General features: G+C 45.8%; 2 protein-coding genes across 3 annotated transcripts; one reads left to right on the top strand and one right to left on the bottom strand.

The window, feature by feature from the left end:
- The first annotated feature begins 27,719 nt into the window (after positions 1-27,719).
- SLC4A2 (solute carrier family 4 member 2) lies at positions 27,720-102,497 on the top strand. Of its 2 annotated transcripts, none has more exons than XM_066585090.1 (23): positions 27,720-27,781; positions 62,934-63,122; positions 76,760-76,919; positions 77,458-77,696; positions 78,459-78,559; positions 79,768-79,979; positions 84,356-84,489; positions 85,483-85,663; positions 85,867-86,002; positions 86,123-86,303; positions 86,396-86,504; positions 86,770-86,954; positions 89,763-89,976; positions 90,132-90,347; positions 91,050-91,198; positions 94,216-94,410; positions 94,550-94,771; positions 95,406-95,495; positions 95,641-95,807; positions 95,938-96,191; positions 99,386-99,555; positions 100,025-100,198; positions 101,655-102,497. In XM_066585090.1, the coding sequence occupies exons 2-23, from the start codon at positions 63,063-63,065 to the stop codon at positions 101,733-101,735; spliced, it is 3,630 nt and encodes a 1,209-aa protein (XP_066441187.1). In that variant the 5' UTR covers positions 27,720-27,781; positions 62,934-63,062; the 3' UTR covers positions 101,736-102,497. The 2 variants fall into 2 exon arrangements, with proteins under 2 accessions (XP_066441187.1, XP_066441188.1); XM_066585091.1 differs by lacking the exon at positions 27,720-27,781 and adding an exon at positions 56,073-56,131.
- An 11,451-nt stretch (positions 102,498-113,948) lies between these two features.
- Positions 113,949-132,496, bottom strand: TMUB1 (transmembrane and ubiquitin like domain containing 1). The gene is made up of 4 exons (XM_066585121.1): positions 132,442-132,496; positions 118,946-119,045; positions 118,048-118,910; positions 113,949-114,629 (listed from the first exon to the last, which is right to left on the bottom strand). Exons 2-4 carry the CDS (start codon positions 119,033-119,035, stop codon positions 114,287-114,289), a joined length of 1,296 nt encoding a protein of 431 aa, XP_066441218.1. The 5' UTR covers positions 119,036-119,045; positions 132,442-132,496; the 3' UTR covers positions 113,949-114,286.
- Positions 132,497-144,179: the final 11,683 nt, after the last annotated feature.

Below are 144,179 nucleotides of genomic sequence, written 5' to 3'. Positions count from 1 at the left end.
CTTTTGTTTGTTCATATTTGCTACGGGATGGAGGGGGGCAGAATGAGGATCAAGGCAGGATGAGCTGGACATGTTAGGGCCGGTCCCTGGAATGCCCCCCTCCCCACGCTCGTTAGCTCCCTGTTGATCAATAATCTCCTAATAACATTAATGAAGGATCAGTGGATATGGAGCTGGCGGTGCCAGCATACAGCAGGAGTGAGTATGACTGTCGGGAGCACAAAGTACAATGCACACATGTTATTCTGCAGTAAATCCACACCCCCAATCCCCCAGGCCAGATCCAAATCATTCCCCCCAACATCCTAACTATGATCCCTGGAGATATCCGCCCCAGAGTCGTCGTCTTCTGTGGAGCTTTTTACTATTCTGTTCTGATGTTTGTAGCTAAAAACTACTAATAGTCGCCATTACAAGGATGGTCACCCAGCTTTCTAAACAACCTTAATTCACACTGCTGCCCTGTCTACAGTAACATAACGATATAGACAGTCATGAAGTTGAGCCAACTACTAATGATCCAGAGGGTGAGGTGGGAATTGTCTATCTTCACTGTAATGCTGACATTCTAGTCATGAACCAGGAGGAAAAGGATGAGCACAACATTAGGCCCCTCCAGGAATAAATAGTGCTGCAGAGCAGGGACTGGGGTGAGGACACGTGGACTATGACTCCATGATATAGAATAAACATATCATCAACTGCCTCGGTGGTCTGGATCTGAGGGGCTTCAATGTGAATGCTTCTGCCTCTCCTGAACCCGATGCATGTTGAGCATGAACTTAGCAGTGACACCAAACACCAAAGGAGGGTTCCATGAAGACTTCATAGTAACATGGTATGTATTCAGTCAGTGAGTACCTGTGTTAAGATTTAAGGAGTCATCATTACAAATGACAAACAACCGATCTACTGATCCCAACAGATTAACTGATCCACAGAATGCTCTGTCATTAGGAACCACCATCTGACTGTATCAGTTTTTTGCATCTTCTGTATTTCCAAATTTATCCTTATACGTAGAAAAGAAAATCAAAACTCGGCATGCAGTTACATCTCAGGTAGTTATGCAAATGATTAGATGAACAGTCAGGTCACCCAAGACCCTAAAAGTGGCTCCCATCTTTGGCCTATTAAAAAGCTCTCAGAGGCTACTTGTGTGTAGTGACCTCTATTCCCACTTGTGTAGAGCTTGTTGACCACTAGACATGCCATTTTGTGTCAATCATAGAGATTTCACCCAGCTAACAGTTTGAAAGGGGGCATATTATTGGAATGCGAGAAGCTAGATGTTTATATCGATGAATTGCCCACCAGCTGTGCCGTTCTAACTACACTTTTGGGAAATGTTGGGACTAGTGGATGCATGAGAGCATGCACATAAGGTGACTGGCCTCAGGAAGCCCTCAACAGACCACTACAGGAGGGGATCATTTGATAGGCACAAGCAGCTCCAACTATTTCATTGCCCACCATTGGCACCATCGATACAGGCCCTTATATATGTCGGAAGCATTTCCAGACGTTTGACTGAAGGACATTTGGTCTCATAGCGCCCATTACATGTACTGCCTTTGACACCCACCATCGCCTCTGTTTACAGTGGTGTTGTGAACAATGAAACCAGATGCTACGGACTGCAATAGGGTTGTCTTTAGTGATTAATCCAGGTTTAGTTTGGACACTGATGGCCGTGTTCATGTCTAGACACCATCACATATGACAGCCGGTCACCCCTAGTAGTGGTATGTGGGACAATCACAGCTCAGCGATATGTTCAGGACATCCTGCAGCCACATGTGTTCCTCTCATGGTGGCTTCCAAGAGGCATTTTCCAGCAGAGGGATAACAGGGATGTCTCCACAACATTGTCACACTTCCATGGTTTGCCCGGTTGCCAGATTTATCATCAGTAGAACATGTATGGGGCCATCTGGGATGCCAACTTTGACAGTCTATGAGTGTAAAAAGAAATAAATTTCAATATGATCTCATAGACCATCAACAAAATGAGGTATATTCAACAAAATGGAAGTCAAGGTATCATAAGAAAAGATTCTCCATAGTTGATTTGGCAGAATAGGCTACAGAAGGGAGGACACGAAAAGAATAAAAAGAATCATCATGTTAACTTCATGAGTTTGGTTGTGAAGTCATCACAAGAGTCATCCTGACCACCTCTTATGATTTCTCCAATTCTATAGTTATGATTAAGAAAGAGGATTAAGGTGCAGTACCACAGAGGAGATTTCAATATGGTCAGAATGCACCGATCAACTTCATTAATATTGTTATACTAGTAATTATTAGGAAATTATAGTACCAGTGTTTCTGGTGGCGCACTGCGCCACCCAGCTGTGCTACATGCACGTCACACTCACAGCACTGCTACATACATTGTTCATCCCATACAACAGGGATTAGAAGCAGCACAGCACTGGAGATGAAGGACCTGTGATGACGTCAACATCATGCTCCGCCTCTGATCACATGATGGTGATGCTCATCCCGAGTGAATGACTTACATGCTCTGCCCCTGATGGCATGACAGTGATATCATCAAAGGTCTTTCATCGCCAGTGAGGGAGTTACATGCTCTGCCCCTGATCACATGATGGTGACGTCATCACTGGTCCTGCATCCTTGTGCAAATTACCGACGGAATACAAACCCCTGCAGCCTTAGTTGCTATGGAATACTAACGAACACCAAGCCAGACAGCAGCGTACAGGACCTGTGGTACTGTCATATGATATGGGGCGGAGCATGCAACTCCCTGACTGGGGATGAAGGACCTTTAATGATGTCACCATCATGTGATCAGGGGCAGAGCATGTAAGTCACTCACAAACCCACTTATTATACACTCACGCACGGACGGACAGGTCGTCGTTAGTATTTTGATTTTGACTGATCCACAATTGTCTTTGCTTGGCAGAGGTTTGAGGTTTTTTTTTCTTTGTGGATTTCAGTGTTTTTCTACCCTTCTAGATGAAAATAAATTTGCACAGGATTTAAAGGCCTTGTCCAGAGTTAGAAAAACATGGCTGCTTTTTTGCAAACACAACGCCACCCTTGTCCATGGGGTTGTGTGTGGTATTGCAGCTCAACTCCATTGAAGTGGATGGGAGCTGAGCTGCAATACCACACACAACCCTACGGACAAGGGTGGTGCTGTGTTTGCAACTTGTACAACGTCTTTAACTGTTAAACAGTATTTTCATAAAATTAATCAAGACTCTATTAGCAATGATTCTTTAAATGAACCAGAAGGGTATGGAGTTGGGAGACCCTATCATGGACAATGCTTCTGTTGATAATCCAGTGTCTATGGAACAGTGAATAGATGTGAATAATGAAATGAGTGAATACACTGATGTAATGCATATCTCATTGTCCACTTTTGATAATACTGCTTCTAATGTTGATTACATTATTTACCCTGTTTTTGTAAAAAAAAAAGTCTGATTTGAGTAATGATATGCGTAGACCATTAGGTGATTTAACAGACCAAAGAAACATCTTGTCATTACAAAGTTTGCAATTAAAAGTCTTGAAAGAAAACCGGGATTTGGTATTGAGAAAGGCAGATAAAGGGGAATGGTGGTGGTTGTTGGTTCAGGCTTCTATGTTAAGGTCCATTTAGACAGTACGAATGTTGAGCAAACGATTCCTGACACTCGTCCCTGTGTGTCCTCACTCCCGTGCTGTTGCACGGGAGCTAGTATCTCTGGCTCGCTCACAGAGCAGCCAGCAGGGGAGCGGGGAGGCTGCAGGAAATTTCTCTCCTCGCGCTTCCCCGCCCCTCTCCATTGACCTAACATAGAGGCCGTTCAATACTGAACGGCTGCTATTTACACTGAGCGATCAGCTCATCGCCCATCATTTATGCTGCATAAATGATGGACGATGAGCTGATTGCTTCAGTATTGAACGGCCGCTATGTTAGGTCAATGGAGAGGGGTGGGGAGTCTGAAGAGAGAAATCTCCTGCAGCCTCTCCGCTATGAGTCAGCGATGCTAGCTTCCGTGCAGCAGCATGGGTGCTAGCATGTGCGGGGACGAGTGTCGGGCATAGTTTGCCCGACATTCGTCCTGTTTAAATGGGCCTTTAAAATATGTTATCTGGTAGGAGTACTTACCAGAGACTTGATTGATTCAGATCCCCCCTAAAGATTTTTCTGTGTCATTATTAAAGGGGTTGTCCCGCGGCAGTAAGTGGGTCTATACACTTCTGTATGGCCATATTAATGCACTTTGTAATGTACATTGTGCATTAATTATGAGCCATACAGAAGTTATCAAAAGTTTTATACTTACCTGCTCCGTTGCTAGCGTCCTCGTCTCCATGGTGCCGACTAATTTTCGGCCTCCAATGGCCAAATTAGCCGCGCTTGCGCAGTCCGCGTCTTCTGCTCTCTTCAATGCTCGTGCAGAATCCCGGCTCCGTGTAGCTCCGCCCCGTCACGTGCCGATTCCAGCCAATCAGGAGGCTGGAATCGGCAATGGACCGCACAGAAGAGCTGCGGTCCACGGAGGGAGCAGACCCCGGCGGCCATCTTCAGCAGGTGAGTATGAAGACGCTGGACCGCCGGGATTCAGGTAAGCACTCTCCGGTTTGTTTTTTTAACCCCTGCATCGGGGTTGTCTCGCGCCGAACAGGGGGGGGGGTTAAAAAAAAACAAAAACCCGTTTCGGCGCGGGACAACCCCTTTAAGTCTTCTGAATGAGGGCCTATATATTGGTTCTACGTCATCAAAAATTATTGGGTGATTCGGACACCCCTCAATCTTTAAAGAGAATCTGTCAGCTACTTTGAGCCTTATAAACTGAGTTTATGAGCTCAAAGTAGCTGACCTGCTGAGTCTGGGGATGTAAGTTTTATACTTAACGTCACCTGTTTCCCCTGCTGTTGCAGTGCGTTGAGCAGTGCGCCAAGTAGTCCTCCCATTCTATGAATAGAATGGAAAGACTACTTAGCGTGTCACCCCATGCATTCAGCTGCAGGTTTGACAGCTGACAAGGGTGGGGAAGTATAAAATTTACATCCTAGGACTCAGCAGGCTTTAACTAAGCTTAACTTTTTGGGCTCAAGGTAGCTGAGAAAGTCTCTTTAGGGCCTATAGTGGTGGGGATTAAATTTTTAGGAGAACATCTGGCAGAGTGGGTCGACCTTTACCTACAGCCTCTGGTTAAAAATATCCCTAGTTTTTCAAGGAATATATAACTTGTATTTGGTGTCCTGGATAGAATAAGTTGGAACCTAGTTATTCATGGGGGTGATATGATGTCACGGTCCTGTATTCTTCAGTTCCACAATATTAGACCTTAAAGGGGTTGTCCCGCGGCAGCAAGTGGGTCTATACACTTCTGTATGGCCATAATAATGCACTTTGTAATGTACATTGTGCATTAATTATGAGCCATACAGAAGTTATAAAAAGTTTTATACTTACCTGCTCCGTTGCTGGCGTCCTCGTCTCCATGGTGCCGACTAATTTTCGCCCTCCGATGGCCAAATTAGCCGCGCTTGCGCAGTCCGGGTCTTCTTCTTTTCTGAATGGGGCTCCGTGTAGCTCCGTGTAGCTCCGCCCCGTCACGTGCCGATTCCAGCCAATCAGGAGGCTGGAATCGGCAATGGACCGCACAGAAGCCCTGCGGTCCATGAAGACAGAGGATCCCGGCGGCCATCTTCAGCAGGTGAGTATGAAGACGCCGGACCGCCGGGATTCAGGTAAGCGCTGTGCGGGTGGTTTTTTTAACCCCTGCATCGGGGTTGTCTCGCGCCGAACGGGGGGGGGGTTTTAAAAAAAAAAACCCGTTTCGGCGCGGGACAACCCCTTTAAGTGTTTAAGGCAACATTTGGATACTTACAGCACTTATAAATATACACTGAGAAAGTTCTGAATTATGGATGCCAAATTTTTGTTAACCTATCATTTTTTAACACTTAATAAGAAATTTTATTTTCAAGTTGTGGATGCCGCTCTAGGGATGAAAATATATACATGTGATCTTCTCTCCACATAATCTTTTTTTTTCTAAAAATGATATGAAATGGGGGATTTACTGATGACCTCCTATTGATTTGGGGATCATCACAGGAGGACTTAAATGAGATGGGGTTTATTATTAATTCAAATACAATATTTGTGGGTGGTTCCATATATACAGTGCCATATAGGAAGGAGACTAGTAATTAGGAAATTATAGTACCAGTGTTTCTGGTGGTGTAATGTAGCTCTGCTACATGCACGTCACACACAGGGCTCTGCTACATGCAAGTCACACACACAGAGCTCTGCTACATGCACGTCCCCCACACACACAGCTCTTCTAAGTTGCTTTCGCATATGAGCTACACGAGATTTACGAACTTCAGCAGCTCACTGAGGAGACATGTTCGCTCGTAGCTTTCGCATATGAGCTGCATGTGTTTTACAAACTTCAGCTGATGGCTGAGGTGAAATCGTGGCTTGTCGCTGTATCATATAAACTGCATTAGCTTCACGGCAGCGTTGAACCCTCTGTGGTGACATGTTTGCACGACAGCGACGGTTTATTTAAACACTGGACAACGGTTCACGATTAGATGAGGGCTGGACTGGTGTTGGCAGAATTAGCACTTGAGATGACATGATATCATGTTCAGGAGATGTGAAGATAGTGGTGAAGGTCTATGCATCAATGTTGTTGGGCAGGATGCACTGCCAGCTATATATATGTGTAGATTTGTGAGGTGTCATTTATTGGACTCTCCACACAGGTGTCCAGCTGTGTCACAACATACAAACTGTTGACTGAGTACTGCTGTATCCATAGCAACTGAGGCCACGGGGGTTTTGGGGGGATGTAGTCCACCTATAATCCCTCATTCAGCTCAGAGACCACGTGACTGATCACATGACAGTGACATCATCTCAGGTCCTGTCAGCATACGAGCTATGTAGGTGTAAATTTGTGAGATCTCATTTATTGGAGTCTCCACACAGGTGTCCAGATGTCTCACAAGCAGGTACAAACTGGCAGACTGAGTATTGCTGTATCCATAGCAACTGAGGCCACAGGGGTTTGTAGGGGATGTAGTCTGCCCATAATTCCTCATTCAGTGCAGAAGGAGGATAAACGACCTGTGATGACGTCATCGTCATGTGATCAAAGGGCGGAGCTAAGAGCCGGTAACTGACATCACAGGTGCTGTCAGGCTCTGCATGTAACTCACACGTCACACACACACAAATTGGACGAACAAGTGGTTGTTAGTAGTTTGATTTCAGGCAATTTAATATGGTTGGCCTCTTCGTGTCACCCTCACCATGTGACTGAAAATATGCCTCACAGAGAATTGCTGAGTTTATGTACAAATTGTATAGACATTGAAACTTATCGAATAGAGGCTGCCAATTTCAAATTTAGTCGTGAGGCTTGGGGCTATTTTTGCATACAGCATATTGAAGATGTGAATTATTGGGTCGGAGGGATCTTATATTTGACAAAGGAATATCTAAGTTGGTTGGTATTGGGAATATTAGAGAATATCATGTTACCTTTGTTACAGCATATCATTGACAATTCAATAGTATTAAGGACATTATAACAAAGTGTATTCCACTTCTTTATCAGGATGAGACCTTGAGGGAGGTGGTGGCCTCTGGAGTCAGAATGGTCTCCAAAAGGGCACTGACCTTGGCATCTTTATCATCCCCTAGTCTTTATTTGGATAGGAAAGAAATCCTAGTACAGGGATGTTTTAGACGTGGACACAATAAATATAAAATGTGTCCATATATATAGAAAAGGGCAGTGTTTTTGTATCTGCTGTGACTAGTAAACAATTATTATTAATTGTAGTATAACGCAGTAATTAATTGTAGTATATAGCGCCAACTTATACTGCAGCGCTTTCAGGTAATTTATTTATTTCCCCCCCAGAAAGCTGGGTACTCATTTTACCGACCTCGGAAGGATGGAAGTCTGAGTCAACCCATGCGGGGATCGAGCCTTCAACCTTCAGGTCATAGGCGAGAGTATAGGACTGCATACTGCTGCCTTAACACTCTGCGCCACACGAGGCCTCTAATATGCTTAAGGTGCACGGTATAATGAACCTATGTGATATAGTGAATCCCAGTGCAGGAATACCTGTTTATACATCACTTTAAAGAAACTCAGCGAGAATACGACTAATCTATCATTTATGGGCATTGTATGATTGTCTATCATGGTGACTACAAGAGGAAACTCCTCAACAGAAAATCAATCAAACTATCTGCCCCCAAATCGCAGCAGAGCCTCTTTAGCTTATCCCATCTATTAATTTGTATATGATGTCAGCTATAAAATATAAAAGGATTACCAACAGATCACAAATGAAGGAGATGCTCTACAACTACCCCTACAACACGTGTAAGATAAACCCAGAAAGGGTAAATCAAGCCGTAAAATACATTAATAAAATATTTGATATCATGGCTGACAGTTCTGACCTGAAAAATGTAACCCGAAAAGGTCAAAAGAAAACCCAACAGTTGGTTTGATAATGAATGCAAAGCCATACAGAAAACCCTAAGAACATCCCCTAATAAGAAGCACAGAGAACCAAACAACAGCTGTCTGAGGGAAGCCTATGACAACATACAAAGGCAATAGAAGACCATCCTCAGAAAAAAAAATACAACGCTACACCTCTACCAATCTTAACCAGTTTCAAGATACTCTCCAAGACAATTCATTCTAAGAATTATGGAACTATATGAGCATAAACTGTAAGACAAAATAACCTCCACATCCAAAATGGCAACATATGCCTCCAATATTTCAAGGACCTCTACAAAAAGATTCCAAAAAGGGAACAAAGCCCAGGAACAACAAAATCAAATAATGACAAAACTAAAAGGCTATGAACGGAAAAACGAAAAGATTTCCAAAACCCTCTGGATATACCAATAACACTGCACAAAATAGCTGGGAGAATCTCATTGGCAAAGGTCAACAATCCGGCAACCCAGATGAAATCCAACCAGAAATGATAAAATGCAGTCAGAAAGACATGTAGCTATAACAAAACAGTTCAATATTGTGCTGAGTGCCAGCTACTTCCAAACCTGGAACCGAGGCCTTATAAACCCTATACAGAAGAGTTGGGACAAGTAAGACTCAGCTAACGACTGGGGAATATGTGTCAACAGCATCTTGAATAAGAAGATCCTCAGCTTCTTCAACCAGCACTAAATTCTCAGCAAAAGCCAAGAAGGATTCATGCCATACCACCGCACAGCTGAGCACATCTACACCCTGCTCGACCCACAGTATATGCCTGTTATGTGGACTTTGAAAAGACTATAAGACTCAGGCATCCGGGCATATTCCTGAAACCGCTGGAGAGCATAATAGAAAGGATGATGTCCTTAGAAGCTTCTACATTGACAACAATTGTAGCATGAGGGTAAATGCAAGGAGAATGGCTTATTTTCTGCAGAGCCGAGGAGTCAGGCAAGGCTGGAGCCTGAGCCCAAAGCTCTTCAACATCAACATCAATGATCTAGCCATTACTGTGTGATCCTCCTCAGCATCAGATCTCCTCCTTCATGATACCAAGGTGAAATTGCTGTTGTATGCAGATGACCTTCTGTTACTATCACCAAATGAGAAAATTCTCAAAAGACAACATGCAGCACATGGGCACTGTCCATCAATCCTAATAAAATCAACCATATGGTGTTCCAGAGGAGCGTCACAAAATCAACTAGGTATCCTTCCTCCATGATAGATAGATAGATAGATAGATAGATAGATAGATAGATAGATAGATAGATATTCAGCTATGTTTGTATACATGTGCTAGTAGGTGTATTTTCCATATGTAGAGCCCCGGACTCAGCCCCCCCTCTGTGTGTTAATCAGATTGGGCATTAATCCGCAGGGTGTGTCTGTGCACTGGGATCGTATTAACCGTTATAAACACAACACGTATTGTTCTCCTCTGAAAAGAAGCCGCATTCCCGGGTTCTGATAACACAACACGACTGGAGGAATGTGCCGGCTGCAGACAACACGCAGGAATTTACTGCTTCTAACCAGATCTCCATGCCATGGTGTTGTGGGGGCATCAATGGCACAAGCAGATATGGGCACCGTTTAAGGCAGTGTTTGTCTGGGTCAAATTTATAGTATGGCTGATAACAACTGGGTGATTGTGGCTTACTCTCCAAAGGCTATGGGTGATACGTCGGATAAAACCCCCTTTTCACTGTACACTATAAGAATACTGGAGGTCACCGATTCAGCAGGGAAAGGTGTACCATTTTTGGTAGTAGGGTGACACAAATCATAGAAAATAGGAAAATGACTGCAACTACACACTTTCCTAGGTGTGCAGTACTCCTTGCAGCTATTAATATCTCCACTTGCGAGGGTAGAGCACTGTCTTATTATGGGACTATTAAGACTAAGAAACAATGCTTTAAAACGTTATCTATTACACATTTCACAGTGCCCATACATGATGTGTCAGTGGGGCACTAGAGTGCTGCGTGATCAAGAATTACATGGCAAATTGATACACGTTTTTACCATAGGATGAGGCAGTTCTAGGATGTGGTTTTAATGTGCTTCACATGTAAAAAGCTGTCTGTGGGTTTTGGACAGGTCATCCAGAAAAAAAATTAAAAAATCAGATTGGCAACCCTTACACCGTCACAGTCCAAATGTGGCACAGCAGCCTTCTTCATTTAAAGGAGGTTGTCTGGTTAGTGTATGGGATTACAAGATGTCACCCATCCACAGTGCTTGTAACTGTAGGCTGGGGTCTCATTAAAATCAGTTGGAGCTGAAGTTACAGGCATTGTCTATTACACAGGACTCAGAGCAACAGCTACTGTTCTAACCCCTGTGTATCCCAGAGCTGAGGGCGTGTGCCTGATCAGTTGATCGTCCGGGGTCCAGAGCAGTGGACCCCAGCCGATCAACTAGTAATGACCTATCCTAATGACAGGACATCCATAGAATTTTGAGTGGAAAACCACTTTAAAGTATTTGAACAAATTTTGCATTCTAACAATAGTGTGTGCTTTCCTCATTTTGTGCCATGGACCGTCATTGGTTCTGGATAGTGGAACCACTGGAACTTGCACCATTACTCGCAGCAACAAATGGGAGTGCTGCTGTAGTGGCCGAGATTTTGGGGTCCCCTCCAGCATCTCAGACTGCAGGTTTTATGTTTGTCTCATGCATTGTCTGGTTTTGGGGAATGAATCAGAGTTATGAGTATTGGATGTCTGCAGGCATGAAAGGGTTAATGTCTGATCATGTCTGGAAAATGTATCGTTTTGTCTTGTGTGGGGTATAAAAGTATAGTCATGTGTGAGCCCAGTAGTTCTTAGGAGTTCCGAGCGTCTACTGAGTTGAGAGATATGGAAAAGGACGAAAGGTGGTTTGCTGTTCCCGCTTGGGCTTATCCTTTTCAAGGATACTCCCTATAGCCGCTAGCCACACGGAGTGTATGATCCCAGACCCAGGAAAAGCCACATAAGAACCGCGTGCATGCGGAGATAGAGACACTGCCAGAGAGCGAGAAAACCCAGTGAGTGATTGACAGGAGATTGAGTTCCTGCAGATAACTACGCCTGTGGATGTACAAATACCCCATGAATCCTCCCTGCTTCACCACTGTAAGAACTGTTTTCTTGTTATTTGTTAACAACATTTAAGTAAACAGACAGAACCGAACGTTCCCAGTTCTTGTTCAGAAAAGACACTCTGTGTGCGAGGACTATTTTATTTCATCTACTAAGTTTCACCGCAGAGGACTGAACGTTGGCATCACGAGTGACAAAGAGGGCTACAGGTAACCACCGTTACCCCCATTTGTGAACTCCCTTTGTCGGTAACGAGCTCAGGTCCTGAGCTGCCCTAGGGGAAGAGATGGTGAAGCCCCATGACAAGGTTATCTCTCTACCCCGCTGTCTCCTCGGCTGAGGTCAAGCTCCTCGGACGCTAAACTGCCACCTTTGTGAACATCTGCAAATAAGTCTTTATCAGGTGAGCACAGAACTATCACCCCTTTGGCATTCTTGTATTGCTCAGTGGAAAGCTTTTTAATTGGACTATTGGGTCCTAAATGTAATGGGAAACAGCTTAGCCCTACCTCTAATAACGCTTCCCTTCCATAAAAGACTTCATAAGTACACTACGTTACCAAGCCTAGATCCAGTTTTAAAGACAGCCTTGACTAAGGTAATGATGAACATCTCTAGTGGAGCAAGAAAAAAAAGGGACAGATAAGTCACATATTTTCCATAAAAAATGTTGGGATTGATAAAACAGATCCTAAATGTAAATGAATTAAACAGGTTTTTAAAGCCAAAAACATTCCATATGGAAAGTATTCAGGAACTTCTTTACCTCTTAAAGAAAAAAACTTCCTTATAATATATTTTTATAGTCTGCCTGCTCCAATTCAGAAGAGCAGACTCTAATTGAATGCAAAAGTGTTCAGCCTTTCAAATGCCCCATACACATTCTCAAGAGTGATGAAGGTATATCTGGATGATCTCCTTGATATTCAACATGAATGTAGAATCTCTTATAGCATAGAAAGACACAATTCCACAACTATATACAGATACTGGATTTTCAATAAAATTGCTAAATTTGGTCCCAGGGGCATGAAAAGTGGACGCATTGTCTCTCTGATGGTCATATTGGAGAAATCTGTGTGATTTCCCCATCACTCCATGTTATCCCAGGTCCTTGTGAAGATTCAAGAAAATTGGGTAGACCAGCTAATGTTTGTACATCCTTCAAAAACCCTTGTATCTAACCTATGGTGCACAAACTAACCAATGATCTCAAGATTCTGCAATAATAGACACTGGACTGCTTCCAGGGATCACAAGACCTTCTTTCACAACTCCCATGATTAATGTGGATAGACAGTTTGCTTTATTTAGTTGTTAGGTTGTTCATCTGGGACCTGTTGTTCTACAGGCCTCCTTGTGTACACCTTCACTGGTGATAGGTTAATTGAGCTGGCTGGGTGTGGTTGCTTAGGTCAGCCAATCCGCTGGGCCTGGGTGTAGATATATACTCCAGCCTCTCAGCAAGGGGAAGCTGTATTTCCTCAGTCTTGTCTGCCTGTGTTTGTGTCATGTCAGCTTGCTGTGTGTGTGTGTGGTGTCTAGTCAGCTTGCAGCTTTCTGGGTGTTTTGTGTCCTGTGCTGCCTAATTTTATGTCTTGCTAGTGTAGGGACCACAAGACACGAGGAGCCTTGATCTCGGCCTTGCGGCTTAAGTCCATTGGCCAATGTACGAACTAATCCCTCGTTTTTATATTCAGCTGTACCATCTGCTTTAGTGTGCGAGGTTGAGTGTGTTTATCATCTGTCAGTTACCAGTTGGTGCATTGGGTTTGTCTGTACTTGTCCTGGTTCCGTGTACCACCTATTCAGGGAGAGCCAGGGCCGTGGTTATAGCGTGGGGCCACCTTTATCGAGGCGATCACTCTGTTGTTAGGTAGGGCCTCGCCATCTTTCCTTAAGCACAGGGTCAGATCCCCCTAACACGTGTCTTTGGGTCACATTCATGTCGGCCCGGTGCTTAGTTCCCCACACAAATGTAACATCATTCCTCTGGAACTAGAAACAGCCTTACAATTTGTAAGTAAAAAATTCCAATTTGGCCTGGCTTCCATCACCATCAAATCCATCAGTTCAGTGCTGAACTTCTTATATCCTGACCTAACAGAGAACAAGACATACTTGAGACTATTAAAAGTAATACGGTAGTCTTCAGGCCCTCTATTCCCAAATATTAATCTACATGGGGTGCAAAACTGTTGTTGAGTTTTCTCAGTTCCTCTGCTCTGATCGATGCACCTCTAAGAGCTACAGGTATTAAATTGGTGTGCCTATTGGCCCTTGCCATGGGAGTGAGAGTAGCAGATTTTCCTTTGCTTCACATTCATAAACAATGTTTTACTAGAACTCCAGGGAGTTTTCACCTAGACCTAAAAGCAAGGTCAAAAATGTCTCAACTCGAGGAGTTGACTATTGAGTTTGATTTGCTTGAAGAGGCTGTGTCACTATGAGAAAAAATTTCCAACAGCTGGGTCCAGCGTAAAAAAACAGAGTATACTTACCTGTCTTCAACCCCCTGGGACACAACTGACCTACTCCAGTGGCACCAGCACCGGCCCATGGTATGTACATCTGGTGATCCCTATGGCCAATCAGAGGCCTCAGCGTTACCGTCCTGAACTCCTGGTAGGCTTCTGATTTGCAGTGGTGGTCAAATAACTTCTGCCAGATGTACCTGAAGGGAACCAGTGCTGGGGAACGCACTCATCTGTGTCTGAAGACAGGTGAATATACTATTTTTATTTTATGCTAGGTTGTTAGCTGTTGGAAATATTTTTATAGCAACAGAACCCCTATAAAGGCGTTTTCTGGAACTTTACTGTTGATGACCTATCCTCCCTCAGGATAAATGATCAATAGTTATTCTGGAGATCTCCGCTGATAAGCTGTTTGTCATTGTAGACACAGCAGGAAGCAGACAGCTCTGTCAACATTGCAGAGGCCCCGGTTGGCATTGCAGGCACAGCTCCCATTGAATTCAAGGGTAAAAGGACTGTAAAAGGAAGCAGCCACCTGTATCAATAGCTGTTGCTAGGTGGCTGTCCTTTTCCCTTTGAACAAATACCATTTGCAAGTTAGAGGTTTCCTAGAAACAGCACTTTATTGTATGCTAATCCTGATTGTACAGCTCTCTTGGATATGTTGTCATCATGTAAGTAATGGTGACTATTATAATTGATCAACACCTTGGCTTCACCTGTGCAGAAATCGAGGCTGGGACAAAACTGAAAGTCCTGATAGAACAATAGAGGAATGTGACCCCTGGCTGCTGCAATGTTGCACAATGTCTCTTGTATACAATATATTGTACAGGAGCATTATGTAATTTTCACGTCCGTATCTGATTTCCCATAAGCCCCACATTCCTTGGAATATGCTGAGCGCGGCGTCCTTTCCCTTGTGTTATTATCGCACTCTCAATGCCTATTATTAGATCTGACAGATTGTTGTTTTCCTGTGGCTGACGATAAAGAGACGTCTTGGTTTGCACTTGTACATTATAATCAGGGTGCAGGGTGTCATTACAAAGCATGGAATGATAATATTACACCACATGCTATTATAATGCCGAGAGCTTGCTTGGGATGCAATGGGTTACACATGACATACACGCCATCCCGGCTAATCGCTCTGATTAATTCTCAGCTGCTGATTGAGGAACTAAGGAATTCCAGAGGAAGCACCCCCCCTTCCTGCTCACTCAGCTGGGAAATATTGAGGTGTGTGTGGGGGATTATGATCTATCAGTCCAAATTATTCCAAGTCTCTTGCCGCTTTTATTAAAGATGACATCTAACAGCCTATATGTAAGGCTAAGCTTAGAGGCAGGGGGAGCTTGCAGTTATACAGATAAGGTATAAATGTAGGGATCATCCATGATAGGTGTTAATAATTAGAGCAGCGTATAGTTAAGTTTCTCCATACATCGCGTGCAGTATGATGAAGAGCTAATGTTAGAGGAGGGTCGAGCTTCCAGTAATACAGCTTGGGTTTAAATTTATGGATAATCTACCATACTAATATAATATGTTAGGCTGTAAAAAGACATGTGTCCATCCAGTTTAGCCTATTATCCCCCCGTGTTGATCCAGAGGAAGACAAAAAAAACAAAACAATGTAGAAGCCAATTTTCTTCATTTAAGGGAAAAAACTTCCTTCCCGACTGCAAGTCTGGCAATCTGATTAATCCCTGGATCACAAACTCTTCTGAAGTAATTAGTGACTATAACGTGCAATATTGTATCACTTAAGAAAGACATCCAGGCCCCTCTTAAACTCTTGTATCAAATTTGCCATTATCACTGCTCTTACAGTAAAGAATCCTCTTCTATGTTGGTGTAGAATCCTCCTTTCCTCTAGACATAGTGGATGTCCCCTTGTTACAGTCACAGTCCTCAGTATAAATAGATGACTTTTCTGCCTTTAATTACTTTACATAGTTTTGTATTATCTGCAAATATTGCTATTTTACTGTGCAATCCTTCTACCAGGTAATTAATAAATATATTAAAAAGAATAGCGCCTAATACTGACCCCTGAGGAACCCTATAAGTAACAATGACCCAAACAGAGTATGTACCACTAATAATCACCCCCATTTTATAGATCAACCTTTTATGAGGCACACTATCAAATGCTTTGGAAAAGTCCAGATACACAAGATACAAATAAACAATGGCCTGTCTATCACATTTCTTAAAGGAGATGTCCCGCGCCGAAACGGGTTTTTTTTTTTTTAAACCCCCCCCCCGTTCGGCGCGAGACAACCCCGATGCAGGGGTTAAAAAAACCACCCGCACAGCGCTTACCTGAATCCCGGCGGTCCGGTGACTTCAATACTTACCGCTGAAGATGGCCGCCGGGATCCTCTATCTTCGTGGACCGCAGCTCTTCTGTGCGGTCCACTGCCGATTCCAGCCTCCTGATTGGCTGGAATCGGCACGTGACGGGGCGGAGCTACACGGAGCTACACGGAGCCCCATAGAGAACAGCAGAAGACCCGGACTGCGCAAGCGCGGCTAATTTGGCCATCGGAGGCCAAAAATTAGTCGGCACCATGGAGACCAGGACGCTAGCAACGGAGCAGGTAAGTAAAAAACTTTTTATAACTTCTGTATGGCTCATAATTAATGCACAATGTATATTACAAAGTGCATTATTATGGCCATACAGAAGTGTATAACCCCACTTGCTGCCTCGGGACATCTCCTTTAATTCATTTAGAACCCAGGGTTGTATGCCATTGAGACCCAGCAATGTGTCTCTCTTAGGCCTCATGTCCACAGCGGGCTGATTTGCGGAATCCGCGCAGGGCACCCACACGGAAGATCCTCAAATCAAGCCACCTATTGGAATACATGGGCGTCCACAAATGCATTAAAGCATGTGGATTTGTTTTGCGGACCTTTTGGTCTGGAAAACAAATCACAGTATGCTCCATTAAACTGCGGATCCCGCAAGGACGGCTTTCATTGAAGTCAATGTAAGCTGTCCGAATTGAATTGCGGATGGGCCGTGGATTCCACGGGAAAGCAAGATTTCAAAAAACAAAATGTATGGCGCATCCGCAGTGAAGAATAAAGAAGATGCGGACAGGATGCAGAAGACCTGAACAGGTAAAATAGTATCCTCGGCCACAGGCTCCCGCATGCGGAATCTGACGCACCCATGGACATGAGGCCTTAATCTTTTTAGGATGGGTCTGCACTTCTTCCTGGGTTAAACTGGTGACATTTAGTGGAGAGTTTACTTTATCATTCTGCATCTCATCTGACATTGTCCTCTGTGAATACACTGAAGAAAAAGCTATTTAATAGATTTGCTTTCTTCTCATCACCCTCTACAACTTTTCCTACGTTATTCAACACTTCAGCCAACACTTCAGTATTAATCTTTTTACAATTTATATAATTGAAGAACAGTTTAAGGTTAGTTTGAGGCTGCCCGCACATGGGCAGGCCGGATTCCGCTGCGGAATCCGACCCTGTGGCCAGCCGTCATCCGCGCTTATCTGATTTCTTTTATCTTCTCTGTACTGTCGATGGTCCGCACAGTGAGCCGTCGGACATGCACATTACAGTTTTTTGTTTTTCCTAAACCTCTGATTTCCTGTGTCATCCACGGAAGGGCAACGAATCATCCGGAATCAGCGCAAAAATAGAACATGCTACGATTTTTCCTCTGCGAGCAGAAAATCACAGTTAATTTCCACACGTGTAGAGAAAAAAGCTATTTCCAATAGCATGTTACGGGCAGTATTTGCTGCGGAATCAAGAGGCAGACGCCTGCTCCAGATTCCGCAATGCAAATCCACCTGTGCACAGGCAGCCTTATTCTCTTTGGTAATGAGTCTCTCTGTCTCCACCTTTGCTGCTTTTATCTGCTTTTTACATTTTTTTTCCTTAGAAGTTGTGCTTCCTTGCTTCCTTCTTATTTTAGTAGTTTAAAGGCTTCCTTTTTTTGTTTATTGCCTGTTTTACTTCTTTATTGAACCACATTGTTTTTCTCGTATTCCTAACATTTTTTATGAGATCTGCAGGTTTCAGCTTCTCAGTTTATATCCAGATAGTTAAAGTCCCCCAAAATAATTACCTCACTTTGATTTTAATAGATTTTCAGTGGCTTCTGCTATATTTAGTTGCCTACAGAAAACCCCTATGAGGATTTTATTATTCTTTTACCCTCCATGTATCTCTACCCATAGAGACTCCTCATGTTCATCTCCCTCACATATATCCATTATAGTGTGGGCTTTGAACGGGACTTTACATGAAAACAAACCCCTCCCCCTTTCCGGGTTTTACGATTCCTTCTGAACAGACCATAACCCTGTAAGTTCACCGCTCAGTCACAGCATTTATCTAGCCAGGTCTCAGTTATTCCCGCTATGTCGTAGTTTTCCTCAGACATTATTACTTTCAGTTTGTCAACCTTATTGGTCAGTTCATCAACCTTATTGGTCAGACTTCTAGCATTAGTCATCATACAATTTAGAAGGTTTTGGTTATTTTTTTATTTCAAGTGTATCCCTATTTACTGTTCTGCCAATTCCCACCTGTCCACCCCCATTTTCATTACTTAGTCCCAGATCACTGTCTTCCCCTCTATCCTACCCTTCCCCCAGTTCCTAGTTTAAACACTCCTCCAACCTTCTAGCCATCTTCTTCCTTAACAAGCTGCACCCTCCCCACTGAGATGCAGTCGATCCCTACAGAAGAACCTGTAACCAACAGCAAAGTCAGCTCAGTTTTGCAGGAACCCAAATCACTTCTTCCTACACCAACTCTTGAGCCACTTGTTTACCTCCCTAATCTCCTACTGCCTTTCTGGTGTGGAACATGGTACAGGTAGTATTTCAGAAAATACTACTTTGGAAGTCCTTGCCCTAAGCTTACATTCTAGTTCTATCAAATCACTTTTAAGGGCCTTCCACCTACCTCCAACTTTGTCATTGGTGCCAATGTGTACCATTACCACTGGGTTCTCACCAGCTCCTTCTAGTAATCTATCAACCCAATCAGCAATGTGTCGAACTCGAGTGCCAGGAAGACAGCACATCATTCACCAATCTGGGTCTTTGTGGCAGATTGCCCTATTTGTCCCCCTACTCATTGAGTCTCCCACTACCAGGACCTGTCTAGCCTGTCCTGTGTTCCTATTCCCCTGGTGGTTAGAGGCCATGTCGTGCTGTAGCAGTACTAATCCTGTAATGGCATTCCTTTCATCTGCCAACTTTGTAAACTTGTTGGGGTGTGTCAGTCCTGCACTCCCATAATACTATCCACCCCCATAACTAAGCCAGTAAGTGCCTGCTTAGTGAGCATCAAACTCCTTTCCATGTTGCCAATGGATCTCAGTGTTGCAAGTCACAAATTTAGATCCAGGATCTGGGCTTCCAAATGTGCAACATGCTCACATTTTGTACAGCAGTATGCACCCTCGACGGGCTGTTCAACGGACTGCATACCCATGTGATAATTGACAATGCCTTCCAAGATGTACACTGGAAGGCATTGTCAATTATGGAGCACATTCTAAATTGGGGTTTGCACAGATAGATTAGATAAAAGTAATATATGCAAAAATTCAAAAAGATAGGGTGACGTTACATCGTGACGTTTTCTTGACAGACTGTTTTTGCGGGGTGGTTTGCTATTGCCTTGCCCAGTCATCAAACTGGGTACTCATTTTACCGACCTTGGAAGGATGGAAGGCTGAGTCAAATTTGAGCTGACTACCTGAACCATGTGGGGATTGAATCTGCAACCTTCAGGTCGTGAGTGAGAGTTCAGGACTTCATTTCTGCTGCCCTTACACTCTGCGCCACACAAGGCTCTTAAAATCCATTCAAATAGATAACGAGCATCTTAAATCTATTCAAATAGATAAGCAATAATTAAAGGGGTTGTCCCGCGGCAGCAAGTGGGTCTATACACTTCTGTATGGCCATATTAATGCACTTTGTAATGTACATTGTGCATTAATTATGAGCCATACAGAAGTTATAAAAAGTTTTATACTTACCTGCTCCGTTGCTGGCGTCCTCGTCTCCATGGTGCCGACTAATTTTCGGCCTCCGATGGCCAAATTAGCCGCGCTTGCGCAGTCCGGGTCTTCTGCAGTCTTCTATGGGGCCGCTCGTGTAGAATGCCGGCTCCGTGTAGCTCCGCCCCGTCACGTGCCGATTCCAGCCAATCAGGAGGCTGGAATCGGCAATGGACCGCACAGAAGCCCTGCGGTCCACGGAGACAGAGGATCCCGGCGGCCATCTTCAGCAGGTAAGTATGAAGACGCCGGACCGCCGGGATTCAGGTAAGCGCTGTGCGGGTTGTTTTTTTAACCCCTGCATCGGGGTTGTCTCGCGCCGAACGGGGGGGGGGGGTTAAAAAAAAAAAAAAACCGTTTCGGCGCGGGACAACCCCTTTAAATACAAGTGACTCTCCATAGTCCCTGAATCCAAAACCACAAATCCCAAGTCACACACTTAAGAAACAGCACACTTAGAATACAGCCACGCATACTCACTCAGCTCGCATGCTCACTTATGTTTGCTTTATATAACACTTATAAGTTATACTAATGCTCCCCCTCTATTTATAATCTAGTATAACTGTTATTTATTAGTGCAGTGGGGTCCAGTTATACAGACAAGGTATGAGTATAGGGATAATCTATGATAGGTATTAATAAGCAGAACAGCCTACAGTCAGGTTCCTAGGTATTAGTGTATCTTGACGCCACCAGAAACTAGGGGTTTGACAGGGAGAACAACCCTGTCACACCCCTAGCTCCCGATTGGGTCAAGCCTACAAGGTCCTAGCAGTACAGTGTGCATAGTTAGCTTTTTGTCAGCCGTGCTGTCTTAGGGTGAGGATTGCATTTCCACTTAGCCTTACTTTGTGAGCAGTGAAAATGTTATGGCAACAAGAAAAGTAAGCCTCACGGTAAGGCAGCACGGCCCGACAAAAAGCAATGCACACGCAACAATATGGAGTCCCACCACTGGGTCCTGCGGCACTTCAGAGGGATGCGTCCCTGGTGACCGCCGGATGAGCCCTCAGTCCCGGCCCAAGCCTGCATGCTGAGTCAACTCCGCCACCTGTCACACTGGATGAGTCTCAGCCAACCGCCGCATGAGCCCTCTGTCCCGGACACAGCCTGTAAGTTTCCTCCTCGCTGCCTGCAGAGTGGACGCTGGCGCCTGTCACACTGCAGTTCCCCCACTGTTGTGCCCCATGGCTGCTCTGCTGGTGCGCACAGCAGTGGCCGGCTCTCACGCAGTCACCCCCCCAGCGCTGTGGCCTCCGTGCTGCCGTCTGATATGTCCCACTGACATTGGGGGAAAGGGGGCCCGGCTTGTGTGCCCGCGCTGGGGAAGACTCTTGCACCTGGGACTGCCTGGCTACAACCGTAGCCCGATGTATCCTTCGCACAGTAAGCACTTGCATTTTGCTTTGGTGCTTACTGTGCTGCCAGGACCTTCAGCCCACTGCACTGTACAGCCAATTAGCATTAGAGGGCGTCACCCCCTGCCAATCTTGACTCCACCAGGACTTCGTGGTGGTGTCAAGATACACTAATACCAGGTTCCTATATACGGTACCAGTCAAAAGTTTGGACATACCTTTTCATTCTATGCTTTTTTTTAAATTTCATTGCAGATTCATATTGACCTCATGAAAACTATGAAGGAGCACACATGGAATTAAGTAGTAAACAAACAAAAAAAAAAGGGTTAACCAAACCAGAATATGTTTTATATTCTTCCACGTAGCCCCTTTTTTGCTTTGATGACAGCTTTGTACACTCTTGCATTCTCTTAATCAGCTTCCTGAGGTAGTCACCTGGAATGGTTTTCCAACATTCTTGAAGGAGTTCCCAGAGGTGCTGAACACTTGTTGGCTGTTTTTCCTTCGCTTTTTGGTTCAACTCATCACAAATAATCTTGTTAGGGCTTAAGTCAGGTGGTTGTGGAGGCCATGTCATCTAACGTAGCCTCCATCACTCTCCTTCCTGATCCAATAGCTCTTACATAGCTTGGAGGTGTGCTTGGGGTCATTGTCCTGTTGAAAGAAATGATGGTCCCACTAGGCACAAATCAGATGGGATGGAATGTCACTGCAGAATACTGTGGTAGTCATGCTGGTTAAGTGTGAATAACTTACCAACAATGTCACCAGAAAAGCCCCGACATCACAGCTCCTCCTCCAGGCTTCACAGTAGGAACCACACATGTAGAAACCATCCGCTCATGTTTTCTACACCTCACAAAGATATGGCTGCTTGCGCCAAAAGTCTCAAATTTTGACTCATCAGACCAAAGTACAGATTTCTACTGGTCTAATGTCCATCCTTATGTTTCTTGGCCCAAGCAAGTATTTTCTTGTTGTTGATATTTCTCAGTAGTGACTTCTTTGCAGCAATTTGACCATAAGGGCCTGATTCTTGCAGACTCCTTGGAACAGTTGAGGTTGGGAGATGTGTCTGGTACTTGATCTTTGTGAAGCATTTAAGTGGACTCTAATCTGAGTTGCTGTTATTTTGCGGCTTGTGAGGCTGGTAACTCTAATGACTTTGTCCTATGCAGCAGAGGTAACTCTTGGTCTTCCTTTCCTTGGGCGGTCCTCATTGGAGCCAGTTTCTTCATACTATTTGATGGTTTTCAGTACTGCACTTGTTGATACCTTCAAAGTTCTTGAAAGTTTCTGGACTGACTGATCCTCATGTCTTAAAGTAATGATGGACCATTGAGTGGTTCTTGACATAATGGGGATTAGAACAGTAAATGAATTGGGCTAAACACTGTATGGGAGTATGCACCAACCCAACCTCTGTACTACACAGCTGATGTTCTCAAACACATTAAGGAGACAAGAGATTCCACAAATTTACTTTTGCAAGGAATTCCTGTTAACTGAAAACCATTCCAGGTAAATACTTCATGAAACCGAGAGAATGCCCAGAGTGTGGAAACCAGTCATCGAAGCAAAAACGGGCTACTTTGAAGAATCTAAAATATAAAACATATTCTGGATGAATACTTTTTTGTTTACTATCTAGTTTCATGCGTTTTCCTTCATAGGTTCCAGGTCTTCAATAAGGCCTAATTCCCACGGGCGGATTTCTGCCGCGTATCACGCGTCGGAAATCTGTGGCATTGCCCCGCAGCTATTAGGTTCTATTGAACCTAATAGCGCTATGCTCACGGTGCGGAATTCCACCCGTGAAAGCACCTGTAATCATGCGCGGCATATTCTATTTGCCGCGGGCGTACGCACGGATGGCTTCCATTGCAGTCAATGGAAGCCGTCCATCACGCTATCTTCCGCTGTAGCACAGTGGAAGATAGCGTGAAAATGCTTCCCCGCCCACCGACGCCCATGTCATATGATGGACAGCACACCTTGTTTCTTCTGTTATTTGGCTTGATAAAGACCTTGTGGAGGTTGAAACGTTGCCTTTTTAAACTTTGAAACAATAAAATGTTTCTTTAACTAAAGAAGTTTTATTCACTTGCATCATCTTATGCTGCCACTTCTCTGCTACTTTTTCTCCATATGACGTGGCCGGCACATCATGTGACGCTGTGGGCGTGTCATATGATGCTGCCAGCGGATCATACGCTGTACTGCACATGTGCACCGGCATGGAATGCGGGACGTCGGGCAGCGGATCCGGAGGTGAGTATGGGGTCTCTGGGGGGGGGGGGGGGGGAGGGCGCCGTGACGGACTCCGCTGCGGAATTCCACTTGCGGAGCCCGTCACGGCCGTGGGCACTAGGCCTAAGAATCTAGATGTAGAAAATAAAAACAAAACAAGAAAAAGCATGGGATGTAAAGGTGTGTCAAAACTTTTGTCTGGTTCTTGCATATTACATGCAAGAGGTAGTGCTAAGGTTAGAGGAGGGGATGAATGTACAATTATACAGATAAGGTGTGGAGTGTAGGGATAATCTCTCATAAATGCAAAAAATTAGAGCAGCCTATATATATATTTTATGTAGTATGTAGGGCTGAGGATAGAGGGGAGATGCGAGTGAGCTTCCAGTTATGCATGTGTAATAAGGTGTAATTAAAGGGATTCATCATATGCTGCTGCTGAAATCACAAATGCCGGTCGATTTCTCTTATTTCATCCATGTAGTTCCCAGTCATGAGAGATTCTGGATTACAAAGTTTCAGTCCTTTAGTTGCTGTTGTCCAGGAGATGCTCCACCCTCCTCTTCACTTAATGATGCGCATTGCACATAACTGAAAAATCTGATAATACTTGAAGCTTGTGGGACTTTTTATTGACACTTCATGGTGAAAGTGACCAATCAGAGACAGCTCTCAGCTATTGAATGACAGCTGACAGCTGCCACTGATTGGTCCCTGCGCTCAGCCAGTCAGAAGCAGCACTCACCCATTCAAGAATTCATGAAAATCACTGCAGCGCTTGCCAGCAGGCCATTGCTTTCAATGGAGCCAGCTGTATTGCCGACTCCATTGAATTCAATGGGAGAACTTCGCTTTCGGGAGAGGATTTCTTAATCTCTGTGGGGATTCTCATTTTCACTAGACACTTTGACAGTGCTGTAACAGTTTCCAGTGACAATGGGACTCCCCGCCGAGATGAAGAAATCCTCTGCCACAGCTGTAGCAGAGGATCGCAATGTTCTCTGTATTTCAATGGGGCCGCCGCAGCTGCCGCCGGCCCCATTGACCACAGGTGAAACTCCTGGGAGCTGGCTGGAGCACCCCGGCTGGTAAAACCCTGAGTCCTGAAAGCAAGACAAATGGCTGTCCTTGAGGACCCTGGGGAAAGTGGGACACAGGGTCCCAAAGCAGGACTGTCCTGCCTAAATTGGAACGTTTGGTCACCTTACTATAACTAAGGTTGCCGATAGTCCTTAAAGGGATTGTCTAACGTAATCAATTTTTTATCTAAAGAGGATCCCCTTGTGTATAAGTAACAAATCAGCTGGCATTCACCTCTCACAGCTCTCAGCTCTATCCAGCACTGCTGCTCTAGCTCTCCCCCGTGACTTATTGTTTACAGGCTGCAGCACTCTATTGCTGAGCTCTATCATGGGCTGCAGCAGCCTGTACACAGACTGCTGCAGTCTGTAAACAATGCATTACAGGGAAGACAAGGAGCCGCGGGGCTGTACAAAGTGGGGAATTGGGAGAGGGGAGTATCAGCTGGTTTGTTCATTTTAGGCAGGAGGAACCTCTTTAGATAAAAAATGATTAAATATGAGCAACCCCTATAAATTCCTGGACAGTCTGTGAAAATAGGGTGCTTTTTCCAGTATCAATGAAAAACATGTGAAATGTCCATGATTTTTTTCAAGGTTGGTGGTACTTGAGCAGGTTATTATTATTCCATAGGATAACTATGTGAAGCGCAGCCCGATGTACACGAGCGGAACTCCGCCGCGATTTTCAGCTCACGTATAAATATTGCTGCATGCTGCAATTTTCCACAATGAACCTATCATAATGGTAGCTCATCGTGGAAAATCGGGGTGGCAAAGTGTTCTCCCTGCAGCGGTACATTGCAACGCCCGTGGACAGGCGGCCTTACTTGTCAAAAAAAATAAATATCTGCTTGTCAATGCTGCGCATAACAGTAACATCCATGTCTGCATAGGAACAGTTTGTGTCTGTGTTGGGGAGGGGGGTGAACCCCAGAAAATCACTTTGAATTTAAAGCCTCTCCGTTCTGTGTCGTTTTTTGTTTTTTTTTCAAATCCAATTGAAATCAATGAAGAAGACATTCGCTTTCTTTGATTTTGATCAGCTGAAGAATATTCTTGAATATTAGGGCTCGGTCACACGGGCGATTTTTTTTCATGCATGTATAGGTGCGATTTTAAACCGCCTCTATATAGAACCAATGGTTTCCAATGGAAGCGGTCACATGTGCGATTTTCACATGCGCTTAACATTCGCCCCTGCAAAAGATAGAACACATGGGTGTCAATGGACACAGTCACGTAATTTTTTAATGTGCGAAGTGCGATTTATTTTCACGTGCCTATACACGTGCGTTAAAAAAAAAACAAAAAAAAAACGCTCGTCTGACTGAGCCCTTAAAGTGAAATATTAGATTTATTAAACACAAAGTTAATGACTGTATACGTATTCATCCTTGCGAGTGTTACTGGGACATGACTCTCCAGCCACATGACCAGCCGCATGGAGATGACCATGAGGAAATGGCATGTCACCGCTTGTCAGAACCACATCTGATTTTTCCGATATGGTTCTGACACGTAATACAAGGTAGAAATCTACCATTTCTTATATTGCTGAGGCAAAATGAAAGCTGCGCTGTGATTGGTTGCTATTTCTTATACCGCTGAGGTAAAATGAAAGCTGCACTGTGATTGGTTGCCATTTCTTATACTGCTGATGTAAGATAAAAGCTGCGCCGTGATTGGTTGCCATGTTTTGTACCTCTGACGTAAAATGAAAGCTGCGCCTTGATTGGCAGCGATTTCTTATACCGCTGAGGTAAAATGAAAGCTGTGCTGTGATTGGTTGCCATTTCTCATAAAGCTGAGGTAAAATGAAAGCTGAGCTGTGATTGGTGGCTATTTCTTATACTGCTGAGGTAAAATGAGAGCTGCGTTGTGGTGATTGGTTACTATGGGCAACAATTTTCTTTTTTTTTAAGACAGCTTTCACTTTTCCGTGGCCCGTACTGTAGAAGCCCTTCCTTTATATTTCTCATCTGATTCAGATTTCTCACTTCTGGCTTTAGCTGAAAATACTTAATAAAAACCGACCCAAAAATCTGTGTGAAATGACCCTAAAAACAACAAAGTGGACGTCGCCGTCCAGACCTCTGTCTAGCTGAGAATCAGTTAAATCACTAACTTCATGCAACCTGACAGGGTGTGAATAATTTAGCAAAGTAGAATAAGGAAATGAATGAGGGGGAGAATTCGCAAACACACTTGTGCCAGAATCCCGGCAGCAGAAAGTCTCTGTTTTGGCACAAGCAAGTTTTGCGCAAAAATTGTAACTCTTTAATACCTTGCGCAGCGCTTGCTAACTTTTCCTAAATATGGGTGAGGCTGACCAGGAGTGGGCATGGTCTCCCGTAGCCTGCCCAATTTACGATAATTTACCACAGGATTGGTATAAATCACGCTTATAGTGGTACCCCAGAGCGCCGTAGAGGGGCGCAATTCATTAATGGTGTGCGCGTTTCACACCAGCAAACCAGCCTTCGTATCTTCTCCCCTCAGTGTCTACATCAGCAAAGCTATTACACAGACTCAAGGTCGTAGCTGTGCAATGCTGTATATACAAGGGCAATGTACTTTACGGGGAGGTTGACTATATATACCCCCGGTGCTATACATATAGTGCTGGGTATATATGTACAGTAGGGTGCTTTGCCTAGTGATGCACCTATAAAGTAGAGTGCTACATATTTAGGGGTAGTCCTGTGTATGTAAGGGCAGACGTCCTGTGTAGGGACAGTGCTGAGTATATAGGTACGGTCTTGTGTATATAAGGACAGTGTACTTTAAAGGGGCAGTTCTGTTTATTAGGCAGTGCTGTATATAGGGGAGGGCTCTGTGCTCTGGTGTAAGCATTCCTGCACGCACTCAGTGATATCTCAGCCGGTTGCACAGATCATGAGACAGAGGTATGTGCTGCTACTTGTGTTACTGTATCCAGCTCTCTGTGTGTCAGTGGAGATATGCGCATTCTGTGGATAGAAGAGGATTGTGGGAGACACATTGGGACATGATGGGGGATACATTGTGACATGTTGATGAACACACTGACATTTTAGGAGATACATTGTGACATGATGGCGAACACATTGTGACATGTTAAGAGATAGACTGTGACATGTTGGGTGATACATTGTGACGGCACTGAACACATTGTAATATTGTTGGAGTTACATTATTACATGGTGATGGACAGAAACTTGGTAGCGTGGTGGCGGACAAATTGTGACATGGTGGAGGATACACTGTGACATGGTGAAGAATATATTGTGACATAGTGGGGCATACCCTATGACATAGAATACCGTAGTATGGGATACTATGTGATATGATGCGGAATCCATAGTGATATGGTGGTGGATACATTGTCACATACTGGGGTATGCGTTGTGACAGGTGGAATGATACATTGTGATAGGTTAGGGGACGCATTGTAACATTGTGTAGAATACATTGTGACATGTTGGGGTATGCATTGGGAAATGTTGAGTGATACATTCTGATATGGTGGTGAACACATTGTAATATGTTAGGGGACACATTGTAACATTGTGTGGGATACACTGTGACATGGTGTAGAATACATTGTGACATAGTGGGGCATACCCTATGACATACTATACCGTAGTACGGGGTACAATGTGACATGATGTGGAATGCATTGTGACATGGTGGTGAGTACATTGTCACATATTGGGTATGCATTGTTACATGTTGAGTGATATATTGTGATATGGTGGCAAATATATGTTAGGGGACACATTGTAACATTATGTAGGATTCACTGTGACATAGTGTAGAATACATTGTGACATGGTGCGGAATCCATTGTGACATGTTGGGGTATGCATTGGGACCTGTTGAGTGATACATTGTAACACGGTGAGAAATACATTCTAATACGTCGAGGGAAAAATTATTGTGACGGGGTGGCAGACACATTGTGATAAGTTGGGGGATTCATTGTGACATATTAGACATATTGTGAATTCTCAGGGGTTATACAGTACTAGCTGATATACCCGGCTTCGCCCGAGTTATATATATATATCTCCCACACTCTGCTTGACTCCACACTATTGCCAAATCACTGCAAAACGTCTGGTTGGGTCCTTGAAGTGCACCAGCCGGGTGGTTTTTGCTGCGCTATCTGGGAACAGTGTATAATAGAGGAAGAGAAACTGAGCGCTGTAATTTATAGGATTTAGTGAGGGATTTCTGAGTAAACAACAGAGTAAATCCTGACAGCACTCCTAGGACGGACAGTGAGAGTCCTGATATCCCCCTTTACACAGGCTGATTGATAGCTTCCCCTGTAGCAGTGTGTGACAACAGAAGACTGTCAATCACTGTATTGGGCAAAGGAAGTACAAGATCACTCCTGAGAGTCCTGTGAGGACGTACTCTGCTGTTGGCTGGGTGCACACTGCCCATGTGTGCCAGTTGCATCCGAGATGCTCGGGCACAAGTGGCATCAGACAGCACATGGATACCTGTCTGTGTGCTGTCTGATTTACACACATACATTAGTATGTCATATTTCTCACCCGTCCATGATACGAACAGAAATTGGACCTGCAATGAGTGCTTTCATGCAGACCATCGGTCTGTGTGAAAAAACGTTAATGTGCATGTAGAGGTGACCATGCCCTGTTTTTCTCATGTTTAGCTCATTTTTTTGTGTTTTAGGAGGGGCTGCCACACTTGGGCCAAAAACACATGGGCGTATGCGCAACTACATTCGCCGCTACGGAGCGTAGTTGTGCATGAACCAGGGTTTTCTCTTTTTAATTGGGCCATTCCAACTCCGCGCCACAGCGCGACTTTGAAAAAAGAGCGAGAAGATAGGTCCTGCCATGTCTTTCTCTCACATTGTTAATACCATATATAGGATAAGTCCTATCTTCTCTCGCCTGTACTATTACTGGGCGACAATACCGCTAATGAAAACAAAATCATTGAAATGAATGGTTTGGTTTTGTCCCGTTATGCGGCCGTGATCATCACCTGCATGTGAAGAAGCCCTTCGTGATGAGTCATTCAGTGATGAGGGAGTCAGTCAGGGCTTTCACATTTATATATACAGATGCGAGTTAGATTCTCCTCAGTATATACACATAAGGGCTTCTTCACATTGGTGTGTTTTAGTCCGGTGTGCGATGGTGATAATCACGGCCACATAAAGGGATGAAACCATTGATTTCAGTGGTTTTGTTTTCATTAGCTGTATTATTGCCCGTTAATAGTACGGAGCGAGAAAAATAGGACTTGCCCTATATATAGTAAGAACTGTGTGCTGGAAAGATAGGGCAGGACTCTATGGCGTGGACTTTGAATGGCCTGATAAAACAAACATGAAAAACCCTGGTTCATGCACAACTACGCTCCGTAGCGGCAAGCGTAGTTGCGCATTCGCCCGTGTTTTTGCCCTATGGGTGGGGTAGATTCTCCTCAGTATGCAAATAGAGATGAGACATTCTCCTCAGTATATACACAGAGTTGTGAGGTAGATTCTCCTCAGCATATACACATAAAGGTGAAGTAGATAATCAAGTTGCAACCTCTTCACTTTTGCTATTGTCATACCGCATTTCCAAGATTCGCGTTTTGATCGCAAATTATTGTGGTTGGACAATGAATTTCTCAAAAGGACCTGCTTAGTTCACCTCTACGACCGAAAGGTGTGCAGCAAATCATTTCCCTAGGCTCTATGGTTTCTGAGAAAAGAATCTCATGTATTGCAGATATTTGCAGTTCCAACTGAATAATCAAGTTGCGCCCCCCTTCCTTTTTCAATTTAGAATGTTTGTGGCAAACTTCAAATTTGTTCGACAGCGGGAAGTTAGAGAATTACTGATGAGTCAGTCAGTCTGTGAGTGAATTGGGCTTTCGAGATTCGCATTTTGATCGCAAATTATTGCAGTTGGACATTGAATTTCTCAAAAAGGCCTGCTTAGTACGCTTCCACAACCTAAAGGTAGTGTGTATGCAAAAAAATCATTTCCCTAGGCTCTACGGTTTCTGAGAAAAGAACTCTCTCATGTATCGTGTTTTTAATGCTTCAAATTGAATAATCAAGTGGCGACCCCTTTACTTTTCCTATTTAGGACCTAAAGAATGGTTGTGCCAAATTTCACATTTGTGTGACATTGGGAAGTTAGAGAATTAGTGGTGAGTGCGTGAGTTACTGAGTGAGGGTTTTCGCTTAGATAGCTAGACAGACAGATATCGGAGCTCAACGTCCCTCCTACTATCATATCTTGTTCTCAGATAGGACAGTGGAAATATCCTTGCAGGTTCCTTATATCTCGTGTGTGATTCTTGTGTAATTCTTTACATTTCAGTCTATAAAAGAATAGTTTGTGTTTTTTTACTAAATGTTGAAGCTGTCCTATTCTGTTTTTAGATGGCAGGCAGAGGCAAAGTCATAGCTGTTTGCAGTACACCAAACCTTTATTGCGTGTAACTGACACTCCAGCAGGAGGGTGCTACACTTTCAGCTTTTAGCTGCCAGGGCTTTTTAAACATTCTGCACCTCTGGTAGCCAAAACTAATTTTCTCAGTTTTGACATGTACAAATAAAACCTAAATTACAAGATAAAGAGTCATACTAAGGCTGCTTTCACACCTGCGTTAGGACTCGGTTCAAGGTTTCTGTCTCTCTGCTCCGTTTTTGAAGGAGAGAAACTAAAATCAAACTGAAAAAACAGATGTTTTTTTCCCCATTAAAAAAACGAAAAGGCTTCCATTTGGTCAGAGTTCCGTTTTTATGGACGGAAAAATAATGCTGCAGATTATGCGATTTTTCCAACCAAAAAAACAGAAACCTGACAAAATAGAAGCAAACGGAAGTGTTTCTGTTTAATTTCCATTTTTTTGGAAACTCCATTCGAATTAATGTGGAAAAAAACTGATTTTTTTTTTCAAGTTAATTTCAGTTTCTCTCTTCCAAAAACGGAGTAGAGAAACAGGAACCCTGAACAGACCCTAACACAGGTGTTAAAGCAACCTATCCCCCATACCCATATGTTCTCTAAAAGTAGACACCTGGCACAGTGTCAAAATGCCACTCAGCACTTTATACACACAGGAACCTTCATGCAACATTGAATCAAAGTGTAATTTAAAAAAAACAATGCTTAAAAATTTAGACTCGTGGTTAAAAGTGTGACCCAAGCAGAAAATGAGATATATAATACCTCCTAAAGATAAAAGTTCAATAAGTGCAAAGTTCATATACACCAAATTGGCCCATGTCTACATGCACAGCGCTAAAAAAAATTACCAGAACTAGAAAGGCCAAAAATCTGGTCTTAAGCTACAGTAAACATTTTTTAAAAAACTAAAATATAGGAATTACACTCCTTGAAAAATAAGTGCACCCCTTATTACGTATATGTTTACTGACAATATACAAATTGCGGATGTCTTGATGGGCTGTTTACAGCTATGTTCACCTTCATGTAACTTTGTGACAAACAGGAATTACTTTATTAAAAAAATCTTTGAAAGCATTTACTCCTCACACTCATATAGAACTATATAGACAAAAAGAATAGATCCAGGTGTGCAAATTTTATCTATACCTCAATCATCTATATCTACAATAGTATGTGCTCTCACAAGTGCCAAACCAGGAGCCACGTAATATCTGGCTGTTAAGAATATATACTTCTCACAACAAACAGCCACTATGTTACCAAAATCTAAATCTTTTTGAGAGCACAAAGCATACTGTCTATAAAATTACAGCTTAGTAATTTATACACACAACCACCTTCATGCAACTTTGCATCAAACAGTGATTATAAGCAAAAATGTCATGAAAATTCTAATTTGCAACTAAAATTTGTACTCAAGTGGACCTCTTATACAATCAAGATGTATTCTGCAAAAATCTGTAAGATAGGAGGCGTTCATAAATACCACATGTCTATCTTCACAGGTGCATATGTTAAAAAAATGCCAAACCTGCATTAATGCACTAACTTAATTTTGCATGCAAATTAAACTGGGGGTGAAATAGGTATATCATTTCCCAGCCCCTATACAAATCGTAACCCTGTAAATCCCCAAATCTAATGTAATGGGTTAACCAAGACCACTTTCAGACAAGTGTAAAACAGGGGCACTTTTGCTCCCATATTTTGAGCATGAGACTCGAATCTCCTACAGCTCGTCAGAACCAGAGCTAAAGCACAATAACTGTGATGAACCATAAGAGGTTTAGGTGTTGTGTCTGTAAAACAAGCACAAAAGCACCCATATTATGCTGAAGGCAGCCAAATACTGACTTTTTTGTGGAAAAAATGAAAACGATTGTTTATGGTGACAGTGGGGTAAAATGTCTGTTCTGACTGAAGTAAAACTTTTTCAGATGTATTAGACATTTTTTTCTATGGCTAATGATTATCGCTATGACTGTTGCATGTAATGGATGCTGCTAGCGAAGCGTTCAGCATATTTTATGATAAAGGTCAGGTACAAACAGACATTTTCTCATGACTTTGCTGAAAGAAAAAAAGACCCCCAAATCTGATTGATTGGAGGGGTGATAATATGAACAAAAATCCATGTTACCCCCTACCCATGGATAATCTATGGTTGTACAGGAGCGTCTGATCTTCATCTCTTCTCTCTCCTGCAGCCTGTCAGCCGCTGCTCCTCCTTACACTTAAATCAAAGCTGCATGATAGGATGTCACTTCAACTTGTTCTATTTCAAACTATGTAGCAGTTAGAGAATCAATATTTATCTTGTTTCTAAGCTCATTGTCTTTAAAACAAGACCAAATTTGATTCTCTAGATGTAATTCAACTTGAGATCAAGTTGGAAGTGAGAGTTGCAGTTAAATGCAGTTCTCACTTTATTTTCTTCTAACGTCATATATCTCGGGTTGTATTACGGATAGAACCGCGATCCTGGCTAAGATTCCTGGCTTTAACACAAGCATAAAATCAATGTTTTAGTTGCCTACAGCCTGAGATACAGCCATTAGTAGCAAGGACATATCTCACACTCTCTTGCCTTCTGAAATGCCTGTAAATTATAGGAAAAGCCAATTCAACCCAGGCCTGGAAAATTAAAAGCCAAAACTTTATTCTTATTAGTTTAGGAAAAAATATTTGAATTGCAAACACAACACAAAAAGCTTTGTTGACGCGTTTCTGACATTACACCGCCCCAAGTCTAATAGAAAGCGCGTGCACAAGAACCTGAAAAGAATCAAAATTTTGTGTGTCACATGACTTCACTGGGTGACAGCACTGGATCGCAGGAGCGGGCGATTTTAAAAAATACATCACCCGGCTCCCTGTCACATCCACTAGCAGCACAATAACTTAAGTTTACGGTGTTGTGGGGACATGACAGGTTCCCTTCAAGGTTTATATGGCGAGGAGGTAGAGGGAAAGTATGGGTGACAGGGAAGGTGGCATGTCTACACATGAAATTAGGTAGACTGGGAATTCCTAATCCATTGGTTTATTATAAAACAGCCACTTTGGAACTCATTAGGGAATTGTGGCAAGAAAATATAGTTCTGCCCTGAGTTCATTGAGAGGCCTCTATCCTAAAAGATCACTGGAAATTGAAACAGATTCCAAAATGTGAAAGTTTAGGTTGCCTACCTTCAAAAATAATTTCTGACTCATTGAGGATTTGCTAATTCATGCACAAAGATTGTGGAGCCGAGGACAAAAACTTTGCTTAGTGATTTTGAATGGATTGCTTTTATCATTTGATGCCAATGTGGGAAGATTACGTGTAGAAGATAAGAGGGATCAACTCTGGCAGATCTGTGCCACGATGACCAATTATGTTTGATTGGGGTGATCCAGCAGAAATATGGGGTTCAGAGGGGAGACTTTTTGGGGATGTCTCAGCTGAGGAGCTTAACCGGGCTTTTGATAGGGAGCCGAGTGATGTATTTTTTATACTCACCCACAATCCAATGATGTCCAACTCTGAGGTGCGCGCACTCTTCTATATATGTCAATGGGAAAGCGCACGCATGGGACCGTGAAAAGAGTCAGATTTTCGTGCCGCATGCAGAATTCAGAAGGGGTCACTGCTAGATTGTGGTCATCTCTTGCAGCTGTCTATTCAATGGCACACCTGCTCACTCGACTCTATCATTGCCGACACTGGTCAGACAGGAGACTCCCATTCCTCCTGCACCCTCTGGCACCGCAGTCACTGTCTCCGTTGCTCATCTCCAGTCGGTGTCTCTGTCCAGGTCTGGTGTACTGGACCCGGTGTGCAGCCATATTTACACAGAGCACCTGCTTGCCATATACAGGAGGTCCAACCCACAGCAGTGGCATGTGGCCACTCCATGCGGCATATGCTCTACAAATGCATACTAGTGGTGTCACCACTTGTCATAATGGAGGTGGCATCTAATAATTGTTCTGTTTCAATTTTTTTAATGAATTTTTAATAAATGTAACAGATAACATTGTACAGAATTGTGATGTTATGAACGGAAGTAGTTTTAGGAAACCTAATAAACGATCAGGTGAATTAGATTGTAGGGTCCAGAGACGGGAATTCCTTAATAGCTAGGGAGTAGATACAGAGAGATGATGAGCATCACTCAAGGGTCCAGAAGCAGACACATGTGGTATCTACTTGAGAGGCTGGTAATCATCAGCATCGGCCCAAGCACATATATTTTATTCTGCTCAGCTTATGCAGAGTACTTCTGCTTGTGCAGAAGCACCATCTATCGGCTAGTATAAGTAATAGTGCCGCCACTGTAATACACATATTCACTGCCTGGCATCCTATCTGCAATTCTCAGAGTGGCAGGGGCACTCATAACTCACGGTGGCAGCATTGTAGTGGGATCACTGCTCAGTTTCTTGATCGGTGAGTTCTCCTATGGAGGATGGATTCTTTCACTACCTTACAGAACTTGTCATAGACATGGTCATTTTGGAGATACCCTCTTCACTCCTGTATTGTTTATATAGAGAGTGCAGCAATACACTTGATGCGGGTTCGAGTTAAAAGTGTGCTAGGACCTAAGCACAAAGGTGAATTCAGGTTCTCCCCCGAACCGAATACACACAATCACCAACATAAGTAAATATCAGCTCTCGGGTAGTACTTAGGACTATTTTTAGATCTTTTCTTTTTTTGGATTGCATTTACAGACTGTTATCCATGTACAAAACAACAACAGCCCAAGCAGGTCAGAATCAGGTCAGAAAGTCAACATTCAGGAAATGCGTTTTGAGTTTTTCCACAGTCAAACTCAGTTATTGAGTCATCAGCAGAAACCTCTTATGTTAATTCTGCCTCGATAGACCTATCTACAATCATATTTAGGCGACTCTCCCCCATTGTCCTCCCTAATGATATTATGTCTCTATCTGTGCTATTGAAAATAAAGGCTCATTTACACGCAAAGATAATCGTTCAAAAGATAGGTTTTGAGTGATTGTTTTGCATAAACTGCTCATGGACACTAATGTCCATTAGAAGCTTATCACCTTCATTTGCATGTAAATGAGCCTCCAGACCTATATGCAGAGAATAGCAGGTGGCAAGTTCTCTGCATACAGCTCCTTTGTTCTGCTACAGGGCTACAAGCTGAATACGATGTAATCAGTGCTCCCATGGAGGATACAGCACTATGGACAGTCAACACACATGCTGTCTGTGTTATCTTCTCTCTAGCTGAACGATGGATTTTATGCTCACCTAAAAACCATCGTTCAGCTGAAGAGTGAAAGATCGGAGCATTTACACACAATGATTATCACTCAAAGGATGGCTTTAGAGCGTATTTTGAGCAATAATCGTTGCATGTAAAATCCTGTTTTCTCTATGTGCAGTGTATAGGAGTTACATAACAGCAGGCTCCTCTGACCAGTTTTGAGAGAACTGAAAATCAGAGATACAGCCTGCAGAGGAGAGAAGTGGTGATAAATGTAGGATACAAGTCATTTAATGGCCAAATATGCTATACGCCATGTAGCAGCTTATTCTGAAAAGTGCAGGTATGCTTAAACCGTTTCCTTTCCTTGTTTTCTATTCTCACAGACTCACTCACAGACATAGCCACGCACAACACAACTCAGCAGTCCATGCATGCATGATATTTACACGTGGGAAGCTGCAAAATGTGAATATGAAAAAGTGGTAGTTCATGTTGCCTGCTTTTTCTAACAATCTCAATTTCCAAAGACTTAAAGCTTTTTGTTATAATTTTGTAAAACAATATAAGTCTTTCTTCACTATTTTTAAAAACATTTTTTTACATCTTCCTGGACCTCCCTGGTTCTAGGCCCTAGGCGTGTGTAGCTTTGAATGACCCTGACTTTATGACAGCTGCAATGAATAGGAATCAACTGATAGAGAATTCTCATATTCTTTTACAGTCCCCAAAAAGTGATGGTATACACCCCACCCCTAAAGAGTAGGGAGTGACAGGGGAGCACCATGCAGAGCATAATCGGCATGTATATTACTCTCCTGCCGTAGCTAGCCATCCACAGCTGTCCCTCATGCACCAATGATGATGATGAGATGACTCTGCTGACCCTGTCTCAAATGATAAGACGACTCCTCCATCCCACCTTCTAATCATGAGATAAGAGCAGATCCCACCCTCTAATAATAATAATGGGATAACTTTAACTGTGCCCTCAAAAGTAAGGGCAAAGTAAACTTTATCCCTGTCCACGCAGCAAAGCTGATAAATGAGCTGTAGAAAACTCGAAATGTCAGCCTATAGTGCTCTAGTGGCAGGTGTGAAAACAGCAAGATTTCAAGACCTTCACTGTACTAATCTGTTGCAAGGAATATGCCGGATGTACATTACACAAATAGAAAGTATGTATGGCTCAACATATATTTGACTCCAATTGCTCCTCGGGTATATTGAGATGTTCCCTACCTACAGCATCCAGAGATTTTTTTGAAATCCGCCAAGGGAATACATTGTCATTTAAAGTTCTTGGCATTGAAGGGGTGTGCCATCCAGCTAGGAATAGAGATTGGTTTTTAAAAATTGCTTTCAATAGAGGCTTATTGGATTATGTGGCTACAAACCAGATTTCCACATGGTATTAACTTTAGATCTGATCTTATGTTTATATGCTAAGTTTTTAAAATTGTTTTTCATTGTTTCTTATGCATTTCATTTCCTCATTATCTATTCATTAGTAGGAGGGGTCATACTTTTGTTATGTCATATCCTGTTACCTTTAAATTACTTGCGTCTTGTACAGGCTATAAACTATGATTAAGGCTTAGTTTTCTTGCCGAGATTTTAACTTTCTTATGGATACATTCTAATAAATATTCATTTTTTTTAAGAGACATGTTGGACCAATATACCATATATATACACACACCGAGTATAAGCCGAGTTTTTCAGCACATTTTTTTGTACTGAAAAAGCCTATACTTGAGTCAGAGTCAGGGAAGGGTAAAAAAAAACAACAACTTTATGCTCACCTCCGAGCCGGTGTCTGTATCCCGGCGGCGGTGTGGAAAACTGCTTCAATTTCTCTGCTCCCGGCGGCAGTGCGGCAAGTTGCTGGAATCCTCCCCGCTGTCATCTACTGCCGTCCTCTCTGCTCGGCTCTATCATCCCCCTCCATCAGGATGTGATTGGCTGTGAATGATCGAGCTCCGGATGTGATTGGATGGCGCTCGATCCAATCACAGCGCTGACAGTGCTGGATTTGAAAGCCGAGCAGGGAGATTACAGCGGGGTGGGGGGGTGGGGATTCTAAAGCAGCTTGCCGCACGCAGAGAGGACGGCGAGAGATGACAGCGGGGAGGATTCCAGCAGCTTTCCGCACCGCTGCTGGGGACACAGACGGCGGTTGGGAGGGGAGTATGGAGGTTTCTTTTTTTACCCAGTATATACTCGAGTATAGCTCGGCTTATACTCGGGTGGGCTAAGACTCAAGTACATACAGTACATCTTTTTTACCTACAACTATATCAATACACAAGGGACGTATGCATGCAGGATTTTTTCAAGGATGGGGTGTCTTTCTTCTTACCTACTTTTTTCCTTTACAACAACTTAATCTACTTACCATCTGACTACACGGAAGCGCTATGACTTGGAGACAGTATTGTTCACTTCACAGTAAGTAAATAGTAAGTTGCTGACTGCAGGACATCATTGTCATGTGACTAAGAATAACATTGATGAACTGAGAACACTTACTGAGGACACCGACAGTGGGCAATATTGTTCACTTATTGAGAAGTCTTGCAAGAGGTCTCTCAAGAGGACAGAGCAAGCTTGCTGACCGTCCTCGGAACGTACAGCCAGCAATGTTCTTCAGAGTAATAAATTAGAGATTTGCCCCTTATTTGGTGTACGATGAGTGTAAAGAATAACTTTGTTAGGGAGGCAAATCCGAGTCAACACTGGTTCAAGCAAAACGGGTCAAACATAATCTTGTACAACCCCAATTCCAAAAAAGTTGGGATGCTGTATGAAATATAAATAAATGTAATGAAAAAAAGGAATGCAATTTCTCATAATAGAACACATATTAAAGGTGAAAGGTGAGACATATTTCCATTTCATTTAAAAAAAATGTAACTCATTCAGAAACGGATGTCAGCAACACATCTAAAAAAAAGTTGGGACAGGGTTAATAAAAGACTGGAAAAGTAAGTAGTATTAATGAAAAACAGCTGGATAATCAATTTTCTACCAAGTCACATGACTGTATAAATAGAACATGTTAGAGAGGCAGAGTCTCTCGGAAGCAAAAATGGTCAGAAGTTCACCAATCTGTGAAAAACTGCATCTAAAAATTGTAACAATTTCAGAAAAATGTTCCTCAATGTAAAATTGTGCAGACTTTGAATATCTCACAATCTACAGTACATAATATCATCAAAAGATTCAGAGAATCTGGAGAAAATCATGATCAGTAGTGGATCTTCGAGATCTATGGGTCCTCAGGCGGCACTGTATTAAAAACAGGCATGATTCTGTAATGCAAATCACTGTATGGGCTCAGGAATATTTCCAAAAACATTGTTTGTGAACACAGTTGGTCGTGCAATCCACAAATGCAAGTTAAAGCTGTACTACGGAGAGATGAATCCATATATCAACACAATCCAGAAATGCCAAAGTTAATTTAAAATAGACTGAGGCAAAATGGAAAGCTGTTCTGTGGTCAGATGAATCAAAATTTGAAATTATTTTTGAAAATCACGGTTGTCCTGTCCTTCGGAGGAGGGGGACCATCCAGCTTGTTATCAGTGCACAGTTTAAAAGCCTGCATCTCTAATGGTACGGGTTGCAATAGTGTCTGGGCAGTGGCATGGGCAGTTTACACATCTTGAAAGGCACTAGCAATGCTGAGCAGTATATGCTCCCATCCAGACAATATCTCTTTCAAGGAAGGCCTTGCATATTTCAGCAAGGACAGGGCTAAACCAAATACTGCATTCACCACAATAACATGGCTCCATAGAAAAAGATTTGGGGTGCTGAACCGGCCGCCTGCAGTCCAGGCCTTTCACCAATAGAAGACATTTGACGCATTATGAAATGAAAAATCCATCAAAGACGACCCAGAACTGCCGAGCAGCAAGTATCCAACATCAGACAAGAATGGGGCAACATTCCTCTACGAAAAACTCCCAGAAGAGGGGATAGTACACAATGGTAGATATGCCCTGTCCCAACTTTTGTGAGATGCGTTGCAGCCATCAATTTCTAAATTCGTTTTTTCTTAGAATGAAATGGAAAAATGTCTCACTTTCACCTTCTGAAATGTATTCTATGTTCGACTGTGAATAAAATATACGGTAGTTATGTATTTCCAAATCAGCTTTTTTGGAATGTGGGTTGTATACAGTGATATGGAGCATGCTAGTATAATTTGGGCATCTTCTGTATATAATTATATATGTATAGCTGGTATAAGTTATACATCTTGTACATACCGTGTTTCCCCGAAAATAAGACAGTGTCTTATATTAATTTTTGTTCAAAAAGGTTTAACTTAGCTGCCTGGATACTATTTAAATTGACGCTTTTAATTAACTGTTAGCAGGGCTTAATTTTGGAGTAGGGCTTATATTTCAAGCATCCTCAAAAAGCCTGGAAAATCATGCTATGTCTTATTTTCAGGGTATGTCTTATTTTCAGGGAAACAGGGTAGTAGTCAGAAGGGAAGCAGCATCTGTGCAGTGAGCAAGGTGTGGCGGTCTATACGCACCAAGTCACGCCAGATCTCACCTGACTTGGTGCTACTGGTAGTTGTCACGGAGTCTGTCTGCAGCCTATAAGTCTCTGGGTGCTTGTTTTTCTCCAGCACTATCCTTTTCTTCCCACTTGTCTCTCAGCATACTACTTTCTCCTGCTTGCTTGCATTTCCAGTCCAGCCCCTAAAAACCTACCCTCTCCTGTTCCTGATGGGCTGGGGTTCAGCTTTGTTTTCCACACTCCTCTCTGCCCCGTCCACAGCTCTAGACATAGGCAATGGGGCGGGTACTCTATATATACATTCAAGGATCAGCACTCCTAGGATGAGGGGAGGGGTAAGCTCAGGCAGCTGGCAAAACAAAGAAAAAAGAACTACTCCAGCCATGGGATGGTTTTAAAGGCTATGTACACCTTTGCACTCTCCTTTTTTCATCAATTTGGTTTTGGAAATGAAGACTTATTTTAGTTGGTTTTCATCAAAAATTTCAGTTTGATTTCTATACTTATATTGTTTTCCAAGGCACTGCAGACTAGAGGACTGAAATCTTAGCAAATTATATTAGTCACAGTAAACTGACAGCTTCCCCCCTAGCCCGCTTCCTTGTTGTGAACGTGTATTCAGTGCCTCTCCACTGAGCTATTTCAGGGATATGATAGTGCCAGGGAATGGTGGAGGAGATCAGAAGGACAGAACAGAGAAACCTACTATTACAGAGGGCTGTAATTCAATTTGAGTGAATTTTCTGCTCTTTTCAGAAGTAAGGAAGTATGGACCAACAGAGGATGGACAGATTGTTGTGTAGTATTGAGTGTGCATGTGTTATGGTACGCAGCCTCTGAAAGAGGAGAGGGGAAGGAGAGCTGAGCTTGTGCAAGTTCATAAGAGACCAGCTGACCAGTGCTGGGAATGAACCTGAGCCAGAAACTTGAATATAGGAGAGCCTGCAAACCAAGTATGATGCTTTTTAAAATGCATGAGAAGGAAAATGCAATGCAAAAAAACAACAAATAAGTGCATCAATTCTTTTACAGGGACTTAGTAAGATATGTTGGTATTGATTTTTTATGCACAAAGGTTTCCTTAGCCTTTAAGCATGTAACCATACCCATGCATACCCCCCTGCAATATACTTTTTTTTTTAAAGGAATTTTATTTAGCCAGAAATTAACAAGCATATAAACACGTAAACACGGATAGCTGTCACCGCAGGTGTCAGATTCAGCAGATAGTACATATCATGAGAAACAGGGTAGAGATAACCTTTGCCTGCGTACATATACATATTTCTTCTTGGCATGCTATACCTGGCTAGTACTTTTATTTCTTCCCCCCCCCCCCCTTTAAACTCTTAACTTTATCAGTTATTGCTAAACAGTAATTTAACCTTGAATAAATCAGCTGTGATCAATCAGGAAGAAGAGAAAAAAAAAAAAAAGCCCCCAAAAAACCCCAAAAACTTAAACTTAGCCCCCCCCAACCCCTTGGCGCGACTCTCTTAAGAGCAACTGTGGGAATAGAGGAGAAAAAAAATTAGTTTTCTGAGCATAGGGTTTTATCGTAGAAAGCAGATTTAGCAGATGTCTCTCTTTTTTTATCCTTCTCTCTCCCTCACTCCCCCCCTACCGCCTGGCTTGGCTCTCCCGACGCGGTCGCGGGGCAACTCACCCAGCTATCCCAAATCTTGTCGAATTTTTCAGGGCACCCCCTGGCCATGTATGTCAATTTGTACATTGGGATTTCAGCATTAACGACCCGGATCCATGCGCTCCTAGTCGGCCTCCCAGGGTGTTTCCAATTAAGTAGGATCACTTTTTTTGCATAGAAGAGTAACAACTTGTATAATGTACGTGTTGCTGCCGCCACCGGCAGGTCTCCCACAAGCCCAAAGAGGCACGTTCCAGGATGCATGATCCTCGGTGCCCCTAGATGTGTTTCCATGAAGACAAGCACGTCTCTCCAGTATTCCTGTAGGACCGCGCACTCCCAGAACACATGCATGACCGTCCCATCCGCCACCAAACATCGTGGGCACGTTGCAGTAGGGAGCAGGCCCATGGTGCACAACCTGGAGGGGGTATAATATATGCGGTGCAGAAATTTAACTTGGATGAGCTTGTCTCTAGCGCTAACCAGGGGGGGACCAGAGCCACCCAGTATATCCTCGTCCTCCCCTGAGGTCAGGTCAGGAATATCTCCCTCCCATCTCTGTACGGCCCTTTCGCCTAGCGGGGCCAAGCACCGCACCGTGTGGGCATAAAAACTCGACAGCGGTTTGACAAGATTGCACGTCTGCGCCAGGCTCTCCAGCCGTGTCATGGATAGTGGGATAGACAAACCTCCAAACTGAGCCCCGGCTACATCTCGCAATTGATAGTACCTAAAGTAGTAGTTTTCAGGCAGGCCGTGGGCAACCCGTAGCTGCATAAAGGTGCAAAACTTGCCCTCGCTGACTATGTCAGAGAGGACATTGACGCCCCGGCGTCTCCAAAAGGCGGACTCCGGGAAGCGCTGGAAGTGTGGCAGTTTGGGGTTATTCCAGAGGGGAGTGTGTGGGGATCGCGCAGTCTCCTCTGTAGTGGACAGTCTCGTGACCCGTTGCCAGGTCTCCAGTGTCACCAGCATGGGAGTAGGCAGAGGGGCGATTGAGGATGAGGGGCCGCTCAATAGCAGTCCCCGTAGGTTCTGAGCAGGGTCCACCATTCTACGTTCCAGGCCCACCGCCGGGTTGTAATTTGACGAGCATATCCACCATCCCGCGTATACCAGTTGGCTGGCCAGGTAGTAGTAATAGAAGTGCGGTAGGGCCAGTCCCCCTCCACTCGATGGGAGGCACAGAGTCTCCAATTTAATCCTGGGTGCAGTGCCCCTCCACAGTATGCGCAGTACGATCCCACGGAGCTTAGTGAAGAATTTTTTAGGGACTAACATAGGAGAATTATGCAGTATATACAGGAATTTTGGTAGCAATTTCATTTTTAGCAGGTTTATTCTGCCCACCAGCGTGAGTGGGAGAGAGGCCCAGCGTGTCGCTGCCTCCCCGGCCCATGCCAAGAGGGGGACCAGGTTGGAGTTGTAAAAGGCGGACAGTTCTGCTGAGACCTTTACTCCCAGGTAGGTGGTCTGGGTTGTCCAGCTCAGCGGGGCGGGCAGAGGGAGCTCGGCGGCCGCAGGGTCCACCGCCAGTAAGTGAGTCTTGTCCCAGTTGACCTTAACGCCAGAGTGTGCGCCGAATGCGTCGAATATAATCAGGGCTGCGTCTAGAGACGCCTCCGGGTCTTGGAGGAAGAGTAGGGTGTCATCTGCATAGAGCGCTATGCGCTCTTCGTAGTTGTTCAGTTTAAATCCCTTCACTGTTGGTGACGTTCGGATTTGGATCGCAAGAGGCTCTATGGCGAGGGCAAACAAGGCGGGGGACAGAGGGCAGCCCTGTCTTGTGCCTCCGCTCAGGGAGAATTGGGCAGAGACATGTGTATTAGTTTTAATGTTGGCCACCGGGGAGTCGTACAAGATCTCGATCCATTTAATAAAAGTTGGCCCGAATCCGAACCGCCGCATCACCGCCCATAGGTACTTCCACTCTACTGAGTCGAAGGCCTTTGCCTGATCTATGAATACCAGGGTGCGCCTCCCGCAGTTAGTGTGCTTGTACGACAAGTGGTTAAAGAGCCTCTTCAGGTTCATGTCCGTACTTTTGCCAGGCATGAAGCCGGACTGGTCCGCGTGTATGATCTCTTTTAGTACAGAGTTTATACGCGTCGCCAGTATTTTTGCGAGTATTTTTACGTCGTTGTTGAGAAGGGAAATGGCACGGTAAGAGCCGCAGTCCGTGGGATCCTTTCCGGTTTTAGGGATCATTATTATGAGAGCTTTACGCATTGTGTCCGGTAGCGCCCCTTCCCGCAAAATAGAATTATATAGTGTGAGGAGTCGCGGGGCCAGGATTTCCACATTTTTTTTATACCACTCCCCGGGGAGCCCATCCACGCCCGGTGATTTCCTATTGGGGAGTGCCTTAATAGCCTCAGTTATTTCTTCTATACTTAGATCCCCATCCAGGTGGGCCGCGCTGTCTCCACTCAGTGTGGGGAAGGGAATGTCACCCAGGTACGCCAGGAGCTGCGCTTCAGTGTAGCTCAGTCTGGAGGTGTACAAATCTCCATAGAATTGGGCAAACGTTTGATTAATTAGTTTGGGATCATTTAATAGAGTACCCGTGCCGTCCCGCACCGCCGTAATTGGTGGCAGTGTCTGATCCTCTCTAGCCAAGTAGGCCAGTAAGTGGCCGTTCTTGTCTCCCTGATCAAAAATCCGGTGGCGGGAATACAGGAGTTTCTTCTTGGTGTATTCGATAAGCAGTAGTTTGTATTCCCGTCGCAGGGCACCCAGAATTGTAGTAGTTTCCGAGGAGGGGTCTGCTATGTGCCTTGCCTCTGCTAAATCAAGGCGCCTTTCCAGGTCCAAGCGGCGGGCTCCCAGGGATCTTCTATGCTCGGCAATAGCCAAGGTAAAGGATCCCCTGGTGAAGGCCTTAAATGCGTCCCATACCACCAGCTCCGAGGCCGTCCCCTCATTGACTTCCCAGTACATTTCAGCCTCTTGTTCTACATACTCATGCACTTCTCTCTGTTCCAGCCACAGCGGACTCAGTCTCCACACAGGGCGACTGCCCCCAACCCCAAGGTCAAGAACTAATTGGAGCGGAGAGTGATCTGAAATGCCTCTGGGTAGATAGGATATATCCCGAACCATAGGGAGGCAGTCCGGGGAGCCAAAACAGAGATCTATGCGCGAGAAGGCATTGTAGGTCGGAGTGTGGCATGAGTAGGCTCTGTCATGTGGATGTCGCGTGCGCCATATTTCCTGCATTGAGTAGGAGTCGGCCCACCCAGGCAGCCGAGCCTGTGTGGAGGCGGCTGGGGTGAGACGGTCCCGCACCGGGTCCAAAATCAGGTTGAAGTCTCCCATGATTACTATCGGGGCCCCTGCAATATACTTAGTGATTTGTCTTGAAGGATCTCAAGGGATCTCCTGGGGCGTTAGAGCTCAAGTCCACAGGCATTTCACTGATCCATGCACATGAGCGTGTAGATATGCACAAGAAATAGATTGCAGCATGCTCTATTTCCTGGCGTACCGCGCAGCTTGAGCCGTTTACTGTTGTTTAGGAACTATGGAAACACTGTCTATACGCAATACATTGCATATGGGCAGTGATTCATACGCAATCCTGCTATAAAACAGAGCGGGGAATTAAAAAAAAGAGTCACATCACGCAATACCGCATGTGTAAGGTACAGGGGCATGCACAGTACACCCATTTAGGTCTCTGACGGCAGCATCCCAAGCACTGGTAAAACGCTGTGTTAACACCCGCAGCATTTTACTGAAACGCCCGTGAACATAAGCCCTTAGGCGAAATGTACCTAAATTTTACCCTTTAATACATAAAAAAAAATGCAAAAAATTAAGTGGAGCCTGCTTTATATTAGAAGTTAGTTATGAGGTCTCCACTTTAGAAGAACGAAAGACATGTATAGTGAAAAGATGTAATGGTTATTATAGGTACTTAGGCATCTGTTCCATTTCTGCTCTCTTCTGGCTCATTTTATACTTGCATAATTTCTACATGTGAATATTGTATTATCTGCATTACGCTGGATTTAGATGACCGTATATCGGCTCGGTTTTCACGGTTCCACTATTTGCAATAGGAGGGGGCGAGGTGGGGGCGGGGCTAAGTCCCAGAGCTTAGCTCCGCTCCTGTACCGCCCCTCCCATTGCAAATAGTGGCAAGGGGCGGGAGCTCAGTTCCTGCTCCTGGCTCTTCCATCCTCCTCCCCCTGCAGACAAGGACACCGTATATCGGCTCAGCGTGAAAACCGAGCCGATATACGGTTGTCTGAATCCAGCCTTAAATCCATGTCAATGCTGCCAAGAATACGTTATTCTTGTGTAACTTTGTGCCCATTTTTGATTTTACTGTCCGTGTACTTTACGGTCCTATAAAGGGGGTCCTTTTACATAAAGCGATTAATCGTTGAAATGAGCAAATATTTGCTTTTGAGCAATGTTCATTCACACACATAGATAATTGTTCAGCTCATTCAGTCTATTGTTGATGTGTCAGAAAGTTTGGAGACATCTAAGAATAACCTGCGAACGACTGAATTATCGACTTCAAACACAATGACTGGCAAAAAACAATTTTTATGTCTCCATAAAATGAACAATTGATAAGTGAACAAATTATTGTTCATTCTTTGGCCATATTTCATTCAATTGAATGGTTAAGGTTCATTTTCGCACAAGTCAATAATTATTTGAACAATAAACGTTTCATGTAAAAGGGCCCTCAGTTACAGATTTCTTTTTACAATGGATCCAAATAAACATCTTGTTTTTATTGAAAACTTAATAAAATATCTGTTAAAAAAATCTATAAGATGCTGATGTTTTGCATTTGAGCGGATGCTGCTGGGTGCTAATGGTGAGTTAGTTACAACTATTTATTCACATCTCCACTGGTCAGTACTGCTAAACACTATCTTACATGACGATGTTATGTCTGTGTTTATGTGTTACAAGCAGTTAGGAAATAGAATTAATTCTCTGTGTTTAGCATATAGAAAACAGCATAATAGCAGGCTCTTCCTACCGAGTGAGAGCTGAGAATCATAGATACAGCTTGCAGAGAGGACAATGGTAAAAAATGCAGGATACAAGTCATAGAATGGCCAGATATAGTGTAATTCTAAAAAGCCAGGTTTGCTTTAATGACAATAACCATGGGTATCCAGAGTAGGGAAGGATTTTATGGCAACATCCCTATTGATCCAGTGTATTAAAAGGACATGGCACCAGAGACCAAATCGCGAACCTGCGCTGGATCATGGAGAAGACCCGAGAGGATATGTGTTTCATCGACTACAGCAAAGCACTTGATTGTGGCGAACATGACAAGGTTTGGAAATGTGAAGCAAATGGGCGTACCAGAACATATTGAACAACTTATAAGGTCACTTTACAACAACCAAGTAGCAACAGTCAGGACAGTTTATTGAAACACGGATTGGTTCAGAAGGCGTACAGTAAGGCTGCATTCTATCACCAGTTCTTTTTAATCTGTACGCAGAAACGATCAGGAGGCGATGCCATTTGGACAGATTAGAAATTGGAGTCAAAATCGGTGGCAGAAATGTCAATAACCTCCCATATGCAGATGACACCACCCTGCTGGCGGAAATTGAAAGGGACCTGGAATACCTTATCCAATGAGTGCAAAAGGGAAGCGAACACATGGGACTGTACCTCAACAGCAAGAAAACGAAAGTCATGACTGTGGTGGGCAACAGGACAGTGACCATCAAAATAAACAACGAAGAAGTCGAATTGGTCCAAGATTTCATTTTCCTTGGATCCAAAATTGATTGCAACGGGCAATCTGGACCCGAGATCAAGAGACGGATTACACTTGGTGGGATCGCAATGCAAGGAATGGAAAAGCAAGGACATTAGCATTGCAACAAAAACCAGACTGGCCAATGCAATCATTTTTCCCATAACTACATATGGTTGTGAAAGTTGGATGCTCAGGAAAACGGACAGAAGGAAAACTGATGCGTTTGAACTCTGGTGCTGGAGGAGAATGCTACGGATACCTTGGACCGCCATGACAACGCACAAGGTAGTGTCAGATTACATCAAACTAAAAATATCACTAGAGGCCAAAATCATCAAACAGCGGCTGTCTTTTTTTGGCCATGTGATGTGCGCTAACTCACTGGAAACAGTACTGATGCTTGGCAAGGTCAATGTAAGGAGAATATCAGGACGACAAAGAACAAAATGGCTAGATACAATAAAGGCTACCATGAACATGACAATCGTCAAACTGAAAGAAGCGGTGAAAGACAGGAATGCATGTAGAACATTGATCCATAGACTAACCGAAGGTCGGATGCGACTGAACGGATAATCATCAATCATCATAAAAAGGTTTACACTAGTCAAGGGGTTAAAACTAAAACAGTGAAAAGGTTAATATCAGCATCCCTGGAGGTCTCGGGCAGTGAAGCAATTAATTTCAGAATCCCTGGTATTCTAGGACCATAGAAAGCAGCAAGAAGGGTTTTTTTCATCTAGATAGTAGACAATAAGTTGCCTTACTACCATGGAAATATAGTATTGAATGAATAACCATACTGTACATGTACAGGTTGGATGCCCAGTCCTGGCTTTTCTGTGGTGGTCTAGGATAGTGAGGGATTCAGTGTCTATAATCTTGGTGGTCTTTATCCAGAAAAAGTGCCCCTCTCGATCATGATCTGATGTTCACTTCTATAGAGCTCAGCTGCAGTACCATATACACACATCAGACTCCAATCACAAGTAGTCAGATCCGACACGATAAGTGTCCCTGAACTGGACTAAAGATATGTCCATCCACCCCCACCCCCCTGTCTTGTTAGAGGATCATTATCACAGCCGACACTACAACCCGAAAACTGCTTATTAAAGAACCCCCAACAATTTTCTAGGGGTGCATACAATATCATGCAAACTGGACTTCAGCAGGGTGTAGCTTATTTTTCATTGCATAAATAGGCATTTCTTCACTGGGTACAGAAAGGTTTAGATATCCAACAATTTGGGATTTCAAATGAAGGTATAGGGCTGTGATCGTCTGGCAAACTGTGACTAGCTGTTCTACGAGCCGGGGTGACAATTAACATAGCGGCCAATACAGTACCCTCATGTCACCCAACTTTCCCAAACTAGAAAATTCATCAACTTGATAGAATAGGATAAGGGAGATTCGGCTGCCTCTATCTGTGCATGCACTGGATGCATTCTGCCTCTGCTTAGAGCCTGTACAGTTATTAATGCAGGACTGGAAACCCAAGGAAGTAGTCACATAGAAAAATCACGTAATAGACTAAGATGGCGGCAGTTACAACGACAGATCACTGATCCACATTGCTTACATACCCCTCTGTCTTTGACCAGCATGGGACCTACAACTAAAGAACTGGGACTAAGCATTAGCACATTCACACTTGTATGTGATACCACATAACAGTTTATGGAAATTTTTAGGACATTTTACTATAAAATAGTCAGCCCCTTTAATTTGCAGGGATTATGACTGCAGCAGAGGAGGGGGCTTCTCCTGGGGTTAGCTAAGCTTGTAACCCCAACATTCCATAGTTGTAGCCAGAGGATTAGAGATCTCAATTTCAGGCTTTAAGGTTTCGGCTCAGATATTGTTTTATTATAAATCTCAGAAGCTTCTGTGCTGCCAAGTATGACCTGGCCATAGAGCTGACACTCCACTTAAAAATGTGACCTGGAGCTCGATATATAGAGAGAAGCTAGAATATCCCATTATGGTACAAATATTCACACTCATCTACATTCATTTATAACTCACATCGAGGAGCAGAGATTTTATATCTAAAGCAGTGATGTACAACCCTAATATTGCCCTTATGCACAAGAATACGACTGTAATACTACTACTCTCTAGGCACAAAATACGACAGCTATAACACTGTCCCCTATGCACAAAAATACAATTGCTCTAATAATGGCCCCTTATGTACTAGAATATAACTATAATACTGCCCTCTATGTACAAGAATATAACTGCTATAATACTGCCCTCTATGTACAAGAATATAACTACTATAATACTGCCCCCTATGTACAAGAATATAACTAGTATAATAGTGCCCCCTATGTACAAGAATATAACTAGTATAATACTGCCCTCTATGTACAAGAATATAACTACTATAATACTGCCCTCTATGTACAAGAATATAACTACTATAATACTGCCCCTATGTACAATTATATAACTACTATAATACTGCCTCCGATGTACAAGAATATAACTACTATAATACTGCCTCCTATGTACAAGAATATAACTAGTATAATACTGCCCCCTATGTACAAGAATATAACTACTATAATACTGCCCCTATGTACAATTATATAACTACTATAATACTGCCTCCGATGTACAAGAATATAACTACTATAATACTGCCTCCTATGTACAAGAATATAACTAGTATAATACTGCCCTCTATGTACAAGAATATAACTACTATAATATTGCCTCCTATGTACAAGAATATAACTACTATAATACTGCCTCCTATGTACAAGAATATAACTACTATAATACTGCCCCTATGTACAATTATATAACTACTATAATACTGCCTCCTATGTACAAGAATATAACTAGTATAATACTGCCCTCTATGTACAAGAATATAACTACTATAATACTGCCCCCTATGTACAAGAATATAACTACTATAATACTACCCCCTATGTATAAGAATATAACTACTATAATACTGCCCCTATGTACAAGAATATAACTACTATAATACTGCCCCCTATGTACAAGAATATAACTACTATAATACTGCCCCCTATGTACAAGAATATAACTATTATAATACTGCCCCCTATGTACAAAAATATAACTACTATAATACCGCCCCCCTTTGTACAAGAATATATTAGTTATATTTTTACATAAGATTGGGTAATTAGGTCCGCCCCCTCTTCTTTGCTCTGCCTCTAGGCCAGCCAGGTGCCCGAGTCGCAGTGTGCAGCTACTATCCCAAGGTGGACATCATGGGGACACGAGAGGCTAAAGTGGTATAGCTGACGCTATGCAGAGGTCTTGTGTCAGCCAACTATGGGCCAGTGCTAAGCTGCAAGAGCTCAGCTGTCTGCTGGATTTTAACCTCCAGGTATGTGCAACTACTGCAGCAGCAGCACAGTGTAGCTGGTAGCTGGTCTGGGGTGTAATAACATTTTTCTATTTAGATTGGACTGGGTTTGAGAAATGGTGTATGCAGCCCCTGATGCTGCATTCAGATGGTCATTTGTAAGTTACACCCGACACAACTTGCATTGGACAGCATATAGAGGCATGGGTTGTGGACCCGCAGCGCATATGCAATTAAAATACAATAAGCGATGGCGCGGGAAATACAAATATTGAGTTTAAAATCTGTACTGCATATGACCGACAGCGAGCCGCCATGGTCATATGCAATGCAGAAACCATAGTTACACAGGGTCACCGGCAGGATTCATAGCTGGAATCCGCTGCAGTATCCCGCATTTGGAAGCTGACCTATGCTATTTCCCTGAAAAGTAGACATACCCTGAATATAAAACATAGCATGATTTTCCAGAATTTTTGAGGATGCAAAATGATTTTTTAGGCTTTTTGAGGATGCTTGAAATATAAGCCCTACTCCAAAATTAAGCCATGCTAACAGTTAATTAAAAAAGTCAATTTAAATTGTGTCCAGGCAGCTATACATGTAAAAAAGTTAAACATTTTGAACAAAAATTCATATAAGACACTGTCTTATTTTCAGGGAAACACGGTAGTTGTGTGAAGCTGGCCTAAATTTGGGGCTTGAGCAGAAATGTGGCAACTGAGGTTTACCACTGATAAATGTAAGGTTCTGCATATTGGCAGAGGAAATACATGTCACCATTACACACTAAATGGGAAGACACTGGGGAATATTGACATGGAGAAAGACTTGAGGGTTTTAGATAACTGTAGACTTAACTGGAGCAACCAGGGTCAGGCAGCTGCTGCCAAGGCCAATAGGATCATGGGGTGCATCAAAAGAGGTCTAGGGGCACATGATGAGAAGATTCTTCCTCTTTACAAGTCACTGGGCAGAACACACATGGAGTATTGTTGACAGTTTTGAGCACCGGTACTCAAGGAGGACATATCAGAGCTTGAGCGGGCAACTAAAGTAATTAACGGAATGGGCGGACTACAACACCCAGAGAGGTTATCAAAATTGGAATTATTTTGTTTAGAAAAAAGATGGCTGAGGGGCGACCTAATAACCATGTATAAATATATCGGGGGACAGAGATCTCTCCTGTGATCTGTTTATACCCAGGACTGTGACAAGGGGGCGCCCTCTGCATCTAGAGGAAAGACGATTTCTACACCAATATAGAAGGGGGTTCTTTACGGTAAGAGCAGTGAGACTATAGAACTCTCTGCCTGAGGACGTGTTGATGGCAAACTTACTAATAGAGCACAAGAAGGTCCTGGACGCCTTTCTTGAGTGCAACACGATTACAGGTTATAGTCACTAATTACTTCGGAAGGGTCGGGGATCCAGAGATTATTCCGATTGCCAGATTGGAGTTGTGAAGGATTTTTTTTCCCTTAAAGAGGGAAATTAGCTTCTACCTCATTGTTTTTTTTTCGCCTTCCTCTGGATAAATATTGGGGGGTAATAGGTTGAACTATTAAGGTAAAACTGACAACCGGGGGCTAGTATAATCAATACGGGAAGGTACAAGGACATTGGGCCCTTCCCACCCTAAAAAATACCAGTCCACGACTGCCCCAGAGGCAGACCCGCATGTTACATGGTCCATTTCATACTGTATCCAGCTCTTCTTGGTACCACTGTTTTTTTGGGTACTGGGTTAATAGTGAGGGGAGGGTCCTTATCAGCCTAGGGGTGTCAAAAAAACACCACTGGCTGACCCCAAACCCCAGCGATTAGGGATGAGCGAGTATACTCGCTAAGGCACTACTCGCTCGAGTAATGTGCCTTAGCCGAGTATCTCCCAGCTCGTCCCGAAAGATTCGGGTGCCGCCGCGGGGCGGGGAGCTGCGAGGGAGGGCAGGGAGGAACGGAGGGGAGATCTTTCTCTCCCTCTCTCCCGCCCGCTCTGCCCCGCTCCCCGCCGCAGCTCACCTGTCAGCTGCGGCGGCCCCCGAATCTTTCGGGACGAGCGGGGAGATACTCGGCTAAGGCACATTACTCGAGCGAGTAGTGCCTTAGCGAGTATACTCGCTCATCCCTACCAGCGATTGTAATGGTGTCTAAATATACCTCCATACCAGTCTATGGTACAAATATAAAAAGCACACCACCAGTCCTCTTCATTTCCTTAAGGAAATTGATCCCACCCCAATGTAATCTACCGAATCCGACAAAGTCCAAGCTGGAACACAAACCTCCATGCTCCCGCCTACAGGCATATATATTATACGGATTGCATGCTATAATTTGCTGAGTTGCCACAATATTCCAAAAAATTGGGGCCCCACTTTTAATTTACCTAGAGCCACACATTGTCTAAAACCGGCGCTGCTGCCCTATATGTACAATAACATAACTACTATCATAGGTCTTGTATTATGGCATATGATTACGGCAAGGTGGTGCAGTGTGTTATGTTTTTGAGGTGCAGTGCGTTATGTGATTGCAATGAGGTGCCGCAGTGTGTGATGTGATGGCGGTGAGGTGCCGCAGTGTGTGATGTGATGGCGGTGAGGTGCCGCAGTGTGTGATGTGATGGCGGTGAGGTGCCGCAGTGTGTGATGTGATGGCGGTGAGGTGCCGCAGTGTGTGATGTGATGGCGGTGAGGTGCCGCAGTGTGTGATGTGATGGCGGTGAGGTGCCGCAGTGTGTGATGTGATGGCGGTGAGGTGCCGCAGTGTGTGATGTGATGGCGGTGAGGTGCCGCAGTGTGTGATGTGATGGCGGTGAGGTGCCGCAGTGTGTGATGTGATGGCGGTGAGGTGCCGCAGTGTGTGATGTGATGGCGGTGAGGTGCCGCAGTGTGTGATGTGATGGCGGTGAGGTGCCGCAGTGTGTGATGTGATGGCGGTGAGGTGGTGCAGTGTGTGATGTGATGGCGGTGAGGTGGTGCCGTGTGTTGTGTGATTGCGGTGAGGTGCCGCAGTGTGTGATGTGATGGCGGTGAGGTGCCGCAGTGTGTGATGTGATGGCGGTGAGGTGCCGCAGTGTGTGATGTGATGGCGGTGAGGTGCCGCAGTGTGTGATGTGATGGCGGTGAGGTGCCGCAGTGTGTGATGTGATGGCGGTGAGGTGCCGCAGTGTGTGATGTGATGGCGGTGAGGTGCCGCAGTGTGTGATGTGATGGCGGTGAGGCGCCGCAGTGTGTGATGTGATGGCGGTGAGGTGGTGCAGTGTGTGATGCGATGGCGGTGAGGTGCCGCAGTGTGTGATGTGATGGCGGTGAGGTGGTGCAGTGTGTGATGCGATGGCGGTGAGTGTGATGCGATGGCGGTGAGGTGCCGCAGTGTGTGATGTGATGGCGGTGAGGTGCCGCAGTGTGTGATGTGATGGCGGTGAGGTGCCGCAGTGTGTGATGTGATGGCGGTGAGGTGCCGCAGTGTGTGATGTGATGGCGGTGAGGTGCCGCTGTGTGTGATGTGATGGCGGTGAGGTGCCGCAGTGTGTGATGTGATGGCGGTGAGGTGCCGCAGTGTGTGATGTGATGGCGGTGAGGTGCCGCAGTGTGTGATGTGATGGCGGTGAGGTGCCGCAGTGTGTGATGTGATGGCGGTGAGGTGCCGCAGTGTGTGATGTGATGGCGGTGAGGTGCCGCAGTGTGTGATGTGATGGCGGTGAGGTGCCGCAGTGTGTGATGTGATGGCGGTGAGGTGCCGCAGTGTGTGATGTGATGGCGGTGAGGTGCCGCAGTGTGTGATGTGATGGCGGTGAGGTGCCGCAGTGTGTGATGTGATGGCGGTGAGGTGCCGCAGTGTGTGATGTGATGGCGGTGAGGTGCCGCAGTGTGTGATGTGATGGCGGTGAGGTGCCGCAGTGTGTGATGTGATGGCGGTGAGGTGCCGCAGTGTGTGATGTGATGGCGGTGAGGTGCCGCAGTGTGTGATGTGATGGCGGTGAGGTGCCGCAGTGTGTGATGTGATGGCGGTGAGGTGCCGCAGTGTGTGATGTGATGGCGGTGAGGTGCCGCAGTGTGTGATGTGATGGCGGTGAGGTGCTGCAGGATCGTGTCAATCTCTTGTTGATTCTTAATAGATCCTCTGCTCCTGCTAAGCCTCTGAAGGATTTTCCCAGTATGCTTTGCTGCAGCAGCAAGGAAGGGGGTCTGGCTGTGGTGTGGTCTAGATCATGTGACCGTCTGTCAGGCTGAGTCACATGACCAGTTGTGTCTGTTCCATTGAGCCGGCTGCACGGGGATGAGAGGTCAGTCCAGCATTTAATTATTAACCATCCAGTCCTTTGTTAACCCCTTCCCTGCTGCAGTCACTTGTAACCCCTTCCCTGCTGCTGCCTAGTGCATACTATTAACCTTTTACTATCCACTGCTCCTTGCTGCATTCTGGCACCAGGGACCGCACACTGCAGCACCTGCTTCATCTACATCACTTCTTATTAACCCTTCCTTCATCTACCCTCTGGTTGCTTGCCACTGGAACAGTGATTAACCCTTTCACACAAAGTGATGGATTAACCCCTACTCCTGACTATATGTAATCAATTAGTTGCCTCTTGCAGTAATAGTTAACCCTTTCCCTGCAAAATGAGTGATTAACCCTTATCCTCTCCTGCCATCCTTCCATGCAAGGTGTCAGTAATTAACCTCTTGTCCGCCACAGTTCTTTTCAATGTGTTTATTTGCATGATTGATTTTTCTATGGGACCAATGGTCTGAGGTGGAGAGGTCGCGGCGTCCCCTATTCTGTTCACGAATCGCCCATCAGTTCCTATGGGGGGGGGGGGGGTGGATCTCGTTCTCTCATGCAAATTTCATCCAAGTGTGATGCAGTCTTTTTAATTTTTACTATTGAAACAACCTGTGATTTTCAAGGGTACACGAAAACCGCACTTGAAAATTCCATGTGCAGCAATACGGTTTTCATCACAAAACGCATTACAGATGCAGGGGGAAGAAAACCCCCCAAAAAACCCCACTGGTTTACAAGTGCCATATCGGTACGAGTTTTAATGCGATTTAGATGGAATTCGCACGAGTAAAGAACCTATTATTTTCAATGCGTTTATACACATGGGCAATTTTACTCTCGAAACGAGCGTCTGAGATAGAAAAGTCGCAGCATATACAGTTATTGGATGATTTCTGGTAAAGAATTGCCCATTATTTTCTATGGGTGCCTGAAAAAAAAATCTCATTACATTCGCATGGCTTGTGATGTTCGTGCGAGTACAATGTGTTTTTTTTTTTCATTTTATCTATTGGAATAACATGCAATTTTTAATGCACATAAAAAATACAAGTACAGCGACGCAATGTGATTTTAAAGCCGAAACGCATCACGATCGCTGAAAAATCTCAAGCGCGCCATCACTCCGATTTTCTTGCACTGCTATTACTCCCTCCCATGTAAATACAGCCAACCCTCCACACTGCTCCTCTACAGTCATACTAGAATAACCCAGTTATTAAAGGGCCCCGGCAATCTTCTGTGAATCACTTATTGTACAAAGAATAGTTCTAATACTTATTATAGACTTTGTGATTAAGTTTTGACTCATTTCCAAGATCTCTCCTTGCTGTCAGTGTATGGAAACGTTCTTGTTTCCACATCTGAGGGATTGATACAATGTGTCAGTGCAGGTAACATGTATCAGCCTGGAGTGTTTTATCATGGAGGATTGCTTAGACTGGATAGATTGTAACAAACCATCAGCAACAAATGATCAGGAGTGGATATTAGACTCAGGATAAAAAAAAGAACGTCACCCTCTATGTGACTTCCATGATTGTTATGCGATGTGTGTCATGGCTTGTTGCATTCACTCATCCTCATCATATAATGACCAGTACATGGGATATAATCAGGTAAGGTTTCCCATTTCTGCTCAGGGTTCCGCTTTCCTGTTCAGGGAGCAGGAAAGGGGGATCCACATGGCCGAAGAGCGCTGGATGGACCCCGTTGACTATTATGGGGTCTGTCCGCTTTCCGCCCAGCTGCCCAAATTTTAGGCGGAAGAAAAAATAATGCATGCAGCGCTTTTTCTTCCGGTATTTTGAGCCGGATCTGTGACGGAACCTCCGACAGATGTGAAGCCAGCCTAACATAATAGAGGATTTCTGATGAGGGGAGCTTTAGGGGCTAAATTATTATGTATAATGTATAATTAAAGGGGTTGTTTGAGACTTGATGACCTGTCCTCAGTATTGATGATCAATAGTTTGATCGGCAGAGGTTCGCCACTCAGGATCACTGCTGTCAGTGTGGACAGCATGGTCTGAATTACAGAAGCCCGGTTTGTTACTGCAGGTGGACCCCCCAAAATTCAGTTAAATGGAAGCTGTGCCTGAGGTACCAAACCAGGCTGCTGTTATGTTGCTAGCACTGTCCGCACTAACAGAGGGCCCGACAATCAGCTGATCAGCGAGGGTCCTGAATGGTAGACCCCTACCAATCAATTATACTAAATGTCCTGGACAACCCCTTTAGGCCAGCTTCACACAAGCATATGTGTATTTGTGCGCGCATGAGCAAGACTGAACTTTTAATTTTTTTGTGTGCACATTGACATATTTTACTGTCCTTTTTACGCCCGCAAGGCATGTTCATTTGCGCGTGGCAAACAAGGACGCACCAATGGAAATGGATAATTAGTCAGAATGAGTTCCAGATGTGTTCTTTTTTCTGCACAACTGCGCAGTCTTTCATACATCTTCTAGCGTATTGTGTGCGCATTTACACACCCGAAATTGACTTCTGTAGAGGCTTTTGGTGCGCAATTAGGGCTTATTCACATGAATGTATATCGGACGGCGTTTTCACGGCTGGCCAATATACGCTACCATCTGATGCATTGGATTCCACTGCATCAGATTACACAGACGTATTCCCGCGGCGTAAAATCGCCTGGCTGGGTGCTTTTATGCCGGGCAGGAAGGACAATCCTGGAACTATCTTCCTGGCTGGACTACGGCCGCTGCCAATGACAGCAGCCGGAGAAGGGAGGTGGGAGGCAGTTTAGCAACTTGACTGCTAAACTGCATCCCCCTTCTCTCTGCCCCTTGCCGCTGTTTAAAATGGGAGGGCATGGGGCGGAGCTAAGCTGCCCCCCCAATCGCTGGCTGCGGACAAGGGATGGGGAGGGGCAGGAGCTTAGCTCCGCCCCCACACACTCCCATTGCAAACAGTTGGAGGGGAGGAGAGAGGAGGGGAGCCGGCGAGGGGGAGGGATATACGTCGAGTCCATGCATTACATAGTAGCATATATCGGCCAGCCGTGAAAGCACGACCGATATACGCTCGTGTGAATAAGCCCTTGTGCGGAGAAATAGGACATGTTCTATTTTTTTCTTTCGCATGTGACCGTGATGGGCACCCCAAAATACAGAAATCAATGGATGCTATTCTCTGCGTATTGCGCGTGTAGATACGCCTGTGTGAAGCCGACATTAAAGTAACTCTATTTTTGCCCATGTGCTCTTTCCTTCCAGCAGTGCAACATGCAACTAATTTATCAAATATGGCACAACCCTTTGTTAAATGTCACATTTTGTGCTTGTGAAGGAAAGGACACCGCAAAAAAAGAAGACTTTAATTATGCTTCTCCTGATACATCAGCCCACAAAAGGGAGTCCAGCTCAGCACCGTGGGCTTGTGGTGTTGTGGGCTTAAGGTGTTTTTTAAAAAACGTCACCAGTGATAAAATCTAAGATAGGCACAGATTGTGCGAAAAACTAGTGAAAAGCCCGTGATAAATTCCACCTGCGTATTTTGAGTCCCAAAGAGACATGAATTCCTCCACAACTAATCCGAATCCTGGATTTATCATGCACATGGCCACAGCACCGCTCATGTACTCCGTGCCAAGGACACGATCAGGTCAACTGGGAAACACTGCTGATCTGAGGGATCTGGGCCTGTCCTTGACGCTCAGAGCTGTCTGCGGGCCGTGCCTATGCAAAGTAGAAGACTGCAGGAAAAGCTATGGCCATGTGATGTCCCTTCACTACAGTGTGCGCCGGGTGTCCTAGATTGTATGCATTGTAGTGAAAGCTACACTTATGACAGTATTTACAGTGAACTACTCATTTTTGTGATCACATAATATAAGTATATTCACACCGGTGATTTTCAAGCGATGATGACAAAACTCCCACGTGGAGAGAACCCACTCATTTCAATAGGTTAATAATGCACACAAGTGGTTTTTCTCCCAGATCGATAGTCCAAAATAGAAAAAACCCCAAAAACGATGCATGTCTTCTTTTTTGCTGATTATCGTTCAAGAATTACTCATTATTTGCCATGGCAGCAAAAAAAAAAACAAAAAAAACCCCACATAGCAGTCACATGCCATGTGATTTACATGCGAGTGAAAACGCATCATACATTCCTGAAAAAAAAATTTTAAAAAAAAAATCGCTGGTAAACAAGTAGGTCAAAATTTCACAGACTTCCATTGCACACGGCTGTGTGTAAATACCGAAAGATTATATAACCCCCATATCCGCTGTGTGGAAAAGTGACTGCACCCCAAACCCCTGGAGGACCCAAGCCATGTGGAGGATGTTCTGTAGATGGAGGGAGCGGAAATATGGCTCTGTGTATAACTATCTATATCCCATATACACCCGTAACACCATCATACAAGAGTCAAATATGGTGGATATGGAGAAGATTGCTGCTCTACAGAAGGAACATCACTGCTCGACTCACACCTGTAATAAACTCCAGAGAGACCCATAGTCGTGTGGGGAATGTTCTGTCGATGGAGCGGGGTATGTAGAACACTGCTGGACCGGTCTGTTCTTCATACCCAGCCTGTCTTCAGAGAGCGGGATACAGCTGAAACAATAGTATCAGCTGTATCCCGCTGTGAATCCCTGATAACTGATCGCTGATCTTTCAGCATGCTGAAAGATCAGCGATCGGCGATGGTTTAACGAAAACTGAACGATGTCAGTGCAGTTAGACACCACGATTATTGCTCAAAAGATGGCTTTGAGCAATTTTTGAGTGAAAATCATTGAGTCTGAAAGGACCTTAATCAATGGGGGACCTGCTCTCGAGACCTCCACGATTAGATGATTGCAGAAGCAGTGGTGCTCGGGTGAGCGCCATGGCCTCTTCTCAGGCCTGTGACGTCATGTTCATTGGTCGCATGGCCTGAGGGCAGCTCAGTCCTACTCAAGTAAATAGCACTGCCATGTTGAATTATACACCATTGTCACTTCAAGCAGCTGATTGGTGAGGGTCCTGATCGGCTGACCACCATGAATCTGATATTGGGGACCTATCCTGAGGATAGGTCATCAATTGTTTAGTCAAATCCCCTTTAAGCATAAATAATATTCACCACCAAATGTAACTTGTCAAGAAAAAAATGCCTCCAACTTGTCCAAGCAGGACCGTAATATGCAGCAGACAAAAGTCATATACATCCAGTAGAACAACACTTCAAAAAATACTCAAAATGTTTGTTCCAACACCCTTTTCACAATATATTAATGACTTCACCAGGGATTACAATGAATAATCCAGGTTATAAAGGAGAAAGCAGAAGCGCCTACACTACACAGCATCATACATGCATACAGGCTTCAGAAACGGGGAACTGCCCTCCAACACATCAAGTGGGGAGGCCATCTGCGCCACGTAGGCTTCTGTCTGCTTCTTGGCTTTTGCATATTACTATGTCCCACTTGGATACGTTGTGTAGAGACATTTTTTCTTGAGATGGTATATTTCTATTTGGAATTATGTATATTTTATACCTTACAATATATGTAGTATAAAAGTTATGTTATATGATCAGACATCCTGAAGAATAGGATTTCATGTAGTGTCCGGGTCTACTGGTTGGAGAAGGGACCTTTTCTTGCATTGAATTGGTAAGACAACATCATCCAACATCTTCTTGGGGCAGAGTTCATGTACAACAAGACTTTGGGAGTCTTGACATTTTTCATCACGTTCAGCACATCATCTATAAGAGTTAGTAGTTATATACTGGTCATAGGTATAAAACATATATAGTGGTTAGGGTATACTGTACAGTATATCATTTTTAGTGGTCATCTGTAGTGGTCAGCATTGTCATTCTGCGTCTGGTTTGGGTAGACAGCCATGGATAGGTGACTAAAGCCTGCGCCTCCCTTGATGGTGGAGTTCACCTTTCCATGGGACATCTCCTATATCCTCTATGTATTCTTTTAGAAGACCATGCTATGACCGTGCTGTGTGACACTACATTCAGGGTTGAACAAATGGGATGTGTATTGTAAACTGATTTTTGCACGGATTCTTTGCCAAAATCTTCCCCAACCCCTCTGTGAGAAACATACCATTACAGTCCTCCAAACTTCACCAGTCTCTTTATTGAGACACTATGATATTCTCCCAGCATCTTCTCTGCATGCAGCGATCTGTTGGATCCACCAGGTTGGGACAGTTTCTATTCGCATCACTTTGATGCCTGATGCCTACATTATCAAACTTTTCAGTGTGCTGCAATCAATTACTATCCTTCCAGCTCCGCCATTCTCTTTATTGATCACTTTGATGCCTGGTGCCCACAATATCAGTCTCTACCACTATCCTCTCTGCGTGATGTGATCATTTACCATCCTCTACGCTTGGTACATTGGATCATATTGTGCCCCTTAAGGTCTGTAACTTTAGTCACTATAGATAGCAAATTTGGTGCTGTGAGATAAAGGCCCTGGCCATGTGAAGATGACAGGTTGGCCACTTCCTGGTGTATATGTGACATGTGGGGCATTTGGGATGTGTTTAGCACATGGGATGTGATAGAAGTGTGGGACTTGTTGAACATTTCTGGCTCTTTTGGCATTTGGTTGGGGTTTGATGTCCTTATCTGTCACTACTGTCGCAGTTACTAGGATCTTCCTGTTCTTTAATCTCCATCACTTAAGGGAGTTTCCGCTTTCTAGGTATTTTATCCTCGACTTCATCATGTTGAATATTTGAATTGTCTATAATGAAACCTCCAATTTATATCACCGGACTATAGTATTGGTCTTTTGTCCTAGGTTATGATGCCCCAACGCCTGCCACGGCGAAAGCGCGATAAGGAGAAGGGCTGATCCCACCCCTCAAGTCCTGCCAACTCCACACTGGACCTGCCACAAAACTGCAATTGTCTCGTTTGATCGTCTGCCATGAGCAGCTCACAGGTGTCTTCTGAGATTCATGAGATTGTGTCATCAGTTATCCAGAATGTAAGTGTGATATTACATGGCGGACAGGGGAATATTTGTATTACATGTGTGATATTACATGGGGGAAATGTCTGTATTACATATGTGATATTACACGGAGGGAGCATCTGTACTACATGTCATATTGCACAGGAAGAGTATCAGTTTTACATGAGTGATATACATGCATCTGTTTTACATGTATGATATTACAGAAGGGAGCATTTCTTTAAGGGCTCCCACACACTTGCGTTTGTGTTTTTTGATAACGCGATTGTCAATGGGACTTTCTAATGTTAAAAATGCAATGCAACGCAACTTGCATTTTTGGTGCATTGCGCTTTTAACATTACAAAGTCCCATTGACAATCGCGTTAACAAAAAACGCAAACGCAAGTGTGTGGGAGCCCTAAGACCCCATTTACACTGACAGATGATAACTCAAAAGTCACTCAAACAACAGTTTTGAGCGATCATCTTTGCATAGTCTATAGTAGCTACTAAAGAGCTATGCAGGCGGAGCCGGACACCGCCGCTATCACTCGGCGAACAATACAGTTGTTCTGCATAAGCAAACAGCTGTATTGTTCTCCGCGATTACAGTTCGCTTCCTGCTGTGAACTACCAGCGGGACACGAGCTGAAATAATCTTATTAGCACTGCCGACTGTGATAACAGCCTGCACCGCTGATAAGAGTTCATCACTCAATTCAAGAAAACTAGAATTGAACGATGAACGACTCGTGCACGAAAACTGCATAATGTCTGTGCATTTAGACGCAACGGTTATTGCTCAAAAGACGGCTTTAAATGAATTTTGAGCAAGAATCGTTGTGTCTAAGTGGGCCTTTACACGTATTATAGTGGTGACATGCAAATGGGAATAGGAGCATGGATGGCCTTATATGTCTCCTCACACCTTTTTGGTACTCTCCCTAAGCCTGCTGCCTGGCTGGCACTTCTAGACGAATGTCTCAGCTCTCTGAACTGTATTGCCTCCTGCAGAATTTCCGCCCATGCCCGCTGCCATAGGATTGTATTACATAATGCAATCCTATGCACACAGCCGCGATTTGTCCGTGTGAGAACACGCACGAAAAACAAATTGCAAAATGTTCTATTTCTGTGCGAGACGCAGGGTCTCGCACAGAAACGTCGCTAGTGATGCGCTGGCTCCGCTCTGCACATGCGCTGGCTGAGCGGCAACCGGCACATAGAAGAGCAGAGGAGATGCGGGAGCAGGTGAGCCACACTGGTCACTGGAGGGGCACGGGTGGGATCCCGCTGCGAGAATTCTTGCAGCGGGATCTGATCCCACCAGGCGGCCTATGACTAGCGCTACATGGCAACTTTGCTTGCAACACAGATCGCGTGGCCAAAGATTGCATTGTAGCACTGAGACATTGCAAAGTTGCTGCACCCGTGACCGGCCAGTTACAAGACATCCAAACTTCAGGATTTATTGTGAGCGTCGGGTCGTGGCAACTTGTGAGCTGCAACATGACCGCATTGGCTTTCAATACATTGCAATGTTGCAGAGTTACACTGCAATCTATGGCCACTTGACTTAAATTGCTATGTAGTCTTAGAGCGCATTCAGACAACCGTATATCGGCCGCGTAATCACGCCGGCCGATATACGGCGTCCCTCTCTGCAGGGGGGGGGGGGGGGAGGCTGGAAGAGCCAGGAGCAGTGCACTGAGCTCCCACCCACTCTCTGCCTCCTCTCCACCCCCCTGCACTATTTTCAATGAGGAGAGGCGGGGTGGAGAGAATTCCCGAAACTTAGCCCCACCCCGTCCTGCCTCTTCATTGCAAATAATGCAGAGGGGCGGAGAGGCGGTGGAGAGAAGGCAGAGAGGGGACGGGAGCTCAGAGCACTGGTCCCGGCTCTTCCAGCCTCCTCCTCCTCCTGCAGAGAGGGACACCGTATATCGGCCGGCATGAATACGCGGCCGATATACAGTCGTCTGAATGCGCCCTTAACGTAATCCTGCCACTGCTCTGTGACTAGTTGAAGGATGTGGGCAGCTTGCTGAGAAAACATGGAATCTTATGCTCCATTTAAAACCTTGTTAAACCATACCGAATATAACCATCACAGACTCCTTTTATGGATTTTAATGGCAGCGGCATTTATTTTAAATGGGGTTTACCAATAACCGTAAATATATACCCAAGCGGACACCTTTTTATAACATTCTCCACACACTCCAGCACTGAACTCCCACCAATTGTGGTGAATGCACTCCTTGTTGCTATGTCAGTGACCATCAAGAAGTTTTAGATTTCTTTAATTTTTTTTTTTTAGATGGGACAAGTTTTTTTTACATGTATAATAATTTGAAAAATCTTTTTGTTATCTTTATTTAACATTTATTTATTCTTTTTTAGTCCCCATAGTCGACATGAACTTTGGATCTTTAAATTGTTTAGAAAGTTCAATGCAATACTATGGTATTGCATTATACTATATTTTAACAGACTGCCCGCTAAAGACCTGCCACAAGCACATCCTAACAGGCAAATAATCATGGCAGCCCAGGGTCCATCATACCCAGAAGGCTCTCCCGTGATCCCATTCGGGACACTTAAATCTCAATTGGGAAATTTGAATGTGGCTGTCAGAACTGACAGAGGCTTTTAAAGAGGTGACAGTGGCGATCAGTTTTCTCTGATCAGGGCTGCTGCTGGTGGGTGTCGGCTGTCAGAGACTCCTGAGCCCTCTCCATACACAGCATGTGGACGACTATTTAGGTCCTAACTACCTTAGCTACTTTCATCTCTCCAGGCACAGTTTCAGCAAAAAATAAAAGACCAATCAATTAGGATTTCATTAAAATCCCACAAATGTCCTGAAAAGCTTTTAATTGCAGCACTTGTAACAGATTAATTTGTGGTTTTATACATTACAAGATTCTGTAGTAATTCATGGTCTATCCTTGGAGTAGGAGCAGCGACTGGTGCAGTTAGGCATGATGTTATATAACAGTTCCATTGAAAGTGAAGCAAGAGCAGCCGCTACTCCATTCAACCTCCTCTTCACTCCAGGGGTTGGTGCAGTAAGCTTGCAGTGAGGAGGAGAAGGGACACAGGACTCTTTGGAATCAGTGGGGGTCTTAGCATTGAGACCCCTACTGTCAGCAGCTGCATTGGTCACATGCCATTACAGCACATCATTACTGCAAGCAAGGGCATTTGGACAGCCACTGGAGTATTTGTGCAAGATTGGAGGGAGATTGAAGAGGTAAGTAGTCTTTTGGTTTTTAAATTACCTGACAGCCCCTTTAAAGGGGTTGTCCGAGTTGTAGATTTCATGTTTAAACCCCTTCTATGTGCAGTAACATAACAAATAGTGATATACTCACCTCTCCGCACTACCGCAGTGTCCTGCGCCACTGCTTGTTCACAGGCTGCAGTCCCGCCTGACTTGCGTGACATTACAGGTACTGCAGCCAATGACAGAGCTCAGCGATCGAGCCCTGAGCACTGTCATTGGCTGTAGCACCTGTGACGTCCTGTGAACAGGCTGGAATAGTCTGTAAACCTAATGTGAGAGGGGATTCCGGGAGCGGCAGAGCAGGACACTGCGGGAGCGGGGAAAGGTGTCTGTCTGTTACATTATTGCATGTAGAAGGGATTTTTACATGGAAGGCACAACTCGGGTAATACATTACAGGGAGGCATAAACAGAGGGTTTCAGGAACACTGAAAAGGCAGTAAAAGGGTTAAAAGCTTTGCACCAAGATCTAATGCAGTGTTCCCCAACTCCAGTCCTCAGGGACCTCCAAGAGGTCATGTTTTCAGGATTTCCTCAGTGTTGCACAGGTGATGTAATTATTGTCAGTGCCTCAGACATTGCCACAGGTGTTCTTACATTAGGAGATCCTGAAAACATGACCTGTTGGTGGTCCCTGAGGACTGGAGTTGGGGACCCCTGATCTAATGTTATCCACTATCCACAGTGGGAATGTTATGATTGGTGGGGGTTTAACCCCTGGACCCCCATGATCCCAATAACGGGGGTCTTGGTGGTCACCATATGAATGGAGTGGAAGTTGTGCATCTGCACTGCACTTTATTCATGAGCGTCCGTACAGTTTCCAGTACTGTCGTATACACGAATGGAGTGGCAGCACGCATGCATGATGTCCACTCTATTCATGTGGGGACCATCAGGACTCCTGTTCTCAGGATCTGTGGGGATCCCAACAGTCAGATCCTCACCGTGGATAGGAAATAACTTTACATCTTGGTACAACCCCTTTAATGGTCACATGCCACATGGTAGTCTAAGGCTGGGCTAACATGGGTCGATTTGTATTGCAGATTGAAAGGCATGCATTTTTACTTTTTAATTCACACTCCTGGATGTGAAAAATTGCAGCATACTGTATTTTCCCACAGAATTGGTGCAGACCGCCTTCATTGACGTCAATGGAGGCCATCCGACCCGCAGCCCATATGCAATTAACATTGCGCATGGGTTGTGGGTACAACGCTTAGCAATGACGCGGGAAATACAAAACAACTGTACTGTGTATGACTGCCGGGGAGCCACTGCGGTCATCCGCAATACACAAATAGTAGGTACGCAGGGTCGTCGGCCGGGCTCCCAGCCGGAATTCGCTGTGGGCCTCTGCTTGCGGAATCCGGTCCGCCTGTGTGAGCCCAGCTGAAGGCAGGAAAGGAGTTAATAAGCACAAGTCTGAGAGTCTAGAGCAGAGAAAGGGTTAATGGGCATATGTATTTCAAGGACCTAGGACAGTGAGGCACTAATGGGGTATATTGTCGTGATAACTGCAATAGGTTGAATGACAAATCTATCAAACTTTACAGGAGAGACAAAAACCATTCCCATTTTGCCCCCATCATCTTCATTTGTGCTATAGAGAGGGAATTTTATGGTTTCCCATTGGTCTGTTGACATACAGCATATTGCAGTTGGTGTAGTTCACTAGATTGGCCACCAGGGTGCAATAAACCAATTTTTTTTTTTACATTCAATCTATTGGAGTTACGAAAACGATAACTTTAATTGCACAGGACACATACACCAGTCCCCCTGTATAACTGGATAGACTACAATTTCCACATATCCAAACCATCATGGGCTATCAGAGGAAATTACTGGGAGAGAATATGAGGGGAGAACTACAAGTAATTTACTATGGGATATCAGAAGAGGAGAGATCTACATGTCCCAGCACTTCCCTGACTCCCTGTTCTCACACAGCTGCTGACAACCTATAGAAAAGGAAGCACTGACTCCATTCTTCTGCTCCATGCAAGCTCCGTTCTCTCTTGCCACACAATGCGGACATCATCCTAGGTCCCCATCTATCCTCTTCACCAGGGGTGCCAAACTCATTTTCATCAAGGGCCACATCAGCATGATGACTGCTTTCAGTTGGCCATTTAATAGGGCTTATTTACACGGGCGTATATGTTCCATATTACAAGCGTAATACGTACAGTTTAAACACCGTTGATTTGGGTTTATCATGTGTATATTTTTTGAGCATTGGAAAAAAAAAATCACAACATGCCCTCTTTTGGTCTGGATTATAGACTGAAATTGCCCATTAGCGTTAATGAGATTGTGTAAATATGCAGTGATACATATGTATACATGAAGGCAGGAGAAATCTATGGGACCTGCTTACATTTTTTTTGCACATGTGAAAAACACAGTGAATACGTGCACAAAAAAAAAAAATGCAATAAGGTCCAAGTATGCAGTGAATGCAGTGAGTATTTCAATGGCCGAAACTGCACATGCCCAAGTGAATGAGCCCTAAATGTAACTACTCCTTTACATGGCTCTGGCGCTGTCTGCACTATGACGGGGTTTCTTCCCTTCCTCCTCTTTAACACCAAGCTTCCTACCTTGGAGGGTGGCTAGGGTGCCCAGGTAGCGAGTCAAAGCTGTGCCGTCACCTGTGAGTTGTTGAACAGAGCGATGTGGAGGTGCCCACCGGATGGCATACATTCCCTGTGTTTGCGTCGCTATCATTGCCAAGCGCTGGCTGCGTCCTCCGAGGAAAGTTGGTCCTTCTGTGTTCAGACCTTCACTGAAAATGACATGGTGGGCCGGATGTGTCCCACAGGCCTTGCGTTTGACTGGTGTTTTATACTATTGAGCTCTGCCTCGTGTACTGGTCACTTGATGGTGGCATCATTACAGGTCTTGTGGCCCAATGTGAACACCAGCCCACCTGGCATTTGCAAGAATTCCCAGATGGACAGTCCAGCCCTGATGGGGAGGTGTGATATTACATAGGAAGGCTTGTATTACATGTGTGATATAATGCATGTTCTGTGTGTTCCACATGTATGTAGCTGGTCCAGGACACATGGATATGGAGGGGGCAGGTGTATGCGCTGCTGTCTTTATGACTTCCTGGCTCTATCTGTCTGATTGCTGCTGTTTGCACTTTGGTTAATCAGTAACGGCAGCTGCTCCTGGAACCACGCTGCAGCCTCTGGGTGGGAGCCGGTTACTCTGGATATTCGGGGTCTGTCTACCTGAGTGTTTATTACAGGCAAGAAACAGTTAAAGCTACAGATGCCTTGGTTAAGAATGGGTTAATCGGTTCTGTATTGTGACATGTGACCCAGTACAGACGTGTTTGTCATGTGTCCGGAGCACCCTGTCCACACAGCCATCCTCAATGGATTTCCTTCTGAACCAGGTGAGAAGCTGCGGCCATGCAAGGGTTAGACGAAGGTTCCACCTTGGCGTGACCCATCACACACCCCTTTCACTATGCAACCCAACACCTGCATCCCCAATCTATATCCCACACTCTGCAGCATGTAACTAAGACCCTTGATCCGCACCCTTGACTATGTATCCCTCATTCTAAGGCCAGCTTCACACGAGCAGCGTGTATGTTACTGTACTTTTTGCACCCACAAGGCATGTTCATTAGCACTGCAAACAAAGATGCATTGATTGTAATTAGGCTTAAAGAATTCTAGATGTTTTTTTTTTTTTTTTTGCACAACCGAAATCCACATGCAAAATATAGAAATGTGAACAAACATATTGAAATCTATGGGTTCTATTCTCTACGTATTGCTTGTGTCAATTTTACGCACGCAAATACGTCCGTGTGAAGGAGCCCTAAATTTCTATTTGCTATGTATTGCGCAGCAAACATACGTCAATGTGAGTGAGTCCTAAGCCAAACCTTCAATCTGTAACAAGTTACCCACACCCCTTCATTCTGTAACCAACACTTTTCACTATGCAGCCCATAACCTGTACCCCCCAATCTATAACCATCACTCATCACTCTGCTAGCTGTGACCCACACCTCATACTCAGTGACCTGTAACCAAAACCCCTCACTATACAACCTGCATACGACACCCTTTACATTGTATCACACCCCGGTATCTGCAACAGTCACCCCTCGATCTGTGAGCCATATCCCACACCCCGGTAACTGCAACGGTCACCCCTCGATCTGTGAGCCATATCCCACACCCCGGTATCTGCAACGGTCACCCCTCGATCTGTGAGCCATATCCCACACCCCGGTATCTGCAACGGTCACCCCTCGATCTGTGAGCCGTAGCCCACACCCCGGTACCTGCAACGGTCACCCCTCGATCTGTGAGCCGTAGCCCACACCCCGGTACCTGCAACGGTCACCCCTCGATCTGTGAGCCGTAGCCCACACCCCGGTACCTGCAACGGTCACCCCTCGATCTGTGAGCCGTAGCCCACACCCCGGTACCTGCAACGGTCACCCCTCGATCTGTGAGCCGTAGCCCACACCCCGGTACCTGCAACGGTCACCCCTCGATCTGTGAGCCGTAGCCCACACCCCGGTACCTGCAACGGTCACCCCTCGATCTGTGAGCCGTAGCCCACACCCCGGTACCTGCAACAGTCACCCCTCGATCTGTGAGCCGTAGCCCACACCCCGGTACCTGCAACAGTCACCCCTCGATCTGTGAGCCGTAGCCCACACCCCGGTACCTGCAACAGTCACCCCTCGATCTGTGAGCCGTAGCCCACACCCCGGTACCTGCAACAGTCACCCCTCGATCTGTGAGCCGTAGCCCACACCCCGGTACCTGCAACAGTCACCCCTCCATCTGTGAGCCGTATCCGACACCCCGGTACCTGCAACAGTCACCCCTCGATCTGTGAGCCGTGTCCCACACCCCGGTATCTGCAACAGTCACCCCTCGATCTGTGAGCCGTGCCCCACACCCCGGTATCTGCAACAGTCACCCCTCGATCTGTGAGCCGTGTCCCACACCCCGGTATCTGCAACAGTCACCCCTCGATCTGTGAGCCATGTCCCACACCCCGGTATCTGCAACAGTCACCCCTCGATCTGTGAGCCATGTCCCACACCCCGGTATCTGCAACAGTCACCCCTCGATCTGTGAGCCATGTCCCACACCCCGGTATCTGCAACAGTCACCCCTCGATCTGTGAGCCATGTCCCACACCCCGGTATCTGCAACAGTCACCCCTCGATCTGTGAGCCATGTCCCACAACCCGGTATCTGCAACAGTCACCCCTCGATCTGTGAGCCATGTCCCACACCCCGGTATCTGCAACAGTCACCCCTCGATCTGTGAGCCATGTCCCACACCCCGGTATCTGCAACAGTCACCCCTCGATCTGTGAGCCATGTCCCACACCCCGGTATCTGCAACAGTCACCCCTCGATCTGTGAGCCATGTCCCACACCCCGGTATCTGCAACAGTCACCCCTCGATCTGTGAGCCATGTCACACACCCCTCACTCTGCATCCTGTAAAGCCTCATGCACACAGGTGGATTTCTGCTGCGGAATCCGGGGCAGCGTCCGTCATCGGCTTCTGTAGCAAATACCTTCCATAGCATGCTATGGAAAAGTGATTCTTCCTGCACATGAGCGAAAACCAAATACAACATTTTACTGCGGTTCCCGCAAGGATGGCTTCCATTGGGGTCAATGGAAGCCGTTCCGACCTGCAGCCCGTCCAGAATTGACATTGTGTACGGGCCGCGGATTCTGCGGGAAAAGTAGGAGTTAAAAAAAAAAAAATCTTCTGAGAATTAGCCCCGCCCCCGTGCTGCCTCTCCCCATTGCAAATAGTGCAGAGGGGCGGAGAGAAGGCAGAGAGGGGGCGGGAGCTCAGTTCCTGCTCCTGGCTCTTCCATTCCCCCCCCCCCCCCCCTGCAGATGAGGACGATGTATATCGGCTCGGCGTGAAAACCGAGCCCATATACGTTCGTGTGAATGCAGCCTTATAATGTGGTTGTTGGGAACCTGATTATGAGTGTGAGGTGGTTCAGATGAAAGGGGACCTCGATTTGGCTTTACACATGACAGCTATCACATGAAAAATAGCTCAAATGAGCACTTTTCAGTGATAGTTGTCCCATGTAAACATGAGACCCAACAGGATACGAAGTGAGAAATCGCTAATTAGTCACTAGTCGCTTTTGTTTCAGCTCTATGAAACAAAGCGACTGGTTAGCAAGTTCTCACTCCATGTAAACGGGCTGTAGCTCATTTTGGAACAACTGCCTGTTCACAGTGAATGGAGGCGAGCGTCCGGAATAGATCTCCGTCTCCATTCACCGAATGACTATTGTTCAAGTGTGAAAGCACAGGAGCGATGATCCTTGGGATGACTGTTGGGCACTTTTGCGCCCAACAGTTCTGTGTAAAGCCACACTTTGGGTACTTTTACATGGGCTGATTATCAAACTAGTGATTTTTGACTGACAGCCATCCCTTGTAAAAACGGGACCCAACAGGGTACTTAGCGAGAAATCGCTCATAAGTCACAATTTGTTTTGTTTCAGCTCATTGAAACAAAGCAACTAATGAGCAACTTCTCGCTCAGCCTAAACAGGCAATCGCTCATCTTTGAACGACTGCCTGTTCACAGTGAATGGAGGCAGGCAGCCAGAAGAGACCATAGGCCTCCATTCATTGAACAACTATCGCTCCTGTGTGAAAGTACAGGAGTAATAGTCTTTGGGATGGCTGTCCCATGTAAATGCAGCCGTAGGCTGGATTCACACGAACGTATATCGGCTCGGTTTTCACGCCGAGCCGATATGCGTCGTCTCTCTCTGCAGGGGGGGAGGCTGGAAGAGCCAGGAGCAGTGCCCTGAGCTCCCGCCCCCTCTCTGCCTCCTCTCCGCCCCCCTGCACTATTTGCAATGGAGAGAGGTGGAACGAGGCGGGGCTAATTCGGGGAACTTAGCCCCGCCCTGTCCCGCCTCCTTTCATTGCAAATAGTGCAGGGGGCGGAGAGGAGGCAGAGAGGGGGCGGGAGCTCAGTTCCTGCTACTGGCTTTTCCATTATCCCCTCCCCCTGCAGATGAGGACGACGTATATCGGCTCGGCATGAAAACAGAGCCGATATACGTTCATGTGAATCCAGCCTTAGTTTGAGGCCATTAGAAAAGCGAAGAGCACGGGTAGGGTGGTAGACGGAGATGATGGAGGAGATATAAGGTGGTACACCACTGTAAGAGGTTTATGGATGAGCGCACAGTACAAGGTATGGGCATCAGTGAGAGGTAGTCACAGCCCCGCCCCCTGTTACTGACATCACTGATATAATATAATTACATTGTGATCAGACATGAGATCCACACACCTTATACTACAGTAACAGCTATTCATCTATTACTGCTGACAACCAGCCTCTAAATCATGTCTGAGAGGTAGTCACAGCCCCGCCCCCTGTTACTGACATCACTGATACAATATAATTGCACTGTGATCAGACATGAGATCCACACACCTTATACTACAGTAACAGCTATTCATCTATTACTGCTGACAACCAGCCTCTATATCATGTCTGAGAGGTAGTCACAGCCCCGCCCCCTGTTACTGACATCACTGATATAATATAATTACACTGTGATCAGACATGAGATCCACACACCTTATACTACAATAACAACTATTCATCTATTACTACTGACAGCCAGCCTCTATATCATGTCTGAGAGGTAGTCGCAACCACGCCCCCTGTTACTGACATCACTGATATAATATAATTACATTGTGATCAGACATGAGATCCACACACCTTATACTATAGTAGCAGCTATTCATCTATTACTGCTGTCAACCAGCCTCTATATCATGTCTGAGAGGTAGTCACAGCCCCGCCCCCTGTTACTGACATCACTGATATAATATAATTACCTTGTGATCAGACATGAGATCCACACACCTTATACTATAGTAGCAGCTATTCATCTATTACTACTGACAACCAGCCTCTATATCATGTCTCAGAGGTAGTCACAGCCCCGCCCCTGTTACTGACATCACTGATATAATATAATTACATTGTGATCAGACATGAGATCCACATACCTTATACTACAGTAACAACTATTCATCTATTACTGCTGACAGCCAGCCTCTATATCATGTCTGAGAGGTAGTCACAGCCCGCCCCGTTACTGACATCACTGATATAATATAATTACACTGTGATCAGACATGATATCCACACACCTTATACTACAGTTACAGCTATTCATCTATTACTGCTGACAACCAGCCTCTATATCATGTCTGAGAGGTAGTCACAGCCCCGCCCCCTGTTACTGACATCACTGATATAATTACACTGTGATCAGACATGAGATCCACACACCATATACCACAGTAACAGCTATTCATCTATTACTACTGACAACCAGCCTCTATATCATGTCTGAGAGGTAGTCACAGCCCCGCCCCCTGTTACTGACATCACTGATATAATATAATTACATTGTGATCAGACATGAGAACCACACACCTTATACTACAGTAACAGCTATTCATCTATTACTGCTGACAACCAGCCTCTATATCATGTCTGAGGTAGTCACAGCCCCGCCCCCTGTTACTGACATCACTGATATAATATAATTACATAGTGATCAGACATGAGATCCACACACCTTATACTACAGTAACAGCTATTCATCTATTACTGCTGACAACTGTGTGTTATACTCTCTGCCCTCTATAGGGTGTTATAGTTGCACCCTGTGTGTTTGTTGTATCTACTGTATGCCTGCTCCCTCTTATAATTGCATGTATTTGACTTTCTTCCACATTGTTGGCCAGGTGTACGTACTTGGTGCCTTTTCCATCTTCTGGCTCTTTACGTATAATCTGCACATGTGTTAAGTTCTGGTGTCACACGTGACGATGTTGAGTTTGTCAATATTTGAAATGGCAGAAAGCTTGATACGTCGTAATGTCGCCGCGTCCTTGTGTCTGTTCTACAATCTCATAACATGATAAGAATCGTCCGCACAATGTCAACCCTTCCTCCAAATCCATAACTCCTGAGTGCGGTGCCTCCTCCCGCTTCCTTCAGTTTAAGTGACCGGCCACTAAGATCAGACTAACTTCTCCACCACCATGACTCAGGTAAGACTCCACATATGTCCTGTAACTGCTCGTCCTTCCAAATCTGATGATTATTGCGGCTGATCCTTAATCCCCCCCATATTCCTGCACTTCATTGTCTACCATGTTACCCTCCACTCCTACCCCTCAGATCTGCAGTCCCAGCATGGTAGCTCCAGAGTCTTTACCTTTAGTTTTCACTCTAAAGTCTATAGACTCTTCTCCAGTCTACGTCACAAGTGCAGCTTCTAAGGACCTAGACGCGTGATCGACACAATTGGATTTTTTAAATTCATTTTTCATACACTTGTGATTGTCTTTTCCAAAACTGCTCACGTAATCCACTTCTCCCATTCCTCTACTGGCTCTTCCAGTCCCTTCCCTGGCTTCTCATGGCCCAGCAAATTCACATAGACACTTGGAATATAGGAAAATAACACACTGACAGTTGCAGGATAGGACGTGACACAATGACAGTTTAGGGTGCAAGATAATAACACATTAACAAATGGGGTTCAACAAATTAAAAGGGTATTCCAAGCATTTAACTCCTTACAGTATTGAGGACCTATCCTCAGGATAGGTCATCAATAGTTGATTGGTGGGAGTCCACCACTGGGGAATCTCCAGCGAACAGGTAATCTCAAGCCCCGCAGTCGCTGCAGTTGGCTGGATATTGACAGCGCCATCTGCATCAGGGTAGGAGTGCAATAGAATTTACAGCTCCCAATGATTTTTATGGGAGTGAAGCTCTCTATTACATTTCTGGCTCCAATTCCAATGTGGACAGAGTATTCAATTTCCGCCTTACTGCAGTGAATGCTTCAGGACCCCGGAGATCAGCTGATCGACTATCAAGTATTGATGACCTGTCCTGAGGAGAGGTCATGAATACTACAGGAGTTTAAATGCCCAGAATAATTGCAACTAATCATCCCTTATCTGGAGAAAATACATCACTCTGAAGATGACTATACATATTAGCTGCTGTCTGAAAGCTCTTTCAACCACTATTTAGCATATCTTCAAGGCAAAGCTACATTCTTGACTTGGCCGAGTTTGCACATTTTATTTCCATGAGAAAAGGGGAAAAAAGCTTCGGCCAGACAGTCCAATAATCCAACAAGGCTGATCCTTCCTTCTGACATCTGCTTTCAGAAGGGGCCATATTCCAACAAGGTCATCTGCGTATGACAGCCTAAATCTGGTAGCCCTTGTTTTGACTGATTTGGTCTATTTTTGTTTGTGTGTTGCAGCCTCCTATTGAACTGTCTCCTCAGAATTCCCTTCATTATGAGGATGAAGGAGATGTCATACAGGCTCTTGGCGTGGAAAGATTTGAAAATATTCTACAGGATGCTCATCCTCGAAGCCCAACCGAGTTGGGGAGGAGTTACAGTGAAGAAGACTTCCAATGTAAGTGAGGGACAAGGGAGGGGCGCCAAGAGGGCGGAGGGGCAAGGGAGGGGCGCCAAGAGAGCGGAGGGGCAAGGGAGGGGCGCCAAGAGGGCGGAGGGGCAAGGGAGGGGCGCCAAGAGGGCGGAGGGGCAAGGGAGGGGCGCCAAGAGGGCGGAGGGGCATGGGGAGGGGCGCCAAGAGGGCGGAGGGGCATGGGGAGGGGCGCCAAGAGGGCGGAGGGGCAAGGGAGGGGCGCCAAGAGGGCGGAGGGGCATGGGGAGGGGCGCCAAGAGGGCTGAGGGGCAGGGGGAAGGCGCCAAGAGCGCGATAGGGCAGGAGAAAGGTGCCAAGAGGGCGGCTGGGCAGGAGGAAGGCGAAGGGTACAGAGGGGCAGGAGCAGGAGGAAGGCAAAGAGTGCAGAGGGGCAGAAGGATACATTGAGAATATGAGGTAGATCATAGAATTTCTCAACACCATTGCTGTCAGTGAAGTTCTGCTGATGGTCCACTCATCACATAATTCACCATTTGTTTATATTCTGCTGTTTGTGTTTTAGACCACCGTCAGTCCTCACATCACATCCACCATCCTCTGTCCACCCACCTCTCCTCTGATATTGCAAACCGAGATCCACGCAAACACAAGAAGAAGAAAAAGAAGAGGCGGAGAAGAACTTCAATTACTGGAGATACCCCTGGTACCATTCAAGAGAGGGAAGAAGAGGAAGAAGACGAAGAAGAGGACACCGAGGGAGAGAAAACTGCAGATGAAGGGGGTGATGCTGTGGACATGCAGGTGAGGATCTCCATGCTGTTACCAGGCATACTGTTGTGACTTCACTCCCCTTTAATGTCCTCCTCTATTACCAAACCCCTTGTGAAACCACAGATGACATTCAGTAAGACTCCTTCCATTCATTGTTAGAACAACACGTAAGTAGAATGTAAAAATCTAGGCTTTGGTGTGACCTATATTGAGATGCTAGTGGACACACGATTAGCGGGGGGAAAAAATGATTGAACCAGCAGGTAATGCATTTTAAGCTATTCATCATCTCTTCATCAGACGGCTGTGGTGGCTGGTGGGGGTGTTTTATGGCCATCAGTGACTACTACTAGTGTGTCCACTAGTATCTTGATATAAGTCACACCGGAACCTAGCTTTTTTACCTCCAATTTACTTGTTTTTCTTCTTGGGCGCTAACACAACCTCTGGTTGATCAGTATATTTAGGCTGGCAGCACCTGGTCCACCGCATTTTTAAACAACCAATCCAAAGATCCTGCACGTTATGTGCCCTAACAAACCCCTTTGCATCATCTACGGCCCCCACCCCAAGGTGCTTTGCCTTCTCTCTCTCTCTTTTTTTCTAATACATAGCCTGGACATTCATTACTAGAAGACACATATGCTCCATCACTGTGGACAACAATGTTGTACTATTATGGGCAACTGTCTGTCTCTTCATGTCTTCATTTTACTCAATCAGGAAAACTCCAAATGTCCAAATTCATAATATGTAGATAAGAGCTTCTCATGTGTCCTTTTCTTCTCATAGTTCTTCCCAGTGGAGGAGGATATCTCTCAGAGAAATTCTGGCGTGGTGCCGGAGTCGCCTATAGATGCGACCTGTAAAGAGCAGAAATCTGAGACATTGAAGTAAGTGGATACAGGTTGATTGTCTTAGCTGTACAGGATAGGGCTTATTCACAGGCAATTGTGAAGGGAACTGCTCATGTCCCCACTTCGCCATTAACTAAGTTATTGTGCTGTTAGGGGACATGACAGGGAGCTGGGTGACTTATTTATTACACTCACCCTCTCTTGCTATCTAGCGCTGTCACCTGCGGCGCACAAAACTTTAACTGTTTTCAGAGACCCGTGCACATGCTCTCCCATAGACTTGTATGGAAGAAGTATGCACAGGACTCTGCAAAAAGTCACATTGTCATCCATGCGCTGCGCTTCACCAGGTGGCAGTGCTGGATCGCGGAAGCAATTGAGTATAAAAAATACATCACCCTGCTCCTGGACACGTCCCCTAACAGCACCATAACTTAGTTAATGGTGCTGTGGGAATGGGACAGGTTCCCTTTTATGTTTGAGTTTGGTCCAAGTTTGAAAAGGACAGAGCTCGACCCATTAAAGTCAATGAGGCTTATTTACTAATACTGCCTAAACTTTGGTTAACCAGTCTTAAAATGCACCAGATTTATCACTGTAGCTTTGCTGAGTGATAAATCTGTTGAATTTTAAGACTATCTAGTCTAATGTTAAAGTTTAGACTATCTTAAGTTGGCTTATTTATGCCAAAAATTGTGCTAGAATTTTGGTGCTGTTTAGGCCATGTTACCCTTTTTTTTAGGAAGGAACTCCGCTTTCTCAGTTACAGCAAACAAAAAAAGGTGCTTGATAGTGTCTAAAACACATAATAAATGTAAAAGCAGCTGATAGATTCCTGAAGTAAATTATGCAAGAATTTTCAATACTAAATAAGCCCCATTTTATTTTTTTAAGTTGTCATGGCCGTACACATACAGGTAAAATTCTGTTCACAAATGTGCTGCTCCATCATAGGAGCTTAACAATGAAAACCATAGATGTTCCGGATCCAACACATCACGGACACACATTGTGCCTGATGAACCCCATTGACTACAATGGGGTTTGTCAGGTTCCCATCTTGCTGCCTGGTGCGCTATTTTGTCTGGGATTTTTAAACCAAATCTCTGACCATCTCTGACCAGAACCTCTACCACAGATGTGAACAGAGCTCTGTTACTAGTTAGGAAATTCTTTTGAAATTTGATCCGTCAGTCATTTTCACATAATAAGCTGTGGCGCTCATAATCCCTCATTGTTTGCAGAGAAGAACAAGGAACATGCTCCTCTCCAACTGTAGAGGGAGCAAGCTCTACGCGCCCACCTCATAGGCAGCTCCCTCATCGCAGCTATAGTCTTACAGAGCGCCGTAGAATTGGCAGCATGACCTATCCTGAAGATGCCCACTACCATCTTGTACCAACTGACGAGACTGAGGCTCAGACTCTGGCGTCAGCCGACTTGGACTACATGAAAAGTGAGTAACAATACTTCCATCAAACTACTAACGACCACTTGACCGTATGTTTGTGTGTGGGTGCTTCTCATGCTCCGCCCCTGGTGACGTCATCGCAGGTCCTACAACATATATAAAATACAGAGCCTGACCGACAGAAGAACAACAAAGTTTGGGCTCTTGGAAAGGAAGGACAAAAACAACAAAATGAGAATGCAACTAAGCTGATCACTATATCTAGGAGTCTGCTAAGCTGGTCATGTCTGGAAATCGGCATAGATGTACCACAGCTGTGTGTGTGTGTAATGTGTGTGAACCAGGATGGATGTACCACAGCTGTGTGTGCAATGTGTGGGGTCAGCATACATGTAGTAGAGCTGTGTGTGAATCAGGATGCATGTAGTAGAGCTGTGTGTGGGGATCATAATGGATGGACCATGTAGCACAGCAGTGTGTGTAGTGTGCTGTGTGTGTGATTTGTGAGGATCATAATGGATGTGCCATGTAGCATAGTTCTGCTGTAAAGAGAAGATCTGAGCTGCCTTTCATTCCCATCATAAATATTGGGATAGAAAAATCCCACATCCTCCTCTCTAGGACTAGCATTTCCCGCAATGTCTTCTGGCAACCACCCATATTTGTCCAGTTCCTGGAAAACCTTAAGTCTCTTGGCTGAGACACTCCATGGGTCATCTCAGTTTGTTGTGTGGCAGGAGGTTCATCCACTCAGGAGCGACCATTGCTCAATGAATGGGTCTGAGATGGGCTGGAGATCTCTTCCGCCTGCCCACCTCCATTGGCAGTAAACAGGCAGTCATTTATGCCAGCAGAAACTGAATGACAAATGATAAGCAAACAAATTATCGTTCAATTTAATTGCTTGTAGTGACTGAACAATTACCTCCTTACTCACCATCTAAGTGCTCTCCCTAAGGAGAAAAGATAGCATTTCTGACCTTCATCCCAGGCCTCTCACTAGCAAAGCCAGACTCCTACTGTACACTGATGAAGGGCAAATACCCTGAAACAGCTGTCTGTGCATAGAGTCTGGCTTTGCTTTTAATTGCCAGTCATTGTTACAAGGCTTGTGTAAAGAGTCTAACTTTGGCTTGAAGGAATGCGGCCTTCCAATAGGTGGCACTGTGGAGGTATTATTTCATCTCCCTTATTTGCATATTACCCAGAGGAGCGTGCATGGCCATTTGAGTCTCCTCACTCACCATCTAGGTGCTCTCCCTAAGGAGAAAAGATAGCGTTTTTGATCCCTGTGTGCTGGTCATTGATAGATCTCCTATTGACACTTAAAGGGGTTGTCCCGCGCCGAAATGTTTTTTTGTTTTTTAACTACCCCCCCCCCCCCCCCCCCCCGTTCGGCGCGAGACAACCCCGATGCAGGGACTTAAAAAAAAAACCCGCGCTTCGGTGACTTCTTACTTACCGGTTGAAGATGGCCGCCGGGATCTTCTCCCTCGGTGGACCGCAGGGCTTCTGTGCGGTCCATTGCCGATTCCAGCCTCCTGATTGGCTGGAATCGGCACGTGACGGGGCGGAGCTACACGGAGCCGGCATCCTGCACGAGCGGCCCCATTGAGAAAAGAAGAAGACCCGGACTGCGCAAGCGCGGCTAATTTGGCCATTAGACGCCGAAAATTAGTCGGCTCCATGGAAACGAGGACGCTAGCAACGGAGCAGGTAAGTGAATAACTTCTTATAACTTCTGTATGGCTCATAATTAATGCACAATGTACATTACAAAGTGCATTAATATGGCCATACAGAAGTGTATACCCCCACTTGCTGCCGCGGGACAACCCCTTTAAGACTGCAATGTCTATATACAGTGATATGTAGAAGCTGCAGAATTCAAAGTGTGCAAAATTTTTAATTAAACTCTGTTGCAAAAATGATTGTCAGCTCAGAATACATGTATTTAAGTTGGAAAAATGCCCCCCTCAACCCCACAAAGTGCCCATAGCTTGTAAAGACGTGGCCGCAGCAGTATCTCCTAATGTCAGCTCCGGCCACACCTTGTACTATCACAAGCAGCAAGAGTCTTTTTAACCCCTTAACGACCAATGACGTACCGGTACGTCATGGAGCCGCGGGGCATGTATGAAGAGAGGTTGCGTGGCTACCTCTCCTCATACAGTGCGGGCGTCAGCTGTTTATAACAGCTGACACCCGCGGGCAATAGCCGCGAGCGGCCGTGCAGCCGATCGCGGCTATTAACCATTTAAATGCCGCTGTCAATTCTGACAACGGCATTTAAATCCCCCGAACATGTTCGGGGGTCCCGCACGCCCCCCCCCCCCCGCCCCCACGGTGAGATCGGGGGAGCCGTGTGGGTGTCAAGGCAGCCGGGGGCCTAATGAAAGGCCCCAGGGCTGCCTTAACAGACTGCCTATAAAGCGATCCCCGGATCCCCGTGGGGTGGCTTGATAGACTGCCTGTCAAACAGCAGTATGACGTAATGCTATAGCATTACATCATACTTCAGGAGCGATCAAAGCATCGCATCTTAAGGTCCCCCAGGGGGACTTCAAAGTAATGTAAAAAAAATAATCAATAAAGTTTTTTTTAATTGAAAAAAAAGTTGTAAAAGTTTAAATCGCCCCCATTCTTGCCATATCTATTATTAAAAAATCTAAATAATAAATTAAAAATGTATTTGGTATCGCCGCGTCCGTAAAAGTCCGAACTATCAAAGTAGCGCATTATTTTTCCTGCATGGTGAACGTAGTCCGAAAAAAAAAAAAAAATACGCCAGGAATGCACTTTTTTAGTTACCCTGTCTCCCAGAAAAACCGCAATAAAAAGCGATCAAAAAGTTGTATGTATACCCAAATTGGTACTGTAAGAAACTACAGGACATTACACAAAAAATTAGACCTTGCTCAACTACGTCGACGGAAAAATAAAAAAGTTATCGCGCGCACAAAATGACGGCAGAACATAATTGAAAAAAATTTAATGTCTTTGAAAAAAAAAAAAAGAGGAGTATACTAAAAAATAAGCTATACAAGTTTGGTATCGTAGTAATCGTACCGACCCATAGAATAAAGTTATCATGTCGTTATTGTTGCCGTTTGTGCGCCGTTGAAACAAGACAAACTAAAAAATGTCGAAATGTCAGGTTTTTTTTCATTTTACTCCACTTAGAATTTTTTAAAAGTTTTTCAGTACATTATATGGTACTTTAAATAGCACCATTGAAAAATACAACTCGTCCCGCAAAAAACAAGCCCTCATACAGCAACGTCGATGGATAAATAAAGGAGTTACGATTTTTTTAAAGGGGGGAGGAAAAAACGAAAATGGAAAAAGAAAAAAGGCCGCGTCATTAAGGGGTTAAGGATCTCTGAAGAGTTGTTCGCTCTCATCAGATAAGTTATACAAGACTTGAGGCAGTTCACTGTCAGGCCGATAGTTCACAGACTCAACATTGTGGTAGCATCCAACACATATAACTCAAAAGCGAGGTTATAATAGTCTAAAAGATCAGACAGAACTCAAGGCTACGTTTTTGCAAACCTTTCCTGAGAAAGCCACTCCTGAACACCATGGAGCAGTACTATGAATCAGAAAACCACTTGGAAATCTGAACAGATGTGCCCCAAATTTATTTTTTGAGCTCAAATCGGCACTCGGCATAGGAAGGTGTATCATAGCTAACTGGGCCAGTTTTGTCATAGATGGAACTATGTATTCTGGATTCTACTGAAGAATACCAGGGTTTATGTGTGCACTGAAGCTACCCAACAGTGTCAGACTTAAATAGACCAAAAAAAGGTGTCAGGACCTGAAGTAGAAGCTTTACATATGGAAGCCTCCATTATAAAGAAGTGGAAATAGTTTTCTATTGAGGAATCTTCCATAATCCTTCCGAAGTGAGTGAGGACAGATATTAGGTTCCAATCATTGATTTTTAATGAGGTCTCAGCAATTTCAGACGTTCACTAGATTTATTGCTGCATCCAGGAGACCAAAAAAATATACATCTTGTAGTTTAAAACTATTTGAGTGGTCTATTTATCACATTCAGTCCCCCATAGGTCTTTGATTTTAGACCCTCCACAGCCCAGGTGTCACTGACCCTCTCAAATATTCATCTAGTGCTTTCACCCCATGTGACTTTGTTCCTGTAGATGTAGATCAGTTTTATGGGAAAATTTCTCAGCCGCGACCAAGTCTCTCTTGAACTTTTTACTCAAAGGGTCTCCAGGCCCTTAATTGTCCCTTGTATAATATATGACTCACATGTCCAGGTGACTCATTACTTCTCACAGTTGACATAATAAGTGATTATTTACTTCCACCACCCCCATATTCCTCATCTCTCCCTTTTTTTATAATCTTATGTTTCATATAGGTTAAACAATATCTTCATCCATTTTTAGGTCATCGTTTTGAGGACCTTCCAGCTGTACGTAGACATCTTGTTCGGAAGAGCAAAGGACAAGTGGTTCACATTAACAAAGAGCATAAAGAGAGACACCCACATCGGAAGAGTGTGACCCTGCAACCCCATGAGGTGAGTGCATGAGACTTGTGGGCCATAGTGCTAAGACCCCGTACTATTTTGTATTATTAGGAAATTATTGTACCAGTGTTTCTCGTGGCTCAATGTTCCACACAGCTGTGCTACATGGTACATCCATTATGATCCCCACACATCAAACGCAGATCTCTACTACATGTATCTTGATTCACACACATCGCACACACACACAGCTCTGCTGCATGTACATCCATTATGATCCCCATATATCACACACACAGCTCTACTACATGCATCGTGATTCACACACACACACAGCTGTGGTACATCCATGCTGATTTCCAGACGTTGCCAGCTCAGCAGACTCCTAGATACAGTGACCAGCCCCTGGTCATGTGATTTCCAGACTCCACCCACACGTGATCACATGATGGTGATGTCATCACAGGTCCTGGTGGCTGCGGTCGGCTTATCCAGTTTACAGTACTTTCTACCAAATTGCACAATGGCTCCTCCCACAGCAGTGACGTCACTGCAGGTCCTTCAGCCCACTGGATCTCTATGGTGGCGGTAGGTCGGTGTCTTCTGTCAGGACCACTGAGTTGCGTCTAAGATAATAACAGCTTAGTTGTATTCCTATTTTGTTATTTTTGTCCTCCCCTTCCAAGAGCTCTAACTTTGTTGTTCTTCTGTCGATCAGGCTCTGTGTTTTATATATGTTGTAGGACTTGTGATGATGTCACAAGGGGGCTGAGCGATGACATCATCAGGGGCTGAGCATGAGAAGCACCCATACATACATACTAACGGACAAGTGGTTGTTAGTAGCTTGGTTGGCATAGGCTCTGTGTGCCACTGTATGGTGTCTGTGATGCACCATATTCTCCCTTAGTAGCAGAATGCCCCCATGATACGACTTATAAAATATGCCATGAGGTACAATATGGCTGGGTAATACAGTCATGTGCATGAAGCCTTCAGGTTAGAGTGTATGTGAAATACGCCATCTCTCTTCTGCATTCCCAGGTATTTGTAGAGCTAAATGAGTTAGTTGTGGACAAGCACCAGGAATTACAGTGGAAAGAAACTGCTCGCTGGATAAAGTTTGAAGAGGATGTTGAAGCTGAAACGGACCAATGGGGAAAACCACACGTGGCTTCTCTGAGTTTTCGCAGCCTTCTGGAGCTCCGACGAACATTGTCCCATGGTAAGCAGAAACTGAGTTATTTGGAGGTGCAGGGCTTACTGAAAAATAGTGATCTGGGATGACCTTGTCTTCAGTAATGTAAGGGTTAAATGATTGGTGGAGGCACCAGAAAGATCTAATGTGCGGTGTGGGTACAGGGTCCATAATGGGCATATGCATGGAGGGCATGAGGTTGTAATAAAATCCTCTCTCTTCCTCCCTAGGTGCTGTTCTTCTAGACTTGGACCAAAGAACTCTGCCAGGAATTGCTCATCAGGTTGTGGAACAGATGATCATCAGTGATCAAATAAAGGCGGAAGACAGAGCCAATGTGTTGAGAGCTTTACTCCTAAAACACAGGTCCATGACTGTACATGCATGTATTGTAGGATGAACACATAACCTTGCATGTTCCCATTGTGCATGTTTTAATTTTTTATTTTTTTTTAATAAAATAACACCCATTCATTGCCTTTTTAGTCACCCAAGCGATGACAAGGACACATCCTTCTCAAGGAACATTTCAGCTGCCAGCCTTGGCTCTTTGCTTGGACATCACAGCACAAACCATATTTCTCAGAACAGTGAACCCAACTTAACTGATCCCCTGATGGGTGGAGACCCAACAGAACAGGATACCAAAATTGACATTGATCGTGAGGTGAGATGAGGTTGAGTTGTTGAAGTAGGAACCATTCAGATCTATGAATAGGTGAGAGATGATCAATACATTCTTCTCTGTCAATTATCCAGCGGGAATCTCTTCCCTCATTGCCCACAATCCAACGCTCAAAGTCTAAACATGAACTGAAACTCCTTGAGAAGATCCCGGAGAATGCGGAGGCCAGCGTGGTGCTAGTTGGTAAGTATGCAGCTTCTAGAGTCCATACCTTGTTCATTCGATTTCTCTTGTTCTTACCATAGGTTTGTCCATGAAGGGTCAAGTTCTTCAACTGCAGGTCTTCTAAGGATGTTTCAGGACTTTGTATCTGATATAGAATATCATATTTGTTGTAGTCAGTATGACGCATGCCATGATTTTGCTCTATGCTGGGAATATCTCAGGTTTGGTGTTACATATGTCATTACGCATCAGTCTATTGATCTTGGTTCTTATGTGTCTTCAGGCTGTGTGGATTTCCTTGACCAACCAACAATGGCATTTGTGCGACTACAGGAGGCGGTTGAGCTGGATTCTGTCCTGGAAGTTCCCGTACCTGTGCGATTCTTATTTGTCTTGCTAGGACCCAGCACATCCAATATGGACTATCATGAGATCGGGAGGTCCATCTCTACTCTCATGTCAGACAAGGTGACTCTTATAAACCTCCTGTCATTTTTAGTTTCACCATTACCTATGGACGTTTATGGGAGAGTGTAGTGATCCTGTTCTGTGACACGTACAAAGGTGTGACAACTACAGTACATATTGACTTCTATGGAAGAGTGTAGTGAACATACTTTACGAAATATACAAAAGTTACTGTGCAGTGAAGGGGAGGAGGTGAGCTGTGTTTATTACCTCATGTGGCGTAGAGTGCTAAGGCATCAGTATGCAGTCCTAAGCTCTCGTTCACGACCTCAAGGTTGCGAGTTCAATCCCTGCATGGCTCAAGGTTGGGCATCTTCCATTTTCACCGAGGTTGGTAAAATGTGTACCCAGCTTGCTGGAGGGTAATAAATAAATTACCTGCAAGCACTGCAGAATAAGTTGGCGCTATACAAATAACAAGTCCCCCCCCTCCCTCCCCTAACAAGTCCCCCATAGTATGGGAACAGCCTGCCCAGCTGTTCCCATACTCCTGGTCACCCTTGTCACCGTGTACAGAGGGATATTGCCATCTCGTCCATGATTGATCCAGATGAGAATACCCCTTTAACTTTATTTAGTTGTTTTTAGCATTACAGGGCTTTAACTTTATAACTATAATGTCATATGTTCAACATGATGGGGCAGCTATAAATGCCAATACCCACAGGCATGCAGAAAAGGCAAAATGCATACTGCTGGGAACTGGTGTTGGATCTTCACTTGTATCTCTAAGCTTAGCATGTTTCTGTAGTATTATGTACATTTATCCCATTTTCTGTGATTCGATTTGTTGAAGGGGTTGTGTGAGGAAAAAATGGGGCAAATGCAGGTAGTGGAAGAAAATGACATAGGAGGTTGTACTCACTGGTTAAGTTTTCAATGCTTCAGCGCCACTTCTGTTCCTCCCCACTGAACTTTGTTTACATGGTTACAGTTGTGACATGCCTGCATGCCCGTGTGACCACTGCAGCCCATCACAGGTCTTGGCGGTATACCCACAAGCCCTCGCCTCTCCTCTCCTGAATGCTCATGAAGTTGACATCACTTTTGATCCAAGTCTATTTGTTGTAACGAGTGTTCAGTAGAGCAGAGATGAGAGCTTGCCGACAGAGCAGGATTCAGCAAGTTGTCTTGTATGTTACTGTAAGACACGCAAGCTGCGGAAGAAAACGCATCAGAAAATGTTTAATAAAAATTCATATATTTAATAAAATAAATACAATGCATTCAAGAAAGTTTCCAAAGGTGTCCACGGTTTATAAGGTAGACCTATTGTACTTTTATACAGGCCGACAGTCGCCCAAGTAATCGCTCAAAAGAGCGATTGTGGACAACTGTTGGTTCATGGTTTATGGTGCTTGGAGGAATAAAGAAGTCTTTCATTTAAACTGCATCGTTGCTCGCTGCCACGGTTCTTCCTTTCTCGTTGTGGTGTTTGGGGTCAAGCGATCCGGATCCCTTCCGTGGCCTGCACATGGACAGTCCCACCCTGAGGGTCTGATGGAGTAGTGCTATCTTACATTCTATTTCACGTGTTGGTTCATGTAAACATGGGACCCAACAGAGTAAGGCTGCATGCTCCCGGCAGAGCTGGATTCCACATGCAGAATCCCGCCGCAGGATCCAGCCCTGGCAGTAGCGGCATCCGCGCGTACCTGCTTTTGCTTTCTTCAATCTGTATTGCGTATGGTCCGCACAGCTCGCCGTCGGACATGCAGAGTGCAAATTTTTACTTCTAACTCCTGCTTTTCCTGCGGAATCCATGACATTGCGGATGGGCCGCAGGTTGGACTGCTTTGATTGACTTCAATGTAAGCCGTCCATGTGGGAACCGCAAAAAAGATGGAGCATGCTGTGATTTTTTTTTTTTTTTTTTTTTTTTCTTCATCCACGAGCGGAAACCGTAATTGGCTTCGGCTCGTGTGCGTGAAGAATCATTTTTCCATGGCATGCTATGGAGGGTTATTGCTGCAGAACCCAGTGGCGGACGACCGCTCCGGATTCCGCAGCAAAAATCCATCTGTTCCTTAGGCCTAAGTGCGTGAGAATTGCTCACTTGTTGGCGTCTCTCTGTTTTTAGTTCACCGAAAAACTGAGCAACGGTCGGCCCGTGTAAACAGGCAGTTGTTCATCTATGAATGACTGCCTGTTAACTTTGAATAGAGGCGGGTGGATGGAAGAGATCTCCAGCCTGCTCCACCTCCATTCAGTGAGCGATCCTTCAGAAGTGATGATTGCTAGGTTACAACTGTTGGGCGCTTAAGCGCCCGACAGTCGTTCCATGTAAAAATACCCTAAAGCAAGACAGGATTATGGTTGGACAATCCTTGGAGCCTCAACGGTGACGAATATTTTGTTTTGTGGCATTATGCATCCTTATTGGCTTCCTCTTCCCTCCAGTACTTAGAGTCTGTGAAAACATTTTTAATGAAGGGGCATAGCTTTTCTTTCGTAAGGTTGTCATATACCCAAGTCCTCTACTAATCATCCTGTCCCCCACCACCACCTTACACATGAACAGTGGTCCCAGTTAAGCATGCATGTGTTCCCAGTAGGAAGAGGGAAATGAGCTGCTGGCTGCCCATTGATGAGCGGTGAGGTGGAGAATCGTTACATAAACTTCACTGATTTTCAGTTTCTTTTTTTTTTCTCTTTTCGCATCTTTTTTCCTTAGTGTTTTCTTCCTACAGCCTCAGCTTTTCCATTCTCCTCTTTGGTTCCTTAGCTCTAGGCCCAGATCCTGCTTATCCTACCTCCTTGTGATCCTTGTGGCACCTTTTTGATCCTCCCTGTATGTCTCCTCCTTAGTCATTCCATGAAGCCGCATACCTTGCTGATGACCGTCAAGATCTGCTGAATGCCATTAATGAGTTTCTAGACTGCAGTGTTGTTCTGCCTCCTTCTGAAGTGCTGGGAGAAGAACTTCTGCGTTCCGTAGCCCTGTTTCAACGAGAAATGCTAAGACGGCGCCACGGCCAAGAGAAGAAAGTCTTGGAGGAAGCCACCACGCCTGAGGATAAAGGTTTGTGGCATCTTGTTTCCTTACTGCCTCCTCCTATGCAATGACCTCTTTCTTCTTCTGCACATTCTTTATATGTCACCACTCTCATATCCATCATTCTTTGTGGAATGTTCTGTCATGCAATAACATCTATTCATGTCCTCTTTCCCTTGTAGCTCTTCTGACTAAAGCAGTCGTGTCGGGTGATGGTGGAGATGATCCACTGCGCAGGACGGGGAGACCATTTGGAGGTCTTGTGCGAGACATTCAGCGGCGTTATCCAAAATATGCAAGTGATTTTCGTGATGCCCTGAATGCGCAATGCATGGCCGCTGTCATTTTCATCTATTTTGCAGCACTGTCACCTGCAATAACATTTGGGGGCCTTTTGGGTGAGCGTTCCTACTGTATTTCTTTTTTTGTTTTATTTCTTGTAGTAAAACTTGTACCAACCAACCAACAACCAGCATCTTCTCCGGCAGTTTGTAAACCTGAGTCTTGTACAAAGCAGGTTATTTCTTTATCATCTACTCACATGCTCCCTCCTCTGTCATGTTTCATTAGGTTTATCAGTTTTCGGGCCACAGTCTTGCGCATGTATTCAGTGGTCATCCTCCATCGCCGTCCAAATGTTCAGTTTCCTAATGCAAATTGGAAATGGTGCAATGCCTCTACAGAGCCCTCTATTAGGAGGTAGTATTCCTGCAAGTCATTATTTTAACAAGCCTCGTGACAATGACTGGAAATATAAGCCAAAAGCAGAAACTTCTCCAGGAAAAATCCGGCTTTGGCTTATATTCCCAGTCATTGTTACAAGGCTTGTTAAAAGGTCTGACCTTGACTTGCAGGAATGCTGCCTTCCAATAGGTGGCGCTGTAGATGCATTGTTTCATCTTGCCATTTGCATAAATTTCCCAGAGGAGCATGCATGGCCTTATAAGTCTTTTCACATCTTCTAGGTGCTCCCCTTAAGGAGAAATGATACCTTTCCTGACCCAGTTTCTTAATGTTCTGTGCAAATCATAAGGTTCCTTCCCACATGTCCTTCGTGGCCTTCTCAATGTCATTCTTGTGTGTTGCTGTTCTCTCTCTAGGTGAGAAGACGGGTGGTCTCATTGGGGTGTCAGAACTTATCATTGGGACCTGCATACAGGGCGTGATATTCTGTCTTCTGGGGGCACAGCCACTACTGATTGTTGGATTTTCTGGACCATTGTTGGTGTTTGAAGAAGCCTTTTATTCGGTGAGGTTATGTATTAAGGGGTTTGGGGAAATGGGTTGGAATCAAGAGTATTAAGAAGAAGAATCTGTGATAAAAAAAATTGAAGATGAACAGTAGAATGCCCGCATATAGTGTCCATAGAAAGTATTCACCCCTTCAACATGCGTGGATGTGGATTTAACAATGATCAATGTGAAACAAGAGTCTACAGATCTGGTATGAAAAGCATCAACTTCACATATCTAATTGGAGTTTTCCCTTGATTTGTGTGGCTGCATGCTTGGTCTTACTACAACTGGTTTCAGGCTTCATTAGAGACTCAAACATAGCAGATCCTAAACTGAATATGGGATGTAGGGAAATGTAGCATGTAGAGATGAGCGAGCACCCAAATGCTCGGGTCCACGTTATTCGAGTCAAGCTTTTTGTAAAATTCGAGAGCTCTACTCGAGTAACGAACCCCATTGACTACAATGGGAGACTCGAGCATTTTTGTATGTGAAACGACGGGTATCCAGCTTTTTTTTTTTCTAGGTTCGTCTCTCCCAAACGAGCGTCAAGCTCGGCAGAGTATGTTCGCTCAACTCTAGTATCATGTGCTTTATATGAAGTTTTACAGACCCTGGAGGCTTAGCTGCAATATCTAATTAGCAGCAATGACTAAAGGCCCTTTTACATGCAACAATATTTCTCAAAATTCATCCAAACGGACAAAAAGGAGTGATAATTGTTGCATGTAAACGAGGGCATTTTGCACTTTTCATTTGAACTATGGATTTTAGCTCCGCATGAAATCCATTGCTCAGCAGCTGAAAGACAAAGCAAATACATTCCATTTGAATGCATTTCGCTCATATTTCAAAGGACTGCAGGATACACAGTGCACTACTTGTGGTTTTTTTTTTAAAGTTTTTTTGTGGGTAAAAACCTAAAAAAAAATTTCAACATTTATAGATTTTTCTTCTTTTTTTTAAATTAGTAAATCTAGGCTAAATAAAGTATGGAAATGGGTTTCTCATTTTGTTTTGGATGTTTTGATATATAATATGTATGCTTTCAGATTACAGGGCGCATACGGCGACGGTTTTGGTTGGCGTCGGCTTTGCGTTATTTTCTTTTTTATGTATATATTTTTCTTTTATTCTATAATTTTGTTTTACTTAATTATGTAATTATTTTTTACCATGTCCACCATGACGTAATATAAGACCTCTGGGGGTCATTCACATGTTGTTTTTTTTTTTCTTTCTTTCTTTTTTTTAAATACACACTTTTCCACTGTAGCTGGAGCATCCATAGGAGCCCCAGTTACAGGGGAAAACATCCCCCTGTAGTGACAGTAGTCACTGGCAGAGCTGATCAGGATCTTCTAAAACCCTGCAGCTCTGCTGTGCCAGGGCATCCCGGCGGTCACGTGACCGCCGACTCGCGTATTGGAAGTTATACTTTCACTTCTTAGTACATAGTGCTCCCTTTTCCTTTGGGTTATCAGCTGTGCCTAACAGCTGACAGTCCGACCTGCTTCTGATTGATTGCAGAAGCAGGGGCTTTAATCCCCGCTGTATTTTTGCTATCGAAAGGGATTAAAGCCCAGGACCAAGCGCTGTAAATTTACAGAGCTTGATCCTTAATGGGTTAAACACAGGCTTAAAGGCCCATTTAAACGGCGCGATGATCGCTTAAAATTCGCTCAAACGACAGTTTGAGTGACGGTTTTGAGCAATCCTCTTTGCATAACTCTAAGTAGCTAATCGGCTCCTTAAGAGTTATGCAGGCGGAGTGGGATACCACTGCAATAGCTCTGAGAACAATGCAGCTGTTTGGTATATGCAAACAGCTGCATTGTTCTCGGAGCTTTCAGTTGGTGTCCCTCGGAGAACTGCCAGCGGGATACCAGCTGAAAGAATGCTATCAGCATCGCCCACTGAGATATCAGCGTGTGGCGCTGATAAGGCTCATCGCTCATTTCTTTCTGGCTAGAAGTAAGCGATGAACGAATAGTGCACAATGGCCGCACATTTAGATGCAATTATTATAGCTCAAAAGACTGCTTTAAATGGGCCTTAACTCAGCAAACAACTTGTGGAGGAAAAAGAAGGTGATTAAAGGTCATTTTATATGCAAATGAAGATGATTAAAGTGTTAGTGGCCATTAAAGCCATTGACACTTTACGCAGCGAGATCTCTAAATTTTTCAGCCATTTGAAAGATTATCTTTGTGTGTAAACGGACCTTAAGGCTGGGTTCACAAGGGGCAGAATTGCTGCTGAATTTCCGTGTGGAAAGTCAGCACGACAATTCCGCCCGCGGCCCCTAATCCCAGGATTAGCCAGCAAAACATGAAAACTAACATGCGGCGTGGAATTCAATTCCACAGCATGTCAATTCTTTTCTCGTTTCCGCCGCGTCCGCTCTCCTCTCTATGGGGAGAGAAAGCTGCAGCGTAATGCCGACGGCAAAACCACTCCAATACTGGAACGGTTTTGAAGCTGCGCTTATCCAGTGGAAATCTCACGTTTTTTTGGTGCCTCCATTCCGCTGGAATTCCGTCCCGAGTTACCCCAGCCTAACACCTGCCTAGTATTCCTCTCTATCTAAAGGATTAGGTGCAAAGAAACTGCCCTCCAGGTCCCTGAAATGTAGTGTAGTTGCTTAGAAAAGTGTGTCTTTATGGTGGACGCATTTTGAGCGATAATCGTTGCGTGTAAAAGGGCCTTAACACGGTACTACATTTTTTGTTTGTTTCTACATCTACACAACAAAACATGAGGGATAACAGTGAATACTTTTTATAATCTCCTTCAAAAGTGTTATGTAAATGTCCCAGGAATGAAGAAATCACGCTTTCTGGCTTCATGACTAGTTGCTAACAGATGTAATGAGGATATAGGTTAGGCAAGCATAAGAACATACAATAGTTAGTCTAGCAACATGTGATGGATTATAGCAGAGTTTTGGTGGTGAGAATACACTAGACTAGGAGAATATCTTTTACATTTTAAGATGGACTTTTAGAAAGTTAACTTTTTCATATACAGTTTTGCTCAACTAATGGCCTAGACTACTTGGTTGGCCGCGTGTGGATTGGCGCTTGGCTCATTGTGATCGTCCTGGCTACTGTAGCCTGTGAAGGAAGCTTCTTGGTTCGCTTTGTCTCACGCTTCACACAGGAAATCTTCTCCATCCTGATCTCCCTTATCTTCATCTATGAGACTTTCTTCAAGTTATTCAAGGTGAGATACAAAATTTCCCTTCACATGTTCCATGTTAGCTGATATTCCATGTCCACCTCATTGTTGTCCTCCACGTTATCTACAATCCTAGACTTTGCAGCTGTTTTGACTGCAGTCTTTCCACCACTTTGGTTCTTAGGTCTTTAAAGAGCATCCTCTCACTAACTGCAAGAACCTGACAGACTTAGAGCTCCTCAATGTTACTGATGATGTGCAGTACAATGAAACTGAGACCGTAGTGCCAAAAAATATCACAGGACAACCAAACACTGCTCTTCTGTCACTGGTACTGATGGCGGGCACTTTCTTCATTGCCTTCTTCCTGAGGAAACTGAAGAACAGCAACTTCTTTCCTGGAAGAGTGAGTAGGCACTTCTGTTCGTCATCATACAACACTTTCTTTAAGAGCCACTGCTTAAGGCCCATGTAAACACAATGATTATCGCTCAAAAGCCAGCGCTTGAGCGATAATCGTTATGTGTAAATTCTCCCATCTTTCACTCTCCGGCTGAACGATGATTTTTAGGTGAGCATAAAATCCATCGTTCAGCCGGAGAGAAGATAACACAGACCGCATGCTATGTTTGCTGTTCTTAGTGCTGTATTCTCCACAGGAGCTGCTGATTACATTGTATTCAGCAGAAAGCCCGCGGCAGAACAAAGGGGCTGCTGTTCTCCGCATACAGCTCCAGGAGGCTCATTTACATGCAACTGAACGTGATAAGCTGCTAATGGACATTAGTGTCCATTAGCAGTTTATGTAAAACAAATCTTTTGAACGGTTATCTTTGCGTGTAAATGGGCTCTTACACTCTGCTCTGGTCTGCATTAGTTATTACAGTTTAATGTATGGAGATTGGTCTGGTCCAGTAATTCTGTGATCCATGTCCAGTACCAGTTTACACTGTTGTTGCTGTATAAATATACTGTGTATCTATATTTTTTCCATAACTTCTATAACCTTTTTAACTATATTAATTACCATGTGGATTTAGGTACGTCGGATCATAGGAGATTTTGGTGTTCCAATCGCTATTCTTATCATGGTCTTGGTTGACTTTAGTATCACTGACACTTACACTCAGGTAAGTGACCCTTATTAATGAAATCTATCCTGATCTGGAAATCTAACCATATAAGGTCATTCGAGTCCAGTCATGCAATTATCACATCCCAACAACCATAGGAGACACCAGGAATGACCATTCCCGTGTCTGCTTGGGTTTACAGAAACTTAGTGTTCCCAATGGATTCAAAGTGACCTCACCAGAGAAGAGAGGTTGGGTGATGAACCCTCTAGGATCTGAGGAGCCCTTCCCCATCTGGATGATGTTTGCCAGTGTTCTTCCTGCTATGCTGGTCTATATCCTGATTTTCATGGAGACTCAGATCACTACGTGAGTTTTGACATTCTGCTCTTCCATGTGTCCTTTATTGGATACATCTCTTCATGGTCTTTCTAGCAGTAGAAGGGCTATATGACATTTTACTTGATGAATACCTAGGTAACTATTCATTTCTCTGCAGGCTCATTATAAGTAAGAAGGAGCGGAAGCTGGTGAAGGGCTCAGGCTTTCATCTTGACTTGCTTCTTATTGTGGTAATGGGCGGAATATGTGCACTTTTTGGGTTGCCATGGATGGCGGCTACGACCGTTCGTTCAGTTACGCATGCCAATGCATTAACTGTTATGAGTAAGGCTGTTGCTCCTGGAGATAAACCAAAAATCCAAGAAGTAAAAGAGCAGAGAGTCACAGGATTGCTGGTGGCTATCCTAGTAGGTAAGAAGTTATTGCCCCTATACACACTGTCTTATTTTCTGTTTTCCTTTGTTCTCCATATCTGTGCATATCTGCATGGACATTTCTTTTCTTCATGTGTATTCTAGATGTACAATATTGTGCAAAAGTTTTAGGCAGGTGTGTGGAAACATGCTGCAAAGTAAGAATGCTTTCAAAAATAGAAGTGTTAATAATTTTTGTCAGTTAACAAAATGCAAAGTGAATGTAAAAAAGAGAAATCTGAAATCAATATTTGGGGTGACCGCCCCTTTGCCTCCAAAACAGCATCGAGGTACTCTTGCACAAAGTCAAGGATTTTATAAGATTATAGTCAGGTGTATGATTAACCACTTATACCAAACAAGTGATAATGATCAGCATTTTCATATGTAGGTTGAAACAGAAACAGCTGTGTAGGAGGCTTAAAACTGGGTGAGGAACAGCCAAACTCTGTTACAAAGGTGAGGTTGTGGAAGACAGTATCATGTCACAGATTATACACCATGGCAAGACTGGGCACAGTAACAAGACACAAGGCAGTTATACTGCATCAGCAAGGTAGCTCCCAGGCAAAATTTTCAAAACAGACTGAGGTTTCAAGATGTGCAGTTCAAGTTCTTTTGAAGAAGCACAAAGAAACGGACAACGTTGAGGACCATAGATGCAGTGATCAGCCAAGGAAACTTATTGTAGCAGATGAAAGACACATCATGATTGCTTCCTTTTGCAATCGGAAGATGTCTAGCAGTGCCTTCATCTCAGAACTGGCAGGAGCCAGTGGAACCCAAGTACACCCATTAACTAATCGGAGAAGTCTGGACAGAAGTAGTCTTCATGGAAGAACCTTTGATGTAGAAACAAGGCCAATTGACTCAACTATGCATGAAAAAATAGGATACAGAAAAATGTCAGCAGGTGCTCTGGACTGATGAGTCAAAATTTGAAATATTTGGTTGTAACAGAAGGTAGTTCACCGAAGGGCTGGAGGACGGTACAATAAAGAGTGTCTACAGGCAACAGTGAAGCGTGGTGGAGCGTCCATGCAAATTTGGGCTGCATTTCAGCAAATGGAGTTGGGGAATTTGGTAAGCATTTCCTCAATGGTGAGATATACAGGCAGATACTTATCCATCATGCAATACCATCAGGGAGGCTTCTGATTTGGCTCCAAATTTATTCTGCAGCAGGACAATGACCCCAAACATTCAGCCATTGTCATTAGGAACTATCTTCAGTGTGAAGAAGAACAAGGATTCCTGGAAGTGGTGATAGGGCCCCGCCTAGCCCAGATCTCAACTTCATCCAGTCTGTCTGGGATTACATGAAGAGACAGAAGGATTTGAGCGAGCCGACATCCACAGAAAATCTGTGCTTAGTTCTCCAAGACGTTTGGAACAACCACTCTGAGTTCCCTCAAAAGCTATGTGCAAGTGTACCTGAAAGAATTGATGCTGTTTTTGAAGCTTTCTCTTCTGTTCATCCACTTTGCATTTTGTTAATTGACAAAAATAAACTATTACCACTACTATTTTGGAAAGCATTCTTACTTTGCTGCATTTTTCCACACCTGAATAAAACTTTTGTACATTCCTGCAATGTTCAGTATTTATTCATAGTCTATACATACAGACATAGGCCAGAATGACTATCGGATATATATCAGCAGAATAGCCTTGTAGCAGAAATAGTAAAGCAAAATGACCAGTGACAAATATGCAGATCAAAAGAACTACCTCATGTCCTACATAGAATTGGTAGAATGGCCTGTGCCCAGATATAGACCAGTAGAGTGAACTGGTACCAGTTATAGATTGGCAGAATGATATGGTACTAGATATACATATATATATATCTACACGGGAACCTCGGACCATGATGCAGCAACCAATGAATTGTAAATTCTAAATGTCTTTGTAATTTTCTCTCAGTTATGCAGTATTGACAAAGGATGAATAAAGTCGAAAAAAGGTGCCATCAATACCTGATGCCAAATATGTCAGCAGAATGACTTGTGACTGGATGTATATCTGGTACCAGGTGATTCTGCCGATCTATATCAGCTCAGTGACCTCACATCACAATGCAGCAAACCATGAATTGTTCTGGAAATCGTTTGAAGCTTCTACTCTGTAAATGACCTGGTACCAGATACAGACCACAAAGGTGCTATCAATACAATGTTCGGTCAAGCAATCATTTATGCATATTATTTTAGGACAAATCCAAGAGCCTTGAAAATATTTCATATTTTAATGCCCCATTAAACTTGCTGCAGACGTGTTCGCTAAAGTATTGGGAAAGTATTGAATTATATTTTATGCAGTAGTGTTGTGTGCATAGCAAGAAGTATGTGTACAAAAGACATGCATTGTTTTACTAACAGGGGCTCAGACTCTGAGCATGCAGCTTTGTCGTAATTAACCTTTGTAACAGTTTACTAATGTGCCATTTACACAGGACAAGTATTGCTCAAAATTTGTTCAAATGAACAAATTTGAGCAATAATCGTGCAGTGTAAATGCAAAAAAATCGCTCACTATTCGTTCACAAGTTTTTATCGCTGATCTTCAGTGAGCATAAAAACCATCGCTAGCTCCTCATTGCATATAAACGCTTGCCGCTTCACATGGAAGGTAAAGCTCTGAGCAAGAAGCCTGCAATCCAGCAGTGAAGTCAGTGTAAACGATCTGCACAAGCACTACCGATCTTAGTGGTGACGTCAGCGCTCGTGCAGTTGTTTACCTGACTGTCATCCCATGTAAAAGGGCCATAAGAGAGAAGTATCAGACATGCTGAATATTTTGAATTGTTTACTTTGTGAGGGTTGCCACACTATATAACCTCTTGCATTGGAACAATAAAGTAGAATAGCTTGAAAACATCACTTGAGTGTTTCTCATTGTTTTTCTTCTCTGATGCATCAAATAATAATTAAGCATATCTGATTGATAAGGCTACAATACCCCTCGAGTAATCTCTGAATTAAGCGAATACTTCAATAGTATCAACAGAGGTTACAGTAGCCTTGATTCTGCCCGTGAATCACTCACTGACTAATGTCAATGAGGGCTTGGCAACTCTGCACCACAGCCAACTGGAGTATAGCAAAATCCTCTTCACGGGCTGCTGTCTAGGCATGCTACATGCTTTATGTAGAAGATGTTCAATGTTGACTTCAGTCTATTATTTGACAGGTCTTTCCATCGTGATTGGTGATCTTCTACGCCAGATCCCATTGGCTGTGCTGTTTGGGATATTCTTATACATGGGGGTCACCTCACTGAATGGGATCCAGTTCTATGAGCGCATCCAACTTTTACTGAAACCCCCAAAGCATCACCCGGATGTGATTTATGCCAAGAAGGTAAGTCCTCCCAGTACTGTGGTGACTTGATGCATCCTGATCATAGTATTAGTCAATCACTGCTTGTCAGGGTCACCGCTGAGCATAAGGCCTAGTAGTGGAAAGCATTCAGGTTGTCAGAAGCCATTGATCACATGTGAATAATTACTTCAATACAACCAGTTTGTATCCAGTGTATAGGGCTGTCTGACTGGTGAAGATCTGTGTGTCTTATACCTTTTGTATATGCAGTTGCCATAATGGTTCCACTTTACGAGAATCACCGCATCATAAATAAACTTCTGTAGAAGAGTAGAGCAAAGGAATCGTCCATCTCTCATGGTGCACAACTTGGCTTTATATCTGAAGATGGCGGCAGTCATCACGTTGTAGGCTGGATATGGGGTTGTCTGCTGTCTGTGTCATTTGCAGAGATACAAGGTGACCGTGTGCTAATGTGTAGAAGGTAACTCAAGTCTCTCCTTCCCAGGTACGCTCTCTTAGGATGCATCTCTTCACAGCGCTGCAGCTGGTTTGCCTGGCTGTCCTATGGGCTGTTATGTCCACTGCAGCTTCCCTCGCCTTCCCCTTCGTTCTCATTTTGACTGTTCCTCTGCGGATCTTCTTACTAAGGAGAATCTTTACGGATCGTGAGATGAAATGCGTAAGTGACTTAATCTTCCACTGACTGTGCAACCTTAGAAACCTAATATGTAATAATATCCCAGTATATAATAAACTAATGTAATATAGCATAATACAGGGTAACAGCTGTGGTGTAATATCTGTGTATAAAATGCCTCTATATACAGTATAATATAGTATGACACGTGAGATAACAAGTGAGGTGTAATATCCAAGTATAGATTATATCACTATATATCCTATAATACAGGGTCACCGGTGACAAGTGAGGTAATTGGTGAGGTTTATTACCTGTATAGATTATATCACTATGTACAGTATAATACAGGTGGGTTGTAGTATCCCAGTATATAGTATAGTACAGGATAACAGGTGAGATAACCAGTGAAGAGTAATATCCCTGCATACACTATAATATAGAGTGGTGGGTGAAAAAACAGGTGAGGAGTAATATCCCAGCATATAATAAACCACTATATACCATATAATATAGACCCTGAGGTATACAGTGTGACAGGTGACAAGTGAGGTCCTCGTTGAGTTTTAATATCTGTATAGAATATATCACCATATACAGTATAATACAGGTGAGTTGTGGTATCCCAGTATACAGTATAATACAGAGTAGTGGGTGAGAAAACAGGTGAGGAATAATATCCCAGCATATAATATATCAGTATGTACCATATAATATAGACTCAGAGGTATACAGGATGACAGGTGGAATTATGTCACCTGTAATCTTGTATTCTATTGTATATAACAGGTGAGGAGTAATATCCCAGCATATATCAGTATATACCATATAATATAGACTCAGAGGTATACAGGTGGCATAAAAGGTGAGCAGTAATATCCCAGTTTACAGTATTATACAGGGAGACGTGCAACTATATACAGGATCAAGGGTGCCAGGTAACAGGTAAGATATAATAACACAGTATGGAATATATCATTAGATACAGTATAAGGCCGCCTGCACATGAGCGGAAATTCTGCGGCGGGATTTCCCACGGAATTTCCGCCGCTGGAAGCCTGCATAGGATTGCGTTAACAAACGCAATCCTATGCAGACGGCCGTGATTTGGCCGCGTGAACTCTCGCGCGGCAAACAAATCGCGGCATGCTCTATTTCTGTGAGAAACGTTACTGCCCGGCCACCGGCTCCGGTCTGCGCATGCGCTGGCTGCCCGGCAAGCCGGCACATCAAACAGCCGGAGCCGCGGGCACGGGTGAGTACACGCTGGTCCCTGCAGGCGCTCGGGTCGGGTCCCACGGCGAGAATCCTCGCTGCCGGATCTGACCTGCCCGTCTGCAGGCGGCCTTATACTAGTGAAATAACAGATGAGGTATAATATTTCTGTAGAGAATAAATATACACTACAATACAAACTTCCAAGTCTCAGGCAACAGGAAAGAGTTTAGTCGGCATGTTTGTATAGTTTCTTCCTTGATGGTTGCTCTTCTCTCCACAGTTGGATGCTGATGATGTGCAGCCAATATTGGATGAGCAGGAGGGCGTTGATGAATATAATGAGATGCCAATGCCAGTATAAGTGTTTCCTGTGCCTTGGATAACATGGACATAAAACAGCCCAACAGCCTCGTCATGGCAGACTTACCCATGGAATTTCTATGTCCTTGCAATCAAATGTAGAAGCAATTTCAGGAGGAAGGATTGTTCTCCGTCTCCTCAGGGGAGGGGCATAACAGTAGATTCCACTCTGCAGAGGTGGAGCTGTCCTGGATGTTTGTGTAGGTAGAGACATTGAATGTGTCCATCAGACACCTCCTAGGTACATTTACTGTTACGTTAAGACTTGAGGGTGACGCTGCCATCCTCCCTGGATATTATTTTCTAAGAGTTTCGGACCTCAGTTGGACGGTTCTATATGTTCCAGCAGTGAGAATACAGTGCTCTGATTAGGAATCGTCATATGTATGAGGGACAGGAGAATATAAGAGCAGTAGTGTCAGTATGATGATACTCAGTATTATTACACAGGTGTTACATCCACTATTGGAGACGTTTCTATCCAGCACCACTCTCACAGGAAGGCAGCTAGATACCACTTACACTGGGCAACGACTAAGATTCACCAGCCTTCCCCTCTCGGAAGGGCACTGTGCCATTTAGCTTTGGGACCACAAGGTGGAAGGTTTCTGTAGAATGTATTAATTATTTTGACAATCACAGATCCCTGTGTCCTGTACCTCTGTATTATCCATGTGACATACCTGTTTTATCTGCAATAGAATGTATAAAGTAGAAGTATTTACACATAATTTAATTTTTGAAAAATAGCAAATAAACATTTCCATGTCTTAAAAGGTCATTATGTGTATAAAAACCTCAACCTATCCTCATACAGTGCATTGTGAGATACTAGTTCTCATGGTGCTGTCTGGGGTACTTACCAGCACTAGACAGTGCGGTGGTACTAGTGTATCTTGTCTCCACCACAAGTATGGTTGGAGACCTAGTGCTGGGCTGTACCTGCCCAATGTACGCCTAGAAGTTAGTGATTGGCTGCCTGGGACTGAGGTTTGCCTTGGATGGAGGGTTAGGGTCAGTTTAAGTGTTAGGCTTACATTATTAGGTTTAAACAGCTAATAATGTAAGCCTAACACTGAAACTAACCCTCCATACAAGGCGATCCGTCCCCGGCAGCGTACCATCGTGTCGGGTGACAGCTGTGGTGCGGCAGGGAGAGGAGAGCGGAGCATACTCACAGCTGTCCCCGCTGCAGGGGGACCAATACCGAAGATTAGAGTACGGAGGGGAGAGCAGCAGGGACCCCAGTGACAGCGCTCCCGGCTGCAGCGTGCACTGGGGGAACGGGAGTCCACATTGGCAGTGCATCGTGGAAAGGAGCCTGGAGAACATTTAGAGCGATCCCCGCCGCAGCAGCCGACCGGGGGGACGGGAGTGTAGTTGCCAGTCCGCCAGAGAGAGCAGTGGGGAGCACAATGACAGCGGTCTCAGCTTCAGCAGTGTTCGCAGACTGCACAGGAGCAGTGTCCTCCCTGCCGCAGTACTACCCAATCAGAAGCTAGGAGCGTGACACGGGCGTTCCCTCCTGCTAAGTGCTGTCACACCCCTAGCTTCCGGTGTCGCCAACGTACAACAGTACCCAGTGCGGTGAGGTGCTGTCATTTTACAGTGCAGCATGAGATGCTAAGGCCGGCTTTACACTGGCGTAAGCACATTTGCGCAACAGGTGTTGTGTATTTGCGCACAGATGTGCATGCTTTACTGTACTTTTTGTGTGCGCCAAAAAACATGCATCTATGCTACCATTAATTGAAATGGGCAATTAATGTAATTAGTTCAATGTGTGTTCTGTCCCTGTGGAAATGCACTGGTAAATAAAGCGTGCGGCATATTTTTGCGCAAACAAAATGCATGTGCAAAATACACTTATGTGAATGAAATCAATGGGTTCTATACATTTGTGTCAATCTGGCCTTAGTATCATTATTCATTGCAGGGGAAGATCCTCTCGGCCATTAGGGAGTTCAAAGAGGGGCCTGGATTCCTTTCATTACATGTCATGGGTACCGGTTTCTTGTAGATGGGATGTAGAGCCAGGAATTTATACCGATTTGCCAGACTTGGAAGGAATTTGTCTCACCTAATATGGGGCAGTTGGCTTCTGCTTCATACATGGTTTTGCCTCGTTCACCATGGATGACAAGTGGACTTGTTGGACCTGGGCCGAGCACATATGCCGGCCTGAAGAAAGAAGATCCGGCCGCGAAGGAAGGAAGATCCGCATCGTCCGAAGCAGGTGAGTTTATTCTGATTTTTAGGCCTCATGTCCGCGGGGCAGGAGGCACCCGCTACGGATTCTACATGAAGAATCCGCGGCTGGCGTGATTTTCCCTGTGGACATGAGGCCTATGGAAACCACTGACATGGAAAAGGACTTGGGGATTTTAGTTAACCGTAAGCTTAACTGGAGCAACCAGTGTCAGAGCCACATGACGAGAACATTGTTCTTCCTGATTATAAATCACCAGTCAGACCACACATGGAATATTGTGGACCGGTTTGGGCACCGGTACTCAAAAAGCACTTATTAAAACTTGAACTGGTACCAAAGTAATAAATAGAATGGGTGGACCACAAGACCCAGAGAAGTTATCACAATTCGGCTTATGTAGTTTAGAAAAAAAGACAGCCAAGAAGCGACCTAATAACAATGTATAAATATGTCTGGGGACAATCAAGGGATCTCTTCAATCACCAATTTATACCCAGGACTGTGACCGTAACAAGGAAGCATCCTCTATGTCTAGAGGAAAGACGATTTCTACACCGACATATAAGGGGGTTCTTTACTGTAAGAGCAGTGAGATAAGAGTTTAAGAAGGGTCTGGATGCCTTTCTTGAGTGTAACAATATTACATGTTATAGTCACTGATTACTTCAGATGGGTCAGTGATCTACAGACTTAGAAAAGTATGGAGCAGCACACGGAAGATTTCAGTAAAATGTCTTCAGCATCATCACATCCTTTTTTTCTTCCATCTCCAACAACATTAAAACAACGTTTCATCCGGATCCCGGCCTTTGTCAAGCTGCTCCATACTTTTCTATTTGCATAGACTGTGATCTAGGAAGTCTGGATCAATTGGTGACCGTGCACCCGTAAGGCTCCCCATATTTGTGGGTTTTACTTTGTGCTGCTGGATCTACTATCTTTTTGGATTTCATGATCCACAGATTTATTCTCATTGACGTTTTTTGCACCCCTCTGGATCACCGTTGGGTGGTAATAGGCCAAACTAGATGGACATATGTCTTTATTCAGCCTACCATACTATGTTCCCATTTTTCTCATTAAAAAAAAAGTAAAACATATTTGATATCGCCACATTTGTAAAAATAGAATAGAGGTGACGTATGGATAGGCTCTATCCAAAGCCACGGAAGGTTCAATACTCGGGGCATATACAAGGGGGCATCCCTGTTGCGGTTTCATTATGAATGGGAAAGGAGGGGGGGGGACGTAGAGTGAGCTAGTTTCTCAGAAGCCACAAAGGAGGAGTAAAGGCTGTTTAAAACCTTAAGAAATGGGTCTGAAAAGCCAGGACATAAATAACCAGCAGCGCTGATCAAACATATTCTCAGTGTCAAGACTTAGGGCCCATTTAGAAACAACGATTATCGCTCAAAATTTGCTCAAGAGCCATCTTCTGAACGATAATTGTTGCGTGTAAATGTGCATATCTTTCAGTTTTCCAAAGAACTGAACTCAGTTCGGCTTGAAATCCGTCATTCAGCAGAAGAGCTGATAAGACGTACCGCGCGCTGTGCTCTGCCTGGCGACCGCTGATGAACAACGGGTGGTCATCTGAACAAATTCAGCTCCCAGGGACTCACACGCTACTAATTGGTACTAATAGGCATTAGGACTGAATTAACAGAGCGAACATCTGGACAGCGTCGTGATGGACATGGACCGAGCCTGCTAGATAAGTAAAATAAGACCTCGTGCCTCTTTTGGGGCAAAAAATAATATAAGACAAAGTCTTATTTTGGTGGAGACATGGTAATAGATTTTACCTCTTCTTCTGTTAGTTAAATAAAGCAAACTAGATACCCACCTGTTTCGCTCCCCAGGCCACTCTGGACTGCTGATCCTTTCTTCTGCATAGCGCAGGCATGTGATACATGCCAATACAAGTGATTGGCGCTGGCCAAGCAAGAGATTGTTAAACGGTGTCCCGGTGATGGAGCAGATGAGAGGTTAAGGGGAATCTGTAACCCTCTTTTTGCATCTTTCACTGAGAGCAGCACAAGGTAGTGACTGGAGGGGGTAACATCATTCCTTAGGGAGAGCACCAAGAACGGGAGTGAGGAGACTTATAAGGCCATCCATGCTCCTCTGGGAAATATGCAAATAAGGGAAATGGAACAATACTTCTGTAGCGCCACCTATTGGATGGCAACATTCCTTCAAATCAATGCCTGACTCTTTAGACATGTCTTTAGAGCAGCGGTTCCCAAACTGTGCTCCACTGAGCCCTTGGGGCTCCACGAGCGACAGTCAGGGGCTCTGACCAAGGTTCTCCGTGGTGGCAAACATATAGCACATGTGCTGAAGGCTGCTTATCACTGTAGTGATTACTGCCAGGGTGCCGCAACTCCCTGCCGGTAATCATGCTGTGATGCTGATGCTGGTGCATAATATGATGTCAGTATGCACCCGGAATCCTCCTCCCCTATGTCCTCTCCTCCTTAGTTCCGCAGGAGAGGACAAGGCAAGAAACGTTCTGGCTCATACACTGACGTCAGTGTGCACCAGGGATCAGCGCAGAGCAGAAGAGGAGCAGCGCTGACTGCAAGGATGAAGTAGATGGGTTGAGGGGCTATTATTACTGGGACTACCAACTGTGGGGGTTAATATTACTGTGGGTATTAATATTACTGAGGGGTTGATATTATTACTGAGGGGGTTAATATTATTACTGCGGCTACTGTGGTGTAAATATTAATGAAGGGATTAATATTACTGTGGCTACTGTGGGGTTATTATTACTACTGGGGCTACTGTGGGGTTATTATTATTACTGAGACCACTGTGGGGGACACTATTACTACTGAGACCACTGTGGGGAACACTTACTACTGGGGGCCACTGTGGGGAACACTTACTACTGGGGGCCACTGTGGGGAACACTATTACTACTCCGGCCACTGTGGCGTGTCACTATTACTACTGAGGCCACTGTGGGTGTCACTATTACCACTGGGGCCACTGTGGGGAGGTCACTATTACCACTGGGGCCACTGTGGGGAGGTCACTATTACCACTGGGGCCACTGTGGGGAGGTCACTATTACCACTGGGGCCACTGTGGGGAGGTCACTATTACCACTGGGGCCACTGTGGGGAGGTCACTATTACTACTGGGGCCACTGTGGGGGGATCAAGTTTACTATTGAGGCCACTGTGGGGGTTACTATTATTACTGGGGCTAATATAAGGGATGCTACTACTATTGGAGCAACTATGGAGGTTACCATTGTTACAGAGGCCACTGTAGGGGACGCTGTTACTACAGGGGGCAATATAGAGGATGCTATTACTACTGGTGCCAATATAGGGGGTCACTATTACTACTGGGGCCAATATAGGGGGTTACTATTACTACTGAGGCCACCAATATAGGGGCTCACTATTACTACTGATGTTACCAATAAAGGGGGTGACCGTTACTACACGGGGCGGATTTACTGTACAATTCACAGTAGCTGTAGCAGAAAAGTGGATGAGATATTGAAAATTTCATCCACACGCTGTGGAGAAAATCTGCACAAAACCCGTACGGATACTGAGATGTGGTGCGGGATTTAATTCCGCAGCATGTTAATTTTAAATATAACATATATCAATAGGCCGTCCAGTGCTCCAGCGTTCCTCAGTTTTTTTTGTTTTTGTTTTTTAACGGCCTTGTGAGGTAAAAACAAGTTATGATAAGCCACGCCCCCAACCCCCACTGACCACACCCTCTGTCCCAGTTTGCAGCTCCACAAGAAACTTTTCCTTCAAAAAGGGCTCCATGGCTGAGAAAATATGGGAACCACTGCTTTAGAGCAATGATTAGGAATTGAAAACCCAATCATTGCTCTAAAAACCCGTCTAAAGCCTGCGAGTGTGAACGATCTAGAGACTCAGGCAATCCTGACAGCAGCATTTAAATGTCCCGAACAAACCTGGATGCATATGAAAACGGAATGTTAAGGTATAGAAATGGACAAATTTAATGACAGAGGATGTGAACTTTCATAATGTAGGGCAGTGTTTCGATATGTCTTCTTTCTGGATAAATCAGTTGACAAAAAAAGCTGTAATTTGTAATAACCACAATATCTAAAAAAAATTCACCTTATCCCAATTTGCACTAATAGTGAATTTTAATTCACTTCAAACAGAAATTATGCCCTCAAAAAAGGTCATAATAGTCTCATATGGACCCTCCTTTATGCAAAACACATCATCGATAAATCTACACTAAATTTTGGAATGATTTTGAAAATTCCAGTCTTTTGTTCCTCAAGGGATGCCATATTTGCATTTGCTATCGCTTTACCCAGTTTCTGCAAAAAACAATAATCTTGAAAAATGAAATAATTCTCATAAAATAAAATCTCCACAAAAAATGTCTTTGCTTAACAGTATATGAACTCCAGCAATTTCTAGTGCAGTAATCCACTTTGAATGATCTATGAAGTGTAGAGGTTAACCACGTCAGTCCTTATAAGCAAACTATCAGAAGTAACAAATCTCATATCAAAGTGCTAACGACCACTGATCACATGATGGCAACGTCATCACAGGTCCTAAAACATATATAAAACACAGAGCCGCGTTGACTATATCTATATTAATCCCCAAATGCACACTATTTGCAACCCGATTGGTTATTTGGTTTGCCTGATCCACCGTCATTGGTTGTTTAGGTTGGTTTGTGTAGAAGTGGGGAGTAAAAGGCTAATATGCAGCCTGCTGACAGCAGCCGTGTGCTAACAGGACCTGTGATGACGTCACCATCATGTGATCAGTCACATGGTCTCTAAGCTCTGCCCCTGATCACATGACAGCGACGTCATCACACGTTCTTCATGTTATTAAAAGCCTGTGGAAGCGGACAGATGCCGTGTGCTGACAAGAACTGTGATGCTGTCCCAGTCATGTGATCAATCACATGGTCTCTGAGCACCGCCCCATATCACATTACGGTGACATAATCGCAGGTCCTAAAACCAGCAGAGCCTGATCAGATGATGGTGACGTCATCACAGGCCCTTCATCCTTGTGCAGTGAATGAGGTATTATGGGCAAACTACATCCCCCACAAACCCCCATGGCCTCAGTTGCTATGGATACAGTGGTACTCAGTCTGGCAGTTGGTATCTGGTTGTGAGACAGCTGCACGTCTGTGTGGAGAGTCCAATATATGACACCTCACTAATGAACATATACATAGCTTGCAGTGCATATTGACCAACAACATTGAAGCATAGTCCTTCACCACTATCTTCACATCTCCTGAGCGTGATATCATGTCATCTCAAGTGCTAATGCTGCCAACACCAGTCCAGCCTTCATCTAATCGTCAACTGTTGTCCAGTGTTGGAACAAACCGTCTGTGTCGTGCAAACATATCACCACAGGGGTTCAATGCCGCCATGAAGCTAATGTGGCTTACATGACACAGCGACAAGCCACAATTTCACCTCAGCTACCAGCTCAAGTTTGCAAATCTCGTGCAGGTGATATGCAAAAGCTATGAGCGAACATGTATCCGCAGTGAGCTGCTGTTCCTAAATTACATGCAGCTCATATGCTAAAGCAACGAGCCAACATGTCTCCTCAGCGAGCTGTGGAAGTTCGTAAAGCCGTTTGAAATGTTCTGGAAAATTGTAAATAATGCCAATAGTTTACTATTTGCACAGAAATATTTGTACCAACTCCAATTCCTAAGGTCTCATGTCCATGGCATGCGTGGACTCCCCGTGCGGAATCCACCCATGCCCGCAGCCCATTTTCTTACCTGTCTGGATGCGGGTCTTCTCCATCCGGGCTGTATCTTCTTTTCCTCTGCTTTTCCGCGGATCTGCGGCAAGTCCGCAGTGGCACCTGCGGGTGTGCCGCAGATCGAATGGCTTCCATTAACTTCAATCAAAGCCGTAGGTTTGAGAATCTGCAGAAAATGGAGCATGCTGCGTTTCTTTTTCCCCTTGCGTGCGATTCGCGAATCGAGAAAAATGGCATCTGCAGGTAGTAAATTACCTGTGAATGCCCAATGATTGTCAATGGGATAATTGAATTGCAGATCGTTCATGCCGATACCCTGCAATTCAATTATACCCATGAGGCCTTTCAGTGTATATTAGAAAGTGGCACATCGCGCCACCTGAAACGCTGGATGAATCCCTTTGGAATGTTCACAGGTTTATCTGTATTGCTATTTTGTACATTTACTGCTGTTTTCTTAGGCCTCATGTCCACGGGCGGGTCGGATTCCACATGCGGGAGCCAGCAGCGGAATCCGACCCTGCGTACTTATGCCGGTCTTTTTTTTTGTACTGTGGAAATGCCAATCCACGCACAGTAGTTTTTTTCTTTTTAAACTCCTGTTTTCCTGCGGAATCCGTGTCCTGCCCACAATGTCAATTGCAGACAGACCGCGAAGCGGACAGCTTCCATTGACTTCAATGGAAGCTGTCTGCACGCAAATCCGCACTAAAATGTTGCACGCTGCAATTTGTTTTCCACATGCAGAATCCGGAAAACAAATCCACCTACGGGCGGCCTGAACTGCGGATCTTCTGCAAATTAAATCCGCCCGTGGACATGAGACCTCATTCATAGGAGTTTGCACAATTCAGCAAAATTGCAAATAACGGCAATAGCTTACTATTTGCACGGAAATATTTTGACCAACTCCAATCCCTTTCACTATATAGTACATTAGTAAGTGGCGCATTGCCAGTACTGGCAGAGCGGTCACACCATAGAGCTCAGTCCTGGCAGAGCAGTCACACCATAGAGCTCAACACTGGAAGAGCGGTCACACCATGGAGCTCAGCACTGGAAGAGCGGCCACATCATGGAGCTCAGCACTGGAAGAGCAATCCAGTATTTGGCATCAGCATTTGTAAGCCAAAAACAGGAGTGGATCCTACAAAGAAAATGTGCATTTTGGATCTGCTCTTTGTTTTGGCTTATAAACACATAAAGGCCTCATACGACTCAAAGGTCGCTGTTTCTGGCATTGTATATACGGTATTGGTGTGTACCTAGATAATTTTGCATCCATTCGTAGAAACCTTACCCATCTTTGTCAAGTATTCGATGGATGTAATTTGCCAAATTGATGAATTATCGGTGATCCAGAACACCTTGTTAGCCAGTCTTGACGTGGAGGCTCTTTACAGCTCTCTACCCCACGAAGGCGGGCATGGAGCTGCGAGACATTTTTTGGGACAAAGAGGTATGCACTTACAACAGTACAATAAATTCCTATTACAGATCTGGTCTCTTGTCCTAGAACGCAACATATTCCTGTTTAACGGGAAGATGTACCACCAGCTCAGGGGTACAGCCATGGGGAGTCCTTGTGCCCCCACATATGCCAACTTGTACCTAGGCTGGTGGGAGGAATATTGCCTTTTTTATTGAGGATAATGAAGTATGGACCAACCACATTACATTTTAGGTAAGATATATTGATTTTCTGGTCAGATACACCGGTAAAGTTTGACAATTTCATTGGACATCTGAACTCTTTAGCCCTGTCCTTCACCACCGAGATACACGAGGACGCACTTACATTCTTGCATCTGACTATTAAGAACAAGGCGGATAGGTCTCTTTTCACCTCTATGTCCGGCAAGCCAACGGGTAACAGCCAATTCCACTGCGAAAGTGTTCATTCCAGATAATTAAGGAGTGGTATTCCGAAAGGACAATTCCTTCGGTTGAAAAGGAATTGCTCCAATTGCATTGACTTTTTGCAAAAAAAATCTAAAAAGACACGTCTGATATTTAGGGACCTTGTACAGATAAAGACCTTGTAGATAAACTTACACCATCGTCTGCAATTACATTTAGGCATGTCCACAGCATTAAAGACGACTTAGTACGGCGTCATCTGAGCCCATTGGTCAGGGTGCCAGGCTTTATGAATTTGGGATTATCACCCGGTACCTATAAATGCTCTGGCTATAAGGCCTGCCAACATGTCACCAAAAGTAAGACATTTACCAGTGCCGTGATTGACCCTTTGTACCGAAATTACGAATTTATCAACTGCCTCTCCCAATTTGTTTTATATATGGCTTCCTGCATCTGTCCTAAAAAGTACATAGGTAAAACTGTGCAGCAATGATGTAGATAGGCATTAGCCCATATAGCAATATTTTAAGAGATGAGGTGACTCTCTTGGCCTGGCACGTGCGTCAATGTCACGGAAATGACATTAGCGCAATTCCTCTTCAAAGAATTGAGTTAGTTAAATCCAATAGTAGGAGAGGTCATCTGGACAAATGACTTTTTCGCAAAGAGGCGGAATGGATCTATTGCATAAACAACTGTTATCCTCATGCTCTAAACGAGAGCCTTCTGTTCAACGCGTTTATCCATTAGTATCCTCTTTCATATAATTACCTGCTTCTTCCTCCCTTACCCTCACTAATAATGGACTACATCATAAATGGGTTTAAGGGATTTTCCATGGAAAATACTACTGATGACCTATTCTCAGGCTAGGCCATCAATGGTTGATCGTCCGGGGTCTGTCGCTCAGGAACCCAAATGATCAGCTGAGCTGTCAGCACCGCAAATGCACAGAATTTGGATAAGAATCATTGCAAGTCTCCGCGTTGACCTCTGTGTAGTGGATGGTGCCCGTGCCTGCAGTTACAAGCGCCTGCCACTACAGAGAGGTCGGCAGGGAGACTTCCGCTCCAACCTCTGTATTTGCTGTGCTGACAGCATGCACCCGCGCAGCTGATGGAGTGGGATCCTGAGCGACGGACCCAAGCCGATTACCTATTGATGACCTATCCTGAGAATAGGGCATAAATAGTATTTTCACGGAAAACGCCTTTACATGAGAACCTGCATCATTTGTATTTGATAGTATTTACTCAATAATAAATATTCCTCCTATGGAGAACACAGTTTGGCAATTGATGCCCTATTTATACATCAGCACGGCGAGATTGTTGCGCTTTGCAGGCAGGCGGTAGTTTGTGGGGTCATTGCCAGTACACCCGGTTTGCTTCGGCTGTGGTCTTATGGCGGCCGGAAATCCAGGATTCAATCCGCTGCCAGATTTTCTTGTCTCTCCTTGGGCGGATGCTATGATATGGCACCTGTCTAGCGGCGCGGTTATCATGGTAGTGTTGGCGGCGAAGCCTCTGTGATCTTGGCTTATAAATACGGATCCAAAATACTGACCAGAGTACTGCCATCTGAATGGGGCCTAAGGTAAATTCCCTACATCATGTACCTGTTGCAGACTCCACTCTGAAATTCCTCAACTAAGTACAGAAGAAAAATCTGCAGTTTATTCTTGACATGCTGTGAATTTTCTGATCCGCAGCATACTCTAAGCTGCTGTGGACAGGCCATAAAATCCGCAGGAAAGCTACGTGTGGATCTCGTTGCAGATTTTGGTATAGAATATTGGTGCAAACTTTATGCAAAATGTGAAAGTAGCCTAACAAACCCCATTCATGGAATATTTAACCCTTTCCAATCCAATTTGGGATTCAGGGTTTCCTAAAAGGCTTTCTCTTTTTGCTGTTATACAACAGTGCCATCTGCTGGCTAAAGCCAGTATGTGTGCGCCAGAGAGGCTCCAACAGCAGAGTGGCTGGCAATAGACAGTAAGAATACCCTGTCGGACGTCTTCTGACATTGGAGCTGTACAAGCTTCAATCAGAATGTAGGAAGACATCAGACAGTGGATTGGAAAGGGTTGAGGATTTTCAATTCCTGAATTCCGTGCCACAAAACCCTAAGAAAGTAGACTACAATGTAAGGACACGCAAGGTGACTTATGGCGTACATCTGGCCATGTAATATGTATATGTCAAGTTAATTTGTTGGCCTATACGCCAAATGTAGAGGTAAAACCCAATGTCAACTGATGGCAAGGTAACAAGGGTCAGCAGGCAAACATAAGCCATCTGCACTCCCCATTCACAAATAACGCAGCCATGAAGGATAACACGACACATTCAGCTCTGCTATATCCGTATCTTATTGGCAAGAAATTAGAGACATGCGGCCTGCTTCCAGTATTGTGAAAACAGCGGCTGCAGTCTACTCCAGTCATTATATCTTACTTGCACAAATGAGTGCCGCCATATTGGTGAAAACAATATGGCCACCCTTCTGGGTTGTCACTTGTCATACTGATCGCCATGATAAATTAGAAAGCTGCCAATATCGCTGCAGGTAAGAGACTGAGCGGCAGCTGCGACTTACGGATTTATGGCTTGTTCTACATCCTCTTGCAACAAGTCCTGCATCTGTCTCCGCTTTACATGCAGCTGCCGGGCACTGTGTGGTAAGAGAGGACTATCTACGGTATGAGGAAAACACAAGAACTAACACAAACAGAGTCAAGGCACCCAGACATGCAGTGGCGGTTCCATTAAACGCTTGAGGATACTGGAACTGGCAGTACCATAGAAGGCCAAGAAGGAGCAGGAATAATGGAACCATAAGGCTGCCAACGTTTACAGAGTCTTGGGACAATTCGGGCCCCCCGGGGCCCGAGGCTGTGGCATGCTGGGAAAGGTGACAATGAAGCACACAGCCGTCAGTGAGCTGGAGCGATGCTAGTGTCTTAGAATCATCTCGGAGGAGCTGCCCTTGATAGATGAGGCGGACACGAGGCTCCTGGCCTGGGAACTGGCTTCTAAAATCAAGAAGAAATAGGAAACAAAGAATGAGAAAGGTTATAAAGTTGTAGCTAGTAACAACCTGCTATACGGGACAGACTCGTTACACTCTGCACCGCCATAACTGCCCTGAACAGCTCAATAAACAGGATGGGTCATGGAAACAGGAGATGTAGAGGTTCAGCAATGAACCACCACTAGACCGTACTGGATAATCGCAGCGATCCATGGCGCGGTTCTCTTCATGGGATAATTGGTAATTTCCTATTGATCCACAAAATTACAGATGGTCAGTCCATAAGAAGACAATCTGTGGCCGGAGGCGATTCGCTTTTAAGGGTTTATCCAAGCAGCGGCCGCCGGGATACACCAAAGTGGAAGTGCTGCTGCAACCCATTTAGTGGCCGTGGCTAGTACCGTGTTTCCCCTAAAATAAGACAGTGTCTTATATTAATTTTTGTTCAAAAAGGTTTAACTTTTTTACATGTATAGCTGCCTGGACACTATTTAAATTGACTTTTTAAATTAACTGTTAGCAGGGCTTAATTTTGGAGTAGGGCTTATATTTCAAGCATCCTCAAAAAGCCTGAAAAATCATTTTGCATCCTCAAAAATTCTGGAAAATCATGCTATGTCTTATTTTCAGGGAAACAGGGTAATTGCAGGCCCAGCTCTCATTGAAACCAATGTTAGCTGCGCTTGTAATTTCAGGCTGGGTTCGCATTGCTTTCTAGGAGAGCTGCACTTGCAATTACGAGCACCAGCCACTACACTGGGGTCGGAGCAGTGCTTCCACTCCAACCTCGATGGCCACTGCCTGCATAACCCCTTTAAGATTGCTAATAGACCTTAGTGCCTCGTACCAGTGGAGGACCTAAAGCTATGCGGAACGCTGAAACGTTCAGAGACAAACGCTACATAATGTGTATTTAGCTACAGACGCTACATTATGTAATATGATAAAACTGCAATCAAATGGAATGGAGTGCACCCTTACATTGCCCCCATGGGACATTCAGACACATACAAGCTTGAGAAAGACCTAGTCCCGAAACGTTGCTGTTGCTTTTGACTTGGAGAAATGAAGTTGTTCTTTTTTCTATTTCCTGCATCTTCCATTGCTGCCATCCTTCTTTGTGGATGATTTTTGGGTTGTGGTCCAAACCCTTTATATGGTGTGCATATGGCATCTTAGCTGAATTATGAGGTGTTTTCCTACTTTTCTTTGCTGCTGACCACCGCTTCTATTCTGGACATACATGATTGATGACAGTCGGAGATCACTTGGTCCATCAAGTCTACCCTTATACTATTTTTCCTTGTCGCATAGATATGCGTTTACCCCAGGTAGGTTTCCATTCACTTACTGTTGAATTTCCAACCACATCTGCTGTAACCTTCTTCCAAATATCTACTACTCTTCCAGTAACATAGCATTTTCTGACGTTTCCACTGGCTAATTTCACATTGTGTCCACACCGCTGATAGCGAGGTAGTCAGGATAATGGAAACAGCGGAGCTTGGTTCAGCTATGCGTCTCTGTGACTCCCATAGAAGTCACTGGGAATTCCATGAACTATGTGAGACTGTGAGCTGTGTAAATCGTACTGACTTCTGTGGGAGTTAGAGAAACAGCAAAGGGCTCTCAACTATTTACATCCTCCAGACCACAGCATCCAAGGTGGGCAGGGACCTAGACTCGAAAAATAGTGCAGGTCCCAAGTCTGGGACTGACACCTTAGACTTTTATGGCAGATCTTGTCAAATATCATAAAAGCCTGAAATAGGAATATCCTTTAAAAAAGGAAACCTATCACATCCAATAAGCACCATAAGCTACGTTATGGTGCTTATAGGACAGGGAATGTGGAGCCCGGGGGTGTACTTTTTATACTTACCAGGCTGCCCACTGTCATCCTCCGGTAGTCTATGCTCGGATTCGGTACTTTAAAAAAAAAAAAAAAACATGCTTTCCCTCGGTATCGGCGGCCCATCTGCAATTGAGTTGCGGGTATGCCGCAGATTGGACGGCTTCCATTGACTTCAATAAAAGTCTTCCGTGTGGGAACCATAGGAAAATGTAGCACCAAAAGGTCCGCAAAATAAATCTGCATGCTTTAATGCATTTGCGGACGCTTATGTCTCCCCATGGGCGGCTTGACCACGCAGGTGCCCCACGTGGATTCCGCAAATCCGTGTGGGGCACCTCAATGTCCACGCAAATCAAACCCGCCCGTGGACATTGGGCTGTCCGGAGGGTGACAGCAAGGCAATGGGGGAGCCAGGGAAGTTAAAGAAGTTCACCCCCGGATTCCATATTCCCTGCTGTCTAAGCACCTTTATGCCTCATTCACACGAGTGTTGCGTCTTCAGCATCGTGTGTAAATGGGGAAAAAGCTGCATTCAAGTCGCGGCCAAAATTTGCGTTTTCTCGTCCACGAGTGCAGCTGCGGCGTATTAGCGAAAATATACGCCGAAGCCCAGAAATCCATCCGGCAGCATAAATCCTCAGAAAGTCTTCTAATGCTTAAATAGAGGCACCTGTAAAGTTTTCGCAGCGATGGACACAGCTAAGCTGCCCCCCCCCCCCTCACTTTTGTTTTTCAGCTCCCATAGGAGTTAATGGGAGCCGCCAGCGTATATTGGGTGACAGATAGTGCAATACCGCCATATTCTGTCGCCGATGTCCTATCATTCCCGGTGCAACGTTTTTACGCAAAAAAACCAAACGCTCATCTGAATGAATGCATTGGAATCGAACGCTTCAGGTGGTCGCAATTTTTTAATCGCGGGTAAATTATCCACATAAAACACTCGCGTGAATAAGGCCATAGGCTGTATTTACACAGGCAAGTGCGAAATAAGTCTGAGAAGATGGGAACTATATCACACCCTCTTACCTGCCATTTTACAAGCGATCAAGTGTAAGCGCTGTATTTTGCGCAAAAAGGGTGCAATATGCAGATCTACTTGCGTTAATCATGAGGATGAAACAAATCGCGAATGGGTCCAATAGTTAAAACGCAAAAAAGCATAGCACTCGCATGTAATGCCGCTTTTACACCCAGCGAGAACCTCACGATTCTCGTTCACTTGAGCTGGTGACGTCATCGCCAGCCCATTTGCGCTCTTACAGCCTATTCAGTCAGGCAGATCATCGTGGGGCATCACGAACTTCTCGCTCAGTGTCTCACATTCCTCCGTGAAGAACTGATCAGTGTTTAAATGCAACGGGAGGACAACGATAAATGACAAGCTTGCGATTCTCGTTCGCCGTTGGATTGCGTTTAAACTGAACGATTATTTAATAATATTAGCCATCGGAAGGAATAACAGGCCGCCCTGAAAACATCTGGTGAACTTCGCAAGAAGCAAGAGTGAATCACGAATGGCGCTGTCCACTACGACGCTTAAGTCGCTAATGCTCCCTCTTACCTCTTAATGTGCAGGACAGAGTCAGTGAGCCGAGCGTTCACCACACGCTCCGTTTCATTCAGGAACTTTAATCGTATTGTTATTGTATCTTGACTACAAGCGGAGTTGCTCTGCGTCTGGGGTCCTCTGTGCCTGAGAGTGGGCGACTCCCCATTATCAGGTGATTCGGAACTAGCCGGGGGCTCTTGGTCACTAGACGCAGGTGATTTGGGACTAGCCACGGGCTCGTGGTCACTAGACGCAGGTGATTCGGGACTAGCCGCGGGCTCGTGGTCACTAGACGCAGGTGATTCAGCACTAATGAGGGGCTCGTGGTCACTAGATGCAGGTGATTCAGCACTAATGAGGGGCTTGTGGTCACTAGACGCAGGTGATTCAGGACTAGTCGGGGGCTCGTGGTCACTAGACGCAGGTGATTCAGCACTAATGAGGGGCTCGTGGTCACTAGATGCAGGTGATTCAGCACTAATGAGGGGCTTGTGGTCACTAGACGCAGGTGATTCAGGACTAGTCGGGGGCTTGTGGTCACTAGACGCAGGTGATTCAGGACTAGTCGGGGGCTTGTGGTCACTAGACGCAGGTGATTCAGGACCAGACGGGGGCTTGTGGTCACTACAAGTTGAGTCATTCCTCAGGGAGGGTTCTCCTAATATAGGCGAACTGTCAGGACTGACAGAAGAGTTCCCATCAGCGTGCGTTACAGACGTTCTTCCTTCAGATATCGGCTCATCACTGCTACAGTGTTGGTCACCATTAGACACAGTCTGTTCCGGTTCCGGCTCTGATCCGGGCCTTGCAGATGTGTTCTGTTCTCCATAGGCCTGTGATGACCACTGAGCCGGTCCCCTTTCAGAAATGTGCGTGACCACTGAGCCGGTCCCCTTTCAGAAATGTGCGTTGAAATCCAAGCTAAGACAATGACCGAAAACAGCAAGAGTAAAGCACAGAGTATGGTCACCTCATCACCGACACCTTCTATCAGGGCCATGGGGGTCACACTGCAAGAGACAAAAGGTCCAGCGCATAACATGTTAATACCAACACAGACATACAGCAGGACCCCCCAACTAGTGTCCCGTTACCCTGCGGCCCACCACTGACCGTCTCCGACCGCTAAGGGGATGATCACATGTTGGAGCATGGCAGCAAAATGTACACAGCACAAAATCTGCAGTAGACATTGTGAATGAGGTCCCAAGAAAACCCCCCCGGCGTACAACGACTGACCGTGCGGATCTCCAATCCAAAGCGCATTCATTTCTGTATGAATTTGACCTTTCAAACGAGGGAATCCAAACGGCGTTAGCATACAGTCCTCCCCAGTAACCCTGGCCATATGCGCGTGGTCCCCCCACCGCCGGTAATTCTGGCCATAAGCGCATCATCGTCGCTCCCCCCAAAAGCTGAGGCCATATAGGCATCGCCCCCGACCCAGTAGCTGAGGCCATATAGGCATTGCCCTCCCCAGTAGTAGTGGCCATATAGGCATCGCCCCCCCCCAGTAGCAGTGGCAACATAGGCATCGCCCCCCGCCCCACCAGGCAGCTGTGGCCTAATAGGCATCGCCCCCCCCACCCAGATTAGCTGTGGCCATATAGGAATCCCCCCCCCCACAGTAGCTGTGGCCATATAGGAATCGCCCCCCACCCCCCCAGTAGCTGTGGCCATGTAGGCATTGACCCCCCCCACCCACCCACAGTAGCTGTGGCCATATAGGCATCGTCCCCCCCACGGTAGCTGTGGCCATATAGGCATTGCCCCCCCCCCCAGGCAGCTGTGGCCCGATAGGCATCGCCCCCCCCGTCAGGCAGCTGTGGCCATATAGGCATCGCCCCACCCTTCCAGACAGCTGTGGCTATATAGAAATCGCCCCCCCCACCCAGATTGGCTGTGGCCATATAGAATCGCCCCCCCCCCCCCCCACAGTAGCTGTGGCCATTAAAGGAATCGCCCCCTCCCCCCAGATAAGCTGTGGCCATATAGGAATCACCCCCCCCCCCCTCACAGTAGCTGTGGCCATGTAGGCATCGTCCCCCCCCCCCACAGTAGCTGTGGCCATGTAGGCATCGTCCCCCCCCCCCCCACAGTAGCTGTGGCCATGTAGGCATCGTCCCCCCCCCCCCCCACAGTAGCTGTGGCCATGTAGGCATCGTTCCCCCCCCCCCCCACAGTAGCTGTGGCCATGTAGGCATCGTCCCCCCCCCCCCACAGTAGCTGTGGCCATGCAGGCATCGTCCCCCCCCACAGTAGCTGTGGCCATGCAGGCATCGTCCCCCCCCCCCACAATAGCTGTGGCCATATAGGCATCGCCCCCCCCCCACAGTAGCTGTGGCCATATAGGAATCGTCCCCCCCCCACAGTAGCTGTGGCCATATAGGCATCGTCCCCCCCCACAGTAGCTGTGGCCATATAGGCATCGTCCCCCCCCACAGTAGCTGTGGCCATATAGGCATCGTCCACCCCCCAGTAGCTGTGGCCATATAGGCATCGTCCCCCCCACAGTAGCTGTGGCCATATAGGCATCGTACCCCCCACAGTAGCTGTGGCCATATAGGCATCGTACCCCCCACAGTAGCTGTGGCCATATAGGCATCGTACCCCCCACAGTAGCTGTGGCCATATAGGCATCGTCCTCCCCATTAGCTGTGGCCATATATGTATCGTCCCCCCCTCAGTAGCTGTAGCTATATAGGCATTGTCCCCCCCACAGTAGCTGTGGCCATATAGGCATCATCCCCCCCCCACAGTAGCTGTGGTCATATAGGCATCGTCCCCCCCGAGTGGCTGTGGCCATATAGGCATCGTACCCCCCACAGTAGCTGTGGCCATATAGGCATCGTACCCCCCACAGTAGCTGTGGCCATATAGGCATCGTCCTCCCCATTAGCTGTGGCCATATACGTATCGTCCCCCCCCCGAGTAGCTGTAGCTATATAGGCATCGTCCCCCCCACAGTAGCTGTGGCCATATAGGCATCATCCCCCCCCCCCCCCACAGTAGCTGTGGTCATATAGGTATCGTCCCCTCAAGTGGCTGTGGTCACATAAGCATCGTCCCCCCCCAGTGGCTGTGGTCATATATACATCGCCCCCCCAGTGGCTGTGGTCATATATGCATCGTCCCCCCCAGTGGCTGTGGTCATATACGCATCGTCCCCCCCACCAGTGGCTGTGGTCATATATGCATCGTTCACCCCCAAGTGGCTGTGGTCATATATGCATCGTCCCACCCACCCCCCCCCCCCCCCAAGTGGCTGTGGTCATATATGCATCATCCCACCCCCCCCCCCCCCAGTGGCTGTGGTCATATATGCATCGTTCACCTCCGAGTGGCTGTGGTCATATATGCATCATTCACCCCCGAGTTGCTGTGGTCATATAGGCATCGTCCCCCCCCCCCCAGTGGCTGTGGTCATATAGGTATCGTCCCCTCAAGTGGCTGTGGTCATATATGCATCGTCCCCCCCCCAGTGGCTGTGGTCATATATGCATCATCTCCCCCCGCCCCCCAGTGGCTGTGGTCATATATGCATCGTCCCCCGCCAGTGGCTGTGGTTATAGATGCATCGTTCAACCCCCTCCCCCCAGTGGCTGTGGTCATATAGGCATCGTCCCCCTCCCCCCCCAGTGGCTGTGGTCATATAGCCATCGCCCCCCCCCCCCCGTGGCTGTGGTCATATAGCCATCGCCCCCTCCCAGTGGCTGTGGTCATATAGGCATCGCCCCCCCCCCCCCCCCCCCGTGGCTGTGGTCATATATGCATCATCTCCCCCCGCCCCCCAGTGGCTGTGGTCATATATGCATCGTCCCCCGCCAGTGGCTGTGGTTATAGATGCATCGTTCAACCCCCTCCCCCCAGTGGCTGTGGTCATATAGGCATCGTCCCCCTCCCCCCCCAGTGGCTGTGGTCATATAGCCATCGCCCCCCCCCCCCGTGGCTGTGGTCATATAGGCATCGTGGTCCCCCCCCCCCCCAGTGGCTGCGGTTATATAACCATCGCGCCCCCCCAGTGGTTGTGGTCATATAGGCATGGCCCACCCCCCCCAGTGGCTGTGTCATATATGCATTGTCCCCCCCCACCCCCCCAGTGGATGTCATATATGCATCGTCTCCCCCCCCCTCCACAGTGGCTGTGTCATATATGCATCTCCCCCCCCCCCCCCAGTGGCTGTGTCATATATGCATCGTCCCCCTCCCAGTGGCTGTGTCATATATGCATCGTCCCCCCCCCCCAGTGGCTGTGTCATATATGCATCGTCCCCCCCCCCCAGTGGCTGTGTCATATATGCATCGTCCCCCCCCCCCAGTGGCTGTGTCATATATGCATCGTCCCCCCCCCCAGTGGCTGTGTCATATATGCATCGTCCCCCCCCCCCAGTGGCTGTGTCATATATGCATCGTCCCCCCCCCCAGTGGCTGTGTCATATATGCATCGTCCCCCCCCCCCAGTGGCTGTGTCATATATGCATCGTCCCCCCCCCCCCAGTGGCTGTGTCATATATGCATCGCCCCCCCCCCCAGTGGCTGTAATGTATGCATCGTCCCCCCCCCCCCCCCGGCTGTAATATATGCATCGTCCCCCCCCCAGTTGCTGTGTCATATATGCATCATTCCCCCCCCCCAGTGGCTGTGTCATATATGCATAGTCCTCCCCCAGTGGCTGTGGGCATATAAGCATCGTCCTCCCCCAGTGGCTGTGGTCATATAAGCATCGTCCTCCCCCAGTGGCTATGGTCATATAAGCATCGTCCTCCGCCAGTGGCTATGGTCATATAAGCATCGCCCCCCCGCCCCCAATTGCTGTGGTCATTTAAGCATCGCCCCCCCTGCCCCCAATGGCTGTGGTCATATAAGCATCACCCCCCCTGCCCCCAATGGCTGTGGTCATATAGGCATTGCCCCCCCCTCCCCCATGGCTGTGGTCATATAGGCATTGCCCCCCCCCCCCAATTGGCTGTGGTCATATAGGCATTGCCCCCCCCCCCCAATTGGCTGTGGTCATATAGGCATCGCCCCCCCTCCCCCTTCAATGGCTGTGGTCATATAGCCATCTTCTACCCCTAGTGGCTGTGGTCATATAGGCATCGTCCCCCCCCCCCCCCCCAATGGCAGTGGTCATACAGGCATCGTCCTCCCCCCCAGTGGCTGTGGTCATATAGGCATCGTCCTCCCCCCCCCCCCCCAGTGGCTGTGGTCATATAGGCATCGTCCTCCCCGCCCCCAATTGCTGTGGTCATTTAAGCATCGCCCCCCTGCCCCCAATGGCTGTGGTCATATAAGCATCACCCCCCCTGCCCCCAATGGCTGTGGTCATATAGGCATTGCCCCCCCCTCCCCCATGGCTGTGGTCATATAGGCATTGCCCCCCCCCCCCCAATTGGCTGTGGTCATATAGGCATCGCCCCCCCCCCCCTTCAATGGCTGTGGTCATATAGCCATCTTCTACCCCTAGTGGCTGTGGTCATATAGGCATCGTCCCCCCCCCCCAATGGCTGTGGTCATACAGGCATCGTCCTCCCCCCCAGTGGCTGTGGTCATATAGGCATCGTCCCCCCCCCAGTGGCTGTGGTCATATAGGCATCGTCCTCCCCCCCCCCCCCCAGTGGCTGTGGTCATAATATAGGCATCGACCGCCTCCCCAGTGGCTGTGGTCACATAGGCATCGTCCCCCCAGTGGCTGTGGTCATATAGCCATCATCCCCCCCCCCCCCAGTGGCTGTGGTCATATAGCCATCACCCCCCCCCCCCCCAGTGGCTGTGGTCATATAGCCATCATCCCCCCCCCCCCCAGTGGCTGCGGTTATATAGCCATTGCACCCCAGTGGCTGTGGTCATATAGGCATGGACCACCCCCCCTAGTGGCGGTGTCATATATGCATTGTTCCCCCCCCAGTGGCTGTCATATATGCATCGTTTCCCCCCCCCCCTGCACAGTGGCTGTGTCATATATGCATCGTCCCCCCCCCCAGTGGCTGTGTCATATATGCATCGTCCCCCCCCCCCAGTGGCTGTCATATATGCATCGTTCCCCCCCCCAGTTGCTGTGTCATATATGCATCGTGTCCCCCCCCAGTTGCTGTGTCATATATGCATCGTGTCCCCCCCCAGTTGCTGTGTCATATATACATCGTTCCCCCCCCAGTTGCTGTGTCATATATACATCGTCCCCCCCCCCAGTTGCTGTGTCATATATACATCGTTCCCCCCCCCCAGTTGCTGTCATATATACATCGTTCCCCCCCCCCCAGTTGCTGTGTCATATATACATCGTTCCCCCCCCCAGTTGCTGTGTCATATATACATCGTTCCCCCCCCCCAGTTGCTGTGTCATATATACATCGTTCCCCCCCCCCCCAGTTGCTGTGTCATATATACATCGTTCCCCCCCCCCCAGTTGCTGTGTCATATATACATCGTTCCCCCCCCCCCAGTTGCTGTGTCATATATACATCGTTCCCCCCCCCCAGTTGCTGTGTCATATATACATCGTCCCCCCCCCCAGTTGCTGTGTCATATATACATCGTCCCCCCCCCCCAGTTGCTGTGTCATATATACATCGTTCCCCCCCCCCCAGTTGCTGTGTCATATATACATCGTTCCCCCCCCCCAGTTGCTGTGTCATATATACATCGTTCCCCCCCCCCCAGTTGCTGTGTCATATATACATCGTTCCCCCCCAGTTGCTGTGTCATATATACATCGTTCCCCCCCAGTTGCTGTGTCATATATACATCGTTCCCCCCCAGTTGCTGTGTCATATATACATCGTTCCTCCCCCAGTTGCTGTGTCATATATACATCGTTCCCCCCCCCAGTTGCTGTGTCATATATACATCGTTCCCCCCCCCAGTTGCTGTGTCATATATACATCGTTCCCCACCCCAGTTGCTGTGTCATATATACATCGTTCCCCCCCCCAGTTGCTGTGTCATATATACATCGTCCCCCCCCAGTTGCTGTGTCATATATACATCGTCCCCCCCAGTTGCTGTGTCATATATACATCGTCCCCCCCCCAGTTGCTGTGTCATATATGCATCGTCCCCCCCAGTGGCTGTGTCATATATGCATGGTCCCCCCCCCCCAGTGGCTGGGGTCAGATAGACATCGTCCCCCTCTAGTGGCTGTGTTATATATGCATCGTCCCCCCCCCAGTGGCTGTGTCATATATGCATCACCCCCCCACCCCCCAGTGGCTGTGTCATATATGCATCGTCCCCCCCAGTGGCTGTGGTCATATACGCATTGTCCCCCCCCCAGAGGCTGTGGTCATATAGGCATCCCCCCCACCACCACCCTAGTGGCTGTGGTCATATAGGCATCGTCCCCCCCCCCCCGAGTGGCTGTGGTCATATAGGCATCGTCCCCCCCCCCCCCCGAGTGGCTGTGGTCATATAGGCATCGTCCCCACCCAGTGTCTGTGGTCATATAGGCATCATCCCCCCCAGTGACTGTGGTCATATAGGCATCATCCCCCCCCAGTGGCGGTGTCATATAGGCATTGTCTCCCCCCCCCCCAGTGGCTGTGGTCATATAGGCATCGCCTCCCCCCCCCCCCCCCCAGTGGCTGTGGTCATATAGGCATCGCCACCCCCCCAGTTGCTGTGGTCATATAGGCATCGTCCCCCCCCCCGCGGCTGTGGTCATATAGGCATCGTCCCCCTCCAGTGGTGTAGTCACATAGGCATCATCTCCCCCCCCCCAGTGGCTGTGGTCATATAGCCATCGTCCCCCCCCCCCCCCAGTGCCTGTGTCATATAGGCATCGTCCCCCCCCCCCAATGGCTGTGGTCATACAGGCATCGTCCTCCCCCCCAGTGGCTGTGGTCATATAGGCATCGTCCTCCCCCCCCCCCAGTGGCTGTGGTCATATAGGCATCGTCCTCCCCGCCCCCAATTGCTGTGGTGATTTAAGCATCGCCCCCCTGCCCCCAATGGCTGTGGTCATATAAGCATCACCCCCCCTGCCCCCAATGGCTGTGGTCATATAGGCATTGCCCCCCCCTACCCCATGGCTGTGGTCATATAGGCATTGCCCCCCCCCCAATTGGCTGTGGTCATATAGGCATTGCCCCCCCCCCCCCAATTGGCTGTGGTCATATAGGCATCGCCCCCCCTCCCCCTTCAATGGCTGTGGTCATATAGCCATCTTCTACCCCTAGTGGCTGTGGTCATACAGGCATCGTCCTCCCCCCCAGTGGCTGTGGTCATATAGGCATCGTCCCCCCCCCCCCAGTGGCTGTGGTCATATAGGCATCGTCCTCCCCCCCCCAGTGGCTGTGGTCATATAGGCATCGTCCTCCCCCCCCCCCAGTGGCTGTGGTCACATAGGCATCGTCCCCCCAGTGGCTGTGGTCATATAGCCATCATCCCCCCCCCCCCAGTGGCTGTGGTCATATAGCCATCACCCCCCCCCCCCCAGTGGCTGTGGTCATATAGCCATCATCCCCCCCCCCCCCCAGTGGCTGCGGTTATATAGCCATTGCACCCCAGTGGCTGTGGTCATATAGGCATGGACCACCCCCCCTAGTGGCGGTGTCATATATGCATTGTTCCCCCCCCAGTGGCTGTCATATATGCATCGTTTCCCCCCCCCCCCCTGCACAGTGGCTGTGTCATATATGCATCGTCCCCCCCCCAGTGGCTGTGTCATATATGCATCGTCCCCCCCCCCCCCAGTGGCTGTGTCATATATGCATCGTCCCCCCCCCCCCAGTGGCTGTCATATATGCATCGTTCCCCCCCCCAGTTGCTGTGTCATATATGCATCGTCCCCCCCCCCAGTTGCTGTGTCATATATACATCGTTCCCCCCCCAGTTGCTGTGTCATATATACATCGTTCCCCCCCCCCCAGTTGCTGTGTCATATATACATCGTTCCCCCCCCCCCCAGTTGCTGTGTCATATATACATCGTTTCCCCCCCCAGTTGCTGTGTCATATATACATCGTTCCCCCCCCCCCCAGTTGCTGTGTCATATATACATCGTTTCCCCCCCCAGTTGCTGTGTCATATATACATCGTTCCCCCCCCCAGTTGCTGTGTCATATATACATCGGCCCCCCCCCAGTGGCTGGGGTCAGATAGGCATCGTCCCCCTCTAGTGGCTGTGTCATATATATGCATCGCCCCCCCCCCCCAGTGGCTGTGTCATATATGCATCACCCCCCCCCCCCAGTGGCTGTGTCATATATGCATCGTCCCCCCCAGTGGCTGTGGTCATATACGCATTGTCCCCCCCCCCAGAGGCTGTGGTCATATAGGCATCCCCCCCACCACCACCCTAGTGGCTGTGGTCATATAGGCATCGTCCCCCCCCCCCCCGAGTGGCTGTGGTCATATAGGCATCGTCCCCACCCAGTGTCTGTGGTCATATAGGCATCATCCCCCCCAGTGACTGTGGTCATATAAGCATCATCCCCCCCCAGTGGCGGTGTCATATAGGCATCGTCCCCTCAAGTGGCTGTGGTCATATATGCATCGTTCCCCCCCCCCCCCCAGTGGCTGTGGTCATATATGCATTGTCGTCCCCCCCAGTGGCTGTGATCATATACGCATCGTCCCCCCCCCCCCCCCAGTGCCTGTGGTCATATATGCATCGTCCCCCGTCAGTGGCTGTGGTCATATATGCATCGTTCACCCCCCTCCCCCTAGTGGCTGTGGTCATACAGGCATCGCCCCCCCCCCACCCCAGTGGCTGTGGTCATATAGCCATTGCGCCCCCCCCCCCCAGTGGCTGTGGTCATATACGCATCGTCTCCCCCCCAGTGGCTGCGGTTATATAGCCATCGCCCCGCCCCCCCCCCCCCCCAGTGGCTGTGGTCATATAGGCATGGCCCACCCCCCCAGTGGCTGTGTCATATATGCATCGTCTCCACCCCCCCCCCCCCAGTGGATGTCATATATGCATCGTTCCCCCCCCCAGTGGCTGTGTCATATGCATCGTGTCCCCCCCCCTCCAGTGGCTGTGTTATATATGCATCGTCCCCCCCTAGTTGCTGTGTCATATATGCATCGTCCCCCCAGTGGCTGTGTCATATAGGCATCGTCCCCTCCCCCAGTGGCTGTGTCATATAGGCATTGTCTCCCCCCCCCCAGTGGCTGTGGTCATATAGGCATCGCCTCCCCCCCCCCCCCCCCCAGTAGCTGTGGTCATATAGGCATCGTCCCCCCCCCCCGTGGCTGTGGTCATATAGGCATCGTCCCCCTCCAGTGGTGTAGTCACATAGGCATCATCTCCCCCCCCCAGTGGCTGTGGTCATATAGCCATCGTCCCCCCCCCCAGTGCCTGTGTCATATATGCATCGCCCACCCCCCCAAGTGGCTGTGTCATATATGCATTGTCTCCCCCGAGTGGCTGGGGTCATATAGGCATCGTCCCCCTCTAGTGGCTGTGTCATATATATGCATCCCCCCCCCCCAGTGGCTGTGTCATATATGCATCGTCCCCCCCCCCCCAGTGGCTGTGTCATATATGCATCGTCCCCCCCAGTGGCTGTGTCATATATGCATCGTCCCCCCCAGTGGCTGTGTCATATATGCATCGTCCCCCCCCCAGTGGCTGTGTCATATATGCATTGTGTCCCCCCCCCCCCAGTGGCTGTGGTTATATAGGCAACCCCCCCACCACCACCACCCCAGTGGCTGTGGTCATATAGGCATCGCTTCCCCCCCGAGTGGCTGTGGCCACATAGGCATCGTCCCCACCCAGTGGCTGTGGTCATATAGGCATGGCCCACCCCCCCAGTGGCTGTGTCATATATGCATCGTCTCCACCCCCCCCCCCCCAGTGGATGTCATATATGCATCGTTCCCCCCCCAGTGGCTGTGTCATATATGCATCGTGTCCCCCCCTAGTTGCTGTGTCATATATGCATCGTCCCCCCAGTGGCTGTGTCATATAGGCATCGTCCCCCCCCCCCAGTGGCTGTGTCATATAGGCATTGTCTCCCCCCCCCCACCAGTGGCTGTGGTCATATAGGCATCGCCTCCCCCCCCCCCCCCCCCAGTGGCTGTGGTCATATAGGCATCGCCACCCCCCCCCAGTTGCTGTGGTCATATAGGCATCGTCCCCCCCCCCCCCGTGGCTGTGGTCATATAGGCATCGTCCCCCTCCAGTGGTGTAGTCACATAGGCATCATCTCCCCCCCCCCCAGTGGCTGTGGTCATATAGCCATCGTCCCCCCCCCCCCAGTGCCTGTGTCATATATGCATCGCCCACCCCCCCAAGTGGCTGTGTCATATATGCATTGTCTCCCCCGAGTGGCTGGGGTCATATAGGCATCGTCCCCCTCTAGTGGCTGTGTCATATATATGCATCGTCCCCCCCCCCAGTGGCTGTGTCATATATGCATCGTCCCCCCCAGTGGCTGTGTCATATATGCATCGTCCCCCCCCAGTGGCTGTGTCATATATGCATTGTGTCCCCCCCCCCCCCAGTGGCTGTGGTTATATAGGCAACCCCCCCCACCACCACCACCCCAGTGGCTGTGGTCATATAGGCATAGCTTCCCCCCCGAGTGGCTGTGGCCACATAGGCATCGTCCCCACCCAGTGGCTGTGGTCATATAGGCATCGTCCCCCCCCCCCCCAGTAGCTGTGGTCATATAGGCATCGTCCCCCCCCCAGTGGCTGCGGTCATATAGGCATCGTCCCCTCAAGTGGCTGTGGTCACATAGGCATCGCCCCCCAGTGGCTGTGGTCATATATGCATCGTCCCCCCCCCCCCAGTGGCTGTGGTCATATATGCATCATCCCCCCCTGTGGCTGTGGTCATATATGCATCATCCCCCCCTGTGGCTGTGGTCATATATGCATCATACCCCCCCCCCAGTGGCTGTGTCACATATGCATCGTCCCCCTCCTAGTTGCTGTGTCATATATGCATCATCCCCCCTCCAGTGGCTGTGTCATATATGCATCGCCCCCCCCCCCCCGTGGCTGTGTCATATATGCATCGTCGTCCCCCCCCCCCCCGTGGCTGTGTCATATATGCATCGTTCCCCCCCCCCCCCGTGGCGGTGTCATATATGCATCGTCCCCCCCCCCCCGTGGCTGTGTCATATATGCATCGCCCCCCCCTAGTTGCTGTGTCATATATGCATCTCCCCCCCCCCCTAGTTGCTGTGTCATATATGCATCGTCCCCCCCCCCCCAGTGGCTGTGTCATATATGCATCGCCCCCCCAAGTGGCTGTGGTCATATAGGCATCGTCCCAACACAGTGGCTGTGGTCATATAGGCATCGTCCCAACACAGTGGCTGTGGTCATATAGGCATCGTCCCCCCCCCCAGTGGCTGTGGTCATATAGGCATCGTCCCAACACAGTGGCTGTGGTCATATAGGCATCGTCCCAACACAGTGGCTGTGGTCATATAGGCATCGTCGTCCCCCCCCAAGTGGCTTTGCTCATAAAGGCATGGTCCACCCCAGTGGCTGTGGTCATATATGCATCATCCCCCACCAGTGGCTGTGGTCATATAGGCATCACGCTTCCCCCCACCCCCCAGTGGCTGTGGTCATAGAGGCATCGTCCCCACCGAGTGGCTGTGGTCATATAGGCATCATCCCCCCACCCCCGTGGCTGTGTCATATATACATCGTCCCCCCCCCCCGTGGCTGTGTCATATATGCATCGCCCCCCCCCCCACCCGTGGCTGTGTCATATATACATCGTCGTCGTCCCCCAGTGGCTGTGTCATATAGGCATCGTTCCCCCCCCCCCCCCCCAGTGGCTGTGTCATATAGGCATTGTCTCCCTCCCCCCCAGTGGCTGTGGTCATATAGGCATCGTCCGTCCGTCCCCCCCGTGGCTGTGTCATATATGCATCGTCCCCCCCCCCCCGTGGCTGTGTCATATATGCATCGTCCCCCCCCCCCCCCCCGTGGCTGTGTCATATATGCATCTCCCCCCCCCCTAGTTGCTGTCATATATGCTCCTCCCCCCCCCCCCCAGTTGCTGTGTCATATATGCATCGTCCCCCCCCCCCCCCCAGTGGCTGTGTCATATATGCATCGCCCCCCCCCCCAGTGGCTGTGGTCATATAGGCATCGTCCCCCCCGAGTGGCTGTCGTCATATAGGCATCGACCCAATACAGTGGCTGTGGTCATATAGGCATCGTCCGTCCCCCCCCCCCCCTCAAGTGGCTTTGGTCATAAAGGCATCGTCCTCCCCAGTGGCTGTGGTCATATATGCATCATCCCCCACCAGTGGCTGTGGTCATATAGGCATCGCGCTACCCCCCACCCCCCAGTGGCTGTGGTCATATAGGCATCGTCCCCACCGAGTGGCTGTGGTCATATAGGCATCGTCCCCACCCAGTGGCTGTGGTCATATAGGCATCGTCCCCACCCAGTGGCTGTGGTCATATAGGCATCGTCCCCCCCCCCCCCCCGAGTGGCTGTGGTCATATAGGCATCGTCCTCCCCCAGTGGCTGTGGTCATATAGGCATCGTCCCCACCAGTAGCTGTGGCCATATATGCATTGTCCCTCCCAGTAGCTGTGGCCGTATATGCATTGTCCCTCCCAGTAGCTGTGGCCGTATATGCATTGTCCCTCCCAGTAGCTGTGGCCGTATATGCATTGTCCCTCCCAGTAGCTGTGGCCGTATATGCATTGTCCCTCCCAGTAGCTGTGGCCGTATATGTATTGTCCCTCCCAGTAGCTGTGGCCGTATATGTATTGTCCCTCCCAGTAGCTGTGGCCGTATATGTATTGTCCCTCCCAGTAGCTGTGGCCGTATATGTATTGTCCCTCCCAGTAGCTGTGGCCGTATATGTATTGTCCCTCCCAGTAGCTGTGGCCGTATATGCATTGTCCCTCCCAGTAGCTGTGGCCGTATATGTATTGTCCCTCCCAGTAGCTGTGGCCGTATATGCATTGTCCCTCCCAGTAGCTGTGGCCGTATATGCATTGTCCCTCCCAGTAGCTGTGGCCGTATATGCATTGTCCCTCCCAGTAGCTGTGGCCGTATATGTATTGTCCCATGCCCCTCCAGTGACCCCAGCTATATGCTTATCGTCCAACCCAAGTAACTCTGACATTATACTCATCGTCCCCCTCCAGTATCTCTGGCTATAAGCCCATCACCCCCCTAGTAGCCCTGGCCATATGCTCATTGTGCACCTCCTCCCCAGTAACCCTGTTTATATGCTCATCATACCCCACTAGTAGCTATGGCCATATACTCAAAGTCCTCCCCCAGTAATTCTGTCCATCTCCTCCACAATATTTTATGGTGACGTCATTCTATCACACGTGTTCTGTAATCCAGACCTCCGTGACATCACTCTCCCGTATTCCTGCTTTATACACTGCGCCCTCTATGACGGGGCCGGCCCCGCTCCTTCTCACTAGCAGCGCTGCGCACTTCATAGTCCCACCGCTACTTACTTCTACTCAGCAGACACATCACATCCTAGTGGTGGCGTCACAGCGCCGCGCTGCATGCCGGGGAGGAATCAGCGCGTCACATGACATCAAGCATCCAATGAGCGCACACCGCGCCGAACTGTCATAATAATGCGCAATACTGGGTAATAATAACATCATATAACACCTTACCTACCTCTATACTGTACCTCATATAATAATAACATCACATAACATTTCACCTACCTCCATCACCTTACATCATATATAACGCCTCACCCACCTCCAATACTGTGCCTCGTGTAATAACATCATATAACTCCTCGCCCACGTCAATACTGTACCTCCAGTAATAATTACATCATATAACACTTCACCCACCTGCATACTGTACCTCATATAATAATTACATCATATACCACCTCGCCCACCTCCATACTATACCTTATGTAATAATAACATCATATAACACCATGCCCACCTCAATACCGTACCTCATATAATAATGACATCACATAACACCTCACCCACCTCCATACTACATCATGTAAAAATAACATCATATAACACCTCGCCCACCTCTATACTGTATCTCATGTAATAATTACATCATATAGCACCTTACACACCTCCAAGACTGTACCTCGTGTAATAATAACATCATATAACTTCTCACCCACCTCCATACTGTACCTCATGTAATAATTACATCATATAACACCTCACACAACTCCAATACTGTACTTCGTGTAATAATTATATCATATAACACCTCACCCACCTCTGATACTGTACCTCGTATAATAGTAACATCATATAACTCCTCGCCCACCTCCATACTGTACCTCATTTATTAATTACATCATATAACACCTCACCCATCTCCAATACTCTACCTGGTGTAATAATATCATATAACTCCTCGCCCAGCTCCATACTGTACCTCATGTAATAATTACATCACATAACACCTCACCTACCTCCATATTGTACCTCACTTACATTATGTAATATATCAACCATCTCCATAAAACCCCTTAGTGACTAAGCTTTTTTTCCCCATTTTCGTTTTTTCCTTTCCCCTTTTAAAAAATGGTAACTTCTTTATTTATCCATGGCCGTGGCTGTATGAGGGCTTGTGTTTTGCTGGACGAGTTGTGTTTTTCAATGATGCTATTTAATGTACCATATAATGTACAAAAATTCTAAGTGGAGAAAAATAGAGAAAAAAACGACATTCCTCCATCTTTCGTTGCTTCTTGTTTCTACGCCACACAAACTGCAATAAAAATGGCCTGATAACTTTATTCTGTGGGTCAGTACGATTACTATGATACCAAATTTCTATAGTTTTTTTTCTTCTGTACTACGTTTATTTTTTTCAAAGATATTTAATAAAAAAAAAAAATTCTGCCGCCATCTTCTGCATGCGTTAACAGTTTTTTTTTCTGTCAACACAGTTGTGCGAGGACTCATTTTGTGCAGTATGTCCTGTAGTTTGCGTTGGTACTGTTTTGGATTACATATACGACTTTTTGATTGTTTTTTATTGCATTTTGACCTGTGACTAGAGATGAGTGAGCATACTCGCTAAGGGCAGTTACTTGATCGAGCATTGTCCTTAGCGAGTACCTGCCCGCTCGGAAGAAAAGGTTTGGCTGCCGATGCGGGTGACAGGTGAGTTGCGGCAGCCAGCAGGGGGAGAGAGAGATCTCCCCTCCGTTCCTCCCCGCTCTCCCCCGCCGCCGGCAGCCGAATCTTTGCTCCCGAGCGGGCAGGTACTCGCTAAGGGCAATGCTCGATTGAGTAACTGCCCTTAGCGAGTATGCTTGCTCATCTCTACCGGTGACCATAAAGCACTTTTCTGGCATTCTTTATTTTTTTCTGACAGCATTCATTGTGCGGGGTAAATAATGCGTGACTTTGATAGATTAGACTTTTACGGAAGCGGTGTTACCAAATATGTATTTTTGTTTTATTATTTCGATTTTTTTATTATAAATATGGAAAAAGTTTTTTTTTCTAAGCTTTTATAACTTTTTTTATAATTAGTAAAACTTTATTGTTCCTATTTTTACTTTTTTTTTTTTTTTTTAAATCCCCAAAGTAGACAACAACCTGTGATGCTTTGATCGATCCTTCAGTATGATGTAATGCCACAGCATTACATCATACTACGAACGGGCAGGCATTCTATCAAGCCACCCCTTCCTTTCAGAAGGCTCCCGGCTGCCATGACACCCGCATGGCTCCCTGCGATCTTATCACGGGGGGAGGGAGATATCTCACCCACATCCATACTACAGTACATCTCTGAGAAATAATGATACCTCATCGACTTCCATACTATACCTTACCATATGATAATAACATTATATAACATTCACTAACTAATAATTGCACTTTGTTCACACAATAGAATCCAAAGTGGATTTTTCTGTGTGGAATCAGCTTCTAAAAATCGCGTTTGCTCACACAGCGGAATTCACTGTGGAATTTTCTAAATCAATTCTACTTTTTAAAAAAGTGTCCAAGTCTGTGGCTTTTTGCTGCAGTTTTCGACACGAATCCCCATATGGAATTTCACCTGGCAATGGACAAAATCCACGTGGAATTCCATCACACAAAAAAGCGTTTCTGTGACATGGAAATGCAACTTTCTGTGTTGGAATTCCGCTTTCGGATTTTACCCAGGGAAAATTCCGCACGTGGATCGCGCCAAAAGTCGCAGCAGAAAGCCAAAGATCTTGAGGTGGAATTCACGCTGAAAACTTTGCCGTGAATTACACAGTGTAAACATACCTTAGAAATCTTCAACTGAGCTGCGGATTTCTGCTGCAGCTGTGCAATTATTTGGCCATGGATCCGCACGCAGGTTTAGGCCTTATGTCCACGGGGAAAATCAGGCCCGCTGCGGATATGTAACGCGGATATCTGCTGCGGATGCAGTGCGGATCAGCTTAAAATTGTATTTTATTGCATGCGGGTGACATGCGGATGCGTTTTTTTCCACGCACGTATGTACGCGGATGCAATTTTTATGCTGGAGGTGTTTTGCCCACTTTACCCTACCTCCTAGTATTTTCCCCACCTCCCAGTCAAGAAATGGCATGTCTTTTTTTTTTCTGTGCGTGGATTTGAAATCCGTGAAATTCACGTGCAGAAAAAATTGCCAACTGTACAGACTACAGTGTGGATTACCACTCAAGCTAAGGGGTTGTGGATTTGCCACAGATTTGACCTGGAATTGGTGTGGATCCCACTGCAAAATTCCGCTGTATGAACATCCCCTTGCTGACCTACAAACTATACCTTCCTGGGTGATAACAGCATCATATAACACCTTATTCACCTCCATGTTGTATCTCACTGAGTAATAATAACATCATGATATAACACCTCACCGAGTAATAATGACACCTTATCCACCCCCATACTATACCTCACCGAATAATAACATAACATTTAACTCTTTCACTAATTCAACAGTTCACTAATATTAATGATATCATATATCATCTCACTGAGTAATAATAACACTGCGCTGACCTGCAGAATATACCATACTGAATAATTATTTATTTCATATAACACCTCACCAAGTAATGGCATGTTATGAAAAATCGGCAGTACATACAATACAAGTCATGTGAATAAGATTTTAACAAATCGCATCCACGTGGTGCGGAAAAAAATCTGCACGGATGGATGCAATACAAAGATTGCAGTATGTAGCTAATCTGCAGCATTTGGTACGGATTTTGCTGCTGCAAACTTTTCTGCACATACCCAAAAAACCGATCGAGCCATAAAAAACTATAGTATAAAAGCCATGCAGAGTTTGGAATTGGTCCAATTTTCTAGAGCCCTTTGTATTTTTTTTTTTAAACAGGCTTTATTGTTATTCTTTTATGCAGGTCATTATTATTCAGTGAGCTTTATACTGCGTGAGCGGTTGCGAACGGGTCAAGGCGGTTGTGAATGGGCAATGTATGCAGTCCTTGATCAGCCGATCGAGGGTACATACTGTTGCGCAAGATGCGTGCTCGTCGCACATTTGGAAGCCCAAATCCTGGATCTAAATGAGCGACTGGCAACACTGAGATCCATTGACAACATGGAGAGGAGTTTGCTGCTAACTGAGGAGGCACTCGCTGGGGTAGAGGCGGGGGCGGATGGTAGTTCGGAAAAGTAGGGGGAGCAGGCAGCTAGCTGGGTGACAGACGGGGTAGAGGGAAGAGAACCAGGGAGCCTAGTCCTGAACTGGCACAACCCAACAAGTTTGCAAAGTTGGCAGATGAGGGGGATGCCATTACAAAGCCAAGACCGCTGCAGCACGAAATGCCCTCTGAACGCCAGGGAGATGACTGCTCCAGTGAGAAGGGTATGTGGAGCGCAGGGCAGGCTAGACATGTTATAGTGGTGGGGGACTCAATTATAAGGGGTACAGATAGGGCAAACTGCCACAAAGACCGGGATCGTTGAATGGTGTGTTGTCTTCCTGGTGCTCGAGTTTGACACATCACGGATTGGATTGACAGATTACTGGGAGGGGCTGGTGAGGATCCAGTGGTCATAGTGCACATTGCCACCAATGAACAAATTAGAGGTCAATGGAGGGCCCTCAAAAACGACTTCAGGGACCTAGGATCCAAGCTTAGGGCGAGGACTTCCAAGGTTGTTTTCTCGGAAATACTACCTGCACCACAAGCTACACTAGAAAGGCAGCACGATCTTAGGGAGGTAAACAAGTGGCTCCGTAGTTGGTGTAAGAAGGAGGGGTTCGGGTTCCTGGAGAACTGGGCTGACTTTGCTTTCAGTAACAGACTCTACCGTAGGGACGGGCTGCATCTTAATAGGGAGAGTGCAGCTGTGCTTGGGGAGAAGATGGTTAGAAGGCTGGAGGAGTGTTTAAACTAGGGACTGGGGGAGAGGGCAAAAGGAGAAACAGGGGGACAGTGTAGATAGGGACCTGGGACCAAGTAATAGGAATGGGGGTCGAGCAGGGGTTGGGGTTAGTACAATTAGAACTGACAGAACAGCCAATAGTACCATTAGTAGCACAATGAATATAAAGAACAACAGCAGCGAATGCAAGAAGTCTGATGGGAAAAGTGGGTGAGCTTGAAGCGAGAATGTCCGATGAAAATTACGATATAGTGGGAATAACGGAAACATGGCTTGATGATAAGTGTGATTGGAAGGTGAATTTACAGGGCTATTATCTCTTCAGAAGAGACCGTGGAAACCAGAAAGGAGGATGGGTATGTCTGTAAGTTAAATCGTACTTAATGCAGAAGCTACGAGAAGATATGGGTGCAGGAGGTGAACTTGTGAAATCACTGTGGGTAGAAATACAGTAAGAAAAAATAGCAAAATCCTGATAGGGGTTTTCTATAGGCTACCAAAAGCAACAGAAGAAACTGAAATCTTATTATTAAGGCAAATAGAAAAGGTGTCAAACCGCAACAAAGTTATTATTATGGGGGACTTTAATTATCCGGATATAATATGGGAAGAGGAAACCTGCAAATCACACAAGGGTGATAAGTTCTTGAGAACAATTAAAGATAATTACCTTACCTAACTTATGTGTGAGCCAACTAGAGGGAGGGCCACTCTGGACTTAATATTAACTAACAAACCAGACAAAATCTCGGGGGTGCAGGTTGAAGGACATTTGGGAAATAGTGACCACAATATAATTAATTTCCAGCTGTCATTCAATAAGAAGCCTTAACAGGGAGCGACAAAAAAACTAAACTTTAGTAAAGCAAAATTTGATCAGCTTAGAACTACTATCAGTAACATTAAAGGGGTTGTCTCGCGGCAGCAAGTGGGGTCATACACTTCTGTATGGCCATATTAATGCACTTTGTAATGTACATCGTGCATTAAATATGAGCCATACAGAAGTTATTCACTTACCTGCTCCGTTGCTAGCGTCCCCGTCGCCATGGATCCGTCTAAATTCACTGTTTTCTGGCGTTTTTAGACGCGCTTGCGCAGTCCGGTCTTCTGCCTGGTGAATGGGGCCGCTCGTGCGGGAGAGCTGGTCCCGCGTCATCATCGTAGCTCTGCCCCGTCACGTGTGCCGATTCCAGCCAATCAGGAGGCTGGAATCGGCAATGGACCGCACAGAGCCCACGGTGCACCATGGGAGAAGACCCGCGGTGCATCGTGGGTGAAGATCCCGGCGGCCATCTTGGAGAAGGAAGAAAGAAGTCGTCGCAGAGCGGGGATTCGGGTAAGTAATTTTTATTTTTTTTTTTAACCCATCCCTTGGGTTTGTCTCACGCCTATTGAAAGAAAAAAAAAACGTTTTGGCGCGAGACAACCCCTTTAATTGGGACAACATCCTCAAAAATAACAGTACTGACGACAAATGGGAGAAGTTTAAAAACATCCTAATTACCTCATGTGAGCAGTTCATACCCTTTAAAAACAAAAGAACTACAAGTAGAAGGAAACCAATGTGGCTTGAAAAGACTGTAAGGGGGTCAATAAATAAAAGCGTTTAAACTACTAAAACAAGAAGGCAGCGAAGGAGCGCTAAAATCATAGAGAGAAAAAAAACAAATCATGTAAAGAAAAGATCAAAATTGCTAATGAGGAGGCAGAAAGACTAATCACCAAAGAGAGCAAACATAATCCTAAACTATTCTTCCATTATATAAACAGTAAAAGGATTTGCACTGAGAGCATTGGCCCTTTAAGAAATAATGCAGGAGAAACCATAGAAGAAGATGGGGGGAAGGCAAATCTATTAAATAGTTTTTTTTCCGAGTGTATTCACGAATGAAAATCAAATGCCACATGAGATGCAGGGGAATAAATAAACCCCCAGCTAAATATTGCATGCCTAATGCAGGAGGAAATGCAGAAACGGTTAAAGAAGATCAAGATTGATTAATCGCCAGACTTGGATGGAATACACCCAAGGGTTCTAAGGGAACTAAGTGATGTGATAGCTAAACTGCTATTTCTTATATTTATGGACACTATTGAGACTGGGGTTGTACCATTGGATTGGCGCTTTGCCAATGTGGTTCCAATATACAAAAAAGGGTCTAGAAGAGAGCATGGTAACTACAGGCCGGTCTCACTTTAATAATTGGAAAAATATTCGAGGGGCTTCTGAGGAATGCTATCCTAAAATACCTCAAGGAAAACAACAACATAAGGCCGCCTGCACACGGGCGGAAATCCCGCGGCGGGATTTCCGCCACTGAAAGCCTACATAGGAGTGCATTACAATACGCACTCCTATGCAGAGGGATGCGGTTTGGCCGCGCGTAATCTCGCGCGGCAAACAAACCGCGGCATGTCCTACTTCTGTGCGGGGCTCGAACAGAAACGTCACTCACCCGGCCGCCGGCTCCGGTCTGCGCATGCGGACAGCATCCAGGGGTTTCACATAATAATAATAATAATAATCTTTATTTGTATAGCGCCAACTTATTCCGCAGCGCTTTCAGGCATGGATAAATGAAGGAATCCAAGGAATCCTCTGCTGCAGCTGTCACAGCCACAGCAGGGAATAGCGGGCAGCGCTCCTTTTGAGCGGATAAATGCTGCTAGCAGCGTTTTTTCCGCTGTGACGCACGCTTCAGTTACGCAAATTTTTGAACGCATATCTGATGCGTTCAAAAATTTGTGCGTCAAAACGCCTGAAGGTGTCTGTGTGCAGACAGGCTCCTGACTCACAAAAAGACTGATGGGAAGACCAAGACTAAAAAGCTTACTAATGCACCTTGCAACCACATACAAAAAACAATGACATACAAAAGATGCATTTCCAGACATAACCAAGACAGTAACCCATTCAGTGCTGCAGCTATGCAATACACATCATATTCACTCACATATAAGACATTGACAACACATAGACACAAGACAAACATAGACCACTCAGAAATGTCTAGAAAGTTTTGTACATTAACTTCTGTACACTACAATGTTGCAGTAAATTTTCAAGACATCTTGGGTCTCTTCATTGGGCGTGTAGCACCCATGTGAAGAAATAGTTCTCTCACTACTGTGTAGCAGCAGAGCATTCCTATATCACCTCACTACCGCTATTGGGAAAAGGATTGTCTTGGAAGGCTTTCCTGTTAGCTTCTCCTGGAGGTTGCATGGACAGCAGTCACTTCATTCAGCAATCAGTAGGGTTGACTGCAGTCCCAAGGATATGCTATCAAAATCTTTGGTAAATCTGACCATAAACATTAATGTTGGCTGAACCTGACACTTTCAGCATAATTAGCTTACTACCTAAGGGTGGTTTCACATCTAAGGCAGGGGTTCCATTTTCTTGCTCCTTTCGGGGAACCGCTCCATCTCTGGATGGAACCTAACCGCGCCAGACAGATCCCATTGACTATAATGGGGTCTGTCCGTTTTCGCCCAGCTTTTGGACGGAATAAAAAGCATTGTATGCAGTGCTTTTTCTTCTGCTATTTTGAGTCGGATCTGTGAAGGAACCTCCGTCTGCAAGTTCCAACGCAGATGTGAAACCAGTTTAATGTGTATGTGTGTCACCAAACTTTCCCCTAAGAGTAGATGTTAAGGAGTGATGGATCAGGCAGTTTGATTTCAATATGCTGATCCCCTTGTTCGCAGGGAAGATAAGACAAGCCTAACATGTCTGAAAACATAATCGGTGGGATTTTTGCCTTGTGTCCCCAACAGATTGCTTTTGCAAGTTCAGTATATTTTTGTTTTCTGAGTCTGTACTTAGAATCTCCCAATCACACTTCTGAAGTTCAAGTAAAAGTATAAGGCCATGGCAGCATCAGATATATAAAACTATCAAATTTTATACCTCCATATCTTAAAACAGCTGGCGACGTTTCGACCTACACAAACAGGTCTTCATCAAGTTTTGAAGTTCAAGACTCATAGGAAGATGCTATCCATAGACATGCAACTCAATGTGAGATGCACAGACAAAAGGTTCCTATTAATGTAATTTCTCTGCAACATGAAGGGGTCGCAAGTTAGGGGACACTCCCGGAAATCAATGGAAGTTGGGCCTTGTGAGCCAAGCATCTGTGTAATGAGGTCTTGTGGATAACTTCCTGATGACACTATGAAGAAAGATTCAGCAGGGGACCTTTTATGTTTCCGTCCATACACTAATGTGCAGGAACAGGAAATGTAATCACAAACAGGAAAATAGCTCAAAATAGAAAAATAGGAATTGTGCAACGTAAGCTGTAGTGGAGCCTTAGCTAAAAATCATGGCAAAAAAACTGATAAAACACAAATGGAGCCCATAGTAACATTTTCTTTCAACACGGCTGGCAGTAATGTTGAGTAATGAAACCACAATTCAAATGCAACATGTAAACAATGCCTAAACCCCTCATGCACGCGGTTTTGTGTTTAAAGAGCTATCATGGCGCCGTGTCACACCTAAAGATGCCTTCAATGTCATATGCAAGTTTTTTATCTCAGAAAATCATGGTATAATCCATCACATAGAGGTCTAAGGCAATGTTGCTTTCAGGTGAGCCGAAAAAAAACGATTACCGTATATTCCAGCGTAAAAGGCGACGGGGCGTATAAGACGACCCCCAACTGTCTCCTTATACGCCTGGAATACGTTGCTAAAAAAAAAAAAGCAGTACTCACCTCCCCCGGCATTCTGCGGCGCTTCTGCAGGCTGTCGCTCCCTTCCCGTCCCCAACAGAGCATTGCTTTCTGGATGCGGAACTTGAAATCCCCGCCTCCAGGAAGCTAATACTGTGATTGGCTAACTCACGCGCCGTCAGCCAATCACAGCCATTCAATGACATCATTGAATGGCTGTGATTGGCTAACTCACGGGGCGTCAGCCAATCACAGCCATTCAACATTGAGGATTTCAAGCCCCGCATCCAGAAAGCAATGCTCTGTCGGGGACGAGGAGGGAGTGACAGCCTGCAGCAGCGCCGCAGAACGCTGTGGGAGGTGAGTACTGTTTTTTTTTCTTTTTTGACACTTTTTTTTGTATAGCAGGCGTATAAGACGACCCCAGACTGCAGAGCAGATTTTTCTGGGTTAAAGGTCGTCTTATACACCGGAATATACGGTAGTGACTTATCACTTGGCTGTGTTTACACTGAACGACTATCATTTAAATTCGCTCTATTGTGTCATTATTTGACCAGCAGTTGTCCCATATAAAAGTATTTTAAAGCGGTGTTCCCATTTGGCTATGAAAAGCCGAGATGGGAAGACCACTTCATCTTTTTGAGTACAGATAATGTAGTAGATATTACCTGCAGTCCTATGTAACACCACAGATAACACAGTGATAATTCTCTGAGTACAGATAAGGCTGATGACTTGAGATAGCCATAGATTCTTATGATGCTCGGAATTCGAGTCAGGAGACCCACGGTCACTCGACCATATTACGGACACATGAATATGGCCGGAATACGCTCATGTATCATTGGCCTAATGCAGTAGATGTCACCTGTAGTCCCATATAAAACCAAAAATAACACACAATGATAAAGACCTCCGTATACATTAGTGAAAAGTCGTACAAACTTGCTGATTCTAACTTTCTCCCGACATACAGTCAGGCAAAAGAAGGGTCGGGCACATTGAATTTTAAAGGGAACCTGTCACCTAAGTTTATAGGCTTAAAGTAGGTGACCCACTGAGTCTGGGGATGTGTTATACTTACCTCCCTCATCATTCCCCCGGTGTCAGTGCTGGAAGCCGCAGCTCAATGTATTGTGCGGTGATGCTAAGTAATCCGCCAGTTCTAATTTTATAATGGACGTGCTAGTTAGCAGCACCGCTCGATGCACTGAGCGGCGGCTTCCAGCGCTGACACCGGGTGAAGAACAGGGGAGTTAAGTACACTTACATCCCCGAACTCAGCGGGTCACCTACTTTTAGCCCATAAGCTTAGCTTATAAGGTGACAGATTCCCTTTAATATCTGAGCTATTTAATCAACTGCTGCCAGAGGTGTCTCGCTGTGGCTTTCTTCACTGTGCGGATGAATATATGAATGCTCAGTTGAACTGAGGATTCATGTATACGGGGAAGATGGGACAAATAGTTGTTGACCAACAACCATTGAAGGTGTACTGGCACAAATTGTACCAGAAATGTACGCCAGATCAGACCTGAAAAGGCACACGTAGCTGTTGGGATGCGCTTAATACATGGAGAGGCGCTGGAGAAAATCGTACTAAGCCTGGCTTATGCCTGCATGGTAATTACACTGGGAAACACAATTTTTAATGACTGAGATGTTACAAACTTTTTGGGGATATTTTGGGGTCATAGATTCTGAAATTGACATTAGTTTTTCTCCATCGGGTCCGCTCATCAGGATATGACATCTGTCCTTATAAATGTATACATTGTACACATATTGTATTATGGATGTAATGACTGCCAATTAAGAGCTGAAGGTACAAAGATAAATCCCAAGAAGCCTAGAACACGAATGAAACAAAAGTTTCTTCATTGAGATGTCGCTGAATTTTTGGGATTTCCTGTGACAAGATGTTCCTGGACATTCGCGCTGGATGTTTCACCAGTAGTCCGCCATCATATGTGTATCCCATCGTCCGCAGTCCTGTTCTTCCACGGTCCTAATTTCCTTATGAAACCGTTGCCCCTGTTCATCACTGACATCACCAAGGCAATCTGAAAATCCATCCAAAATTATTGCAGATCCTACAATCTGATGCTCATGTTACACTAAGTGTTCAGTGTGATTCGTTTCCTGTCCGCAGTCAGTATATG

The sequence above is a fragment of the Eleutherodactylus coqui genome, chromosome 12 (genome assembly GCF_035609145.1).
Source record: "Eleutherodactylus coqui strain aEleCoq1 chromosome 12, aEleCoq1.hap1, whole genome shotgun sequence".
Taxonomy (NCBI): Eukaryota; Metazoa; Chordata; class Amphibia; order Anura; family Eleutherodactylidae; genus Eleutherodactylus; species Eleutherodactylus coqui.
The sequence above is the reverse complement of the archived record's forward strand: the minus strand, read 5'-3'. Positions and strand labels throughout refer to the sequence as shown.

Excerpts from the sequence above, each read along its gene's own strand:
- SLC4A2 (XM_066585090.1), top strand. The coding sequence starts at position 63,063 with ATGAGCAGCTCACAGGTGTCTTCTGAGATTCATGAGATTGTGTCATCA. Across the intron at positions 84,490-85,482 it reads TGACCCTGCAACCCCATGAG|GTATTTGTAGAGCTAAATGA; the intron begins GTGAGTGCATGA and ends CTGCATTCCCAG. Across the intron at positions 91,199-94,215 it reads TTGAAGAAGCCTTTTATTCG|TTTTGCTCAACTAATGGCCT; the intron begins GTGAGGTTATGT and ends TTTCATATACAG.
- TMUB1 (XM_066585121.1), bottom strand. The coding sequence starts at position 119,035 with ATGGCCCTGATAGAAGGTGTCGGTGATGAGGTGACCATACTCTGTGCT. Across the intron at positions 118,911-118,945 it reads TTGTCTTAGCTTGGATTTCA|ACGCACATTTCTGAAAGGGG; the intron begins ACGCACATTTCT and ends GGCTCAGTGGTC. Across the intron at positions 114,630-118,047 it reads TCTGTCCTGCACATTAAGAG|AAGCCAGTTCCCAGGCCAGG; the intron begins GTAAGAGGGAGC and ends TCTTGATTTTAG.